Source organism: Podarcis filfolensis (assembly GCF_964270895.1).
Source record: "Podarcis filfolensis genome assembly, chromosome: 9".
NCBI classification, from domain to species: domain Eukaryota; kingdom Metazoa; phylum Chordata; class Lepidosauria; order Squamata; family Lacertidae; genus Podarcis; species Podarcis filfolensis.
The window spans coordinates 5,648,893-5,764,924 of NC_139610.1; the positions used below are offsets into that span (position 1 = coordinate 5,648,893).

Here is a 116,032-nt window from a genome sequence, read left to right on the forward strand (position 1 = left end):
CCTTCTAGGGGACAATGGACATGATTTTCACTGCTTGACAGCTCCAAGAAAAAGGCAGAGAGCAAAACCAACCCCTCTATATGGTGTTTATTGACCTTTTGACACTGCAAATCATAATGCCCTGTGGACTGTCCTTCTGAAAATTGGCTGTCCAGATAAATTTGTGAACATCATTCGGCTCCTCCATGATAATATGACAGCAACAATTGCAGATAACAATGGCTCTCAAAGTGAACCATTCACAGTGGGATCAGGTATTAAACAGGGTTGTGTTATTGCCCCAAAGCTATTCATTATTTTCATTGCCATGATCCTACACTTTGTTGAAGGGAAACTCACCACTGGGGTAGAAATCATGTATCAAACAGATGGAAAGAAAGGTCTTCAATCTGAGCAGGCTGAAAGCAAAGAGTAAGGTTACCATAACTTCTGTCATAGTGCTTCAGTATGCTGATGACAACGTAGTGTGTGCACTCTCAGAGGATGACCCCCAAACCATCCGAAATATCTTCACAGAACCTTACGAAAAGCTTGGCCTGTCGCTCAACATCCAAAAAACCGAAGTGCTACACCAACAAGTACAAAATAACCCCTCTGCAGCGCCACAAATCCAACTCAATGGTGTAACGTTGGAAAATGTCCATCACTTCTCCTACCTAGGCAGTTATCTTTCCACAAGTCAACAGTGATGCTGAAATCCAGCATCGCCTGAGCTCTGCAAGTGCGGCTTTCTCCCGATTGAAGTGCAGAGTGTTTGAGGACCGCGACATTCGCAGGGAAACCAAAATGCTTGTTTACAAAGCTATTGTACTACCAACCTTACTGTATGCTTGTGAAACATGGACCAGTTATTAATGTCATCTCCAACTCCTCGAAAGATTCCATCAATGGTGTTTCCAAAATATTTACACAGCACTTGGGAAGACTGGCGAATTAATACCAGTGTACTGGAAGAAGCAAAGATCACCAGTGTTGAAGCAATGATTCTTCAACATCAACTTTGTTGAACTGGTCATGTTCTGTGGGTGCCTGATTATCATCTTCCAAAGCAACTATTCTGAACTTAAAAATGGAAAGCATAATGCTGGTGGTCAACAAAAGAGGTTTAAAGATTGTCTCAAGGCAAATCTAAAAAAATCTAGTATAAACACTGGCCTGCGAGCGCTCCAGTTGGAGAACAGCCTTTACCAAAGGTGCTGTGGACTTTCAAGACGCTCGAACTCAGGACGAAAGGGAGAAACATGCTAAGAGGAAGGCACGTTTGGCAAACCCTCACCGTGATCAACTCCTGCCCGGAAACCTACGTCCCCATTGTGGAAGGATGTGTGGATCCAGAATTAGCCTCCAGTCACTTACGGACTCACTGTTAAAACCGTGTTCATGGAAGACAACCTTACTTGGCTACGAGGGATCGCCAAAGAAGGGTGCATCTGTGACTGGGACTTATAAAGCTAGGACTTAAAACATAAGAGCCTTCTTCTATCTAAATTTCAATCTGAGTTTGAAATTTAAAAATAAAATTTGAAAAAACACCACCACAATATAAGCTTTATTGTAGGAGAGTGATAGACAGGGGTTGTCCCCTGCACCTTGGCATATGGGTGGGTGGGGAATCAGCAGCCGGTCAGAGGTTGTTGGACTGCAACTCATCCCCCTTTGGCCATGCTGCATGGTGGACCACATGCGGTGCCCTAATAGACTGTGGCTTCAGCTGAACCCAGGAGGCAGCAGCCCAGTGGGCTCAGGGCAGAGGCCTCTCTTCTTTCTTCAGTGAGATGAGCTGTATGGTCAGGGACCAGCCTTTTAGGGGGCAGATGTGGGGTAAGCACTGCTTTTATTGTTTACTCGTGCGGAGGGATCTGGGCAATGAGTTATGCTGGGGTGCTACCCAGCAGGGCTAGCCTAACAGGCAGAAGGGCCTTTGGCTCTAGATTTGAGCCAGGCACCCCTTACACATAAAAAATAAGCAGCCCTTGGCGCCTGGTGATGATGACTGGGTGTTGGAGCTGGGTGTGTTCACAAATGCTCCATGTCTGATACCTGTCTGCAGCTCTGGCTGGTGGTAAGGGAGCTGTTCTGTAGAGTTTGTAATATGGGGTTGAGTTCCAGGAACCCCCTATCTTTTGTTCCTGACATTTTTGGGGGGAAAGTTAAGTGGCGGCGTATGTCCCTCTTCCTCCTGGTGGCACTTGAATTCCCATCTGCTGCTTCTCAGGTGTGTGTGTGCTAAATGCTTGGGTTCAATAAATGTTAAGATTTAATTTGAGCTTATTGTGTTAAAACAGGATGGCAGACCCGTTTGCCTGAAAATGTGTGCTAGACTCATGTGTATTAGGCCAGACCTAATACACATGGGGAACAAGTGAGACATAATCTTCTTCAGATGTTGCTCCTACAACAAAGATGAAAGAGGAGCTAGTATAAATCAACAGACTCCAATTTAACCCAGGGGAGATTCTCCCGCACACTGCCATCCCATTTTCCCCACTCAAAACCGAATGGACCCCAATATTTCATCGATTCTGCAGTAAATTATGCATACCACCATACACTCCAGTATTGTGCCTCCCTCCCTCACAGCCCTATTACACAGCTGCATAAGTGTAATGATTTTTAAAACATTTTTTAAGGGATGACCAGTATAATTATGTAGGGTGGGGTTGGCAACACAGGTTTCCTTCCTCAGTTCGTTTTTGTTTTTTTATAAAAAAAAATACTACTGCCACAGGGACTGGTGGTGTTCCTAGCCTGGTTTGCAGCCATTGCCCAGCAAATGCCTCAACAGGGCACTGTATCGCAATTTACCATTCTTTCCAAGGACACTGGGGGTGGGCGTTGGTTGCTCCTGATGTGCATGGATTGCATCTTTCCATTCATGGCTAGTATGCAGGTGTTGCTCTCTGGCTGGTGTGTTTCAGCACTGTTTTTATGGATGCTGTGTGAACGCCTCGTGGTAGTTTAATTCAAAGTTTCACAGAACATGGCATCTACTCAACACTTCCTTCTTTTCTTTTGGTACTTTATTGCTCAAGCTTTGGACCTCACAGTCTTAATCTTCAGCAATGTGCAAAAGGGGAGGCATTACAAGAAAGGTGACAACACTTGCCCATGGGAGAAGGATGCTTGTGTTGACAGAGGAAATAAGACAGGATGAGGCTATAGTAGAAGGGACATAGTGGTTTTGTTTGTTCATAAGTCTCCCATACAATTACCTTATTGTGGGTAAGATGATTACTTTAAAAAAAGGCCAAAGAAACAAAGTGAAGAGTGGGATTTGGGATTAGATTAAAGTGGAACCCAAGAGAGATGTCAGTGAAAAAACAAAATGGAACTAAGGAGGAAATGATCCTGATAGAATTCCCAAGATCAAGAGCAACCAAGTCAGAATGCATGATTGAATAAATAAAGTCCCTAAGATTACTCCAGGTCTGCTCTGCCACTCACATTTCCTATGCAGACAGACATAAAGCAGCACCATAGCCCCAGCCCCTGCCTCTTATTCAATCAGATAGAAAAATAAAGGTCTAGTTCACTGGAAATTCTTCAGTTTTACAAAACTAACAGAACTGCATTTCAGCTTCAAGCTTCTACATCATCTGCTTTTTCTTCAACTCCATTCTGTTTGTCATCTTTCATTTCTGTCTCTTCTCTGCAGACTGCATCAGCTTCCACCTACAGAAAAGATATGGCATAGGAGAATACAGTAAGAAGGAATCTCACCTCTTAAGTTGCTTGAGTGTTATTAAAGCAGGGTTCCCCAGTTTTTGATACAGTAATCTTCTAAACCAAAGGAATATAATCCAAATTGAAGAGTTATGAAACAATTTAACAGAGGGCTTAAATCAGGAGCTGTCAACCTGAGACAACCTGAGGCCTGAGAGCACATTTTAATTTTTGAGCAAGTGCTGCAAGTACCATCTCCTATGATCACTCCCCGCCCCCCCCCCCCGGATCAGCTCCCCCACCCAAAAGGAGAAAGTGGGTCACACACTTTACTCTTTCAAGGGATCTGGATACAAGTTGGATCCAGTAGATGTTCAGCACAAAGAGCTGAAAGATGGAATGGGAAAGAGTGTCCCTCTTCCAAATTCTTCCTGTAGCTTAAGGTACTTTTTCAAGAGAGGAAAAAGTAACCCCCCTCATCTCATGACCACCCAGGGAGCTGGGGACTTAAGAGGGTTTAAAAGTAAGGAATGGCTTGGGAGCTCCTAAATATTTTCCAAGAGGAATGTATTTTAGGAAAACTGCTGAAACACTGACAATCCATAGAGAAAAATGAAATTGCCCTCTTATAGTATACAAGTTTGGGTGAAGACAAGACTATTTTGTTTACTGGTGAAAACGCAGGTGTGATTCTGCAGAACACTCCTGCTTACCTTTGCTTCCTTGCCTGCAAGTCTTTGAAACATGTTGGCATACATCTTTTTTTCTCTCTCATGCTGCTCACGGATCTTTTGCTGACAAATTATTAGCTGCGCTTTGGCTGCTTTGTTGCTTGGGTAGAGCTGCAGCACCTTCTGGAAATCTGCTCTGGCTAGTTCATAGTCATTGACAGCCAACTCAGCCTCCCCACGGCGGAAAAGGCCTTTCTCGTTGCTGCTGTCTAGCTCCAGAGCCTGGCAGGCAGGTGAGACAAGGTAAAGAAAAAATATTAGGAAAAATATCCAAACATCATCATGAGAACATACAGCTAGACATCTCTGGTGCTTTTGAAGCATGCACTTAAAGGAAATGTTGTGTTTCAACACAAAATGAAGTATAATGTACTTGTTATAACGTAGGCTCTCAAAATGTGGTGAAGACCTCCAGTCAGAGGCCTAAAATGTCTTAAAGGTTTATGTGTGACAGATACAGCTCATCAGCCTTAGAGAGGGAGGGGAATGAGATACAGCAGCAGCCTCATTTATCCAAAGGAGGGAGGGAGGGAGGGAGCAGCAGCAAAGAGAAAAGAGGAAGCCATGTGTGCATTCCTGGATATCTAAAGTGCTGCTTACCTTGTTGCAGTTCTCCAAGGCCTGGGAATACTCCTTCAGCTTCAGATGGCACATGGCCAGGTTCAGATGGGCAGCAAGTCTCAAGCTCTCAGCCTTTGCTTCCTCTGCAGCTGAGAGTCCTGTTTCATGTTCCAGCCATGACACTATCTTCTTGTATTGTAATGCTGCCCGTTTGTATTTTCCCTCCTGGAACGCAATCAGTATGGCATCAGACTCAAATGGATTAGAGGGCCATATTCCCTACCCACCAGATCCCCAGCAGGCAGGCTGACATAATGCCACCATTATGTTCAGCTGAAGCTAGAATAGGGCAAAAATTCTAATGTAGCTTTAGTTGCAGGTAGCCGTGCATGGTTAGTTGGGCAGAACGTGAATTCTACCTCAACTATGATTGTGGAAAGGAAGCATTAACCAGGTGTCTCAGGAAAGCTAGACTATCACGCTCATCATCTCTGACAACTGGCTCTGCCGACTTGGGCTGACAGATGTTGGAATCCAACATCTGGAAGGGCACTTTTTTTTCCAATCCCTGCTATGAGTAGGTCAGCTCAACATATTGCATATCTATCTCTTGTTGCACCCACCTCTTCCCTAGCACTCATGGCAATTATGATATACTCCTTGACTCCTTAGTTTCTCCTTGCATAATGGACAGAGTGGCATTTAACGCTTATTCAACTTACAGTGTAGATCAGGGTAGATAAAAGGAACATTAGGATTTACTAGTAGATCTCTAGGTGATTTGCAGTAAGTCAGCAAGGATTTCTGACTCTCAATTGCTTAACACTTGGTTGCATTGACCAACTAAAAAAGTAATTGCCACAAAAGCACAGTAGTTTATGTTCCTCAACTGTTCAGCCTTGTTGGCAATGTTCGGGACCTTAAATGTGACCTTTCTGGCACAGGAAGACCAAAGTGAATAGGTCCCTGACACATGGCATAGGGGTGTAAGGGAAAGCGCTATCATTGCTCTCCAAAACATCTTTGCAACAATGAATTAAAACATTGTTTTTTTAAAAAACGAAACAGGTGGGATAGTATTGTTTAGTAGTGGCTCCCCTGCTGGGACGGCTTCTGTCAGTACATGCATCTTTTACATTATTGTTGGCTAGCTGTGAGTTTGCCAGGAGTGCCAATGCTTAGACCAATTCGAATGAGGGACATGTATGTATTTAGAGTGGCCTCTAGTTAAAAAGACAGCGGAGGGAGTATATGGCCTATAAGGCCACAAAAGCCTCTTGGATGCTAGAAGGCAAGAATTAGCTGAGTGGGAGAGGACCATTCCTTGACTCTTAGTATCAAACATTTTAAGTCCTGCCTTCTGTTGTAGGGGCACAGGAGTTAACCTGCCTTCCCTCAATGGAGTACAAATGTTGACAGCTTTATTCCTTTCGAAGTTGTAGTATTTATATTCTATGCTATCATCTCAGCCTACCCAACAAGTGCCAGAAATTATACTGCCGTAGGCAGGGCTGTCTTAAGCATATGTGGTGCCAGGGTGCAAAGATCTGTCCGGCGCTCAGTGCCAGGCGCGCAGGAGGGTGGAGCTGGCCGGCCACCTCAGCGTCTCGCTGGCTCGGTCGTCCCCGAAGTTGCGGCACAGAGCCACCCAGAGCAGAAGAGCCTGCTGCGGCACGCCGACCGACGGGCGGGCTCTTTCCCTGAGAGCCCGGCACCCCACACCCCTAGCGCCTATGGGTAAGACGGCCCTGGCCGTGGGCAGAGTACAATATAGATTAATAAAGTTTGAAAACTTTGTTGTACATCACACTCAGGTAGATTTTGGGGCATTAGAACGAGCTAGTGAAACTATGGGCCTCACTTTTATGACTGTGGTACCTATAAGCAAGTTTCAGCACTGGAAACAGTTTCCTTCCACTCCAACATACAGTGCTTTTAGTCATCAATAATCCAAATTCCAATCATACACCCATACCACAATTTCAGAGGAATGAAAATCAAAAGATATGGCACACTCAGCATTACTTCAGTATCTGCCAGGGGTGTTTGAAATCCCCTATTACACTCACTTTGAAATACTGAGTGCCCTTTTCCTTTGCAATGGACCCTTGTTCCAGCTTTTCACTGGTGTTCATCTCCCACGACTCCTTAGCCTGTCCAGACAAAAAAGAAACCAATCAACAGGGTGCTTTTTTGAAGACAAGGCGTCTATGGAAGAATGGCATGTAACTGTATAGAAGCGTAAAGTGGAGAGACACCAGGCAAGCAGATACACACGTCAGTTTACTGCCTCTACTGCTGGCCATAAACCACACACTGACAATGTGGCACAAGAAAATGGAAACAGAAAGCAAGGGTAACCTAGTCACCACATTCAGGGCTGGTTAAATGTAAGTCAGAGGAATAATACATCTCTTGAGCTATGTCTGTACGTCTCGTATGCCGATGCTGCAAACAGCAGAAATTTAGCATTTAGTGCCTTGCTGTCCCTTCCTTTGTACCCTTTATTTTTGGGTCTTCTTCCTATATCCCAAAACATCAGATTGTGCTATGCTGTTTTTATAGCTTCTAGATCTATCTGCAACATGGTTCCCTGTCACAGCCAAAGCGCAACAAAGCATCTTTCCACTGGTCTTCTCTCAATTATGTCCAATGGAAAAAATAGAAATTGGGGGCATTGGGTTTTTATGAACTATTTTCTTTTAAAATACTGAGTAAAATAGTTTCTAAAGACAAGGTTTCAAAATTTTGTTTTACACGCCCTTTATGTCCTCCAAATGATTTCTAATAATTATGTAAGACAGTTTGCAGTACTAGGCCATTGCAATGCCTATACAACTCTCATATCTCTCATCTCTTTCATATTACTCCATCTTCTGCAGCATGTGAAAGAAAAGGTTTGGAAACATACAACCAAATGACAAAGCAAGTTAATACTGTATGTGAAAAAGCAGAGATGCTTGTTTCAGTACGTGTGAACCATCAGTTCTGTGAAATCCATGGAGATAAAATTGAAAGCCCAAATCAGAAACTACTGATTTGAAATGTGAGATGATAATATTTCAAGGATATATTATTTATTACTTAACAGTGCAATTGCATCCATGTTTACTCAGAAGTCCTACTGAGTTCAATAGCACTTGCTCCAAGGTATACAACTACGCGATTGCAGCCTAAATTTGACAACTGCTATATCATACAATTTAATTTTATGTGTGATAGATAAGGCAGCTGTAGAAGTCCTTTCCCAGGGAGTTCTACCAATCTCCCTTTCTTCCAGTTTTTAGACAAATGCTGAAATGTGACTCTTGCCTTTCGTACAGCAGAATACATTCCAGCCACACAATAGCACCCCCCCCCAACCACACCCTTCCATTCTCCAATGCAGGCAAGCAAGAGGCATGATCACAGTTTAATGACATACTTCACTGTGGTGAAAACAGTTAAGAGGATGCATAACAGGGTTCATGTTGGTGTGACCTGGGGAGAGCAGACATGGCTCTGGCTTGAAAAGTGATGCGCCTCCTTTACTCACTGGCCGCCTACTAAGGTACATTCCCTGTGCTGTTGGGCTGGCGAGGTAAGTGTGGGAGAAACTTGGTTTATGAAGACCAAGGAAAGGGGTTTGTGAGGGTCCTGGCTTTGGTGTGTGGGAACTGGTTCAGCAGCCTCCTGCCTGCTAGGTTCAACAGACCTCTGCTCCAGTTCCTCAGACATTAACCCTAACGCTTCTGATTCGTTTATCCTGGTCACTGAGTCATGACACCACCATTCCACTATGAGACTCAGACTGGCAGGGAACCAGCCGTATCAGCTGGAAATTCCTCCAGAACGTTCAGGTATCAATCAGAAAGGAAGACAGGATTAAGAGCAACCTGGATTTATTAATTTTTTAAAGAAAACTTTATACATTCATTAAGTATAATTGCTGTTGGCATCCATCTGTCTCGAAAGACATTGGAGTGTGCCTCTGGGGGTGAAATCAAACCAGTGTTCAAAACTAACTGGGTGCCAGTTGCATTCTGCAACCCAAGAGTTCCCCCTTTGCAAGTGGAAATTCCCTGTCCCAGAGTTTGCAACTGAAATCTCACACTGTGGGAGAGAGTGAGGGAAACGTTCCAAACTGACTACAAAAGCTGTCACCAGCTATTGAGCTTCTGGCCTTCCCTTTCAATGCTGCTCTCCATGAAGCCTTTTGATGTGCTGTGGCTTTTCATTGTGGAACAATGTGCATAGCTGGCGGTATCAAAAACCCACCCCCCAAACAGGATGAGGCCATTCCCACCCTTCACCAGGGATTCCAAAGGTTGTAGCAGCGCATTTTTAAAACCATCCCCACCCTAACCTGCTCCTGATATAATATTACAACAAAAAACAATAGTAATTTCACATGGAACAAACAAGTTTAAATCAATAAAAATTATGAAAGTTGGGAAAGTATATTGTAGCTTCATTTTATGCAAGTTATTGTAATACATTTCTATTTCTTTCGCCACACACATCCTGTCATGGATGGATTAATGTGAACCCTCTTTCTATCTCCTTTTCATTAGAAGAAACACCTCCTTTGCTTACCTTTTCAAAACTTTTAAGTTTGATTTCATACTGTAGCTCTGCATCTGGAGGGATCTGAAATTTTGGTTTCCCAGCACTTCCAAAACCATAGCTGTGAAAGAAATGAGACGCTTCTAAGATCCAGATCTGCTTGATTTTCCTCCTTCGAAAGGCATCACATCACCCACCTCTAAATAAGCGACCTCATAAGACTGCCTACAGATATACCCAATCCCCAAAGCTGAGTCTATTTGCAGTGGCAACAATAGGGTGTGCCTCATGCACCCAAGAAGGTGGTGTTTCAGGATTGCTTCAAAGCAGGGCGTATATACCTGGGCTTGAGATACACCACGGACTCTTCCAACTTATCCATTTTCTGAAGTGCTTTGTCCACGCCAGGAGGAAGGTCATAGTTTTCTCCCTCTCCGACTTCAAACCGCAGCTCCCGTTTGTCAAACAGTCTGTCTCCATGCCGACCTTCCACCTCAACTGATACAAAAAATGGCATGTCTCAGCAGTTTAAAGCACTATATCAATACTAAGCATGATTATCTAGCATGGTATGAGAGGAGTCAGGGGTATAGTTACTTAATACAGCCAAACCATGCCTTTTAGGATGGCTTGCAACACAGTCAACAAAAAGTAATGGTACACTAAAATTCCAGATTATTAAAGCAGTTAACAATAGAACATTAAAAATAGTAAAAGCCGAACAATTATAAAAACTCAGCACCATAAAATTACCCAAACATGGACAGGAACAAAAATGTCTGCATATACAATTTCTGTAATTCCTAACCATCAGCTATGCTAGCTGGGACTGCTGGTAGTTGGGGGGGGGGACCTTCGGAGGGCCACATGTTCCCCATTCTGCCAAAGCCAACAATGAAAGGTCTTTTCCTGGGAACAGTCTTCCAATGCAGGGTCACCATAGAAAAGGCCTCATCTCTGATGCCTGTTAGCCGAGACCAGGAGAGCAGGACTTCAGATACTAATTTTAACATAATGCCATTTTCTTTTCTTTTCTTAAGGAAGTTCTTTGATAACAGAACAAAAAACTTTTGGTTTAAGGAGTTAATGCACTTAGAAACTTATTCACGCTCCCAAATGCATAAAAAGTGTCTGTTAAGGGACCTGCGTCAACATCCCCATCCACCATCTTTTTACTGCTACTTACTCTCCACCATAGCTCCCTCGTTGGGTTTGGAGTAGCCTTCTCCCTTCTTACGAATTCTTCGGATAATTCCACCATCTTCATCATCTGTGAGGTCTTTACCCTTGAACTCAAACAGCTCTATCTAGAGGAATGAACAAAATAATGCAAATTCAGATTTAGCCCATGGTGAAATTCTGAAGGGTTGACTTTATCACAGAAAAGTAGGAGGAAAAATAGCATTATCCGAAGAGGTATTATTATTATTATTATTATTATTATTATTATTATTATTGGTTTAAGTAACCCTCCTTTAAAACCAGGGTGGAGAATTGGAACAGATACTGTAATTTGAACAGGTATGATACCAAATGAAGTTAAAATAAAAATGAACAAGGAAAAAACCAATGAATTCTTGAAAAGCCAATCCACTGACCAGAACTATGAAAGGAGTATTCAGCTAATACAATATTGGAATGGGTAGAAGAAGAAGAAGAAAAGTTTGGATTTGATATCCCGCTTTATCACTACCCGAAGGAGCCTCCAAGCGGCTCACATTCTCCTTTCCCTTCCTTCCCCACAACAAACACTCTGTGAGGTGAGTGGGGCAGAGAGACTTCAGAGAAGTGTGACTGGCCCAAGGTCACCCAGCAGCTGCATGTGGAGGAGCGGAGACGCGAACCCGGTTCCCCAGATTACGAGACTACCGCTCTTAACCACTACACCACACTGGTACCTAGGAGAATGCCTCTTCCCACTTGAGTCCCTTTCCATTACCACATGCTAAGACCATCAGTTCTGCTTCACATGCAGGTGCAGGAAGGCAAAAGGCAGCGCCCTCAAACTGAACTCTCTTTTCAGCAGCTTCGCTTGCAGTTTGTATGGCTGACTAAACCATTTTTACTGGAAAGACATTTTGAAGACTCTAAGATTCTCTGTTTTAATTACATTGAGATATTTTACTCTATCACTTGGTCAACTTTTCTGTTTTATTTCTGAATTTGGTTTTATACTTACAGCAGTAAACTTGAATGAATAAATCTGTTATTTCATTTCTTACAACAAAGGTCTGGGCCTGTACTCTTCAAATATTGTTCTGCTTTTGCCAACCAAGTTCCATATCTACAGGGACTCACTGATTCTGCTGCCTTTGGCACCAGCTGTTCAGCTTTGGCAAACATGTACAGCTGCCGGGGTCAGCAGTTCTCCTGCTTCTGCTACAGATGAAAGAATAGCCTCCCTGGCTTACCTCAAAAATCAGTGTGGCATTGGGAGGTATCTTAGGGGGGCTGCCAGCAGAGCCATAGGCATATTCTGGTTTGCAAGTTATTTGACAAAGTTCTCCAAGTTTCATAGTTCCCACAGTGATGTCCCAAGCTTTGATGACTTCACCTAAAAAGAAGAATTTGGCCACATTACTAAAAAGCAAGCACCCGTAAGAAGCTGCTGTCATCAGTAGTCATTTATTCACATTCTCTCTGCTAGCAAAACGCAAAGACATTGCAGGGATAAGCCCCAAAGCAGGTCACCAACTCCAACTGAACTAAAGAATCAGGACACCTCTTTGACACTTGTCTATCCATATTAGGAATGTTGAAGAAGACAAAGTGAAAAGGAAGTTCACAGATTATGACTAAAAGTACTGGAATACTTTAAAACAGGGTTTCCCAAATTTGGAACTCCAGCTGTTTTTGGAAAGCTGATCCCTGGTCATTGTTTCTGCTAGCTAGGGATGATGGGAGTTGTAGTCCAAAAACAGCAGGAGACCCAAGTTTGGGAAACCCTGCTTTAAGAGAACAATAATTGTGGCAGGTACTTTAAAACAACAGAAATTGTAAGCTCAGTTCTGCTGTCACAGTAATGGAGACTAGAACAGAATAAGGACTTCAGAACCTTCTTCTCTCTGGAAACAGGACTTTCTCCCAAAGATCTCTAGAGGTATGGCTGATACCTCCTTTCTCCATCAATGGAACCTCGGCCATGGCAGCAGGGTGGAATAGGTACTTAACTCTGTCCCAGAAAGCTATTTTTCCTGCTCCAAATAATCACCCTTCATCCAAGCTGATTTTACCTCTGCAGAGATCCAGACATGTATTGAGGCATTAAACATAAAAAATGGAACTCTGCTGAGGGAAAATAGTTGAGTTCACCTTAAGAACCTCATCACTTCTATGCTCAAAACTGTCCCTGGCCAAAGCAGCTTTTTGTACATATTATACTTCATCACACTTACATTTGTGCAAACTGTAGTTGTGCCTAACAATTTATACTCGTCATATTAGCTTGATACATTTCTATTTAACAGAGCAACAAGTGAAAATAGCCTGTGTGGCATTCCCGACAAACAACAATGGTGAAAGCGAACCTGCATATGCTATTGTGGCTTCTATTCAACTGTATTTATGAAACCACATAACAATTAAATTCTGTTCCCATAATGAGAAGACAATTCTATACAAAAGTGTAGGACAACGAACATTTTACACTGCAAGTTAAGAAGAGGATCATCATTTAATATGGAATATGCAATGCATCATTTTTTTTAAATGCTATTGAAGAGATCATGTTATTGTGTACAAGGCATAGAACACACTACCTTTGCCGAAGTCAAACGAGAACTTGTCCTTTCTGTCCCGGCTTGAGTCAAACTTTGTGCCATCTAGAAGCCACCCACTATAGTGAACAGTCACTTTATCACCAATCATGGGTGATTCGGTCCCTGTCCCTTCTTTCTTGATAATCTGTAGTGGGGGAAACAAAACAATATTTATATGAACTACTAGGAAGCCATGCTACCCTAAGAAGTAAACCAAGTTTGTTAAGAAAGATTTTACAGATTGCTGTGGCAATGCCACCTGATACTAGTTTTACCACTTACAGCATTTTATTCATTGAACAAGTGTTAAAGGGTTGTGCTTCACTGTTCTTGAATGTAATCAACACTGCAAAATTCCATTTCCTGCTGTTAAAGATTTAATGCATCTTGACTGCAGCTAACGGCACCTCTAAGTTACTAGCCTTCAGTTCACAAACCCTCACTATAAAATGAGATTTTGTGATCAGATCTTCTGCATGAGAAAATTGTGAGGATAAATACATAAAACCATATTAAAGAAAGCAGCAACGCTCCCTTCTCTACTTAGATCATTCCACTGTCAAGAGCTTCAGCTCAGCTTTATAGTGATGTTTAGTCCACCTTTGAACTATTCAGGAATTACAAATGTTTTTGGAACAGCACAGCTGTTAAATGGACATCTGTCCAAGTAGAGCCCTCTATCATGACTCTTCAACTATGACTGCTTTATACAGAGTCAGTGTAGTCAAACTAATAACTGGATCTCATGTAAATGGGAGAAAAGTACAATGTTTGTGCCTTGTACATTTTTTTCTAGGGCTGGTGGTATCATAATTTAATTTCCACAAAACTCTACAAAGTAGGCTAAACCAAGATTGACTACCACAAGTGAGCTTCATGGCTGCGTAGGGGGAGCCATGGCTGTTCTGGGACATGAACTGAAGATTTCCACAAAAAAAGAAAAAAACTCTACAGCAGCAGATTCCTCCCCTTGCAAACTTAAGCAACTCATGATTACTATTACACAGGTTCATAAGCTCCAAAAAAAGTTATTCTTCACTGACTTATCTCCACTGACAGGTGCATACATAGAGAAGGAGTGCATGTACAAAAGGAGCACTCTGTCACCAACAGCTTCAGCACTAAAGAAATGCCAGCAGCCGGAACTGCTGGATTTATACAGCTCCTTAAATTTAGTATTTATCAATTAGAATGAGCACAGAATAAGTTCTTTTTTAAAAAATCAATTTTTACTGAAAGTTTTCCACATAAGATACAATAAAAATCACACTAATTTAAACAAGAAAAAGATGGGGGGAAAGATGAGCAAAGGAAGAGGAAAATGAACTTACAAAGTCCTCCATCAAAATTCTTAACCCTTATTCCACACACAGAAAAGTGAGCCCTCCCAGCTCTCACCTGGGAGCCTCCCCCTCTTCCCCCAGCCTCTCACTCTGGGAGATCTTCTTTGCCTTGCCCCTCCCAGAGAGCCCTTCACCTTGAGATAGGGAACTTCAAATTACAGAACAAAACGTAAGTATAACAAGGAGGAGGAAAAGGAAAAAGGAACCATAAGAAAGTAAGATATAAAAGAAGCTGAGAAGAAAGAAATAGGGAGGGCTTCCCATTCCCCGTCTTCCAATTATACTAAGCATACTAAGTTCTGTTTCCACAAACCATTATCTATCTATCTATCATCTATCTATCTCAAAGGTCTTTATAAATCAATACAAGAACCTTGAACCTGACTCATTTGCAGATAGGCAGCCAGGGCAGCTCTTTTAACAATGGTGTCACATGTTGCCAACCAGCAGCTCCCAGCAGCCGTCTGACCACCATGTTCTGCACCAGCTGGAGCTTCCAAACCAGACCCCAGGGCAGCCCCACATAACAGCACATTTATATCCAGCCAGGGGGGCATGGGTGGCGCTGTGGTCCAAACCACTGAGCCTCTTGGGCTTGCCAATCAGAAGGTCGGCGGTTTGAATCCCTGTGACGGGGTGAGCTCCCGTTGCTCGGTCCCAGTTCCTGCCAACCTAGCAGTTTGAAAGCATGTCAAAGTGCAAGTACAGTGGTACCTCGGGTTACAGACGCTTCAGGTTACAGACTCCGCTAACCCGGAAGTAGCACCTCGGGTTAAGAACTTTGCTTCAGGATGAGAACAGAAATTGTGCTCTGGCGGCGCGGCAGCAGCAGGAGGCTCCATTAGCTAAAGTGATACCTCAGGTTAAGAACAGTTTCAGGTTAAGAACGGACCCCCAGAACGAATTAAATTCTTAACCCGAGGTACCACTGTAGATAAATAGGTACCGCTCCGGCGGGAAGGTAAAACAGTGTTTCTGTGCGCTGCTCTGGTTTCGCCAGAAGCGGCTTAGCCATGCTGGCCACATGACCTGGAAAAACTGTCTGTGGACAAACGTCGGTTCCCTTGGCCAGTAAAGCAAGATGAGCACCGCAACCCCAGAGTCGTTTGCGACTGGACTTAACTGTCAGGGGTCCCTTTACCTTTTATAGCCAGCCAAAGCATGGACAACAGCGGGCAGGCTATCATCATCCAGGAATGGCGCTAGTCGTCAAACCAGATGAGGCTGGTAAAAGGCCTTCCTAGCCACAGATGACACCTGGGCCTCTGTTGACAAAGATGTATCCAGGAGCATCCTTCAGAGGGAGTGCAACCCCATCCAGAACTTGCCAATCTCCCAAAATGGGAACCACCCATCAAAAAGGGACACTGGTGTCTGGGAGAGAGGCATAGGGGTTTGGAAAATGTTCCACTAGCTCCAACTGACAGAAGATAATCACATGGTGATTGCTAATAGTCAAATAGCCTGGCTCTTAAATCAATCTGGAGATAAGACTGATCTCAAGACACTTGGATCAAAGCCATTTTTCTACTGTCTACGCCCCGCAGATTGCATAAAAGTTATAATGAGCTAGCAAGTCAAGGAGAATGCCCTCATGCCCAAACACCACATAATCACCTTATAAGAAAGAAAAGAACTGCACCCTCTCTTTTTAAAACCCTTCAAAATATGTTAGGGACAGGAAACTGTAACGGGAGACCAGGACCCTCCATCTGCTGGGGAAAATCTATAATTTGAAACTCTGTGAGTACCACCATCTGTTGTGGAAAAAAACAATAAAGATCACAATGGACAGTAGGAAAGGAACTCCTATATCCTATATCCTTATATAGAAGGGATATATGGAATATATCAGAATATATTCCTATATTCTGATATCCTTTTTTTGTTGTTCCCTGCCACTAAACAACTCGAGAAACTGAAAGTGGAAAAAAGACCTTGGTTCTCACACGCCTTGGCATTCAAACACCTTGTTCCCAAACGCCGAAAACCCAGAAGTAAGTGTTCCGGTTTTCGAATGTTTTTCAGAAGCCAAATGTCTGTTGGCTATTCTTTCCTGGGCACCTGCACCAAACAGAAGCTGCGTCTTTGTTTTCGAACATTTCGGAAGTCAAACGGACTTCTGGAACAGATTAAGTTTGGTGCTTTTGTTTTTGCTTTTTATTTTGTGTTTTTGTTTTTGAGGCTTTTGGGGTTAATTTGATGTTGTGACTGTGTGGAACCCAGTTCAGCTACTGATTGATTGCTTGTGTGACTGCTGAAATAGATAAAAGCCCCCCCCCATCCAAACAATGACTATCATCAGTGCAGGTAAGAAAAAAAAATTAAATTAAATGTTTATCATCTACAATACTGCATTATTTATTTTATAGTACATTGTTTATTGCTTTCATGTTATGAATCAATGGTCTCGTTAGATAGTAAAATTCATGTTAAATTGCTGTTTAAGGGGTTGCCTTTAAAAGTCTGGAAGAGATTAATCCATTTTGCATTACTTTCTATGGGAAAGTGCGCCTTGGTTTTGGAACGGGCTTCCGTAACGGATTAAGTTTGAGAACTAAGGTACCACTGTACCTCCATACAAGGAGTCTCATTTCAGTCAGGAGGGGAGAGATATTCTAGAAGGAGAAGTTAAGAGGGGTGTGGTAACCCCCTGGGTTTGTTATACTGCCAGAAGTACCTCACGAGTGTGATTGGTAGAAGGTTGGGAAACTGACAGAAACTGACCTTGTTTAAGAACCAAAACATTTAACACCTATGCCATTACGTTTTAAGAAATTGAAGTAACCTAACTAGAAATAAGTTGAACATTTACTTTCTAGTCTAGAAACCTGTAACACCTAACTGAAGAGTAGTAACTGAAAATAAGCAACTGAAGTTTAAAAGCTGTGCATTTACTAATTTGTTTAGAACCCTGTAGCATCCACGATATTTAGCATAATTATTAAGTTAATCATTTCCTGACACATCATTTGTTCTGCCAACTTTGTTCTGTAAAACAAATCTTTCTTATTTGTTCAACTTCTGCCGGAGTCTCAAAATTTCACCTTAGATAACCCGTGGAGGTTTTTGAGCATGGTGTTACACAGAGAGGTGGGATCTGCTACATTTTGATGGTTATGGGGTCTACAGAGGGGCGTTTGCTGCAATTGGTGGAACCAACAGTGGCAGTGGAACAGACACTACAGTGATACCTCAGGTTACATATGCTTCAGGTTACATACGCTTCAGGTTCCAGACTCTGCTAACCCAGAAATAGTGCTTCAGGTTAAGAACTTTGCTTCAGGATGAGAACAGAAATCGTGCTCTGGCGGCGCGGCGGAAGCAGGAGGCCCCATTAGCTAAAGTGGTGCTTCAAGTTAAGAACAGTTTCAGGTTAAGAACGGACCTCCGGAACGAATTAAATACTTAACCCGAGGTACCACTGTATCGGAAAGTGTAGAACTCTTATTCCTTGGGAGGTTTTTAAACAGAGGGTTGTATGGCCCGCTGTCATGGATGCTTTAGTTGAGATTCTTGCATTGCAGGGGGTTGGGCTAGATGACCCTTAGGATCCCTTCCAACTCCTATGATTCCGTATAAGCAGCCCATTCCTTTACCATTTGATCTGTTCTGTTGTCACAAAATAAAATACTAGGCCTTTTTTGACTTTTTGCTCCCTAATCCCCTTTTGGGGAGTATAATCTTTAGAAATTCAGAATTTAGTTTTGCAAAATAAGACTGCTTCCATGCTATTTAATTTGAAATAACATCCTTTAATCACTATGTTTTTACAGGAAATTCTGATGACATCAGCAATGTGTTATATCCTGGTGATTCCCATGTTACTTTTCTATCCTTTTTAAAACATTTTTGGCAATTTTTGTCTTAAAACACAATTGTGGCACCAGCCTACATAATGAAGACTGGTGCTAGAGGCTTTTCAGAGCTATTGTTCCTTAATTAGTAGCTTCTCTCTTGCCCCTTCTTACCTGTTCATGTCTCTGTGACTCCTCAATTGACTTGAGTTGGTCGGTTTTCAAAAAAAAGTGACTTTTAATCAAGGGATAGAGTGACCAAACAGTTATCAATGCTCAGGCAACTTCTGAGCTAAGACTACAGTGGTAACTCTGGTTACGAACTTAATTAGTTCCAGAGGTCCATTCTTAACCTGAAACCGTTCTTAACCTGAGGTACCACTTGAGCTAATGGGGCCTCCCGCTGCCGCGTGATTTCTGAAATCATCCTGGGACAAAGATCTTAACCCGAGGTACTACTTCCGGGTTAGCGGAGTCTGTAACCCGAAGTGTTTGTAACCCGAGGTATTTGTAACCCGAGGTACCACTGTACTGAAATGCACTGTATGATGGAGCTACTCCTTGAAGACAGATCAGAAACTGCAGCTAGTGCAGAAAGTGGCTGTGCAACTCTTCACTGGCTGCCAGTCTGTTTCTGACCCCAGTTCCTGGTGCTGCCCTTTAACACACTAATCTAAAACTGCAATAAAAAAGGCACAGTCCATATTCCCTAGAAACTGTTGGATGCCTTTCAAGCTCTGGGTTTATTTTGATGTCTGCAGTTTTAAGGGATATAATTTCAGTTTAAGGCACGTGCGTCTTAGTTTATGTCATTCCACAAAAGACTGCAGTGGTTAACTTTTAGTTGCATTTTCAAATTGTGATTCATAAAAGTTCATACTTGTCAGGTGTCATAATATCACTACAATAGGCACACTGATGAAGAAATCAGACTTGGATCTGAACTAGATCAAATCCCAACCTCTGTAAATTTTGGGTGAGTCAACTTCAATTTCTATCTAAAGAACAGTAATATAAACAGCTTCTTACAATAAAGATAATGATATTTCTATACTGCCCTGCACCTGAAGATCACAGAGCGGCTTACAATAGATTGCAAATACTTTGCATGTTTAATTTGCAGGCAATAATTGGAAATAGAAATACATCAATTGTCCATCTGCGTTTTGTTTTTTGATTTCTACTAATTTTAAGGAACCTATAAAATATAAGTTTAAATAAAAGCTAAAGCAAAACACAACGTTCCTTTGCTACCACCCAGAGTGGTTCAGCAACCTGATGCATATGCAACTCTCTTGCCTGCTCACAAGGGACTGTATTCTGCACAACAAAGAAAAGGCTTCTCTGTGGTCTGCACTATTTTATTCTAACACAGAAGCCGATCTGTAACCACTGAGAAGAATCAAGCCTCTTGTGCAAGATGTGATCTGGTAACTGCCTACCCCTCCGGAAAGTAGTGTTGTAGAAAACTTGTAGTTGGTCATGGCAGGGCCTACCTGTGTGCAACACACAGTTAAGTGGATGTTAAAGAAACATAAGGTACCACCAAGAGAAGCAATTATACCAACCCTCTTCAATATGCACTTCATTCCTTTGCAAGTCATGTCTTAATTTAGGTGTCACTACCCCCTCATCCATCCATACACGCTCAGTGGTCTGAAGTGATCCAGGCATTCCAGGAAAAAACACCAAGCTCCTGTGACCTGTGAGGCTGCTCCCTAGGCACATTATCTTGCCAAGGCTGCTTACTGAGTTGGTTTTTATCTGTTACATCTCCTTTTCCTGCATTGTATTTTACTGCATAATGTTTTTGTTTCAGGGTAATACTGTGATTTCAATTTGTTGTAAGCTGCCCCAAGTGATTGATTATCTATCTATCTATCTATCTATCTATCTATCTATCTATCTCTTGGGGAATATACATGTAGGGTGAATAAAACCAACAGTATCTAGTAGGGTGGCCATTTAGTGACAGGTAAGAACAGCTATCTTGGCAATACAGAAATTTAGGAAGGGAAGTGACAGCGTAGGACGGGGGAGACGCACATCGTACCCTCATCCTCATGTTGTTAAGAGCGCAGGCCAGGAAAAGTTGCTGGGATACAAATCGGGGGCGAGAAGGGCATTCTGCACATGCTCAGAGGCACTCTGCTGCTACTCCACAAGTTCTTGAGCCTAAACACTGAAATGGATTTGAAGCCCGAGTTTGACCCTTCCCTCCCGGGAGCAAACTGAACAGCGTCTCCCGCCTCCGCGTGTCTCGAGCACCTTCCAGATCCCCTTCTACTACACTCGGGGCGCACCTTCCCGGGAATTCCCTGGGCCTCGCCTCCCGGGATCCTGGCGGGCGGGCGGGCGGGGGCGGCGCGCGTGCTTCCAAGGCCTCTCCCGCTCTCACGTGCGGGGCGGCGGGAGGCGTCCCCGCGGCTGTCCTACTCCGCGGGGCTGTTGTCAGGCTTTCCCCGCCGCAGGCCTCGGGGCCGCGAGCTGGGAGCGCTTACCTTGAGGACTCCGCCGTCGCGGCCGGGGGTGACGTCCACGGCCGCCGCTTCTCCCTCCTGAGGCGGCGCGGCGCTCATCGCCTCGGCCTTGCCCTCCTCGGCGGTCATGGCGGCCTCCGCGTCTCCTCCCTGGCGGGCAAGCACAGGCCGCTTCTCTCCCTCGGCGACCCGGCCGGAGCAGCAGCGGGGCTCGCCAGGCGGCGCTTGGCGGCAACAGCGGCGGCGGCGGGGCTCCTCCTCGGTCGAGGCGCTGGGCCTGCTTCCTCTCGGCTCTCCGCTCGGCAGCCGGGCCCGCGCTCACCTCTCGAGCGCCCCCTCGGACGGGCGGGCCGAGCGGAGGAGGCGGAGAAGTTTCCAGAAAGGGAGGCGGCGCCTGAGGGAGCGCAGGCCGCGGCGGCGGCGGGAGAAGCCGCGGCGGGAGGCGGGGAAGCGCCCGCGTCGCCCCCGCGAAGGGCTGCCCGCCTCTCCCCCTCGTCCGCCCCTCCGCTGTGGAAGCGCTGCGCGCCTGAGGGGTCCTCCGCAACCTGCTCCTTTATTTACCTCATGAAATTTATGCGCCGCTTGAGTGTCCTATCGGAAACACTTGGGGTTGCCTCTTATGGCGCCACGTCCATGATGGGTCACAGGAGCCGGAGTAGAGCTTCTGTTTTCCTGTGGCGACAGAGACCCTCCCCGCCCCCCCCCCGGACTCACAACAAAGGTGTGTGAGGACTTTAAAAGCAGAACTTTCCAAACTTTCCACGTCGGTGGCACCCTTTTGAGTCATGCACCATTTCGCGACGCAGGAATTCTGGGAGGCAGCAAGAATCAGAAATCTGTAAAGAATGTACGGGGTAAAGCCCCTCTGTTTGGCTAGCAAGGCCGCTTTTATACCTCAATAATAACTTGATACAGTGGTGCCCCGCAAGACGAATGCCTCGCTAAACGAAAAACCCGCAAGACGAAAGGGTTTTCCGATTTTTAGCGGCTTCGCAAGACGAATTTCCCTATGGGCTTGCTTCGCAAGACGAAAGCCCATAGGGAAATCTCCGGGGACAGCGGGGAAGCGCAGCGCGCTTTCTCCTCTGTTCCCGGACCTGTCCTGAAGGCTTGCGGTGGGAGGAAGGTTTTCCTCCCCACCGCCAACATTCAGAAGGCTGTTCTGAAGGCTGGCAGTGGGGAGAAAAGTCCTTCTCCCCCCGCCAGCCTTCAGAAGAGGTCCGGGGACAGACCGGGCATTTTCAATGCATTCCTATGGGAAACCGTGCTTCGCAAGACAAAAAACTCGCAAGAAGAAAAAACTTGCGGAACGAATTAATTTCGTCTTGCGAGGCACCACTGTAAATACCAGTACTGTACTGTGTGTTTTAGGTCTGTGGACCACAATAAAGCTTTGTGTATGTGTGTGTGTAATTCAGTTTTACTCAGTGTTCACATGACACACCTACACCCTGCAGCCGTCACACTAACGTGCCGTGACACACAATTTGGAAAGCTCTGTTTTAAGACTTTAGAAATTGCCCAACCGCTAACCCAAAGACTATCTATAAGCATCATAACCAGGTCACAGAAAGAGGCAATCTACAACATAAATTTGAGAGAGTGGCTTGTGTGGTGTCTGTCAAGTGACCTGATAGCTTGCTGATTGCCTTATACTGGACAGACAGCCATCTTATGAAATAGTAAAATACTTTAGTTTTTGAATCCATTGTCCCAGACCTTACATATTCATCATGTAAGAAGTTTATCTATTTACATGACATTGTTGGCATTCATCTGTCTCGGGACACAGTGGAAGAGTGTGCCTTTGCAGGTGAGGTCAGGCTGTTGGAAGTTTGCAGTACCTGCTGAGGTTGTAGAGACCAATTTGGGAGAGACATGTTTTGTTGCAGATGAGGCAATTGAAAGTGCCCAGTTCTGCTGCTGCAGATACACCATGGTGTTTTGTCTCTCTACTCCCTCCAGTGGTCATTTCTCCTCTAGTCACTGCTAGGGATACATGACTGCCTATCTCTAGACACTGTTGTCATCTGCAAGGGATTCCCACATTGCAGGGTTGATGTTGCCAGCCTTCACGTCGTGGTTGCAGACATCTTTGTAGCACAGGGTTGGCCTGTCAATTTGCCTTGTGCCTGTAGTGGAGAACTTTATTGGGAATCCTGCCATCTTCCATTCTGTGGACGTGACCAAGCCAGCGTAGAAGTCCCTGAGACAGGAGTGCAAACATCATGGGACTGTGGGTTTAGAAGAGCACATCTTTGTTTTGACTTCTGTCCTGCCATGTGATACCCAGAATCCTCCTGACACAGTGCATGTGGAAGGCGCTGAGGCATCACTCATGACGGTTGTAAGTTGCCCACAACTCCCGTAAAGCAGCGTATTCAACACGTAAGCCTAGTAGACCTTCATCTTGGTATTGGCTGTTGGCATCACATTTTCCCATACCCTTTTGGAGAGGCAGTTGCCAAAGCTGCCTTACCAATATGCTTGTCCAGCTAAGCGATGGTGGAGAGATTGCTGGTTATGCTGGGAACCAGGTACGTAGAGAGAATTGTCTACCACCTCAAGCTGCACACAGGAAAGTGAGAATGGGGTGTGAGCACTTTGAACACCAAATGCTGCTCTGTGGCAATTCACCCTAAAAGGGGGAGAACCACTCAGAAACAAGCAAAATCCCATCAGTGCTCAGATGGAGCATAAGGTCCTAAAAAAGGTGAAAGATGGGTCAGAAAAGCCTGAAATGCCAAAAACAACATAAAAGGGAAACCCCCTCAGAAACCCCCAGATTCCAACCAGTGCAGAATGCTGAGAAGCAAAATCTCCAAGAAAGCAGAACAGACTGAGAAACAAGCCAAATCCCACAAATGGTGAAGAATGCTCAGAACAACCATTTAGTCACAGAAAATATAAAAGGTGGTCTGAAAAACGCAAATAGCCAGAAGAAGTGACGAATGACCAAACACCCACAGAAATGTGCAAAATCCAACATATATTGAAGAATGGTCAAAATAACCATAGAAACCCATTAAAGGTTAAATATGCAAAATACCAGAAAAAGTGCAGAATGGTCAAAAGCACAGAGAAACAAGTAAAATGGCAACAACTTGTAAAGAAGCATCACAATAGATTCTTAGAAAGGCTGAAAGATGGTCTGAAAGACCAAACATGCCAGGAAAAGTGAATAATGGTCTGATGGACCAAAACCCTAAAGAAAGGGGGAACACATTCAGAAACAAACACAATCCCACCATTAGTGAAGAGTCTTAGAAGAAATGATGGTGATCAGAAAGACTCAAAATGCCCTTCACCACCATTCCTGAAAAATGGTGAAATAAACCAATTTTTGTGGTTTTCCGTTCTTCTCAGGGTGCTATTATTTTTCATGCACCCAATTCTTCTCACACTCTTCAGTACTGGTGGGATTTTCCCTAAGTGTGTTTCTGTTATCAGGGACTTTTGGGTTTTTAATAATAATAATAAAATAATAAAATTTTATTTATATCCTGCCCTCCCCAGGCAAAGCCGGGCTCAGAGCAGCTAACAACAGTAAAATAATACAGCAACGGTAAAATAATTTCTGACGATCCTTGCTTTTTCTGGCATTTTGGGTTTTTCCAGACCATTTCCACCTTTTCTAGGACTTTATGGTTTTCCCAAGCTTTCTTGATTTTTGTGGGATTCAGCATGTTTCTCAGTGTGTTCTGCTTTTCCTTGTACCTTATACATCTTCTGAGCACTCTTCAGTACTGATGAAATTGTGCTTGTTTCTGAAGATGTGCCCCCCCGGCACCTTTTTGGTCTTTCTGATCATTCTTTACCTTTTGTGGCATTTTGGGCTTTTCTAACCATATTCCACCATCAAATGCGGCCTGCTGAGTAATATTGGACCTTGTCACCTACCTCGCAGGGCGGGGCATGTCACAGCCATCAGATGCGGCCTGCCATGAAGCTAGGGACCCCATTGCCTAGTTTGCAGGGCGGTGCACACCATGCCCAGCAAACACAGCCTGCCATGCGATAGGGACACTGTCACCCAGCATGCAGGGCATGGTGAACTACGCACAGCAAACGTCAAACACAGCCTGCAGCGCAATATTGGACCCGTCTCTGAGCAACACAGGGCGGGGTGCACCATGCCTGCTCAACATGGCCTTCTCTGTGTTGAACAACGCCGTCATCTGGCATGCAGGGCGGAGTGCATTGCAAATCTGCAAATGTGACCTGCCACATGATATTGGACCCTGTCACCCTGCATGCAGGCCAGGGCATGTCACACCGGATTGTTGGGAATTGTAGTTCAGCATCATCTGCACCACTGAATTTAGGGTGGTACAGATGGTACAAAATTGAAAAGATCCATTTGGGGGCACCTCTTCCTAGAAAGGGTGAACATGTGGCTCTTCTCAGCAGCATTCAGCTCTGAAACCACCTACTTTTGCAAAAAGTTTAGAGAAACTCATACAAATCCTAACCCCATCTACATTTTAACAATGTTTATTCCTCCATGGATCCTCAGTGGCGCTTAGTGCCAACAGAGCTGCTGCTGTTTCTAGATCCTGTTTTGCATGTTGGTTTATGCACTATAATCAACCTACAGAAAGAAAAGGCATTAATCCATCAGGCAATCCAAATTTACCTGCTTAGCCAAAATTCCCTGCAAACCAGGCAAACAGGCAGATAATATATCCTATTCCTGATCTGCATAAGAGCACATGGCCCTCACGATGCTGAACTACAGCTCCCATCATCCCTGACTAGTGGGCTACGCTACTTGGGGGTGATGGGAGTTGGAGTACAATAGTCTCTGGAAGGGCCATAGGGTCTCTATTCAATTGGGTTGGAGGTATGTGCACCATCTGCAGATAGTTCATTACATTAAATGGCTTAGAATAGTAGAGTTGTAGAGCTGCACAGGACCCAAAATGCAATCCAGTTCAATCCAGTCCCGCAATGCAGGAATCACAGCATTTACCTTGACATATACTGTACTTAGGCCTGACACCAAATTAAATATATCCAAGGCTGCAATCCTTACTTACACAGCAGTAGATGGCATGGTGGAATGTCACTGCTCATGTGTGGTCCATGAAAGCTGATGCCATAATAAATGTTAGGCTTTAACGTGCCGTATGACTCTCTTGTTGTATGTAAGTAGAGATAGATAGATAGATAGATAGATAGTGTCACTGGATTGATTAATCAGGGCACACTATTTTAGTCAATTGAAAGTTCATTGTTTCTGTTTTTTATAGCAATGAATTTTAACTGATTAATTAATCTAATGTTGCAGCTTGACTTCTGCTCTGCATCTCTGTATTATACCTGAGTGATGGCAATGGTAAAACCTTCAATGGTAAATCAGAGATGGGAAGGACTCTTCTTCTTCTTTGGTGATCACTTGTAGCCGAGTAAGATTGTCTTCCATAAACATGGTTTTAACAAAGTCCGTAAGTGACTGTGGAGGCCAATTCTGGAGCCACACGTCCTTCCACAGTGGGGACATTGGTTTCCGGGCAGGAGTTGATCCCGATGTGGATTTGCCAAGCGTGCCTTCCTCTTAGCACATTTCTCCCTTGCGTCCTGAGTTCGAGTGTCTTCAAAGCCCTTGACACCTTTGGTAAAGGCTGTTCTCCAACTGGAGCGCTTGCAGGCCAGTGTTTACCAGTTGTCAGTGTTTATACTACATTTTTTAAAGATTTACCTTGAGACAGTCTTTAAACCTCTTTTGTTGACCACCAGCATTACGCTTTCCATTTTTAAGTTCGGAATAGAGTAGTTGCTTTGGAAGACGATCAACAGGCATCCGCACAACATGACCAGTCCAACGAAGTTGATGCTGAAGAATCATTGCTTCAACACTGGTGATCTTTGCTTCTTCCAGTACAGTGGTACCTCAGGTTAATAACTTAATTCGTTCCGGAGGTCCGTTCTTAACCTGAAACTGTTTTTAAACTGAGGTACTACTTTAGTTAATGGGGCCTCCCACTGCTGCCGTGCCGCCGCCGGAGCACGATTTCTGTTCTTATCCTGAAGCAAAGTTCTTAACCCGAGGTACTATTTCTAGGTTAGCAGAGTCTGTAACCTGAAGCATCTGTAACCTGAAGTGTCTGTAACCCGAGGTACCACTGAACACTGATATTAGTTCTTCCCAAGTGATGTGTAAAAATATTCAGAGACACTGCTGATGGAATCTTTTGAGGAGTTGGAGATGGTGTTTATAAGTGGTCCATGTTTCACAAGCATATAGTAAGGTTGGTAGTACAATAGCTTTGTAAACAAGCATTTTGGTTTCCCTGCAAATGTCCCGGTTCTCAAGCACTCTGCACTTCAATCTGGAGAAAGCCGCACATGTTGGTAATAACAAGGTTGTGTGCTGCACATATCATCAAAAGGACTCTAACCCAGGTGGGACTGTAACTCTCATCAGCCCCAGCCAGCATAACCAATGGTCAGGGGTCAGGGGAGCTCATCCAGCAACAACTGAAGGGCCAAAGGTTCCCCATTAATGTACCACCAACTGAGAGCCAGTGTGGTGCAGTTATTAGGATGCTGGACTAGGATCTGGGAGAGACCAGGGTTCCAATCGCCACTCAGCCAGGATGCTTGCTGGCTCAGTCACTTCTCTCAGCTTAAACTACTTTGTAGAGTTGCTGGGAGGGTAAAATGGGAAAGCGCCTAGAAGGAAAGATGGGATATAAGAACATGTTTGTTTAGAGAACCCTATGAAGACACATCAAATGTGTGTATATGTATGTGTGTGTTTATTGCCGATTTTATCTTTTGAATGTTTTAAACAGGTTTTTTCACTGATTAATTTTATTGTTTTGTTCTCTTTCTAAACTGCTTTGAGTTTTGTTTTTGGCTTTTTTTTACAATCAAGCACTGTATACATTTTATGAAATAAATAAAAATAATAAGCAAAACATAATGAAATAAATAGAAGCTCCTTGGCTTGTTGATCACCCATTTCTTCCAAGTCACTTACAAAGAGGTGTCTCGTGAGTCAGCCACACTCAGAGCGCACCCAATGAAATGAATGGTCCTGAACAATGCATGTCCACTCATTTCGGCGGGTCTACTCTGAGCGCAACGGAGTCGGATGCAACACAGAATATTCTATTCCCAGCAGCAGCCCCGCACTTCGGCACAGCCCGCCGCAAAGGTTGTTCCCGGAGCCTGGATACACCACCATAGCGGCTCAACGGGAGAGAGCCCGAGCGCGCCGGCCCGGCAGCTCCGCTTCTCCTATCGGCCGGCAGGTGACGCGCTCCCTCCGCCGCCGGCTGGGAGGGACCTGCTGCCGAGAGGGCTGGGCGGGCGATGGTGGGAAGGAAGGAGCTGGGGCGGCGCAGGCGCCGTAGGACCGCTCGGGGCTTCCTCCCTCTCTCTCTCTGTGTGCAGCCAGGCCCTGCGAGGTTCCCGGCGGCGGCGGCGGAGCTGGGGCGCGGGCGCGGGACGAGAGCAAGCGGTGGTGGGACGCGAAGGACGAGCGCCTTCCTGGCCGGGGGCCTCGGGCGCCGCTCCTTCCCTCGCAGCCGCCGCGCCGCTTCCGAGGCTGCAGCGACGCGCCTGGAACTCCGGCGGCGCCAACGTTCCAAAGGGAGCCGGCGGCGTTCGAAATCGGAACGTTCGCGGCGGCGGCGGCGCTACATTGTTTCCCCGCCCCCGCCCCGGGTCCCGCCGCTGCTGCGCGAGCGCCCCTCCGCCCTCCGCCTTCCTCCTGCTGCATCTCTGGATCTCCGCCCCCGCTGCTGGGACCCCTCCGGCCCTGCGGCCCCGAGTCCCCGGGGGCTCTCCCGCTGCATGGACTAACCCCACAGCGGCTCGCCGAGACCAGCCGGGCCGCCGAGGCAGCACGGAGCCTGGAGAGAGGTGAGCAGCGCGGATTCCTTGCCGCCCCACGGCGCGTTGTAGGGATCTAAAGGTTCTTGCCCCCGCTTCCTCGCAGGCCGCCTGGAAAGGGGAGACTTGCCCATCCTTCCTCACGCCTTTTTTCCGGCGCTTTGTAGGCGGGTGGGAACTCGGGGGATATTCCACTCAAGTGACTAGTCCCTGGGGAAGAGCCGTGGCGGGGGGGGGGGAAGTGCATCACACCCACCAAAGCGCTCTTTCCCACGTAAGGCTTTCGAAAAGAAGCCGAAGGGAAGTGGCAGGCCGGCCGGCTGGCCGATCAGCCGCCCCAGGGTGCGAGGAGGCGGCGGCGGCGGCGGCGGGGCGTGCTCCTGTCTCGCGTCGCTGCCTCCGGGAGAGTCGCTCTCCCTCGACTTGGACGAGGCCTGCCACTTCCCTTCGGCCCCGTTGCTGCTTCCCTTTCTCTGGGTGCAAGACCCGTCGGGGTCTCGCGGGTGGGCGAGATCCGTCGGGCTGCTGAGGTGCAGAGGTGTCTTTGGATCTGCATCCTCCCTGTGTGTGCCTTGAATGTCGATGTCCGGCTTCGTGATGACCTGGTGCAGGACCAGCGGCGGAGGGATATTTTCAGATCACACCTGGTCTTCCTGGAGGGACCTCAGCGGTGTAGAAGGCGAGAATCAATGCCATGGGGAAAAGCCGTCTTTTGGATGTTGGATGGTTTCGCCCTCCCTTCTTTCCTAGAATAAATGAAATTTCCCTTCAGTGGTTCTTGGTAACTGAACATTTCCTGGAGCCCAAGACGATACACAGAAACAATGGGGGCCCATAAGCAGCAGCAGCAATACATAATTAAACAAATACTGTAGGTGCTTCCTGGAATGCTGATCACCCATTTCCTCCCTGCCACTTATTGTCTGACCCCTTGGTTACCCCTCCCTTTTCTGCCCACATCTGGCAGACCCTTCCCTCCGTGCCCCACGGTGTTGCTTGTGCAGAGCTCCCTCCTAACTTCCCCGGGGGTTCTCAATGAACTTTTCTTCTGAGGTGTGTGTGTGGCAGCAGAAATGCCGCTGGTGGGGTTCTCACAGAGCCGGAGCCTGCACGGGTGTGAAGAAGGCTTGGAGATCCACGTTGCCTTTGTATGGCTGCCGTCCATCCCCACGGACAGTGGTGCTACAGTCCTCCCCAGCTGGGCCTTTGTAGACGCACATTGTCACCATCAGTGAGTCATATTGTGTGTGGAGTGGCTTGTCCGGCCAGCAGGGAGGGATCTGTGCTGCCGCCCTCACAACAGCCATTGTCACACCAGCAGGCCTGGGGGCAGGCGGGGGCACAATGCAGCAAAGCTCACCCCCCCCCCTTTGCCAATAGGCATTTGATAGGATAAGGGGTTTAAAAGGCTCAGGGACAGGTGGGTGGGAGCTTATTGTTACCGCAGCTAATTTAAAGGTCTGGCAACAGCTGATTAAAGCTGCCCCTGTGAGGGCTCAGTGGTGCTGGGCGCTCAGGATTAGTGGCTTGCTGCTGAGGGCAGAGAGCGGCTTCTTCATGCATGTTTGCATACATACATGTTTTCGAGGCAGTTGTTGTTTTTGACTGGAGATTGAGAAGGGTGCATAGAAATTAAAGGAAGGGCAAAGATCTGGTCCCCGCTAGCTCTGCATTGCTGGAGATAGGAGGCCAAGTTAGATTCTTCCTGTTTTCAGATGCCCTGAGCATCAGGAAGTACGACTTACTTACTCCATTGCACTTTAAATAATGCGCAGCCCTTTATGACTATCGCCTGCAAGTTGTTCTCTGCTATTCCTGTTCAAAATGGGGGTGTAGAATTTCCATAAATCCTGATGCCCCCCTGGGAAAAGCCTGTTTCTTGCCACCCTGGAGGGGGAAGGGAGCAACAGAGATTTTAGGAAGAATTGAAATATGTGTAAGACTTTCCCAATCAAGCCTTAGCTTATTTTTACCTGTTTAACTACATACAATTCATCATTTGTGGTTTTAGTTTATGAAAGTGTACTCTGTGGTGTGTGTATGACATTTTCAGAGCACAAAAGTAAGTTTACTCAGAAAGAATGCTCGTTCTGTTCAGTGGCACTTTCTTCCAGGTAAATGCATGTCGGATTGGGGGCTGAAAAGTTTGTTTCTTTGCTATTTTTCTATATTGCCCTTCCTCCTACAGGATCTCAGGGCAGTGTCCAAGAAACCGTAACACACATATATAATCAAGTGGGGCTCAAAACAATTCAACCATTAAACAATACAGCAGTGGATTAAAATCCAAAGTCAGCCCTTAGTCAGCCCTTTAAATACCTGCATGGGGAGATCCATGTGTGTGTTTTGTTTCCAGAATAATCATAGAAGTGTAGAGTAGGGAGGGACCTCAAGGAGAACAGAGTCCAACCCCCTGCAGTGCAGGAACAAAGGTTTTCTTGCACAAAGTTGAATCCTACTGTTAGGTTTTTATTTTTACTTAATTCCTCTAACAAACCCTGCGTTGTTCTCTCACCCTCTCAGTTTAGCCTGGCTGCTCCCCTGTGAGGTTGGTTGGGCATGATTGACGCAGGGTCATCCATACTCAGGTTTATGGCTGGTTGGGAGTTGAACCTGGACCTCCCAAATCATAGCTCAGTGCTCTAACCATTAGCCCTTACTTGTTGAAATCTCCGTGCGCTTGGGAAGCTGGAATAATTGTGGGCCAATTACGTTTTCTCAGCCTAGCCTACCTTACAGGGTTGTTGTGAGTGTGTATGTGAGAAGGAAGAATTATGGGGCTCTTGGGGGGTGAATGCATAAAGGCAAGAAAAGTGAAAGTGCAGCTGATTTGCGCTGCACGTGGCCTCTTGCTCTTAGGCTGCGGCAGAAGGCAGCTAACTTTTGGGAGAGCAAAGTCAAGAACACTCCGTGGCTCAGATCTGTTGGGTTTTGCCTTGCAAGTCTCTGCTGTGTACCGTATTTTCCTTTTCAAGTCTGTTTGCCAAAGGCTTGTCTTGCCTCATTCAAATGGAGATAGATTAGAGAGGGAGTGACTGAGATATTGGATATCTGTTTCAGATTAATCCAGTCTGTGCCAAGCTGGTGCCCTCCATGGCTGTGCTGGCTGGTGGGAATTGTAGCCCACAACATCTGGAGGGCACCAGGTTGGCAAAGGCTGGATTAAGTAATTTAAAGAGAAAAGTTTCTCCATCCCTCCCAACACTAGAACTCTCGAACGTCCTGTGAAGTTGAATGTTGAAAGATTAAGGACAGAGAGAAGAAAGTACTTCTTCATGCATTACCTACGGTACCACGTACCTACGGGACCGCCTCTCCTGGTATGCCCCGTGGAGGACCTTAAGGTCCACAAATAACAACACTTTGGAGGTCCGGAGCCTCAAAGAGGTTAGATTGGTTTCAACTAGGGCCAGGGCCTTTTCAGCACTGGCCCCGACGTGGTGGGACGCACTGTCACAAGAGACCAGGGCCCTGCAGGACTTGACATCTTTCTTCAGGGCTTGCAAGACAGATGTTCCGCCTGGCCTTTGGTTTGGACTTGGTCTGACCCTTATGTTTCCCTCACCTTATGGTCTTGATTTATCAGCTACTTTAAAATGAGGCTGCATTTTAAATTGCATTTTAACCTGTATTTTAAATTGGTTCCCCCCCCACATCTTTTTCCCCTGTTACGTTTTTACTGTGATTTTATTGGTGTTAGCTGCCCTGAGCCAGGGGAGGGCGGGATATAAATAAAATTTATTATTATTATTATTATTATTATTATTATTATTATGCATAATTAAACTGTGGAACTCACTCCTGCAGGAGGCAGTGATAGCTACCAACCTACCGTAAATGGCTTTAAAAGGGAAATAAATTCATGGAGAAGGAGAAGGCTATCAATGGCTTCTAGCCTCCATGGCTTATTTTCTGCCTCCATGGTCAAGAGGCTGCAATACTTTCGAATAACAGTTGCTGGAAGCCAAGGAGGAGAAAGGTTTGCTCTTGTGGTTGAATCCTGCTTTTGAGTTTCTCATTAGGGCATCTGGTTGGCCCCTGTGAGAAGAGGATGCTGGACTAGATGGGCCCTTGGCCTCATTCTGCAGACTCTTCTTATGTTCTTAATAGCTTCTGGGCTGGAACCACCTGCACCTGTAACCGTAATCCAATGTGGATTCACACAAAGCCACATATGATCAGGAGTGTTTTTCAAGACACCTGTGTGCACTTCTGGGTTACGGAAGTACTAGCTGTACATTTCAGTGGCAGGATCGTGGCCACAAAATTATGTAGGCATTATCGTTTTGACATTTTGCAAGACGTTAGTCACCACACGGTGTTTGAGGAGCCTTCTTTTGCAGGTCCCTGAATCTGAATAAAAATGTGATGCTCAACAGATTAAGAGGAAGTCGCTTGAAAATTATTCAGGGGAAAAATAAGTTGAGTGATCTAGTATTTTTTGGTTTGTAACTTTTAAAGTTTTTAGTTACAAGATTTATTGAATTTGTTAGTCGCTTGTTACACAAAACACCTCAAAAGAATTTGGAACCTTTTAAAATATTTTATATTATATGTAAGATATTTTATATTATAACACATATCTGCAAAACACAGATATGTTCATTAAAAATACACAAAGCAACTCCCAATAACAGCAGCAGCAAGCACTGGAAATCCTTGCTATGACGAGATGTTTGTTGGATGCTGCCCCTTGTAATGAAAATGGGGGGGGGGGGGAATGTGGCCCTCCAGACGTTATTGGACTCCAACTGCCATCATCCCTGATCATTGACTAGGCTGGCTGGGACTGATGGGAGTTGGAGACAGATTCCCTGTCTCTGATTTAAAAGAAATAAGGTTCATTGTGCAGTTTGTGCCCAGCTTTGAATGCAATAAACAGTATCTGAGAACAGCACAACGTGGCATTTCATCCCACCTAGATTTGACAGTCCCCTCCTAGTAGAAGAACTGGTTGGCTCAGTTGTTGCTTGCACCTTGCAGGATACCCAAGACTATTCATTTTAGCAGGTATTTGAGTTTTGATTGAGAGCTCTGTAGGATCATATATAGTATGCCAAGTCACGCCATCTAGCTCAGTACTGTCTTACACTGACTAGCAGTGGCTGTCCAGTGTTTCAGACAGGGGTCTCTCCTGGCCCCACTGGAGAATCAGAGGGTTGAACTCAGATCTTTGGCATTCATAGTAGATGCACCACTGAGCCTCATCCCTTTCCATATCTATCTATTGATCTATAGGTGGTTGATCTCCTGATGTTTTCTTCTTTTTTTGTAAAAAAAACCCTGCTTCCTGTTTCTCATGTGGTCTAATATGAATACTATTTTCATAATTTTACACAGTTTGCATTTAGTTGTGTTAGCTGTGTTAACAGTTCTTAATATATATTTAGTTGTGTTAGCTGTGTTAGCAGCTCTTCATATATAAAAATTAAATATTTTGAAATATGGTAAGTAAATATATGCATAAAAATAAAAACAAACAACTAAACATCAAAATCCTAAAATATCTAAAGAAAAATAGGAATGCTAAATCAACCAAATGATTTTGAAAATTTCCCCCCAACGTTATCCTAAAACAATTCTTTCAGTATTATGGCAAACATCTAGACATCTGTCCACTGTTGAAGGCAGAGTGCTGGTCCAGTTGGGTTGCTGTTCTGATAGTGTGAGGAAATTTGTTAGGTTTGTTCTGCCAGGTGGTGTCGTCGCATTATTTTGGGTGCCTGCTGAAAAGCTTCTACCCTCCCCACTGCCAGCATGCATACCCATGAAATTACCATGTAATTTTATTGTGCATAAGTTTATTAAAATTCCTGGTTTTATTTTTATTTTGGCTAATATTTTTGCATCAACTTTTTTAAAAAATGCTTGCTCATAATTGGTTTATTTTAATTGACATTTTAGATTGTCAAGCTGCTTAGAGGTGTTCTGTTGAGTCAGCAGTATATGTGCTGTCTGCTGAGATGTTAAAACTGAATGAGGATAGGGATTATCTGTATCTGTCTGTCTGTCTGTCTATCATTTATCTATCATCTATCATTGGCCTGTATCAGTCCTTACATTGCACACCCCAACTGAACCAGGTTGTGTGCAGTCTATTTCCTCAATTAGCCATCTTAACTTTGATTGTGTGCAGTACTTCCTTGTCCAGCAATGAGATCATAGGGCACTTTGCTGTGGCCTGAGATGTTCCCTCTCTCTGGAAACCAGGGAAACCTGCAACCCTCCAGGTGCTGCTGCATTCCTGAATCCCATCAGCTCCTGCTCGTGTGCACAACTGTCAAGGATGTTGGGAGTTGTAGTCCAGCAACACCTGGAGGTTCCCCATTCCTGATGGAAGCTGAGCCTCCTGGTAAGGTAAAGGTAAAGGGACCCCTGACCATTAGGTCCAGTCGTGGCCGACTCTGGGGTTGCGGCGCTCATCTCACTTTACTGGCCGAGGGAGCCGGCATACAGCTTCCGGGTCATGTGGCCAGCATGACTAAGCTGCTTCTGGCGAACCAGAGCAGCACACGGAAACGCTGTTTACCTCCCCGCCAGAGCGGTACCTATTTATCTACTTGCACTTTGACATGCTTTCGAACTGCTAGGTTGGCAGGAGCAGGGACCAAGCCAGGGGAGCGCACCTCGTCGCGGGGATTCGAACCGCCGACCTTCTGATTGGCAAGCCCTAGGCTCTGTGGTTTAGACCACATCGCATCCTGGTAGTGCTCCTTAAATGAAGTTCATGTGACTGTTTTGTGATGTCATGACCCTTGCCTAGCTAAGAGTTCATTGGTGCTTGCCCACCTCCCGTTAGGGATAGCTGCCCCTGTGCTATTCCTGAGATGAAGCCAGTGTCCATATGATTTCCTGGTGCTGTGAGTGAGTGCTGCAATTACTCTCCATGTAATCAAGGCTCCATAAAGCACGTTGCTAGTAGGCAAATGCAAGCCAGGCTGTCTGCAACTAAGCAACCACAGAGCAATTTCTGTTAAAACAGCACTTGGGTGCTTCACACTTGTGGTGTTTGTTTTGTGTTGTTGGAGGGAAGCCTTTTTGTTTGTGCCCTGCTGAGTTAGTGGAAGAGACGGGCTTTGTTCTTCTGTTTGGATTGCTAGCCGCCAAATTAATAGAGGCCATTGCACCCTGTTCTCTACTGGGAGCAGGCTAATTGTTCTGGCTGGTGGGGGTGGCCGAATCCTGGCTTAGAAGCCTACGTGACAAGGCTTAAATGCGCCAACGACCATAATTTCCATGGCATTTATTTCCCATTTTATTCCTTCTTCCAGCTCATTTTGACGGTGGCATGCAGAGGGTCCCATATTCAATCCCCAGTAGTATCTCCAAGTAGGACTAGGAGAGAACCTGCTCTGAGCTCCTGAGGAGCAACTGGCAGTCTGTGTAGACAAGACTGAGCTAGGTGGACCAGTGGCCTATCCATAACTGGTTGAGTCTGCAGTAATGGTGTCCTCCATGATCTCTACTGCTCATGCCTCCCTTGTCAAGATGATGGAGTTGTGATGAGTCCCAAGGTAAGATGGGGATGTTTAGCCTAGAGAAAAGAAGACTGAGAGGAGATCTCTTAGCCACTTTCAAATATCTGAAGGGCTGTCACATGGAAGAGGCAGCAAACTTGTTTTCTGCTGCTCTAGGGGGAATTAACGGATTCAAATTACAGGGAAGGAGATTCTGACTCAACCTTGGTGTTACGGTAAAAATCTGGGTGCGAGGCTGCTCTGCCACCCAGCTCGTCGGACTGAGTCCGCGGGTCCCTGCGGAGGAAAAATGAGCTCAGCCGGAGACAGGAGCAAGCTGCAGAAGATCCAAGTTTATTGTGCAACAGGTTCAAGGCGAGATTGAACAGTGAGAAAGGGGTGACATAAACTTTTGAAACTTCCCTCCATGTCCCAGAATACAGTGCAAAATACATCCCAGTTACATCATGAATACATTAAAGAGACAGATAGGTAGCCGTGTTGGTCTGCCATAGTCAAAACAAAAAAATATTTTTTTCCTTCCATTAGCACCTTAAAGACCAGATACCTTCTTCAGGTATCTGAAGAAGTGTGCATGCACACGAAAGCTCATACCAAGAACTAACTTAGTTGGTCTTTAAGGTGCTACTGGAAGGAAAAAAATATTTTTTTGTTTTGACATTAAAGAGAGGTTGGGTTACACAGATTACATCATGAATACATTAAGAAGAGGTTGGGTTACACAGGATTAACATATGGAGGAGGGAGGGGGGAATATGCAGAGCTGGAGATATGCGCAGATAAGCACATCCTGATGAGAAGAGAGAGAGAGAGAGAGAGAGAGAGAGAGAGAGAGAGAGAGATATTCTGGTATGGTGCCCATCACCCACAGTTACTGTAAAGTCATGCAATATTTTTTTAAAATCTGCAGTTTAATCAGGACACTTTTTAAAAGTTGTTTGCAGCCTTTTAGCTGATCGGTGTTGCTGATTAGCTAGTGAATCATTGCAGCCCTAAATGAAGCTGGGTTTATCACTGAGAGAAAAGCAGCAGGGAGTCGGAGAATTTACAGCAGCAGCAGCAGGGGGCATTTAACAAGGGTGTACCCAAAAGTAAACTGTTTAGTAAAGTGGTGGCGTTGTAGCACCTTCACAGATTTGGGCATCGAACGCTGCATCTATTGGAAAGAGTGCAAAGGCACGCAGGGTGGTTCTGCAGAATCTGTTCAGGAGCATTCTGTTCACGCCTGGATTTGCCTGTTAAATATCTATCCTGCAAGTCTCCACAAGCGCTTCCAGGTTTTTAAAGGAAGAGTCGATGAGAGACAGAGTGCTGTCTGAGAGGCAGGAGAGTTTTTGCCACTCGGAAATGGCCAAACTGGGCTGGGCAGGCAAGTTGCTTCATTTAACTATGATTCCTGCATTGCAAGCGTTGGACTATCACCCTTTCAGTTCCTCCCAGCTGTACAATTATATGATTCCATGTTCCTAACAAGATAAACAGCAGAAAATGCATGGCCAATAAAGTTAAAAACAAAACAAAAAGGGAGCATAAATACACTTTCAGTGTGACCTAAAGTAACTTCCTGATATTTTGTACTCCCAGCTTCCATCATGCTTGGCCATTGGTCATGCTGTCTGGAGCTGATGGAAGTTCCATTTGTTTTTGTTTTATAATATTTTTACTAAATTTCCAACAAAAAATAAACAACAACAAACATAGAAAATTATACACGACAACGATATCAAAACCATAAAATGGGATTCTTTGAATCCCATGACTTCCTCCCCCCGTTCTTTAAATTCCCTTTTCAACTGCATGTCATTTCTACTCCAAATTATTTTTTCTACCTCAAATTTCCTATATTAATTCTAAAATTACAAGTGTTCTTAAAGTCCTGCCAGTGTATTAATCTGTTAAAAATACTTTTGCAAATACGTAATAAATATTTCCCATTCTTTTTAAAATTTCTTATCATCTTGATTTCTGAGCTTTCCAGTTAGTTTCACCATTTCAGCATAGTCCATTAACTTGGTTTGTCAATCTTCTTTGGTCAGGACCGCTTCCTCTTTGGGCTAACAGCATCTGGGTGGCCGTCGTAGCATACAAAAACAATTTATTCTGGTCTTTGGGAATCTCCGCTCCTACAATACCTAATAAAAAGGCTTCTGTTTTTTTAACAAAGGTTACTTTAAGCATTTTTTCCATTTCACTATGGGGGTCCAACATTTGAAGGGCCCCTGGCTGTGGAAGCCTGGCCTAAAGGGTATGGAAAAGCCTGGGTGAATGAGCAGCTCTTTGCCTGGCATCAGAAAGAGAACCACGTGGGAACAAGGAGAGACTTCTGGAGGACAGTTAAAGGCCCTGGCCTCAGAAGATGGGGGCTCCTTGCATGGCTGTTCCAGTTACCAGGATGTGCTGTGATAGGGGAAACGTTGCTCCTTCCTGTGGGTGGGTGTGTTCTGTTGGTTTATTTACGAGAGTATTTCTAAACCACCAGCTCATTAAGAAAAAGTCTCATGGTGGTGTATCTTGTTGTTGTTTAGTTGTTTAGTCGTGCTCGACTCTTTGTGACCCCATGGACCAGAGCACACCAGGCACTCCTGTCTTCCACTGCCTCCCACAGTTTCATCAAATTCATGTTGGTAGCTTCGAGAACACTGTCCAACCATCTCGTCCTCTGTCGTCCCCTTCTCCTTGTGTCCTCCATCTTTCCCAACATCAGGGTCTTTTCCAGGGAGTCTTCTCTTCTCATGAGGTGGCCAAAGTATTGGAGCCTCAGCTTCAGGATCTGTCCTTCCAGTGAGCACTCAGGGCTGATTTCCTTCAGAATGGATAGGTTTGATCTTCTTGCAGTCCATGGGACTCTCAAGAGTCTTCTCCAGCACCATAATTCAAAAGCATCAATTCTTCGGCAGCCTTCTTTATGGTCCAGCTCTCATTTCCATACATCACTACTGGGAGGACCATAGCTTTAACTATATGGACCTTTGTTAGTACAATAATTAAATTATAAAATCCTAAAACACAGAATAGATGACCAGTGCTGATCGAATTAATTCCCTTGGCAATTTTCAGCAGGTCAGAATTGCAGCTTGCACCCATGAACATAGAACATGGGATACAGCCATCTAGGAATACAGTTTTCCATGTGCTGTGTCCGTAAGTACCTCCCCTCTCCTCCCTCTCCTTCTCTGCAGGAGGAGGATCATGTGGTTAAGTCCTGGGAGAATATATCAAAGTTCTTAGTCTGCTTTCTAGACTGGAAGTAATTTTTCTGAGAAGAAAAGGGCTGTAGCTCAATGGCAGAGCGGCTGCTTTGGATGCTGAAGGTCTCAGGTTCAACCCAGACCAACCCAGGTCCATTAATTTGCATGTGTCCACTCTGGGTAAAACTTGCTGGGATAAAACCCCATCTTCCTGTGATTCCTGGAACTGACTCTGATAAACACTCTTGGGAACCAACATTTCAAGGGTATGTGACACGCGGTCTCTTGCTAGAGGAAGTGCACACTTTTGCAATTGCCTAGCTGCGAGAACAGGGCGAACATAAAAATCCTGCTGAGCAATTCATTTAATTTTAATAGTTTGATTTATTAACAGGAAATTAGGGGTTGCGGAAATTAGGGGTTGCTGGAAAAGTTTAAAACAGGGATGCAGAAAAGGGAGGTATGGGGAAGTCGTTGAAATAAGGTTTAAGAAAAAGAGGTTATGAAATTATACGTGTTTATATGTTTGTTTGTTTATGTATTGTCAGTTGTATTGTGTTTTAATATATGTTGGAAAATTAATAAAAATTTATTCAAAAACAAAAACAACAAAAAAAAGATTTATTAACAGGATTTTATCCCACCTTTTTATATAAAATATCCAAATTGTTGCCTCACCTAATTGGAACACTCGAGGATCACCCAGTCAGTTAATTGTTTTAAATCATCACAATATAGCCTCTAAATAGTGTTAAAAGCAGCAGCATGGTGATGTGGGAGCAATTGATCAATAGCAGCAAGCACATAATAAATATCCTGACCAGCAGACGTTTGACGTCCCCCCCCCCCCCCGAAGTCTTCTTGAAGTTGAAGGATCTTTGCCATCCATCTGCTGGAGGACAGAAGAGAAAGGAGGGCAGCTGCAGGTCCTGGGGGAGATAGTTCCACCAAGAGCTGCCTTGTGCACTGCCAGACACTTGGCTCCTGGGATGCCTCCACTGCCAGGCCGTTTCAAACAAGAGTCTTCTCTGCCTCTTCCTGGCGGTGTCATTGGGGATTGAACCTGCAACCTTGGGCATGCAGAGCAGGCGCTGCCACTGAGCCTGGGCCTTACCCCTCCCAGCTTGACCCGTGCTGCTCTACAGTGCCCCTCTGGAGGCGCTGGGGATTGAAGCTGAGTCCCCCTGTGTGGAAAGTGCAGGCTCGAATACTCAGCCTTGGTCCCTTGAGAGCCTGAGCGCAGTTACCGGAAAGTTCCGCTCAGGCATGAGCCACCAACTTACTGCCAACCTAGCAGTTTGAAAGCATGTCAAAGTGCAAGTAGATAAATAGGTACTGCTCTGGCAGGAAGGTAAATGGTGTTTCTGTGTGCTGCTCTGGTTTGCCAGAAGTGGTACACCAGCTCCCTTGGCCAGTAAAGCAAGATGAGCGCCGCAGCCCCAGAGTCGTCCGCGACTGGACTTAATGGTCAGGTGTCCCTTTACCTTACTGACTTGGAAGGTACCTTCACCTTCAGGATCTTGTGAAAGGACAGGAAAGAGCTGCTGTGCTGGTGTCTGTTCCCTGCCTTCTTTCTTTCTTTCTTTCTTGAAATATTTTTTATTAGAGATTTTCATGATCTACAAAGAACGTGCAATGTCTTTCTCTCTTTTGATCAGATTACAGTCATACCTCGGGTTAAAGTTGCTTCAGGTTGAGCGTTTTCGGGTCGCGCTCTGTGGCGACCCGGAAGTAACGGAACGTGTTACTTCCGGGTTTCGCCGCTCGCGCATGTGCAGACGGTCAGAATGACGTCCCGTGCATGTGCAGAAGCGGCGAATCGCGACCCGCACAGACGCGGGTTGTGTTCGCTTCAGGATGTGAACGGGGCTCCGGATCCTGTTCGCATCCAGAGGTACCACTGTACAGTATAAAGTCTTTTGGTTACGTTCAATGCAAAATGTAAAACAATGATTTCAAAGGTAGGGGAAGAGGGCAGAGGGTGGGTAGTGAACTTACACACTATCTTGTTGTTTTGTCAACTTGATATTTCATGTCAGTGTTGTTACGGCTAAAATCTGGGTGCGGGGCTACTCTGCCACCCAGCTCATCGGACTAAGTCCGTGGGTCCCTGCGGAAGAAAATGAGCTCAGCCGGACAGGAGCAAACTGCAGAAGATCCAAGTTTATTGCGCAACAGGTTCAAGGCAAGATTGAACAGCAAGAAAGGGGTGACATGAACTTTTGAAACTCCCCCCATGTCCCAGAATACAGTGCAAAACACATCCCAGTTACATCATGAATACATTAAGGAAAGGTTGGGTTACACAGATTACATCATGAATACATTAAGGAGAGGTTGGGTTACACCGGATTAACATATGGAGGAGGGAGGGGGGAATATGCAGAGCTGGAGATATGCGCAGATAAGCACATCCTGAGTGCCGGTGATGAGAAGACAATAGTTCAAATATGTAAAGTCTGCCACCTGGCATTGCCCGGAGGAAAGGCTTGGCAGAGTGATTTGACAGGATTAGGGTCTTGACACCTTGCTTGAGGGATTATGGAGGACAGGGGAGGTGTGATGGAGTCCTAGAGAAATTGAGCAAATTGGCACGTTGATTTTCTATGAATTTTATAGATTTTAGTCCCTTTTGACATTGACAATTGGAAATAAATTGATATATTGTAGCGAAGAAGAAGGTGAAGAAGACATGCCCCCCCCCTTTCCGTAACAGTCCCCCATTCGGAGATAGATTTGCATTAAAGTTCTGTAAGAACTTGCAAATCTTTTCTCCGCACCCTAAATCTCGGTGAAGGTAGGGGTGCCCTGTGAGTGGGAATAGGCTCTAATGGAAAAGGAGGTGGGTTGAGCAGGGCAGCAAAGGAGGGAGCAACACGGACCAATACAATAATGTACGTGTATGTTATATAGATATGCACTAATAACTTGGTATCCACCGTACTAGATGTGTGGGTTTGTGCAAACCTGAAGGGGACTTGCAAGCCATGCCTCTTAAGGTCATTTGCAAGTATAGTAGTGCAGATAGCTGGATATAGGATATCACATAAAAGAACACCTGTTGTATTTTGTTCAATAGTGGTCTATGCTTTACATTTAGCAGGAAGGTCCGCTACTGACTGAAAAAAAATGCAGTTTGGTTTTTTTTTAGCTCCACCGTTTTTGTGTTCTCAGGTGCGAAGGTAGCTCTTCTGTGGTCTCACACCGGCATGGTGTCACAGTAGTGGCAATCCCTGGTGAATCCACTTAGGGCTTTCATATTAACCATGTTGCCTGGCACTCACCCCAGCTGGCACAGGTTTGGGCACGTCATGAGGGAAATGTCCTTGCCTTGGCCATTCTATGGGATTTTATTATTATAGGCTCTGGTCTTGCAGTCATGGGAAGTTGCTCACTTGCACTTTAAGGACCAAAAAGCTAATTGCAACCTGGATACACTTGCCCAATTCAAAATGAGTCCAATTTGAATTTATCTTGCCCCATGGTTCCCAACTTCTCAAACCAATCTGTTAAAATAAAACCATTCTTAGAGGGCATTTGTCCAAATAAGTCAATTTAACTCTATAAGGGATTATTCCTGCTAAACCAAAGCATATGCACTTTCATGAAGCTCCTCCTTGGTAAAGTGAGTTTTAGCACATTTTAAAATGGGTAGGGAAGTTGGCAGAGTGCCAGGTGAAACAACTAAATGTGGTTATAAACTTATCTAGTTCTAAACATTGGACTACATAATAGCCTGGTCTGTTAAAAGCATAAAATGTATGAGAATCCTCCACTGGGTTGTAAGGAATAAGACATTAAACATAAAAACAATTACACACAAAAATAGCCACAAAATAGCCCCCCCCATTTGTGGAAATAACACACTGTCAGACACATTTCAACATTCCTACGTAATAACACATAATACAAAAAAACCTAATTAAATATCAGTTGCATATCTTGAGACAATTGTGATCTTCTCAATCCTGGGGGTCTTAAGGTTCAAAAGTGAGAAAATGTCCTTGCAATTCAACTCCTCCCCCCTTTGTCAGCCCCACTCCCCCGGCAGTCTGTATCCTTTGAAAGAGATAGCTGTGGCCACTTTGAAAACTTTGGTGTCTGTTGTTGTTGCAGGTCTTGTGGTGGCGAAGCTTTTTCATTGGATCTGTAGTAACACATTTGTAGAAGTGATATCCTGTAAGGGGCAGGGTTTTGGGGACTTAAAAGACAGAGTTAGAAAAGGGAAGGGGCGAAAGGCAAAAGGGATGTCCTCAGTTTCCGTGGGAAGCTGCAAATAATAAAAATCTTAGCGGATTAAGCTTTTTATTCATTACAATATTATTATCACATTTCCATATAATTACTGTTATTATCTGCTAAGTTTGTTTGCTTTCCTTCACTTTGGTTTTTTATCGTCTCCCTCCCATATTATTAAATAAAAAATTACTCCATATGTAGAGAAAGAGAACTGTAAAAAAAATACAAGGTCAAAATAATAATAAAACACACACACACACACACACACACACACAATGACCTATGAGGAACCATAAATAAATGCTAAGACACACAATTTTAAGAAATCTGAAGTAACAATGAAAATAAAAGAGTGTTTCTTGATGTGACAATATCGGCTAGGATGTTAATAGCAAAATACTGGGAAATGACTTAATACCAAGAAAATGAATGGCAATTTAAAGTTGTGTAAGTACCTTGAACTAGCCAAAATGACAGAATTAATAAGAAATGCTCAGGCAAAAGGTAAACAAATACCATTCCACAAACAATGTTTGGTTGTGCTTCAATTAATTTCATAGACATAAATAAATGAAAACAGATTACTTGTAACTTAAAGTGTCAAAGCCGCAAAGAGATGGAAGTCACTAATATAGCAGGGATTCAGACTTGTTTCACAGAACAGAAAGAAAGTTGCTGTGGGAGAAAAGAAGGGACAAACACTTTGTTATCGGGGTCCACATATCCTGTTAAAAGGGAAAATTATTTCATGTGAGAAGCCTGTCAGGAAATGCTGTTCCTAAAATGCACACAAACAAAGTCTGTGATTTACATCCCATTGAGGGGGGGAATGCTTTGATATTTACCTGTGAAAAGAATTTGGCATGTTAAGATTTGAAACTTGGCAACCTCCTGACTTTGACGGTCCAGTACTTAACTCTTTTGTCTTACGTAGCCCCTGGAGCAAAGGACACATTAAGGGTGATTTCCCTCAATGGTTCCAAGTTTTACATAAGGAAATTTGGATAAGTTTCTCCCTGCAGCCCAAGCTCTCCAAACCTCCTCTCCCCTTCCTCTCTCTCTTTTTTCTTTTCCTTTTTTTTTAGCTGATCTAGCCTCTGTGCATGTGCAGAGTTCATGTCTCAGCAAACCTTTTATACTATTGAAAATGTTGAATATTTTGGCTAAATTACCATTTGAATAAAGGAAATGAAGGGTAAGGAGTAGATTTTTAAAAATAGGGTTAGATTTAAAACAAAACAAGAAACTCCGCAATTCAAGCATTTACCAAAGTTAGAAATTTTCTAAGGGATCATATTTCCTTCCTTTATTTACAGGAAAGGGCTATCATTTTGTGTGATTTCCCTCTGGTCATTCGCGGAACAATGCCACGCCCTTATATATGGGAAAAAATGGCCAGAGAGTCAGAATTCATAGGATTTTTTTTTTTTAAACATTTCAGCCTTACCATTTGCAGACAAAAAAATTTTCCTGCCCTTTATTTACAGGATTGGTCAAGGCCCATATGTATTTGTATGTGCTTAAACTTTGAATTGATTTTGAAGTCTGATTTTTAAATAGTAGACAAAATGATAAACACTGTAATCACTCAAATGCTTGATATTACCAGTTGTGCTTCAAAACATTACAGCTTCACCTCTCACCTTTTAAAACTAAAGAGCAAAGCTAGGCTGAATTTCAACTCCATCACCACACCAGAATTTAAGAATTACCCTCCAATGCTTGCGGACACATGTCCTTCCACACAGCCACAAATTGGGAGAGTTGAAAGGGACCCTGGGGTCATCTAGTCCAACCCTCCAAAATATAGGATTCACAGCAAGATTTCACAGCAAGATTTGTACTACCAAAGAGACACACACATACTTATGTACACAGGCACTACTGGGGAAGAGAGCACAATCAATGCTCCTATCATGTACTAAGGAAGATAGATAGGGAGAGGATCTTTTATTAAGCATAATTAAAACAGCCATAGATTTGATTTAAAGGGAATACAAAAGTGAACAATTTTTCCTGAACTTGCAGAGGAATAGTAAGCCTAATTTAGATTATTATTATTATTACTACTACTATTATTTTTAATAACTACACATAGGAAAGTGAGATGCAGGGTACCTTAGGAAAGATTGCTCCCCCCTCTTTGCAGTTTCCCTTAAAGGAAGCTTACTCGGGAGTAAATTTACCTGGCACAGAAGTAAGAAGGGAGGAAAAAACAAAAAACTGAAAGAGACAGAATGAAACGGGGGGGGGGGGGCATTTTCTGAGAAAAGAGGCCAGGAAGTCTTATAGAGACTGATATCAGGAGCCTTACAATAACTCTTCTGTCCAACCAAATCAAAGTTAAAACTGGACTCACATATTTTCTTAGAAGGAACACCATACTTTCATAGGCATATGCTTAGTGAAATACATACGCTGCATTTTAGCTAGAGAGAGCAATTGTGCTCAACTAGGCTTTTGCAGCAGAAACATTAGTTTCTTCACAGCACATTTCAAAATACTGGAAAAAAGACTGGAACACGGATGTAGAATCACAAACTCAACATAACATTATCTACCATCAGCTTAAAATCATACCCTCACTTAAGCTACTCGGAGGAAGACTCTTTGGAGCCTCTCTCAAATAACAAACATTTGCACCCTTCATTCTCATTTTGTTTTTGTTTTTTTCTGTTTTAAGATTGATAAGGTCCAGCATGGCTTCCCTAGATTTAAATTTTGAAGCAAGCTTGTAGTTTAAACTATGCACACTTAAGAAAGGCAGTCTGTCAGAGACAGAAGGAACAGACAACACACATAACAGACAACATGTAAACATACATATTCTCATATATGTATTAACAGACAACACACATAACAGACAACATGTAAACATATATATTCTCATTCTTTAGTTGGTTATCGCAAGGAGTTGGGCCGCTTCCTTTGGCTTCATTAAGTGAAATTAGTAGGAAGGTCCCACATGGTTTTATGAGCTTCCTTGCCTCTTCAAACACACCACCAGTTAATCAAACTGGCAGGGCTCACAACGCTTGGTTGACTGGGTACCCCTTTATATATGCATGCATTGCTGTTGTTGCTTTTTTTGTTTTTCTTTTTTTTTTTGGGGGGGTGTCTGGGATAGAGAAGGGAGAAAGAGAGAGGTTGATTAGGATTTGGGTAACTTGTACAGGGGGCTATTTAGGGTTTTCCTTTTCCTTGTTGCTTGGCAACTTCCTAACAGGGTTTCCTTTTAGAGAGCTCTTCTACCTAATTCCTTATTTCTTCCTTTCTCACTTATTTTCTTCCTTCCTTCCTTATCTATTTCCTGGGGTTTTCCTTTCCACTCTGCCAAATCCCGCCCAATTCCTCTTGAGCTATCCCTCCTGGCAACCTCCTACCTATCGTTACAATCTCAGGAAAAGGGGCCCTACTGGACGCCCGCGCCGTGCGGTGCCAGATTGGGTGATCCCTGGATAGAGTTTTGAACCGAAAATCCCCCTTGCTTTTGGAAGCGGGCTCACGCACGATACACGTGTTACGTGGCACCGACCAGTGCGGCTGGGATTGAGACAGAAAGCAAGACCCCTTCCTGCCCCCTCCGTAAGGGCGCTCGGGAAGTTCGGAAGAAGAACTCCAGCCCCTTGCTTTCAACTGAGATGCCCGTTGCAGAGAGTCGGCTGTCTTTCCAAGCCGGGTCTCTCCGTCTTACTTTCGGACTCTCAATTGGTGCGGCTGACTGGAGGGTTTGAGAGGAGAAAGAGATAGAGCTCAGAACCCCCCTTTTGGGTCGAGCAGCAGTCCACGGTCTCTCTCACCAATTGGACCAAGAGACAGGCGAGAAGGAGCGATAGAGAGGAGGGCAGAGAATTCAGTTGCCAGGAGATTCCACCCCCTTCCCACCAGTGCACTGGGTTTTTTCCTTTTCCTTATACTCACGTGTCTCCTATGATGATCCCGGGATCGATGAATAAGCCGGCTGGATCCCTCTTTGCTCCCCGGCTGAACTCCTGGGGCTTTTGATTACCGCCCGGAGGATGGCCGAGGGTCCAAAGGATCTTCCCAGGCAAAATGGCCCGGTGCCGGCTGAAGATTTCGGGGCCCCCGGTCAGCAACGCGGGAGAACCGCATGCCCCACGTTGGGCGGCCAACTGTTACGGCTAAAATCTGGGTGCGGGGCTACTCTGCCACCCAGCTCATCGGACTAAGTCCGTGGGTCCCTGCGGAAGAAAATGAGCTCAGCCGGACAGGAGCAAACTGCAGAAGATCCAAGTTTATTGCGCAACAGGTTCAAGGCAAGATTGAACAGCGAGAAAGGGGTGACATGAACTTTTGAAACTCCCCCCATGTCCCAGAATACAGTGCAAAACACATCCCAGTTACATCATGAATACATTAAGGAAAGGTTGGGTTACACAGATTACATCATGAATACATTAAGGAGAGGTTGGGTTACACCGGATTAACATATGGAGGAGGGAGGGGGGAATATGCAGAGCTGGAGATATGCGCAGATAAGCACATCCTGAGTGCCGGTGATGAGAAGACAATAGTTCAAATATGTAAAGTCTGCCACCTGGCATTGCCCGGAGGAAAGGCTTGGCAGAGTGATTTGACAGGATTAGGGTCTTGACACCTTGCTTGAGGGATTATGGAGGACAGGGGAGGTGTGATGGAGTCCTAGAGAAATTGAGCAAATTGGCACGTTGATTTTCTATGAATTTTATAGATTTTAGTCCCTTTTGACATTGACAATTGGAAATAAATTGATATATTGTAGCGAAGAAGAAGGTGAAGAAGACATGCCCCCCCCCTTTCCGTAACAGTGTCGATTGAGTAGGTTTTCTTTCTGTATATTTGTTGGTTTATACAGTATTGGCGATGAGAGAAGATTAGGGAGGCAGGGCATGTTTATTTGCCTTTAATTGCTTTTGATAAACCGTAGTGAGATTTGTTTGTGTTTGTGGAAGGGGGGTATGGAATATTGGGTCAAGTTTGCCATATTGATCTGTGTGCTGGTGGTAGATCCCTGCTATCATTGTTGTCAGTTTGAGCTCTGTGTGTAATAAAAGGGAGCTATACTGGGGTGAAGGTGTCCTCGTGTCAGTTTTAGTTTGTTGGTTAACTTTTCTAATAAGGCCATTTCCCATACAATTTGGTACCAATGGTTCATACTTACTCCGGACAAGTCTCTCCAGTGTCTAACTATTACGATTCTGGCTGCTGAGAGTAGATGGGTCATAAGCTCTTTATGGTGCAAGTGAGTGTTATTGTCTTGGAAAATATTTAATAGGGCCCATTCTGGGGTGGGTTCCAATACTTGTTTAGATATATATTTTTTGTAGGAGTGCTGTCCGAAACGGTTGGATTCTGGGACATTTCCACCACATGTGGAGGTATGTGCCTGTAGAAATACAGCCTTTCCAGCATTTTGGTAAGGTTCCTGGATGTATTAATGCCACTTTCCTCAATGTCAGATGCAATCAATAGATAAGTTTCAAAGTGAGATCTCTTCTTTTGACTGAGATGGATTTAAAGGGAGGTTTGGACCACATTGTAGTCCATTGGGTAGAATTTATTTTGTAACCTATGTCATGTTCCCATTGTTTTTTAATTGTGTCGCGTAACATTGCAGGGTTGTGAAGCAGTATTGTGTATATTGCAGATACCATCCCCCTATCTGCCAACAAAAGAAGCCTTTCAAAGGTGGTCAAGAGCCTAGTGGCTGCTGCTTTTACTGTTGGGATATTTAGGAAAGCATGTAGTTGATGTTGTGTTAGTCAGGGTACTTGAATGTCCCCTAATTTATCCTGTATTTCCTGTGTTGAAATGGGTTTATTGTTTATGTAGAAGTCTGCTAAACGGTACAGGCCTCTGGTTTGCCATGTTTCTATGTGAAAGGTTTGAGCTGCATGACGGAATATCGGGTGATGAGCCAAGGGGATTAGTGGGGATGGTGACAATGTACCTTCTTTATGTTTCTAGGTCTTAAGCATGGATAGTGTGAATCTATTCAGTGTTGAGGGGAGTTTTCTCAGCTCGTGTTGTAGGAATGAGAATCCAGTAGTGGGAGTGTTTTCCAATGTGTGCATCTCCAAGCGTACCCATTGTTTGGTGTCGTCTTCCAAAATGTATTGGATTATGTGGCACACTTGATTAGCGATGTAATGTTGGGAATTCCCCAACCCCCTTCTGAGAGGGGGAGGCACAAATATTTGGGGCTTATTCTTGACTTTTTGTTTGGGAAAATGAATGACTGTATTTTTTTCTGCCATTTACAGAATTGGATTGACAGAATCCAGATTGGAAAGGTTTGGAATAAGTAGGTTAATTTTGGGAGAAGGATCATTTTGATCATGGCTATTTTATCTGAGGGGACAGCAGCAGCAGTGGCCTGCGAAGCCTCACGACAGCAATGGGAGGCGGCAGCAGTAGCAATGGCGGCCTGCAAGGACTCGCAGCAGTGACAGGAGGTGGCTGTGGCCTGTGAGAACTCATGGCTGTGACAGGGAGAGGTGTCAGCGTACTGCGAGGCCTTGTGGCAGTGACAAGAAATGGCAGCAGTAACGGCATTGGCCTGCGAGGCCTTGCAGTGGTGACAGGATTTGTTTTTTTTTTTTTAATAAGATATTTATTAAGATTTTTTAAGATATTACAAAATAAAAAAAAAGAAAAAAGAAATATATAACAAAAATACAGAATAAAAAAAAATTTAAAAACACATAAATTTTCAATTGCTTATTTTCCTTTAACTTGTTTCCCGGACCTCCTCATACCTCCCTTTTTTGTATTCCACCACAAATTATTAGTTCAGCAAATCCTTACCATTATATTATTACCTATTTATAATCCTTTTTTTTCATATTCTCTTAAAGCATTACAGCTGGAAACCACTTAATTTCAATCCAACATCATTCTAACATTCATTGATTTTACAATATTTTTGTAATTTTTAAATTTCTTCCAATCTTCTTCCACCGACTCTTCTCCCTGGTCTCGGATTCTGCCAGTCATTTCTGCCAATCCCATATAGTCCATCACTTTCATCTGCCATTCTTCCAGGGTGGGTAGATCTTGTGTCTTCCAATACTTTGCAATAAGTATTCTTGCTGCTGTTGTAGCATACATAAAAAACGTTCTGTCCTTCTTTGGCACCAATTGGCCGACCATGCCCAGAAGGAAGGCCTCTGGTTTCTTCAGGAAGGTATATTTAAATACCTTTTTCATTTCATTGTAGATCATTTCCCAGAAAGCCTTAATTCTTGGGCACGTCAGTGGCGACAGGATTTGGAAGCAGAAGCCGCAGTGGCCTGCAAGTCCTCACAGCAGAGGCTTGAGGTGACACACAGCAGTGGCAGGAGGTGACTGCAGTAGCGGCATCCTGTGACGCCTTCTGGCAGTGACAGGAGATGGTGGCAATAGTGGCAGGCTGCGAGGCTTCATGGCGACACAAGCAGTGGGATTTCCAAGGCCCCACCATGGTGGGAAGAAGCGGTGGCAGCCTGCAAGTCCTCCTGGTGATAGTGGGAGATGGTGGCAGAAGCTGGGGCAGCCTGGCTCACTGAGGCCTTGCAGGCTACCTCTGCTTCTGCCACCATCTCCTGGTGCCACCACGACAAGGCCTTGCAGGCTGCTGCCACTTCTGCCACCTAGCAGGCCTGCTGGCAGTCTGGCAGTCTCAGATTATTTGTATTCACTATGACTCAACACCGCACTTTGGGTTGTTCTGAATACCACCATTTGGTAGTCAAGCCCAAAACCAAAAGTCTCATTTGGATTCATCTTGGCTTGCTTGCTACTGAAAGTGACCATGAGGTGATTGATAATATCATCATTTATCAGTTTTAGACCCTTAGGTAGCAGTTGCCAGGACATTGTCCCATTCGCCTCTGCGTAGTTCCTTCCTTATTTCAGATATTGTGATATATCGATATATCGCAATCTTTAACTGGTGACGTATCGCGATATTGAAAACCAGTTATCACCCAGCCCTAGCAGCCGCACTGTGGTTTGCCAGATGGGAAGGCATCACACAGTTTTGCAGGGCCTCTGCGATTGCTTTGTCTTGCTTCCCTCTGCTCGCATTAACATGAAGAATGGAGATTGGTAGTACCCTAGCACTGCTGCCTTTTCCCAACGGTTGTATGTGATGTTATTTTTAGTTTATGGCATTTATACCCCACCTTTCCTCCGAGGTGCTGAGGGTGGTATGCTTGGTCCTCTTCCCCCTCCTCTCAGGTTTAATACTGGGAGAGAAAGAGATTATTCTGCTGGCATTAACACCCGGTGAGAGGGAGCAAAGATTGATAATGGCTACAGGGCTGATGCGTTTTCCCAGCAGTTGGGGGTGCTGTCATTCCCCCAGCCCCTGCTTTAATGCCGGAAGAGAATGAAATTGTGTTGGCAGGTGTGTTAAAGGCAAGAGATGATCCACCAGACCTGCATTTCAAAGGTTAGTGTTGTGGAAAGAGTGCGAAGGAGGAGTTAATTTGCCACTGATTTCCATGTTTGCCATCATGAGTTTATGTATTGCCTTAGCATGTGCAGTTCCTTCATCTATTTAAGCTAGGCTACTGAAGACAATTGGAGGCTGCTTGCTGCCTGAAGTTGTGGTTCCATCCCTTCAGATCACCACACCTTATGCTGCCACTTGTGACGTTATTTTTTGTTGGGGCAGTAGAGTGTGTTAGGCCATCACAAGGCGGCTTAAAAGATTGATTTTACACTTGGTCCCTGATGCATTGCTTGGAGGGATCGTCTATAAACACAAACACAGCCGTCAGTTATATTTGTAGTGTGCAAATTAATCTTCAAACTCTTCAGGTCCTTTCTAATACTGCAAATCTATGGGTCTGCTGGCACAAGAGAGCTGAGTTAATCAGGAAGCTGCCGTATATTGACTCAGGCTACTGGTTCATCTAGCTCAGTATTGTCTACCTACACTGACTGGCAGCTACTGCCCAGGCATTCAGGCAGGGAAATCTTCCTACAGAGACTGGGGACCGGGGTCTCAGGCCTTCTTTGTGGAAAGCACTTGCCAAGGAGAATCCTGAGAACTAGTTTGTGGAAGGTGCTGGGATTTGTAGTTGTGCGAGGCCAGCGCCCTTCACAGACTATGGTTCCCAGGATTCTCCATGGTTCTTGAAGTGGAATAAGAGTAATTTTAAACACCCAGTGCGACTGCGACCCAAGAGGGAAGCTGCATTTCAAGATAGGCGTTGTCCCTCCTACCGCTTCTCTTTCCCAGTATTTTGTCAGCAGCAAAAAAAAACTCCACATGGCAGTCAGAAGTCCAGCCCAGCTCTTTAAAGTGGGAAGTATCTAAAATAGCTGAAAAGGGGAAGCAGCCCTCTCAGCAGGCAGGGCAAGGGCAAGCCAGCTGATCGGCATGCAGCTCTCCTCTTGGCTCACAGCTCTAGGGTGCTGTGACCCAGCGGCTCTTGCAGGCGGACTCATTCAGCCCTCAAGTCTGCCTCCGTGAAGGAAGGAAGTCGTAGGTGCTAAAAATGGAAACTTTTTTTTAGGCCAGCCATTCAGAGAATCTCCCAGCAGTGACGCTTTTAATTGCTTGCAACCAGGCATAAAAAAACCCTTAAAAAACCCCTGCCTGTCTTGTTGAATATTCATTGGGCAATAGTTAATTTCTGAAGCTTCTAAATAAGCCAGCAACAAGAGCCTTTTTGCACTTTGATTTGCTGGTTATGTTTTACCGTGTTTCCCCTGGGCCTGCTGTGGTTAAATTTGTAAATTGGAAAATGGAGAGATCCGAGTTTCTAAGCACTTTGGGGTATCTCATGGGCAAGGTCCAGGGAGCCAAAGCTAGTACAGGTGCCTCTAATACCTGACGTATCAATTGCATCAAGGACAACTGCTGCATGGTGTGTGTGAAGGTGCCTTGGGATGTAAATTGCAGAACGGTTCACACAGTAGGTTCCACATGATTCAGCGGACAGGATCTTGCCTGGGCCGGATTAGTCCCGCAGAGATCTCTCTGTGGGCCGGATCGTGTGCCCCCCCCGCGCGATTTTCGGCGTCTGCACATGCATAGGTGCGATTTGTGGTGCAGCAGAAGTGAGTCTCCACTCTGCGCTGCGCCGGTTTAGCACAGCACGCAAGCAGGCAGCTCAGTTCGGGGGCGGCTTGTGGGCCGGTCAAACGACCTCCACAGCCGCTTCCAGCCCATGGGCCTTAGGTTGCTGACCCCTGCCCTAGAGAGCTGCTGCCATTCAGTGTAGACAGTACTGGTCTAGGTGGACCTAGTGGTTTGACTCAGCATAAGGCAGCTTCCTTCGTATTTATTTGTTTACTTAAATAAATAATAAGTAAATATGTATACGCCGCTTGATTGTATAACAACCCCTCAAAGCAGCTTACAAAAAAAAATGAATAAAAAAATAACAAGAATGTTTTACAACTTTCAAAAAGTTAAAGTAACAATAGATTAAAAACAAACTAGAACTCACATCAATTTTCTAAATATCTGGGGAGGCTTCTCTAAACAGGAATGTTTCTAGCAGGCGCCGAAAGGAATACAGTGGTACCTCGCAAGACGAATGCCTTGCAAGACGAAAAACGCGCAAGACAAAAGGGTTTTTCGTTTTTTGCGATGCTTTGCAAGACGATTTTCCCTATGGGCTTGCTTCGCAAGACGAAAACGTCTTGCAAGTTTGTTCCCTTTTTTCTTAAAGCCGCTTGAAGAGGCGCAGTTGCGACGGACCATGCTTCGCAAGACGAAAAACATCGCAAGACGAAAAGACTCGCGGAACGAATTAATTTCGTCTTGCGAGGCACCACTGTACAGGGAAAGTAGCTTCCTGGAGTCGGTGCTGCCACACTAGAATACCGAGTTCTTACAAATATGGAACAGGTATTATGTGTGGGCACATATGGGGTAAGGTGATCTTGTTGGTACACTGGTCCCAAGCTGCTAAGGGCTTTTAGTAGCACCTGCCCCAGGAGCAAATCAGTAACCAGTGGAGATCTCTGAGCACAGGTATTATATGCTGACAAGGCCTCCTGTCAGCAATTGTGCTGCAGCATTCTGCACTCACTGCAGAACCCCCACATAGAGCTTATTGGGGTAATGCAGCCCAATCCTGGGTTCCAGTGTTAGCATGGGTGGGGTCTGAGGTCTCTTTTTCACAGGTTAAGAGCAAAATAGGGAGAAATTACAGCCAATGGGTATGAAGGAGGCACAGAACAGGACAGCTGAGGCTGTTCTTGCAGAAGGTCAAATGGTCATTTCCGGCACCAAATGATGATACATGCTCCAGTTTATTGAAGAATGCTTGGACAGGTTGTGATGTCGGCTGCTTTTTAAAACAAAACAAAACAAGTTGCAGTCTAAATTCTTACGCCGTGATCCATGCAAACAGAATGCAGAAATTCTTGTTGGCTTCTTGGGATAGTTGCAAAACTTTCTGTGAAAATACTGGTCTTTACCTGTTTCCTTATTTTTTGTTTTCTGCACTTGTATCCAGTGATAACTTCCCCCTCTCCTACGGGCAAAGTTGAAGTCAAGACGACCGAAAGGCATTGAGGAAATGCAAAATGAGGCAATTCCTGCTTTTAAGGGCGAGCATGTCAAACTTTCACTGATGTTTAGGAAGGATCTTGGGGGTCTTAGGTGACCACATGCTTAGCACATGAGTCAGCAGTGTGATGCATCAGCAAAAAAAAAAAAAAAAGCTAATGCAATTCTAAGCTGCATCAATAAAAGTATAGTGTCCAGATTAAGAGAAACCACAGTACCACCCTATTCTGCTTTGTTCATACCCCTCTTGGAGTCCTGTGTCCAGTTCTGGGCACCACAATTTACAGAGAATATTGACAAGCTGGGTGATCAAGGGTCTGGAAACCAAGCCTGATGAGGAACACTAGAAAGAGTTGGGTATGTTTAGCCTGGAGAAGAGGAGACTGAGAGGAGATAAGATAGCCATCTTCAAGTATCTTAAGGGCTGTCACATGGAAGAGGGAGCAAGCTCGCTTTCTCCTGCTCCCGGAGGGTTCACATTCCAAGAAAGGAAGTTCTTCTGACTAAACTCTAGGAAGAGCATTCTGAGGGTAAGAACCGTTCAGCAGTGGAGGTTAGATGACCATCTGTCAGGGATTTTTTAGTTATGATTTCTGCATTGCAGATTATTGGACTAGATGGAGTCCCTTCAAACTCTACAATTCTATGTTCTCTTGGAACATTTGACTAAGTAGTAGGGAGGACAGAACAAGATTAATGCTCGTTTGAGTCCTGCCAGTGCTAGGAAGCCTGCAGCGCCATGAGATTGAGAGTTGGCAGATGGTTAGATTATGGTCTAGACACTTGTGGCATAGTAAAACCCGGGCCCTTTCCTGCATGTGAGATAAGCATCCAAGCACTAATTTTATGTGAAAGGATACGCTGTCTCCTACTCAGCGTCAGGAGTTCTCTATTCCTTGACTAGAGGGTGAGTTTTCTGTATTTTTGTTTATAGGCAATTAAATTACTTGCCAATTAGACTGAGTCAAAATTTAATTTTGAAATGGCTCAGAGATACGAGGACCAAATGCTCTCTGCTCCCTTTGCAAATTGCTGGGCTGCGTAAAAGCAGCCACAGAAACAAAAGCATCAACCTTGTTGTTGGCTGGAGGCTACCAGGTGCACAGAGCCGGCATTGTAGGTTTTCTGGACTGGCAAATCTGCCCTTGAGAAAAACAACATCCTGTTAGCTTATTTAACAGTGAACTCACCCTTTGAATAGGGGACGCGGGTGGCGCTGTGGTCTAAACCACAGAGCCTAGGGCTTGCTGATCAGAAGGTCGGCAGTTCGAATCCCCGCGACGGGGTGAGCTCCCGTTGCTCGGTCCCTGCTCCTGCCCACCTAGCAGTTTGAAAGCACGTCAATATGCAAGTAGATAAATAGGTACCGCTCCAGTGGGAAGGTAAACGGCGTTTCCGTGCGCTGCTCTGGTTCGCCAGAAGCGGCTTAGTCATGCTGGCCACAGGACCTGGAAGCTGTACGCCGGCTCCCTCAGCCAGTAAAGCGAGATGAGCGCCGCAACCCCAGAGTCGTCCGCGACTGGACTTAACAGTCAGGGGTCCCTTTACCTCACCCATACATGTGGTTATATGGACAAAGCTGGGCCACCCATGCTCAAGAAGGGAGGTGTCAACAGACTTTGGTGAGGGGAATCCCAAGGTTTACAGAAATGCAAAATATTTAGGGAAAACCCTTGAGGAGGGGAAGCCCCTCCCCCCCCCCCGATTAGAACTGTGCATGCTTGGAATACTGATTGTAGGTTAGGAGGGGGAAAACCACAACAGGGAACTTGGATGGAAGGATGGAATGGAGTTCCTTGGTTGGCCCTAGACAGGAACACTCCACACTGCAACATTCTGTTGCAGGCACCATCTTTTTTGAAAAACTAAATATTAGTCTAGTTGTGCCATAAGGAATGTTGATTCTCATGCTCTTTTTTACAGTCTTAAATTGTTTACTTAAAAACAAGGGCATTGCTAAATTAAAATAAAACAAAAGTTTCAGTTTATTAGACTTTTCCTGACATTTTCTTGTTCCCTGTTTGTGATTTTGATTGGTATTATCTGTTGGGTTTTGAGAGAGAGAGAGAGAGAGAGAGAGAGAGAGAGAGAGAGAGAGAGAGAGAGAGAGGGAGTTTATAAATATTTCTGTTCCGCCATACCATGAAATAAAAGGGCAGTGTGCAAATTTAAAATGTGATACACCATTTAAAAAATAAAAATGCAGATTATCATTAAGATGACTGCCTAATCAAAACTAAAAGCATAAACAGCTGCAAAGGCTTGTCAGTTCCCAAGCCAAAAGCGAGGATGTCTGCCGAATCTCTGCTGGAATAGTGTTCCAGAGCATGGGATCAATGACACCCAAAATGTTGACAAGTGCTTCTGTTAAAAAAAAGTGTTGGATTTTGTTGCAAGAAACCTTGAGTGACTCATACTGAGGAAGAAAGGCTCGATAAATATCTGTTAAATAATTTTATTAAATATATGTTATTTATTATTCAGACTTTAACTTTGCCCTTCCACCTCTTTCCCCCTTTTCTTCCTAATGTCCCAACAAATGAAACTGATCTGTAGAAAAAGTTACTTGGGGGAAAAAAGAGAGAGAGACATTGCACATACTTTTGTAAACCAAGAAAATCTTTAATAAAAATACATTAAAAAAAACTTTGCCCTTCCATCAAGTTATATTACTGAGACTTTGCCCTTCAGTGAATTTATCTCAGTAGCTTATGATAAGTGGGAATTGTCTACCTTTTAAGGCCCATTTGGATTTTTGAGTGGGTGCCATGCCCTCTGGGTGCCGGAGTAGAGTTAATTGAAGCCTTGGAAAGTGCATAGAGCTGGAAGAGGGAAGAGGGTCACCGCTCCAACTTCCTCCTTCATTTTCATGGTTTTTCTCAAAGGAAAAATGGGTAGCCACTCATGCCGAGGCGGCAGTGAAAAAGAGAAGGTTCAGAGACTTTGTGGGCGCCAGGGGAAAGACATGTTGTCAAACCGTCCATTAGAAAGCAGATGAAAGTAATATGTGAAAATAAGCTTAAAATAGCAAATCTGTGAAAGTAGCATTAAATACCCAAGACAGAATAAAGCAAGAGTTGACATTTAAAAGGAGAGGAAGCCTGGGGAAATGGGAAGGAAAGGCCCTCTTCTTGGCATCGGCGAGGACACATGAGTGGGCACCCGGTTCACCTCTGTGAGGAGCACATGCCAAAAGTACACATTAACAGCATTCTAGATATACTCTAAACCAGGGGTCAGCAAACTTTTTCAGCAGGGGGCCAGCCTACTGTCCCTCAGACCTTGTGGGGGGCAGGACTATATTGGGGGGATGATGCAAGAGCCCCATGAGCCCCGGTGGCTGCTTACCTGTTTCTTGTGAGCAGCAGGAGCTGGTGGCGGGGGGACGATGAGTGGCACATGAAGCTCTGGAGAGGGGCTGCTTAAAATGGCAGCCACTGGAGTGCTGCTGTTGCTGGCACCAACAAAGCCCACCCCCCTTCCTCCTCTAGGCAGGGCAGGGAGAAACCAAGAGGAGGGAGGGAAGGAGGAGGTGGCGTCGCCACCGAGGGAGGGAGAGGGAAGGAACATGTGAGCTGGCGATCCAGCGGTGATTCCTGGACCGTCCACAGGTCGGATCCAGAATGCAATTGGGCCTGATCTGGCCCACAGGCCTTAGTTTGCCTACCCATGCTCTAAACAGAACCACATGCAGATCTCTGTGTGAATGCCATACATCCAAACATGGATATTTTCTTATTAAGACCAGCAAATGACTTAGAGCTTGCTACTGACATCAGGAAATTTCGAACAAAATATCCCAAAAGTCCTGATCTGTGCTTGCAGTTTCTGAAACAGAGCTCACAGGGTTCAAGACAATTTAGCACATAAAAAGTATGTTTGGGGTGGGACGGATTGGACCCTTCCACCACACCCCACTCTCCTGGATTCCCCTAGCAGTCACACGTTTGCTGCATTTTATTTGAGCTCCTTGTAGGGAAGGTGGGATATAAATTTGTATTTTATTGATTTATTAAATTTATATACCACCCTTCACCCGTTGATTACAAGGTGGTTCACAAGGTAAAAATACAATATAAAAACACAAAATACACACACACACACACACACACACACACACACACACATGTATATATATACACACACGAATATAAAACCAAATCGAAACAAAAAAAACCCACCCCTCCCACAAGCACATTTAAAAGGTGTTAGGATGTTTATCAGCCAAAGACCTGGTTAAACTGTGCAATAAATGCCATCAATAAGAATGAAAACTAAATGTCAGGATGGGGCAGTAGTAGTCCCCAGTGGCAAAAGCCTCTTCCTTAGTGGGCAGCCAGGGTCAGGGAGAGCTGGGTTCAAGTCACTGCTCAGCTGACTTTGGTCAGGACCAGCCTTTTCCAACCCAGGAAGGTGTTGACCCTGAGTCAGACCACTGGCCCCTTAAGCTCCATATTGTCCACACTGACAGGCAGCTGTTCTTCAGAGGCCTCAGTGTTTCCGACAAGGTGTCTTCCAGCCCCACCTGGAGATGCAGCCATGGCTTGAACCCGGGTTCTTCTGCATGCCAAGCAGCGACTCTGCCTCTGGACTAACAGTTCTCCCCACTTGACCCTCCCAAGGAGTTTATGCACCTTTATTATCACGGCCAGAGTTCATTTTCCAAACCTCTGCCTGCTTGGGGTCTTCAGTCACTCCTCCAGGACAATAAAATCCCTCCTTTTAGCTTATCGCATCAACCCCTTTTGCTGCGGCACTGAGGAAATACAATAAGAACAATAATTCCTGCCAAGCCATGCATATATTTTTTCCTTTGGAATCAAGGAAAGCACACTGGGCTGTTGTTGTTTTTTTATGCAAAAGCTGCCGTTTCTCTTCCCTTTTAGTGCTCTGTGTTCTTCCTTCCATTCCCCTCTCCCCTATCCTGGCTCCCCTGCCACCACAAAAAATAAAATAAAATTGCAGTTTTGATTCACTCTTAATCCTTAGCAATTGGGCAAGTTTCAACGGATGTTGGATCCTGCTGCAGCTTTGGAAAAAAGAACCAAAGGCTTGCAGGTGAAATTGCCCTTATTCTATTCTCCCCTCCCCACCATATTGAGGAAGAGCATCTCTTTGCACTGGGCCTGGGGGTGGGAGCCCAGCCTGAGCGAGCTGGCCTCTTGCAACATGGAAGAATGTGTGTGAGACAGTGAGATATGGGAACCACTTTCCAATGTCTGTAGGGCTGAAGGTTGAGCCAGCTTGTATTCTGCTGCTCCGGAGGGGAGAAACCTTCCTTGGAGAGCTTTTAAGCAGTCCTCTGCCAGGGATTCTTTAGCTCTTGTTCCCTTGCAGGGGGTTGGGCTGGATGGCCTTTGGAGGTCCCTTCCAACTCTGCCATCCTGGTGTGTGCATGCTTGTGGCGGCGAACGGCTCTTTGAAACCACCCCTGGCGGACGTGGGCAGTTGCCGTGGAGCTGGTCCCTGTGGCGTTTCCGGAGAACTGGCGGGCGGCGTGAGAATCCTGGGTTACCGCAGTTTCAGCTTTTCTGCCGCGGCTGCTGCAGGCAGGCTCTCTGCTGCTTCCCGCCTGCTCTCCCTTCCCCCACCTTCCCTCCTCCCCGGAGCCGCAAGAGAGGAGAGGATGTGAGTGTGTGTGTGTGTGTGTGTGTGTGTCTGAAGCGGAGACGTCTTCCAAGTGCCCCCCGACAGTTGTCATGTATCCTTGGTTCCTTGCTCCACTTGTTATATAACACAAGATGCTTCTCAGCTTCTGTTCTGGTCTTGTAAGTGCATCTTCCTTTTTCTCCCCTCTTTTGCAAGATCCATCCCTGCTGCTGCTGCTGCTCCTCTTCCCAACGCACCTCCTTTCCCTCTTTCTTCCTTTAAAAATTCATCTGTAATTCAAGTTGGCCGAGAAGCTGCTGGCTGGGCCCCTCGACGCAGCGCTCCTCCTCTTCCACCACCACTGCCACATGGACCCAGCGAATCCCGGGCGCTACCAAACGGGGAGCGATCTGGCACGGCTGCTGTTGCGCTTTGCTTTGATGGCTGCAGGCTCTGAATCGGCAGAAAGTGGGAGAGGAGGCCGGCTGGCCGGCTGCATGGGGCTTCGAGGCTTGTGCAGAAGGGCAGGCGCAGCCTGGAGGGCGATGGGGAGTGGTGGCAGGTGAGACTTTTTCCTTCCCAGCTGGTCCTCCAGCTGGTCATGTCCGCCTTGACAGGTAATTGGAAGAGAGCAGCAACAGCAGCGGAGGGAGGGAGTGGGGTTGGGCAGGGCCAGGGCTGTGTCGGAGGGATGGTAGTGGGTAGAGAACACCTGCTTGGCATGCAAAGGGTTCCTACTTTGATCCCTGCTGGCATCTCCCATTCAGACAGGAGTGGCGTACCTCCTCCCCACATTCATTGATGGGCAGCCACCCAGGGGCCATATGCTGGGAGCGGTGGGCACAGGTGAGTGTCGTGACAGACATTGGTTGGATGTCAGAGTTTGGATGCTTTAGTTGTGCATTTCAGGGGGTTGGACTAGATGGCCTTTTGGAGTCCCTTCCAACTTTACAATTCTATGTAACCTGTACCTTTTTGGACAATAGGCTTGCTTTGCTAGTAGTAATAATAATAATAATTATTATTACAGTGGCACCTCACAATGAGAACGGGATCCGTTCCAGAGCCCCGTTCGCATCCTGAAGTGAATGCAACCTGTGACTGCGTGTCTGCGCGTGTGTGGGTCACGATTCGCTGCTTCCGTGCATGCACGTGATGTCATTTTGCGTGTCTGCGCATGCGCGAGTGGCGAAACCTGGAAGTAATGCGCTCCGTTACTTCCGGGTCGCCACGGAGCGCAACCTGAAAGCGCTCATCCTGAAGCATATTCAACCCGAGGTATGACTGTATTATTTATACCCCGCCCATCTGGCTGGGTTTCCCCAGCCACTACAGCGTCAGACATTAAAAACTTCCCTAAACAGGGCCGCTTTCAGTTGTCTTTAAAAAGTAAAATAGTTGTCTATTGCCTTGACATCTGCACACATATGATCCTCCCTCCAGGCAAGTCATAGGCATTCTCAGAGTTCGGGGGCAAATTCCTGCTTGGCAACAACACTTGCAGAGATTGTGAAGGAGGGCTGTTAAGGTTTAGGAAGAGTCCTGAGGGCCAGGTGAAGAGGCCCAAAGGGCCACAGACAGGCCAGTGACTCCCAACCTCTGACTTAAAATGCTTTGATAGCAGGTGATCAGAAAGGTCTGTGCATGAAACCCTGGAGAGCTGCTACCATTCAGAGCAGACTGTATTGGGCTAGATGGACCAAACAGCCTGACCTCAAATAAGGAACTTGGCTGTGTGCCAGCTTCTCATCCAGCTGGAATACTCTTTATTATTTGTACATTTGTATGTAAGAGGTGCTTGTGGGGGGGCAGCCCTTATTTGCCTGGAAGGTATTCTAATCTCCAGTATTAGGGAGCCAGCTGTTGTTCAGGGATGAACACTCTGCACATGCTCTCGTCTCAGTTGCTTCTTGTCTTGCTGTTCCAGGAGCAGAGTCTGCTCTTAAGCACTGTATTTCACAGGCAGCATTTATTATTTTCCCCTTTTACATTTTACCTTCCTCCAAGGAGCCCAATTGCACTGGTTTCCCCTCCTCTCAACAAGCCTGTAAGGTAGGCTTGAGGGTTAGTACTGTCGCAAGGTTGCCCAATGAGCTTTGTGGCCAAGTGGGAATTTGGGCCAAGGTCTCCAGGTACTGTCTGCCGTGCCACATGGGAAGAAGCTCTCCAGATGCTCCTTCCAAAACAATGTGCCCAGATTTGCTCCTTAAAGTGAAGGGGATGCAATGCAGAATTGAGTGATTGCATTGTTAGGAAGATTCTGGACACTTTATTGCACATTCTTTCCAAATTGTTTGCAGGGGAGTTAGATTCCGTTACATCAAACAAGGGTTATCCCACACTTACCAGTGCGTCTCCCTGTAAATTTCCTTTATTGCAAAAAGTCTGACAGGGCAAGGGGAAGCACGTTTGTTGCACAAGGGCCTCAGCACCAAGTTGAACTGCACAACTTGTTGCGCCAGCATAGGATGGAATCCCTCTCCCCAATAGCGGCTGCCTCCATCCTTGCTCCCAAGACCATGAGTCATTCTTGCATTTACCTCCCCCCACCTGGGCACCCCTCTCTCTCGGATCAGGATTTCTCCCTGTCCCGTTAGGCCATTTGGCATAGCAGGGGAGAATCAGGAAGGAGTTGAAGGATCAAGTCTGAACCAGATGCCCTTCCTCAAAGGCAGAGAGGGTTTGCCAGCACAGATTATGCCCATTTCTCTCTCCCACTGTCTTTAGCTTTATGAATTTTTGTACTCTTTATGTGTTAGATAAATTTCCTTTTATTTATATAAACCTGTTACAACCCAGGACTTTCAAAATTTGGCTCCTAAGATTTCCAGCCAGAGCACACTCCCACAGTCTGCTTTTGCAACAACATGGGGGGGGGGGAGTGTCGGTCTTGCTCAGGGGTCAGCAACATTTTTCAGCCATGGGCTGGTCCACTGTCCCTCAGACCATGTGGTGGGCAGGACTATATTTTGAAGAGAGAAAAAATTAACGAATTCCTATGCCCCACAAATAACCCAGAGATGCATTTTAAATAAAAGCACACGTTCTATTCATGTAAAAACACCAGGCAGGCCCCACAAATAACCCAGAGATGCATTTTAAATAAAAGGACACATTCTACTCATGTAAAAACATGCTGATTCCCGGACCGTCCGCAGGCCAGATTTAGAAGGCAATTGGGCCGCATCCGGCCCCTGGGCCTCAGGTTGCCTATCCCTGATTTAAGATGCTTTCAAAAGCTGGCTGGCCTCCCTGAGTCACGCAAGTCCTGCTCCTGTTTCAATAAGATGTTCTGTTGGGCTATGGCTCAGTGGTGGAACAGCTGCCTTACATGTAGAAGGCCCCAGCGGCAACTCCAGGGGGAGCTGGGGGAGCCCCTTGCCTGAAATCCTGGAGAGCCATTGCAGCCGGTCAGTGGGGAGAACTATGGCGTGATGTGGGCCAGCAGTTTGACTGGCAAGAAGCCTACTTTTCTTGGCCACCAGTCTGGTGCCCGCTGGGCGCTTGAGACTGCAACTCCCATCTGCCCCCGTCAGCCTGGCTGTTTGGGGCTGGAGCTGAGAGTTTTCATCGCTTGGAGTGGCTGGAGAATAGCAGGATTGCAAAGGCTGGAGTGGTGTATCGGGACCCCGGGTTGAAATCCTCTCTCACCAGCTGCAGGTCTTGTCTGTTCTGAGTCTCCCAACTTCATGAGATGGTCCAGAATTTGAATGCTTGGAGAGAGGGAGGAAACTGTGTTCATTTTGTGGCTACAGGGCCTGGTTTTTGTCCTGTGGGGAGGGAGAGAGGCTGAGTTCCGGAACAAGAATGCCATACTGGGATGTAAGGGAGGTTCCCTGGTCCGGGGTGGCACAGTTCAGACATGTCCCTCATTCCGGCCACCCTCTGCTGCGCTGATCCTGGGCTTTGGGGCTCCATCTGCTGCCCTCTCTGCTCAGAGAATCTTTTGACTGTCTTGCAGGGCCTAAAAATAGATCTGGCAAAGGAAGGAAGAGCAGTTACGAAAAGTGGAAGAGAAAATTTAAAAAAGCGAACTCCTAGAGGCTGGGGCAGGGTTGGGGGGCCTTTTTTTTTTTTAATAAGATTTTTATTAAGATTTTTACATTACAAAAAATAAAAACAAACAGAAAAAGAAAAAAAAATCTTTCCATCACATTATTTTTCATTTACTTGTTTCTTGGACCTCCTCATACCTCTCTTTTTTGTATTCCAATTCAATTTATTAACTCAGCAATTTGTTTCCCTCTTTATTCTACCCAAATCTTTATTCTTAAATTGTTGTAATCTTAAAATTTTACTTTTATAAACCAATTTTTTTCATATTCTTTTAACCCATTACAGCTAGAAACCTCTTAATTTTAATCCAACATTATTCTAAAGTTCATTAATTTTACAATATCTCTGTAGATAATCTTTAAATTTCTTCCAATCTTCTTCCACTGACTCTTCCCCCTGATCTCGGATCCTGCCGGTCATTTCCGCCAATTCCATATAGTCCACCACCTTCATCTGCCATTCTTCCAAGGTTGGGGGGCCTTTTCCACCATGAGAGCCCTAACCCCTTCCTGTTTGGAGGGGGGCCAGTGGGACGCAGGTCAAAGGGAGGGCAGAGCAAACGTGAACAGAACAAGGGAGGTAAATTGGAGCCCCCGTGTTTTCTATTACTGTGTTTCTTGTGATTGTAAGGGGTTTTTTAAAAACAGTCTTTCATGTTGCATTTTAAATTTTATAACCTCTTCCTGGACCTTAGGGCCAGGGCTGTAAATACGGTGGTACCTCGGGTTAAGAGCTTAATTTGTTCTGGAGGTCTGTTCTTAACCTGAAACCGTTCTTAACCTGAAGCACCACTTTAGCTAATGGGGCCTCCCACTGCCGCCGGAGCACAATTTCTGTTCTCAAGCTGAAACAAAGTTCTTAACCCGAGGTAATATTTCTGGGTTAGCGGAGTCTGCAACCTGAAGCATATGTAACCTGAAGCGTATGTAACCCAGGGTACCACTGTAATAAAAATAGCATAATAAGAATCCCCCCCCTCACTTTTCTACAGTAGGCTATAATAGGGGGCTTTTTAAAGCACCGCACTAGATTCCTGATTAACACCTTTACTTGTATTTATCCTTTATGTATTTTTATATATTTTTAAAAGACTGTTGACCTACATGTTTTTAAATGACTTGTTACTGTTTTACATGGTTTTTAAGATGTTAAAAATTGGTTTAAAATCTGTTTTTATTTTATTTTTAATTGCATTGTTTTGTCATGTTTGTGTTTGCTGCCCTGGGCTCCCTGGAAGAATGGAATATAAATTTATAAACAAGCACTCTGTGGCCTAGATTTTTTTTTTTTTTTTAAGGGCCAGGCCACCTCCATGAGGAAAAGGCCTTAGCTCAGCAGTGGAGCATCCGCTTTGCATCCAGAAGGTCCCAGGTTCAGTTCCTGGCTCCTCCTGGAAGGGTTGAGCGAGACCCTCATCTGAAATCTGGACAGCTGCTGCCAGTCAGTGTAGGCAATATTGAGCTTGATTGACCTGGTGGTCTGTTCAATATAAGGCAGCTTACTATTTAATCCATCTCTCTCTTTTAGAACCATAAGGACTAGAAACTTAATTTTAGGGGAATGGCTGCAGCTCGGTGGCAGAACATCTGCTCTACATGCAGAAGCTCCCAGGTTCAATCCCTGGCGGCATATTTTGGCAGTACTGGGAAAGATTCCTGCCTGAAACCCTGAAGAGCTGCTGCCAGTCAGTGTACACAACACTGGCATGGATGGCCCATTGGTCCAGCATGTTATCAGACATTCTCCTGCCTTCATTCCTGGGCTCTTCCCAGCACCGCTGGTCAGGTGCCCCCCTTGCACAGCTCCCTTCCTCTCAGCCTCCCTCTCCAGGCTCTGCCAGATGCCCAGGCAGAAAACGTAAGGCTTCCCTGGGAGCCAGATGTGAAATAATCACATTCGCTTGGAAGAGTTTATCCTAATCCCTAGCAGACGGAGAGTTTTCGTTCGCTAAGGCAGGAGGATTATTCTCACCCCCCCTCTGCGCTGCCCCCAAACTTGTAGTGCACTTCGGGGGGGGGGGTTGAACCAAACTCCCAACAATTTCATGAGCCTGCATGGTTCTCTATTTTTGAGAGCCGCTGCCAAGGGTGCGGCCCTCAGGCCTGGACTGCAGGATCTGGCTCTGCCCAGTGTTAACCTCATCTCTACTGGGGTATTGACCTCTGCTTGAAATAGCAGATGGTGGTGGACTCTCCTTCACTGGAGGTTTCTAAGCAGAGGTCAGGTGGCCTCCTGCCAATGATTCTTGGAATTATTATTATTATTATTATTATTATTATTATTATTTGTGACAATCTGTCAACAGGGTGTACAAAAATACAACAATAGCACACCAGAACGTCATGCATTATAAGCGTCCCCAAACAGGGCTGCCTTCAGATGTCTTCTAAAAGTTGTACAGTTATTTATTTCCTTGAAATGTGAAGGGACAGCGTTCCACAGGGAGGGCGCCACTACCGAGAAGGCCCTCTGCCTGGTTCCCTGTAACTTTGCTTCTCGCAGGGAGGGAACCGCCAGAAGTCCCTCGAAGCTGGACCTCAGTGTCCGGGCTGAACTATGGGGGTGAAGACGCTCCTTCAGGTATACTGGGCCGAGACCTTTTAGGACTTTAAAGGTCAGCACCAACACTTTGAATTGTGCTCAGAAACATACTGGGAGTCAATGAAGATCTTTCAGGACTGGTGTTATATGGTCTCGGCGGCCGCTCCCAGTCACCAGTCTAGCTGCCGCAGTCCGGATTAGTTGTAGTTTCCAGGTCACCTTCAAAGGTAGCTCCACGTAGAGTGCATTGTAGTAGTCCAAGCAGGAGATAATCAGAGCATGTCCCACTCCGGTGAGACAGTCCGCGGGCAGGTAGGGTCTCAGCCTGCGTACCAGATGGAGATGGTAGACAGTTGTCCTGGACACAGAATTAACCTGCGCCTCCATGGACAACTGTGAGTCCAAAATGACTCCCAGGCTGCGCACCTGGTCCTTCAAGGGTATAGTTACCCCATTCAGATCTAGAGAGTCCCCGCACCCTGCCTGCCCAGATAGTACTTTTGTCTTGTCAGGATTCAACTTCAATCTGTTGACTGCCATCCACCCTCCAACAGCCTCTAGACACCCACACAGGACCATCACTGCCTTCACTGGTTCCGATTTAAATGGGAGGTGGAACTGCATATTGATGAACACCCAGCCCAAACCCCCTGATGATCTCTCCCAGTGGCTTCATATGGATGTTGAAAAGCATGGGGGAGAGGCACCCCACAAGTCAGCGCCCAGGGTCCAAACACCCCACACTACTTTCTGGACTTGACCCAGAAAAAAGGAGTGGAACCACTGCATAACAGTGTCCCTAACTCCCAGCCCTCCTAGAGGGCCCAGAAAGATACCATGGTTGATGGTATCAAAAGCCGCTGAGAGACCCAGCAGAACCACGAAACAGCTGCCCACTTCAGAGTCAGGCCATTGTTCCACCTCATTCAGTGTTGTCTTCTCTATATCAAGTGGCTGTAGTTTCCCAGCATTTTAAATACTGGCCTCATCAGCACCATGCATTCAAAGTGCTAGGATACCACTCTAACCAGTACCACTTTCCCCCAAAGAATTCTGGGAGCTGTAGTTTGTTATTGGCACTGAGAGTTTGTTAAGAGGCTCCTATTCACCTCCCAGAGCTGCAATTCCCAGAATTCCCTGGGAGGAGGAACTGATTGTTAAACCAGTCTGGGAATTGTAGCTATTTGTGGGTAATAGGGGCCATAATGAACTATAGCTCCCAAATTCTTTGGGGGAAGCCAGGATTGCTTAAAGTGCCCTATCTAGAGTTGCTGGGGATCAAACCTGGGACCTTCTGCATGCCAAACATGTGTTCTAACCACTGTGCTACAGCCCTTCCGAATAAGGAATGCCTTCTCTGTGGGCCAGCAAAGAAGCGATGCTTTCAGGTCTGCAGCCATGATGCAGCCAGTGTTCAAAACTCAGATATATAAGCTAGGCGTCAAATGGCTCTAAATCAAGATTGCAGTCGCCAAAACGGAATGTCTAGTTGCCATTTTTGGGTAAGACGGCTCTAAAGTCTTATTTTTCAAATGATGGACTGACTGTGATTGATTCTCAGTTAAACATCTGGCCAGTTCAGATGACAATCTTGAGTTAGGTTTGAGAACTTAAAGAAAAGTCACTTGATCCAAGGACAGATCACATATATACAGTATTGTGCTATTCTGAACTCTTTCTTAATGGTGACTGCTCCTGCTCAGGCTGCACAGGGAAAGCAATTTGGTTCCAGAAATTAATTCCGATTGTGCAGATAAAATATAACTGATAGAATTCTACAATATGGGCAATTAGTGTGCAAAAACAGTCCAGATACTATGATCTCCAGATGGTGAAGATGTCAGGCTCCATCCTGGCGCCCATCTATCTTCAGCTGGTCACAAATGATTGAAAACCAGGTGCAAAATGCGCTTGGTGCCTGGCTAATTTCAAACACTGGTTGCAGCCTGTCTCCCATTCCCCTTTAACCATGGTTTGGTGCATGTAGCACTAGCTGGTTAAGAGTGTCCTTAAACCTGGGTTCGGAAACCAGTTTCAGTCCCACAGCCTGGGGGCCACATTGTGCAAGGGACAAGGAACCTGGGCTTCCAGAGGGCAAGCAGGAATTTGAGTGGGGTTAGGGTAAAAAAAATACTTTAAAAAAAAAAAAGTGGCGTTGAATTTGTGAAACTGAACTGCATTTCTTAAACAAATCAACCACTGGACAAAGAAGAAGACAAGCCTGACAAGCCCAGGATTAATTTCGAACAAACGGTGCTTTCTGAGCTGCCGTCACTCCCGGGCGGCTACCATGGGGACGCTTTTGCATTTCCTGGTATAGGAGTTCAGGCTGGCAACCACATTCAAAAATTGTGTTGTGAAAGCGTGCTCTTCCCTCTTGCTGGGGTCACAGCTGCACCTTGTGTTTAAAGCACACTGAAAACACACAGGATCCTGGGAGGGCTTCTTTGCCTCAATGGAGCTGCAATTCCCAGCACCCTTAGCAAACTGTAGCTCTCAGAATTATTTGGGGGAAGCTGGGTGCTCTGTGCCTTATATGTACAGTTGAGGGTGCTGGGTATTGTAGTTCCCAGGAATATTTTTGAATGGGTGTTGGTGTGCTTTGAATGAATGGGGTGTGCAAGCCTTCAAGCCTCTCCCTTGGTTGCCAGCAAGCCTTTGGGGGCTTGTAATGAAAGCTTGCAGGGGACATGGGTGGCGCTGTGGTCTAAACCACAGAGCCTAGGACTTGCCGATCAGAAGGTCGGCGGTTCGAATCCCCGCGATGGGGTGAGCTCCTGTTGTTCAGTCCCAGCTCCTGCCCACCTAGCAGTTCGAAAGCACGTCAAAGTGCAAGTAGATAAATAGGTACCGCTCCAGCGGGAAGGTAAACGGTGTTTCTGTTCGCTGCCAGAAGCAGCTTAGTCATGCTGGACAAACACCAGCTCCCTCGGCCTATAGAGCGAGATGAGCGCACAACCCCAGAGTCGTCCGCAACTGGACCTAATGGTCAGGGGTACCTTTACCTTTACTGAAATCCTGCAGTGAGAGCTTTCTCTACTTCTTCTGCTCCAGCATGAATCCATCTCTTTCCCCAGAGCCAAAGGCGGAGATTCTGGACTTTGGCTGTTGACGTGGACACCTAGTCTAGGAACCTGCTTGGCTGCGATCGTGTTGCCAAAGGCCTCTGACAAATTCACTCTTGTTTTTAATTTTTAAAATCAAAACACAGATCCTTGGGGGTCTGAGCTCTGCTGCCCCCTCCCCCATCCTTTTTCCTGCCCAGCTCACCTGCTCTTCACTGCAGAGTGCAGAACCAGGTGACTTACTAATGTGAATATTCACGAGAATGTAAAATGAATGCAAAATATTTTTTTTTTTTTAAAAGAGAGAGAATGTAAAAGGAAGCCCGGCTGGGTCAGGCCACCAATCTTCCAGTTTCTCTTTCTTAGAGGAGCCAATGACATGCCTATGAGGAACAGGCCATGAAGGTGGCATTCCTTCCTCGCTGCTTGGCAGTTGCTGTTCAGAGATAAACTGCCTATGAACACGGAGGTTTCATTTAGCGGTGTCATCGATAGACCTGCCTTCCATGCATTTGCCCAGTTCCCTTTTAAAAACCTATTGAGCGTTATTCTATTTTTTAGCAGCAGCAAGCCGACTCTCTCAGGTGGTGTAGTGGTTAGAGGGTCAGATTAGGACCTGAGAGAGACCAGAGTTCAAATCCCTTCTCAGCCACAAAGCTGGGTGACCTTGGGCCAGTCATTGGCACCTTCATTATATACCTTTGGGTGCCAGGCAAAAAAGTTCCTCTTTAACCAGGTTGACTGACATTCAGTGCCCTTTTAAATTGTGTTGGGGTGAGTTATTGAGTTGTTATTGTTTTTATTTTGATTGTGTATTCTGTGTTTTTATATTGTGATTTTATTCCCCTGAGACCTGTAGGTATAGGGGAGTATACAAATTTAGTAAATAGTAATAATAATAATTTATTAACTGTACCTGTTTAAAAAGCCTATGCTTGTATTAAATTGTGCATGCTTTTATATTTGTGGTGCAAAAGCATGCACAGTTTAAACAGGTATGGTTAACAAATGGTGAAGAGGATTATTTATGGTTTAACCCCTCTGGGAATTATAGTTCTGTGCAGGGGAAAAAGGGGGTCTCCCAGCAGCACTCAGAACCCTTAACAAACCAGAACCAGGATTCTTTGAGAGGGCGAAGCCATGCCTGTTTGGTGCCGTACCACTTTAAATATATGGTTTCTCTCTCGCTTTTTGTTCTGCTGGCCCCGTGATTCTACCTTATCTCTGTTCCTCTTTCCTGCTATTTTTAGCCTCTTGAACCAAAAAGAAGCCAACAGGAGCTGTTTGCTCTGTGCTGCTGTAAGTGAATAAACACTTCGCATTTCTACCTGGGCAACTCTCTCATCTTGTTTCTTTGAGTCCCCAGAAGACACAGACAGTTTGGGGGCTTACATGGTGGGCAGAAGGTGAAGAGGCCGTTTGGAGCACCTAGGATTGCTTCCATGTGAGCCAGCTGATTCGCGCAACAGCACAGAAGCACAAGATGTGCAGCATTTCTTGCAGCGCTGCACGGTTGCCATCCTGGCATCAAGAGATCTCTATGTGGTTGCAATTGGACCCGTGCCTGGCAAAACACCTGCGCAGTTTCAAGCACTGCTTCCAGCTCTGATTCTATGATTCTGCAGTAAAAGTCAAGGGGTTTCTACATGCACCTGCATTTGTCTCTCTGCCCTCCATCTGGGCAAGCAAGAGGCATTATCAAGGACCTTCTAAAGAGGGCGCAGAACATGGTCGTTGGGGTGTGTGGTCTGGAGACTGAGGGGGTGACCTTGGAAGAACCCCAAGTGCTGTGCAGAGAGGCTCAGAGAGCTGCATTCTGCCCTTGGGCCTGAGGTTCCCCAAGCCTGCTCTCATGGTACAAGGCGAAGAGAGCCAACAACACAGACATCCTCCTGCCTCCTCATTCCAGGGGAGGGGTTGTTCAGATAGATGGGGGGGTTTTTTGAGGGAGAATGGAAAGTTAAAACTGTTGCTTTTGACTAAACACCCCTTTTCCAAAGCCCAGGGCTCTGTGTCCACCCTACAGTTCAATCTGCATCACTACCACTTTGAACAGTCGTGGCTTCTTCACCCAGGGAATCCTGGAAACAGTAGTCTGAAAAGGGTGCTGAGAGTTGCTAGGAGACCCCTCTGGCTCACCCAGAGCTACAATTCCCAGAGTTCTCTGGGGAGGGGGCTTGGAGGTTGAACCCCTCTGAGAAGTTTGTGAGCGGAGGTCTCCTAACAACTCTTTGGCAGAAGCCAAAGTGGTTTTAAATGGGCAGGGTGGAGTTCAACGTGCCACTAAGTAGGTATGGGGGCAAAAACGAGGCCTCCCCCCTCCCCTCCTTATGCTTTGCACCTTATCCTTTTCCATAGGTTCCCCCACCCCCTTAGAGCAGGTTTAGGGGCTGTGGAAGGGAGGAGAGAGTGGGCACATGCCCTTGTGTGAATGGACCTCATTCCATGCATGCAGCAGCCTAGCTGAATCCCACCCAAAGTGTGGATGAGGCCTCAGTGTGAAGAGATCCATCAAACAGGTTTTTTTCTTGGCCAGTAATAGTACCACTCTATTCCGCCTTGGTCAGACCACACCTGGAACGCTGTGTCCAGTTCTGGGCGCCACAATTTAAGGAGGATGTTGACAAGCTGGAACGTGTGCAGACGAGGGCAACAGAGATGATCAGGGGAGTGGAAACCAAGGATTATGAGGAACAGTTGAGGGAGCTGTGTATGTTTAGCCTAGAGAAGAGGAGGCTGAGAGTAGATAACAATAGCCATCTTCAGATGTCTCAAGGACTATCCCATGGAAGATGGAGCAAGTTTGTTTTCTGCTGCTGCTGACTAAACATCAGGAAGAACTTTCTGATAGTAAGAGCTGGTTGGCAGCGGAACAGTTGAGGTTGTGGTCTCTCCTTCCTTGGAGGTTTTTAAGCAGAAGTTGGATGGCCCTCTGTCATGGATGCTTTAGTTGAGATTCCTGCAACCCTTGGGATCCCTTCCAACTCTACGATTCTGTGACTGCCCCCTGGAGCAAGTGCTTCTCTCCTGCACAAATCCTGGGCACCTGCCAGGGCTCAGCCCGTCGTCTTCCCTCATCACCTACCTACGCCTTTCTCCATCTCAGAAGGAGATGGAGGGGAGTGAGAAGGTCCCTTGTCTGATGGACGCCTCTTGCCAGTGATCTCATCCTTCCGCATGGCTCAAGGCGGTTCAGACAAAGTGGGGTTTGTTCGGAGGAGCCTGTAACCCAGCTGGTGGGTCTGTCAAGCCCGGCTGGCCTGCCTCTGCAGCTCACTCTCCCTTGCGAAGGCTGAGTTTTAAGGGCCTCCAAGTTAATCCTGTCTGGGTGTTACCTTTGTGGACCGAATCCTAGTACTATTAGCATGTTCAGTCTCCAAACCTAGGTCCTTGCATTGTGTGCAAAGTGTGTGTGTGTGTGTGTGTGTGTGTGTGTGTGTGTGTGTGTGTTTGAGAATTAGCAGGTTTGGGTTTTTTGCAGAAATAAGGAAGAATATTTAAGCGGGAATATTCCCCCCACAAAAAAAGATAAAGCAGCCCAATGAATTTCCTCAGCTAGCATGGAATGGTGCCAGATGGTTTTTTGGGTAGTGAAGGGCCGGAAAGTATGTAAGAGGGGGGATATTCAGGGAAGGGGCATGGTCTGCTTGCATCCCAAACAGGAGCACCCCACACAACAGCATTTAGTTGCAGATACCACTTGTTGTACGTATAGATCTTAAGTGAGGATTTCCCACTGAGCATGTGCAACCTGGACATCAGCAATAGACGGAACAGTTGAGTGGAGTTTGTGGCTTTCGGTGACTACTAACCTTGATGGTTATGTTCCACCTCCACTGTGGGAGGCAGTAAATGCTTCTGGATATGAGCTGCTGGGTATCACAAAGGGACAGAGTGCTGTTGCCCTCAGGCCCTGCATGCGGGCTTCCCATAGATGCATCTGGTTGGCCACCGTGAGAACAGGATGCTGGATTGGACTGCATGGGCCACTGGCTGGATCCAGCAGTTGCTTTATCCAGCAGTTGCTTTACATTAGCATGCCACTGGCCAGGTCTATAGAAACCAGCATAAAAATAAGGTTAATAACAGTTTAGGCTTCTTCCTGCTGGCAGGTGGGGTGACTTGATGGTCCATGAGGTCCCTCTTAATCCTCTGCCAGCCTGCACTGGTGCATACTTGTGAAGCCCAGTCTGGCAGGTGGCAAACAGAAAGCCATCCTGGTCCACACAGTGGTTGCCCCGGAGTCCTAGCTGCTGGTGTAGTTCAGCTGCTGAGAAGCTCCCTCTGGACGTCTTGCGGTCTGCCTTGTCCTACCAACGGCTGCTGCTCCTTCCTTGCAGGCATCTTTGCCAGCCTGCCTCTGGGCACCGTCTTCAGACCTTGGGCAAGTGTGCCGCCACACAGCTGTCAAAGCAGATGCATTGGAGCACTGGCTGCTATGAATAACAGCTGCTGGTCTTGAGGGGGGCTTCCCTTGGAGAGTGGAACAGCGCAATCCTAAATATAGCAGGCACCGCAACAAACAGGTGTGTGGCCCGGGCGGGGGGGGGGAGATTTCTCACATGCAGCTGTAGAGCAGGAGATGAAAGACAAGCTGACTTCTAGATCTGGCAGGACAAAAGAGGGGGTGGCCAGGGTTGAGCACCATAACTTTATCAAACCACCAAGGGCCTGCAAGGCAGGGAGCAGGTCTTCCGGGACTCACAGCCAAGATGAGATGACTCTTGCGGTCCCTTCCAACTCTACAGTTCTGTGATTCGGTGACTTGTCACCTTTTGGGGGGTGGCAAATGAAAGGGGCTACCGTTTTAGTTGAGTTAAAATCTAACTGGTTAACTGAGTAAGCACCTCAGGCTTAGGCAAAACGCAGTGCAGGAAAGATACAGGGCTCAGAGGAAAACAAGAAAGTGCTTGTGAACGTCTTGAGCATCTTATTCGGACTGTTTTGGATTCTAGGTCCCATCAGCTGCAGCCAGCATGGCCAATGGTCAGAGCTGAGGGAAGCTGTGATCATTATTTGCAATTGCATCTTAAAGCAAAGGGTTTGTCCCTGAAAATGCTCACCTGCGAGGAATGTGTGAAGGATTTGTAGGACCTCCTGCTGCAGGTGCACAGTGAGGGTTCTCATCAGCTGGGGAAATACCATATTTTTCGCCCTATAGGACGCACTTTCCCCCCTCCTAAAATGAAGGGGAAATGTGTGTGTGTCCTATGGGGCAAATGCAGGCTTTCGCTGAAGCCTGGAGAGCGAGAGGGGTCGGTGCGCACTGACCCCTCTTGCTCTCCAGGCTTTGGGCAGCTCTCCGCAAGCCTTGGGAGCCCGGTGCGACTTCCCGCCGGGCTCCCCAGGCTTGCGGATAGCAGCCTGTTCTGGGGGCTGGGGTCGGGGGAAGCTTGGGTTTCCCCCGCCCTAGCCCCGCGCCTGGGGGGGGGGATAATTTTTTTTCTTTATTCCCCCCCCCAGGAAACCCCTAGGTGTGCCCTATAGGGCGAAAAATACGGTACTTTGCAATGGAAGCCCACCAGGTTCTGAATTTTACTAATAAAAATGATGAGCACAGTTTTATTTTGACAAATGTTATGGACTTCATATTTGAGCTGTCTCCTTCAAGGTATCAGGAAGTTTTCAATCCTTGATGTACAGTTGTGCTTTTATACTATGTTGGAAGCAGCTTAGAGTGACTGAGGCATAAACAGCCCTTTTTTTGCCGTCAGACAGGGTATGTTTTCCTGTGTTTTTAATAGCATGCTGCGGTCATGGTGCTTTACAAGCATGGAGCACATCCTCGCGAAGGAAAGTGGACGACACACCTTTTAGAAAAGAATAGAGCTATTCCAAAGCTTTCACTTGAAACTCTTTTGCTGATTTCAGCTGGAAGGTGGAAATTACTTCAATTTTGTGTGGGAGACAAACAAATTAAAACTTCGAAGAAAGGAAGGCTGTTGAGTAAAGGGTTTATGGGTTGTTTTTTGTTTAAAGCACTTTATTTTAACCCAAATGTGGCTGACTCCAACTCCTGCCAGCCCCAGCCAGCAAGGCTAGTGGATGGGGGGGGACGCTCTTCTGCAGCAACTGCGGGGGTTTCAGCTCCCCCCTGCCCCCCGCTTTAGACAACTGAAAGGGGCAAATGCTCAGAGAGTGAAAGTGATGATGGAGCAGTGCATAAATTTTTAAAAAGCCCATCAGCTTGTATCATTTCAAGTGCTGTGAGCAACTTGGATAACAAAATTACATAAAGCTGGGCAGCTGCAGCTTCCAGAAGATTTAGGGATTCTGTGACTTTGGGTTAGGATACAGAATGGGAGAGCAATTCAATTTATTTCACACTTCTAGGTGACATTTCTCTTAGAAGACTGTGCTGGGCACTTGTGGTTTTTTCTGCACTTTCACTTGAATGCATCGTAGGCTGGATTTCAAGTTCAGGGACATTTCTGAAGGTTCTTTGGCAAGAAGAAAAGGAAAGGTGGCTCTCAAGATACGTGGACCATTTGTTCAAACCCAGCCTCACACTTCAAAGCAGAGGTGGGCACCCTGTAGCCCTCCAGGAGCGGGTGAATTCCAGTTTCCCATCCTCCCTGGCCACTGGCTGTGCCGGCTGAGGTTGAGAGGAGTTGCAGCTCAGCCGCCTTTGAAGGTCCAGAGCTTCTTGGCTCCCTTGCTTTTGGAGCAAAAGATGGGTTTGCGGGTCCTCGCCCCTTTTTGCAGACTGATAATTCACACCTCCTTAGAGATGCCTCCTCAACAGTGCTCTCCTCTCGCTCACTATTCTTGACAAGCTTTCCCCTCACAATCATTGGTGTTCTAATGGATCCTCAGCATTTTCTGAAGATGGTCATCTGCCAAACATCTCTGGGCTCTGTAGAACTAACCGTATGTCAAGGGACACCAGTCACAGAGACAGGGAGGGAGACACCATGAAAGATTTGGAGTTTTGTCTCTTAAGTAAGTGGCAGGTCTTGGGTCTACCCTGTGGATGTCTGCTCTGTGGGGTGTGAGGAATGGCTGAAGGAAAGAGCCAGAATGGGGCAGCTACTTGCACTGATCTGTCCCCATGAGCCTCTCCTGGGGTTCAAGGGGCAGGTAAAACCTTTCCCACTGCAGAGAGCCTGTAGCTTCATCTTACTTGGGTGCAGGGCTGGCTTTCAGCTGGGAAAAGAGCGTTATATTTATATGTGTTCTGTAGCAGAGAGAGCTATTTAGTTTTAAAGTTGTTTTTAATTGTTTTTAATGGTGTAACCTGCCCTGGGTAAAGCGCAGGCAATAAATGATATGATGTGATGTGATATTGCTAGTTTCAGTGTTACAGAGCTTCCTTGCTCATGTAGCATCAATTGTTTTCAGTGATTGATAAATATTCAAGGGGAGAGTGAGGTCTGTGACTCCTTGCGACGCAGTACCCCCACTCCAATGCTCCTGAATTCCAGTTTCTGGAAAGCTCAAGATGGGAGAGTTGCTCTTGTGCTTGGATCCAGACTTCTTCCCTTTGGGGCACCTGGCTGGCCGCTGTGAGACTAGATGGGCCACTGGCCGAAGCCAGGCGGCTCTTCTTAGTTCTCGTGAGGGGTGTGGCTTGATTTTGCTTGAGGAGGGATTTAAAGTCCAGATGTCTGACACACACGCAGACTGTCAGGAGACTTCTATATCACAACCACAAATGATAAGCTGCCATACCCAATTTCAAGTGCTGGTAAGGACTTTTTAAAGCCCTAGACTTTTTGGAACCAGGTTATTTGAAGGACTTTAAACCCACCTGAACCTGCCCTGGGCTTTAAGAACGGCTGTCGAGATCCATCACACTGGCAGGCACAGGAGACAGGGCCCTTTTGATGGTGGCTCCATACCTGTGGAATTTGCTTTCCTAGGGAGGTACATAGGAATTTTACTTTACTGGCTTTAAAATGAACCCTGAAAACTTGTTTTGTGTTGAGCGCTGCTTTTTTATGTGTGATGTTCTGCATTGTTTCAAACCACTGCTGTTTTGATGTCACAATGTTTTTAGTATTATGTGGAGAGAGAAAGATGATATGAATGAGAGAATGATGCTGGAGGGGGAAAGAGCTGTCCTGGTTTCCCAGCTTCCATGGGTCTCTCTCCTCTCATTCTCCTTTCTGAGGGAAGGTGGTGGTGCATGTCTGTGCGCATGAATGCTCTCTGCTCACAGGAAGTGGAGCGTGACTTCAGGTTTCTTCTTTCTTGCCCAGGTCTCATGGTACCAAGTGACGTGTCCTTCTTGTGAGATCCAGTCCCCAGAACCCCCCGAGAAAATGTCAGGAATGCAGGTAAGGCGGGAAAAGGCTCTCCATATAGAATCATAGAATCGTCGATTTTAGGAGAAGTTGTTCTGTTATTACAACTATTGCTGTTAGAAGTCTCCCAGAACAAGTTACAATGAGTTATAGCAAATGCTAGTCCTGCTCAGAGCAGGCCCATTGACATGAATGAACTGGAGGTAGCCACATTCATTAATTTCAATGAGACTTCTCTGAGGAGCAGTAGCTTTGGCTGTGTGTTTAAAAATGACACTAAGGAGGAGATGGGTGCACGAGGTCTGGGACCCCACCCCAAAGCAGCATCTCTGGTTAAGGGGTCAGGTCACAAAGGATGGGGAGATGTTCTCTGCTTGAGACTCTGGGCAGCTGCTGCCGGTCAAAGTCAACAGCACTGGACCAGTTGCACCAATGCTCTGACGAAACAAGGCAGCTTCTTGATGCTTTAGAGTCGTCGTCCCCCCCCATCTTTTACATGGGGACTGTATTGGGACAAGTGAATAGTGGGGGACTGGGGAAAGATTTCAAAGTACAAAAGTGGGTGGGCTTGTGATCCATTCCTGGGAAAATTACTGGGGTGTCACAATACACCAGCGAGCGATCTCCCCTTCCCACCCAGTAAGCTCATTTTAAAAAAAAGTTTCCAAGCCCTGCGTATCTGTGTGGTTTCCTTGATCTCAAATAACAATTTCTTAGTAGAGCTTCCCAGGCGCTCAGCAGGGCAAATGCTGTGAGATTTGCTAGCATCCCTCTAAGTAAGGAATCAAACCATTGGGTGCATTTGTAATAAGCACAATTTTGGGGAGCACCCAGATGCTGGTCTGCTCCGCTAGAGAACCGGGGCGGGGTGTGCGCACCTCTTGGTTTCAGTGCTGTGCAAAGGTGGGAGCACTTGCGCTCTTCCTCCCCTCCCCCTTCTCTGGTTGAGAGGTTCTGAATTTTGCACAACATCCTGAATCTACAGAAGTCTTCAGCTTTTGCAGATGCATCGTTTTTGAGAGCAGGGCGTGTGGCTTCTTGAACGCGGCTTGTGCAAGAGCCCAAAGGTGTAACTCCCCTGCCCTTTATGCCATCCCTAATGTGAATCTGGGCTGCAACATTTAATTCGCTGGATAGGTGCGAAGGGGTGCCTTGCAGAGGCTGGTATGATGCTGCTTTGGGTGGATGAGATGGGGTCGTTGCCACAGTTCAAGGACACATTTCAGTTGGTCCAAAGCCCAGCAGTCAGAGGTGCAGGGAGTTGTAGTCTGACAGTATCTAGGGGGCCCCTGGATCTCCAACCTGGTATTTTTTCCCCTTAAAAAAAAAAGCAAGCATGTTTTTCATTCAGAACTATCCTTTCAATCCTTTTGCATCTATGTTTCAGAAAAAAGACAATCAAAACATTTGATTTTAATAGACTCGGATTTCTTTTACCAGGCGATAGCTGTGCTGTGAAGTCCTCCTCTTCTCCTATTTCCCTGGTCTCTTAGTTTCCCCCCTCAGTCCTCCAAAAGAGAATTAGATGACCAGTGTCTGTCTGTCAATCAGATTTGTTTCTTGGAAACAATTGTACATAATCACAAAGGCCAAATTCACACCATGCATTTAAACCACCATGATATCACTTTAAGCAGTCAAAAGCATTCAAATAATTATGGGACCTGTAGTTTGGCCGGGGTGCCAAGACCCCTCTTCCCTTTCTCAGAGCTACAATTCCCAGAAATCCCTGTGAAGAGGGATCGATAGTTAGACTTCTCTGGGATGCTTTAGTTGATATTCCTGCACTGCAGGGGGTTGGACTAGATGGCCCTCTGGGTCCCTCCTTCCAGCTCTGCGATTCTGTGGTTGTGTGAAATGCCAAGACCCTGTTGAGTCAGCCATGTCCTCCTTCTCTCCCACAGGCCGTCTGGCCATCTGGTACGGAATGTATTGCTAAGTACAACTTCCATGGCACGGCGGATCAGGACCTCCCGTTCAGCAAAGGGGATGTCCTCACCATTATCTCTGTCACTAAGGTAACCCACCCGTCTCAGGTACCAGGGAGAAATCAGAAGTTGGGGCAGTGGCGTAGCGTGGGTTGTCAGCACCCGGGGCAAGGCAAGTAATTTGCGCCCCCTAACCCGTGGATTTGCGCCCCCTAACCCTAACCCCCAGATGTTGCGCCCGGTGCGGCGGGCCCCCCCTGCACCCCCCATGCTACGCCACTGAGTTGGGGAGTGGGGGGGGCTCATTTTTCTTGCCCATCAGCAAAGCTGGCTAGTTCCTTTACTGGAGGCAGTAGACCTCTGAAAATGGGTTGCTGGGAATCACAACTGGGGAGAGTTGCTGTTGCTCTAGGGCAGGGGTTGGCAAGGTTTACCTCGCCTGGGCCAGTTCACTCCAGCAGAGATCCCTCTGTGGGCTGGATCGCGCTTGCACATTTCCGGCGTCGGTGTCTGCTCAGATGTGATTTCTGGCATCAGCGTCTGCACAGATGCGATTTCTGGCGTCTGCGCCTGTGCAGATGCGATTTCCGGCGCCTGCGGAAGCGAGTCCCTGCACTGCACTGCGCCGCGCCGGTTTAGCACAGTGCGCGGGGACTCACTGAGTGGGCAGCTCGGTTTGGGGGCAGCTTGTGGGCCAGTAAACAATGCCTGTGGGACGTTTGGGGCCCATGGGCCTTAGGTTGCCTACCCCTGCTCTCGGGTCCAGCTTGTGGGCCCCTTCTAAGGATGGGGCAGAGGAGAGCCCAAATGGAAAGTCTTTGACCGAATGCAGCATTTGGCTTGGGCGATGCATCAATACATCCACCCAGGGCTGGTTTGAGGGCCAGAGCACGATGGAGCCTTTACCTGGCAGTATATCGCAGGTGAAATGCTGCTGCTCCTGACTCACTGTGCTCTGGTCCTCAAACCGAGGGCGGAACGAGCCACAAGGCTCCATGGCCAATATAGCTTGTTCCTCCCTTCGCTTTTCAACTTTGCAGTGTATCGCTATATCACGGTGTTTGGCTGGTGATACATCACGTTGTTGAAAAACTGATATCGCCCCTCCCTGTTCATGGGCACTACAAATTGCTTCCAGTGTCGGAGGCAATATGTCTCTGAGTGCCAGTGGCCGGGGAATCACAGGTGGAGAGCGTTGCTGCCCTCATATCTTGCTTGTGGGCTTCTCTTGTGTGTCTGGTTGGACCCTGTCACAACCAGATCCTGGACGAGATGCAGGTATTTGTTTGGCTCCAAGAGAGCTCTTCACGTGATGCTAATGTGCTACTATCCGCAAGATCCAGACATTTCCTTCTGCGGCTGTGTTCTTCCTTCCCTCCCTAGCGACCTGAAAAGGGACAGGGAAAGCAAGATGTTTTAATTGATGTGAGCGTTATTTAAAGTTCTTCAAGAGTAAACCACTTGGTCAGGTCCCAGGGAGAGGATTTGCAGACTGAGCCACCGTATTTGTGAGAAGAGGCTAAACATTGGCAGAGTGTCGAGCTGCCTGGTGGCTGTGAATTTCGAGAGGACACAGAGCAGGACATGAAGCCCATCAGGGGCAGAAGCCGAGACTATAAATCATCTGTTATATAGCCCATGATGGAGGAAAGAGATTCTGTATGTTTATATACTGTGCATTTTCCACAAGTGCAGCACAAAAAGGGGTTCCACAAAAACAGCACTGATTTCTAGTCTTAGATTTTTATATGGTTTTAATTGTATTATGTATAAGTCGTCCTCTTTTTTTAAACAAACAACAGCATATAGATATATTCAGTGCTTTTTTTCTGGGGGTACTCAAGGATACACAGTACCAGCACCGTTTTTTCCTAGAAGAAAAGTGCTGGATGTATTCATTGTGTGCATCCGTCTGAGGAGACAACGGAGGAGTCCAGTGTGGTGTAGTGGTTAAGAGCGGTAGACTCGTAATCTGGTGAACCGGGTTCGATTCCCCGCTCCTCCACATGCAGCTGCTGGGTGACCTTGGGCCAGTCACACTTCTCTGAAGTCTCTCAACCTCATTCACGTCACAGAGTGTTTGTTGTGGGGGAGGAAGGGAAAGGAGAATGTGAGCCGCTTTGAGACTCCTTAGGGTAGTGATAAAGCAGGATATCAAATCCAAACTCTTCTTCTCTTCTTCTTCTTCTTTGGGGGTGTTGGAAGGTTGCTAGGATTGCTGCGATTGCTGCTTTTCAGGGGGTTGGTCTAGATGACCTTTGGTGGTCCCTGCCAACTCCACGATTCTACGCTCACAATTGCTTTCTCTTGCCAGGATCCCAACTGGTACAAAGCGAAGAACAAAGTGGGCCGCGAGGGGATCATCCCAGCCAACTACGTGCAGAAGCGGGAAGGGGTGAAAGCCGGAACCAAGCTCAGTCTGATGCCGTGAGTCCGGGCAGACGGGAGACGCCTGCTGAGCTGAGCTTTGTGCGCAGCTCTGGGAGGAGGGCATGGGCAGGTGGCTGGATCAGCCTTTCCCAACCTGGTGCCCTCCAGGTGTTGTGGACTCCCAGCTCCCATCAGCGTCATAGGAGTTGTAATCTAGCAACATCTTGAGAGCACCAGGCTATTTTTTTTTGGGGGGGGGTTCTAGATTGGGGCATCTGGCCTCAATTGGGACTCCAATTCCCACCAGCTCCAGCCAGTGTGGCCAGTAGACAGGCATCACGGGAGCTGGAGAGCGCCCGGTTGGAGAGGCCTGGCCTAGATGAACACAAGGGCCTTTGGGGAAAGGTGTGCCATCCAGCACCCATTCAGTACATGCAGATTCCTCTCCCTTCCCTATAATCCTCAGAGCTGCTTTGCAAGTTAGGCTGTGCCAAGAAGAAGCCCACCCAGAGGGCAGCATGACTTGAGTGGGCGTCTGAATGCAGATATACTAGTATAGTTCTCTGTCTCAGTCTGTCACGCCGTGCCGGCCCTTCGCTCCCCTCAGTAAGCACCCCCACACTTCCTGCCTCTTTCGCCCATGCTCCCCATAGCTCAGGTTCGATCCTCAGCGACCTCTCTAGGTGGGGCTGGGGGAGAATCCTACCTGAAACTCTGCAGAGTCGCTGCCAGTCAGTGCAGGAGATACTGCATTAGATGGACTAGCGGTCTGTGCTTGCAGGAGAAGTGCCATGGCGTGGGGGGTGCAGCCCTTAGGGTTGAGTTGTGCAGGCCATGGACACCCTTGAGGTCGTCCACAGATCAGTATATTCCGCAATAAGGGAAAGGCTGCCGTTTTTCAGGATTTCGATTAGCAGAACAGCGTATTCTTCAGAGAGGCCTGAGACCGGGTCCCGCCTGTGGGCTTCCCCTTGGGGATTCTGTGTGGCCGCTGTGAAAATAAGATGCTGGACTAGGTGGGCCTTTGGCCTGATCCAGTAGGGCTCTTATGGAGGCCTCTTGTGATAGCAGAGCCTCCATGTCCAGGGAGAGTCTATCCCTGAATACCAGATAATGGGGAACAACATTTGGAGAATGCTTTCGCACTCGGGTCCTGCTTCTGGGTGGCTTCTGTGAGAGCAGGATGCTGGACTAGGTGAGCTAATGGCCTGATCAAGCAGGTGCTTTGCATGTTCTTACGACACGCAAGACCTGATCCGTGACAAACGACAGGAAGACTCCCAGGGGTGCTGGCACACAACAGACCTGCTTCTTTCTCTGTGAAGGCGCTCTGCGCATGTGCAGAATCAACAGGCCAATAAATAGAACTATACAGATACAGATGTAGTTGCAGATATGACAATGTATTAGCTTGGGGATCAATTCCTAGTTGTTGGAGGCTGTATGATGCAGCCTTCCTTCCTTCAGTGTGGGCATTACAGACCAGAAGGCATTGCATCTTCCTAATGGTGCTAGCACAGTGGTGGGAACTTGGAGCCCGGAGAGCCAGTGGTTAGCGTGTAGGACTAGGACGTGGGAGAGACCAGGGTTCGAATCCCCCCGCCCAGCCATGAAGCTCACCTGGGCAAGCTTGGCCCAGTCGCTGCCTCTCAGCCTGACCTACATCACAGGGTTGTTGTGGGGATTCCAGCAGGAAGAAGAGCCATGCGCACCGCTTGAGCTCCTTGGAGAAGCAGGGATATTAATGCAATAAAGAAATAGTAAATATAAACAAACAAATAAACCTGGGCTGGGTGTACAGGTAAATCAACCGGCTTTAAATCTCTAGGCTGCCCCATGGAAATGTTAGGAAAATGGCTAGCCATGATTCCTGTGTTGTCGGGCGGGGGGGGGGGGTTAGACTGAGTGGCCCTTTGGGTCCCTTCCAGACCTACAGTGCTATCTATGGTCCTGTGGTTACGAGGTCCAGCTCTGAGGGCCTTCTGGCGGTTCCCTCCTTGCGAGAAGCAAAGCTACAGGGAACCAGGCAGAGGGCCTTCTTGGTGGTGGCGCCCTCCCTGTGGAATGCCCTACCACCAGATGTCAAAGAGAACAACAACTACCAGACTTTTAGAAGACATCTGAAGGCAGCCCTGTTCAGGGATGCTTTTAATGTGTGACATTTTAATGTATTTTTAATCTTTGTTGGAAGCTGCCCAGAGTGGCTGGGCGGGGGGATTCGAATAATAATAAATTATTATTATTATTATTATTATTATTATTATTATTATTACTATTACTATTACTACTACTACTACTACTACTACTACTACTACTACTACTACGTGGGCTTTGTGGAGACTGCCGTGGTCACTCTTTGTTGCTTCCCTCTCTCTCCATCTCTCTTTCCCTCCTCCTTTCCCACCCCCAGCTGGTTCCATGGGAAGATCACGCGGGAGCAGGCGGAGAGGCTCCTCTACCCTCCAGAGACGGGCCTCTTCCTGGTGCGCGAGAGCACCAACTACCCCGGGGACTACACGCTCTGCGTCAGCTGCGAGGGGAAGGTGGAGCACTACCGGATCATCTACTCCTCCAGCAAGCTCAGCATCGACGAGGAAGTCTACTTTGAGAACCTCATGCAGCTGGTGGAGGTGAGGCTTCAGCAAGCGGGGCAGCAGTAGCAGGGCCAAGTCAGGCAGAGCTGCAGAATCGCTTTCCCGGTGCCAGCATCCCTTTGGGACGGGGCAACAGCGAGGTTCAGGCAGCAGACGCCCCGGTGGAGCCAGTTCTGCCCTGCCACTTGTGTGCTTCAGCCGTGCCTCTGAGCGGCCTGTGGGCCAGAGGGGGTTGCTGCCATTCTGATCATTTATTCAGCCATTATGCAAGCACGTCAAAGTGCACTGTGGTGGGAAGGTAAACGGCGTTTCCATGCGCTGCTCTGGTTCGCCAGAAGCGGCTTAGTCATGCTGGCCACATGACCCAGAAGCTGTACGCCAGCTCCCTCGGCCAATAAAGCGAGATGAGCGCCGCAACCCCAGAGTCGGCCACGACTGGACTTATGAGGAACGGCTAAGGGACTTCCTTATGAGGAACTTATGAGGAACAGCTAAGGGAGCTGGGCATGTTTAGCCTGGAGAAGAGGAGGTTAAGGGGTGATATGATAGCCATGTTCAAATATATAAAAGGATGTCACATAGAGGAGGGAGAAAGGTTGTTTTCTGCTGCTCCAGAGAAGCGGACACGGAGCAATGGATCCAAACTACAAGAAAGAAGATTCCCCCTAAACATTAGGAAGAACTTCCTGACAGTAAGAGCTGTTCGACAGTGGAATTTGCTGCCAAGGAGTGTGGTAAAGTCTCCTTCTTTGGAGGTCTTTAAGCAGAGGCTTGACAACCATATGTCAGGAGTGCTCTGATGGTGTTTCCTGCTTGGCAGGGGGTTGGACTCAATGGCCCTTGTGGTCTCTTCCAACTCTATGATTCTATGATTCTATGATAATGGTCAGGGGTCCCTTTACCTTTACTACCGTAGTTATGCAGTGGTAGTGAACAAATCATACAGAATCTGTCATAAGGAATAGACGGGAAGTCTGATCGATAGAAAAAGACCTCTTTTATTTTATGTTTTGAAGGTTGTTAGTTGGTGTATTAATTCTCTTCTTTTTGCCTTGGCGGTGATGGAATTTTTATTTTCTTATTCTGTATGGTGTGTTAATGAATGGGATCAATAAAATCAAATAATAATAATAATAAAATCAGGAGTGCTGTGCCCCTGAGCTGCCACCCTTTGTGCCAGCACGAGGGAGCTGGGCTGTTGCTAGATGCGTTGCCAGATCCGCAGGGGCCCCTGCCCTCCTCCTAGGGTTGCTCAGCGGTCACAGCCTGCAAAGCTCAGACTTGTGGAGGGTTTCCTGTTTCTTGCAGAGGCAGGAAGATGCTCTGAGCAATTCCGAAAGTGCCCTACTTGCAGAGCAGGTGTGGGGCCCAGCCAGGGTGTGTGTGTGTGTGTGTGGAGAGGACCGTGTGCTTACTGGGATGGGAGGAAGAAGCAGAGAAGTCAAGGGCCCTCCTTCCAAATAGGTGAACCCATGTGAAACGCCTCTTCCCTCTCTCACAGGACAGAGGAGGACACCCCCACAAGCTGCTCTCCTGGGGTAATAATACTGCAGAACCCACAGAATGTAGGGTGGTGGACCACTGTCGACCTACTGCCCCCTTGTGGGGGGATGCCGCCACTGCAACCAGGCTAGATGTGCAACAGACCTTTGAATATTACTATTATTATTATTATTATTATTATTATTATTAATACCACACCCATCTGGCTGGGATATACAGTGGTACCTCGGTTTAAGAACAAGCTGGTTTAAGAATGATATGATTTACAAAGTCCGCAAAACCGGAAATAGTGTCTTGGTTTGAGAACTTTACCTCGGTCTCAGAACGAAATCCGAACGTTGGAAGGGCACTGGCAGCGTGAGGCCTCATTAGGGAAAGCACGCCTCGGTTTAAGAAAGGTTTTGGTTTAAGAACGGACTTCCGGAACAGATTCGTAAACCAAGGTACCACTGTATATATGTATATATTCCATTCAGCCTCTCTCAAATATAATAGACTTAATTATTTTTATTATCAGGGCCCACAGATAGGGTAACTGTAAGCATGAGTAACATCAACTTTCAATAATAAAACCACAGTAATGTAAGTCGTAATAAAGCAGAATATCAGTAGAATCAGCACTCTAAAAACAAAAACAAAAGATGCTCAAGGCCGTGTGATGCCTGCTCTGCCTTTGCATGAAGTCAGTTGTTTTGTGTGGCAGGGCCCAGACTCTGGAACTCCCTGCCTCTTGAGCTCAAGCAGGCACTTTCCCCGGACTCTTTTCTGTTCCTGCTGAAAAACATTCTTGTTTCGATGAGCCCACCCAGATGCTTAGAAATGCTGGTGTGAATTTTAATCTGTTTTCGTATTTTAACCTTTTGTATATTTATATTTTTTCCTTGATTTTCTTTTTTAAAAAATCTTTTTGCAAAACTCTTTGAGGGTTTTGTTTTGTTTTGTTTTACAATCAAGCGGTGTATAAATGTTAATAAATAAAAAGACCAAGAAGGCGTCTTTCTCGTGCCCTCCATGGAAATGCTGGAGGAGAGTAACTCCTGTCTCTTTCTGCACACAAAGCAATGCTCCTCTGCTGAGCTGCTGCCCCGTCTCAAAGGGATTCTGCCAGGCCTCAAAACTCCCAGCCCTCGAGGACCTGGAGGAGAGCCAGCGCCTACATCTTTTCCCTATTATTATTATTATTATTATTATTTATATCCCACCGTTTTCCCAGACATGTACTCAAGGCAGTTTACAGATAAAATAGAATCAGCTGAAAACAGGGGCACCAATCATTAAAAAAACAATTAATAGAGTTAAAACACTCTGTCATATGATGTATTAAAACATTCAGATAACTATAATAAAAACATCCCCGCACCAGCCTTTTCCAGAGAAACAGTCAGTTCCCAAAAGCCTGTCGGAACAAGGAATTCTTCAGCTGCTGTCAGAAGCACAGCAAAAAGGGAGCCAGTTTGGCTTCTCTAGGAGGGAGTTCCAAAGACAGAGATTCTACCCCAAACTCCTTCCCACCTTTGCCCAGCTTCCATGTTTTTGCCTTTGGGCTTCTCCCCCCGCTTTTCCTATCCCAAAAAACATTGTGACGCCTCTCTGGAAGACTAACCAGTCCAGGGCCGTGTTTGCTTCAGAGTCGTCCAGCACAAGAAATCTGACCACAAGATTGCTTGCTGATTTTCCTGCAACTTGCAGAGCTGTCCCTTTGGGACTGTTGTGGCTGCTGGAAAGCAGCGGGCGTAGAGGTAGGCGGACAATGGCAAACTGCCAGTTCTAGTTTTGCCACCCTCCTCCGCCTTCTGGGTGAGTTCTGCAAAAGCAGCACCGAGGCAAAGGGGGGGAGGGCAGCCAACAGGCAGGGACCGCTGACTGACTTCAGGTGAGAAGGCAAGTGGGGGCAGCAGAGGTAATAATAATAATAATTTATTATTTATACCCCGCCCATCTGGCTGGGTTTCCCCAGCCACTCTGGGCGGCTTCCAACAGAACACTAAAATACGATAACCTATTAAACATTAAAAGCTTCCCTAAACAGGGCCGCCTTCAGATGTCTTCTAAAAGTCTGGTAGTTGTTGTTCTCTTTGACATCTGGTGGGAGGGCGTTCCACAGGGAGGGCGCCACTACCGAGAAGGCCCTCTGCCTGGTTCCCTGTAACTTGGCTACTCGCAGTGAGGGAACCGCCAGAAGGCCCTCGGCGCTGGACCTCCGTGTCTGGGCTGAACGATGGGGGTGGAGACGCTCCTTCAGGTTGGTGCTGCTGCTGCCCTCTTGCCCTCAAGGGCCAGCCTCCACTGCTCTGGCGGTTATTTTCTGGGCCAGGAGTCACTCGACTCTGATGTGGCAGCTCTGCAGTTGTGAGCGGAGGTAGCACGAAGGGGCTGCAGCCGGGGGGGTGGAGCATGTGCTTTTCTTTTCTTTTTCTTTTTTCTTTTTGAATTTGCATTTTATTTATTTGTTAACATTCTTATATTACATTGGTAAGCGTTGTCATATTACGTTACAGGACTTACTATAATATAATTTCCAACATGTATACATAAATTATATGCAAATTTTATATACTTAGAAAGAATATGAAAAAAAAAAGAATATGAAAAAAAGAAAGAACAAAGAGAAAAAACAAAACAATTCCTCCCCCCAAGATCATATAAATACCAACACACTAGACTTCCTGTCTTTCCTGTTGTATATTCATTTTTTACAAATGAATGTACTCTTATTATTGTATATTTCTTTAGGTAAGGGTAAAAGTAAAGGAACCCCCGACCATTAGGTCCAGTCGTGGCCGACTCTGGGGTTGCAGCGCTCATCTCGCTTTATTGGCCGAGGGAGCTGGCGTGCAGCTTCCGGGTCATGTGGCCAGCATGACTAAGCCGCTTCTGGTGAACCAGAGCAGCACACGGAAATGCTGTTTACCTTCCCGCCAGAGTGGTACCTATTTATCTACTTGCACTTTGACGTGTTTACGACCTGCTAGGTTGGCAGGAGCAGGGACCGAGCAACGGGAGCTCACCCCGTCGCGGGGATTTGAACCGCCAACCTTCTGATCGGCAAGTCCTAGGCTCTGTGGTTTAACCCACAGCGCCACCCGCGTACCTGTATATTTCTTTACATATTATCTAATCCATTCCTATATCAATATGTGCTCTTAGTCTTATTTTGGGCATATGCTTTTCAGAGAGTCAGAGCGGCACTTTCCTGAGTTTCAGCAGTTCCGTTCGCCACGGCGAGTCCAACCCCACCTCCTGGCGAGCATATCAAGGGGGCCAGCCCTCCTTTGCAGAGGTGCTCAGGGCTGGTGCTCAGTAAGGTCCTGGTGGACCTTCAGGGTGCCTTTGAGCAGCAGCACCCAAGGCATCCTGCTCCTCTGGGTGGGGAAGGGGCACCCGGGTGCTGGACTCTGGTTTGATCTGACGTTCTCTTCCCCCTGTCCACCCCCCCCCCCATCCACTTGGCAGCACTACACCTCGGATCCTGACGGGCTCTGCACTCGCCTCATCAAGCCAAAGGTTATGGAGGGCACAGTGGCTGCTCAGGACGAGTTCTCACGCGGTGAGCATGGCACCAGGACTGGGCAGGCCCTTTGGTTGGGCTGGGCTCCCGTGGGAGTTGGCGTGTGGCTTATTTGTTTTTATTATTGGTTGCTGGCTGCCCTGAGCCTGGTCTTGGCTGGGGAGGGCGGGGAATAAATAATTTATTTATTATTAACCCCACAAAGAAACCTACGGTCTGCAAATAAAAACATCCTGAAGGTCCCAGGCCTCAGAGAGGTTAGGCTGGCCTCAACTAGAGCCAGGGCCTTCTCGGCAGCGGCTCCAATCTGGTGGAACGCTCTGTCACAAGAGACTAGGGCCCTGCGGGACCTGACATCTTTCCGCAGGGCCTGCAAGACAGAGTTGTTCCACCAGGCCTTTGGTCAGGGCGCAGCCTGACTCCCTCCTCTGGCAACCTGCACAGAGTTTTGCTTAATGGTTGCCTTCAACTTGATTTTAATTAATTTTTATAATGAAATATTTTTAGAATGTTGGTTTATTTGATTGTTTGATTATTTGATTGTTGTTAGCCGCCCTGAGCCCGGCTTCGGCTGGGGAGGGCGGGATATAAATAAAATTTATTATTATTATTATTATTATTATTATTATTATTATTATTATTATTTGACTTCCTCCCCCTTTGTGTATCTCTGCCCTCTTCCAGGCGGGTGGTCCCTCAACATGAAGGACTTGAAACTGCTGCAGATCATCGGGAAAGGGGAGTTCGGAGGTGAGTCGGGCAGTGATGGCAAGTGATGGCGCAGGGAGATCTTTCTTCTCCTGGCAGCTGGGGAAGTCAGCCCCCCCCCCCCGCCCCATATGGCTCTGTTAAGGGTCATGGTCAAAGTTTATGGATATCCTATGAAGCTGAATGCTCAAGGATTTGGGGCAGATAAAAGAAAGGACTTCTTTATGCAGCACATAGTTAAATTACCAAACTCCTTTCTGCATGAGGCAGTGATGGCCAACAACCTAGAGGTGGCTTTAAAAGATTAGGCAGATTTCATGGTGGAGAGGGCTACTGATGGCTGCTAGCCATGATGGCTGTGCTCTGCCTCTACGGCCAGAGACAGCAATGCTCCCGGATACCAGTTGCTGGAAGCCACAGGAGAGAAGAGGGCTTGTGTTCGAATCCCGCTTGCTGGTCTTCCACAGGCATCTGGTTGGCCACTGCGAGAAGATGATGCTGGACTACGTGGGCCATTGGCCTGATCCAGCCGGTTGTTCTCCTGAGCCAGGCTCAGCTAAGAACCTCGGAAGCGCATGAGGGCCCATTCAGACGCAAAAGGTCCCCTGTTCAGTCCACACTATCATCTCCAGGTGGGCAGGTCCCCTTGCTTCTAGTCAGGGTAAATACTCTTGCTAGAAGCTCGGCCTGGCCCTCACCAGTTCTGGAAGGCTCCTATAGAAGAGTCCTGTACACACAGAGACTTTGCACTTGCCCATTAGGGGAAATAGGAAGCCCCGAACTTATATTATTTAGATATCCTTTTTATGTTGAGATCCGTAGAGCCACCATTGATCCTTTGCTGAAGAGGCTCGCCAGTCTTTCAGACAAGTCTAAACTTAATTCTCTCCTCTTAGGCAAAGATCACAAGACGACCTGTCTGGTAGCCAGATTCTGCGCCCAGATCTGTAGGCACAGATCAACCTCTAGAATAAAATACCTCACAAGGGAAATGCTGAAGTCGCCCTTTGGGGCGCCTCAGGGTCAATTTTTTTTTTTATGGTAGCCCAAATCTCAGTTGTACGGGTGTACAGTGGTACTTCGGGTTACATACGCTTCAGGTTACTGACTCCGCTAACCCAGAAATAGTACCTCAGGTTAAGAACTTTGCTTCAGGATGAGAACAGAAATTGTGCTCTGGCGGCGTGGCGGCAACGGGAGGCCCCATTAGCTAAAGTGGTGCTTCAGGCTAAGAACAGTTTCAGGTTAAGAACAGACCTCCGGAACGAATTAAGTACTTAACCCGAGGTACCACTGTATGTATATATCTCAATTTTAACTCATGAGCTATTGCTGCAATCTGCTCCGATTGTATATTTTATCTTTATGAACGCTGTTTTTATTGTGTTATGTTACGTGAGCTGGTCTTTGACCATAATAAATTAGCTATCTATCTAGTCAGGGTAAAACCACCTTGAGCCAAGGTGATTTGACTCCGTGTGAGGCACCCTTCCTATGTTCCTCCCTTAATGAAAAGGGCTCTGGACTGGTGTTCTCTCCCTGGACATAAGCTATGTGAGAGCCAATGGCCCTCCCCCTCCTGTGGCTTTTAGCAACTGCTATTCAGAAGCATTTAGTACTTCTGAGTGTGGAGAGCACAGTATAGCCATCCTGGCCAGGAGCCATTGACAGCCTTCTCCTCCACCATGAATTTGTCCAATTCCCTTTTAAAGTCATCTAGTGGGACTCATGTGGGAGGGAGTTCCACTGTTTAACTCTGTGCTGCGCGAAGAAGCCCTTTTATCTGCCCAGACCTCAGCTTCAGGTAGAAGAGAGGGCAGCTTAATGGCCTGATTTGTGAGCCTCCCCGGGGGCACCTGGCTGCTGTTCCCTGGAAGCAGGGGGCTGTGTTCAAGGGACCTTGACCTGCGCTCGCGTCTCCTAGCCCTGCACCCCCCTTCAGATTGCCCTTCTCCTTTCCAGATGTGATGCTGGGTGACTACCATGGGAACAAGGTGGCCGTGAAGTGCATCAAGAATGACGCCACCGCCCAGGCCTTCCTGGCCGAGGCCTCAGTGATGACGTGAGTGCCGGCGGGGGGCGGGGGGAGCCCAGCATGAGAGCAAAGGCACGCTGATGATGGCAGAAGCTTAAGGGATAATTTTTATTGATTTGTTTTATTTCGCCTTAAGGTCCCAGGGCTGGGGGCAGCCCTTTATTATTATTATTATTATTATTATTATTATTATTATTATTAAATTTTATTTATACCCCGCCCTCCCCAGCCAAGACTGGGCTCAGGGCGGCTAACACCAGTATAAAAATAATTGATTGAAATACAACTTAAAAACAAGATTAAAATACAACATTAAAATGCAGCCTCATTTCAGTAGGAACTCAAATCAAAAACCTTTTTTGGGGATGAAAACGTCAAGTCTTTACCAAGGCCAGCTATCCAGACTGGTCCTACGTGGGCCAGAAAAAAGCCAGGGAAATCCCCAAATAGGAGTTCCATCACAGAAGGAGAAAGGAAAAAGGAAAGAGGGGGAGGGGATCAATTTGATTCCAAGCCAAAGGCCAGGTGGAACAACTCTGTCTTACAGGCCCTGCGGAAAGAAATCAGATCCTGCAGGGCCCTGGTCTCATGAGACAGAGCGTTCCACCAGGCCGGGGCCAGTGTTGAAAAGGCCCTGGCTCTGGTTGAGGCTAATCTGACTTCCTTAGGGCCCGGGACCCCTAGAGTTTTACTATTTAAAAAACCCAGCATTAAAAACAGATTGCACTCATGGGTATAGGGTGGGTCCTGACAAATATGTAACTTTTGGGGGGGTCAGAGGCCTCCCGAAGGAAGCGGAGGTGCGGGGGGGGGCCGCAGGGAGTTCTTTGAGGGCCGCCATCACAGAATATCCTCCTGGTGTAGCCTTGCCCAGGTGAGCCTGAGATGACTGGGGATGATCTGTTTATTTATATATCACATTTACACCATACCTTCTTTCCTCCAAGGAGATCGGGATGGTAGCACATAGTTCTCTCTGCATTTTATCCTCACAACAAACCTGTGAGGTAGGCTAGGGGGGCAGGCAAGAGTACTGGCCCCAAAGTCGCCCAGGGAGCTTCACGGCTGAGCAGGGTCTCTCCAACCACTGCACCACACTGTCTCTCTCCTTTGAGGCAGCTGGATTCAGAGATGAGGATGCCTTTGCCTCTGGTCCTCTCCCTGCCTCTCCCTGTCTCTGTCCATCTCTTTAAAAAACAGGCAGGACCGAATCATCAGGTGAAGGACAGAAACGTCCAAGAGAGGCTGGCATAGAGCTGGGAACAACTATCCTCCCTGGCCATTGGTGATGCCGGCTGAGTTTAAGCAGAGCTTGGCTGGCCATCTGTCAAGGATTCTCTGTCTCTGATTCCTGGGGTTGGGCTGGATGACCCTTGGGGGTCCCTTCCAGCTCTGCGTTTCTAGGATTCTATGAATGGGAGCCGGAGTCCAACCACATCTGCAGGGCTCCAGCTTGACACAGAGGTTTGCCCAAGGAAGTGAGATTGATAGCACTGAGGATGGAGGCAAGAGCCAGTCAGTAGGTCCGCATGGGATTTCTCCCAGAGTAAGCACCCGGGTTGCTCCAGAGTTGGGAGAAGGGTGCTGGCTTCAGGGCTCCAGTCTGACTTCTGCATGACTTAGACCCTGAACCGGGGCCACAGCTCAGCACCTGCTGTGCCTGCAGAAGATCCCAGGTTCAGTCCACGATGGTATCTCCAAGTGGAGATGGAAAAGATTCGCACCTGAAGCCCCCGAGGAACTGCTACCAGGCCTTGTTGGGAGCTCTGAGCTAGCTGGACCAGGGGTCCAGCTCTGGTCTAGGGCAGCATTCTGTGTCCTCCCTGACATTCTTCTGAGAGATGAGTGTAGGGAGGCCTCCCTGGGGTACCAGTCATCCACTTACCATATTTTTCACTCTATAAGACGCACCCGACCATAAGACGCACCTAGTTTTAGAGGAGGAGAACAAGAAAAAATATATTCTTTCCCTCTCTGCGCAGCGCCTCTCCAGCAAAGCGAAGTCAGAACAGCAAGAGGGATCACTGCGCAGCGAAAGCAGCGATCCCTCTTGCTCTCCTGGCTTCAGGGATAGCTGCGCAGCCTGCTTTCACTCCATAAGACGCACACACATTTCCCCTTACTTTTTAGAAGGGTAAAAGTGTGTCTTGTAGAGCAAAAAATACGGTAGTTATTAAATTTCTATGTCGCCCTTCATCTGAGGATCTTGGGGCGTTTCACAAGACAAAAATACAGGATAAAAGCACAAAATAAACAAAACAAAACAAAACAATAAACCCCCTGCCACAAACACATTTAAAAGGCTGTTAGAATAACAACCAGCCAAAGGCCTGGTTGAAGAGGAACATTTTCACCTGGTGCCTTAAGGTGTGTGATGGAGGTGCCAGCCAAACCTCCCTGGGCGAGCGTTCCTCAGACGGTGGTGACTGGGCCAAGGCCACCTAGTAAGCTTCGTGGCTGAGCGGGGTGGGGATTTGAACCCTGGTCTGAAGGGCTCCTAGACTGACACTCGTACAACTACACTGCGCTGCCTCTGATCCCAGCCAGTGCCTTGTGGGTGACGCCTTCTCTTCCCTCCTTCCCCGGCAAATCTCACTGCAGGCAGCTCCGGCACAGCAACCTGGTTCAGATGCTGGGGGTGATTGTGGAGGAGAAGGGTGGCCTCTACCTCGTCACAGAGTACATGGCAAAGGTAAGGGGCTGGTGCTGCCCTGGGGGCTTCCTGGTGCTTCTGGCCAGGGGTGCTCAAAAGGCTGAGCCCCCCTACCAGGCAGTTTTCAGCAGCTGGGCAGGACCCGTGGCCTGATCAGAGGGGGGGGGGGGGCACGACTGCTGTATAAAAACATGGTGAACTGAATTTTTTTTTTTTTAAACAATTTTTTATTAGTTTTTCAACATATCATTTCCAACAGTAATTAAACATACTTTCATATATTATACCATTTTTTTTGACTTTCGTCAATCACATCTGAAAATTTTCCAATCTATTCACTAAATATACATTTCTAACTTCCACATTTAATTCATAACTAATATATCTATTCTTTCTCTACTTTGCAATGCTTCATACATATCTCCTTACAAAGCTTCTTGTAGTCCTACTAGCGTAATTTGTTGATTACAGTTGCTCTTCAAATAGTTCATATATTTCTTCCAATCTTCTGTAAATCTCTAGTCCCGCAGGTTTCGAGTCCTTCCTGTCATTTTGTCTAATTCTGCATAGTCCATTAATTTTGTCTGCCATTCTCCTTTCATCGGAATTTCTTCTTGTCTCCATTTCTGGGCTATCAATACTCTTGCCGCAGTTGTTGCATATAAAAACGATTTAACATCTTGCCTATTAATATCCTCGCCTATAATACCAAGTGTGTAACAACTTTTAAAGGCTTTAGAGATTTCCCAACTCCTTAGCCAAAGACCACCGAAAAGTATCATACCAGGTCACAGAAAGAGGCTGTCTGCAACAGAAAGTTGAGAGTGTGGCTTGTTCCCTGTTTGTCAATATACCTGATTGTGTTTGCCAGTCTGGGCCATTCTTTTGAAATGTTATATGCCATAAAGGGGACGCGGGTGGCGCTGTGGGTAAAACCTCAGTGCCTAGGACTTGCCGATCGTATGGTCGGCGGTTTGAATCCCCGCAGCGGGGTGAGCTCCCGTCTTTCGGTCCCAGCTCCTGCCCACCTAGCAGTTCGAAAGCACCCCTAAGTGCAAGTAGATAAATAGGTACCGCTTACCAGCGGGAAGGTAAACGGCGTTCCGTGTGCTGCGCTGGCTCGCCAGCTGCAGCTTCGTCGTGCTGGCCACGTGACCCGGAAGTGTCTCCGGACAGCGCTGGCTCCCGGCCTATAGAGTGAGATGAGCGCACAACCCTAGAGTCGGACACGACTAGCCTGTACGGGCAGGGGTACCTTTACCTTTATGCCATAAAGGCCGACCCCATTCATACTCAGAAGATGATCTTTGTAACAGATACTTTCCATAACAGTTTTGCAGTGGGGTAGCCCATTCATTCCAAGAGGTTTATCTGTTTACAGAATTGGAAAGGATTTGCAAGTGAAAAGAACTATTGGCAAGGGTTTCCCAAGATACTTCCTTCTTCTGCAAAGAAAATATCCGGGGCTATTAAGAAGGCCAAGATGGTTTTGGGAAGGTTCTGTGTACTCAGATAAAGTGTCTTTCGTCAGGGAATATTTCCTAATTTTGAAGGGTGAAGGATTGGGGTTTTGGGGGGGGGTCTCCTATGTATGCACCTTAAAATTTGTGTAACAAAGGAGGCCTTGGTGACTAAGGAAAGAGAGAGAGAGAGAGCGCCCTGGCTGGTGAGGCCAGGATGTGCCTTGCACACCTCTGCTTAGCTGGAAAAAAACACCCCTGACCAGACTTGTAATGGGCTGAGAGTTGCGCTCCATACTTGACCCCCGAACCTGTTTGTGACATTAACTCTTCTCTTCCCACTTCTCTTTGTCTGCAGGGAAGTTTAGTCGATTACCTTCGCTCCCGAGGGAGGTCTGTGCTAGGGGGAGAATGTCTGCTGAAGTTCTCCTTGTAAGTATGGCGCGGGCGAGACAAGGCCACACGCCCAACTGGCAGGATCTGTGCCTGCACAAAACAACAATCAGAGCTTGTTTGTGTGTAGACAGATGAATCAATAGAGACAGAGGGATACTTGCAACAGCCACCAACCATTGCAATTTGGGTGCCAAGTAAGAACGTATGCAAACATCACTAAGCAGATATAATTGCCAAAAGCTAAATGTAAAGTCACACAGTTTAAAAATAAAGAGGCGATTGTTGTGGGTCAACCATTTTATGTTATTGGCAGTTGTTAGAACTGTTGCTGTCTTTTCAGTCATCAGTTTGTCTTGATCCGCAAGGAGAAAAGTCACATTCTGGATGAGATGTTGGCGGCGGATTGATTATGTAAATGTCTGCACAGAGGGCAGATCGGCAGCGCATAAAACCATGTGTCAGCGTTATCGTCTTCGCATGGACATGCATGATTTTGGAATGAGACCCCCCTTAAAACTCAGCTGGAGGAGGCATGTTCAACCACACCCTCAAGAAAAGTGTTCTGTGACCTTGGCAGCTGGGTCATTACCTAGCCCCACCCCAATGGGACAACTTTGATGGGTGGATGGGGCAGCCCGCCTGTCAGTCACATGGAGCCCTCATAACATCACATGGTTGGCAGGTGGGTTGACATGTCCACCCACCAATGCCCCTTGCGCAGCACTTCCCTAAGCACCCGACAGCTGAGTGCTTCTTGGGCACCACGTGCAACGTCAGATGTGAGCATGGTTTGGGGGAAAGAAGCCTTGCCAGCCAAATAAGAACCCTGGCCAGGTCAGTTTGAGCTTGTGGGCTGGTTGTTCCTCATCCCTGTTGTACATTTTTGGCATCTGGCCAGCGATAAAAAATTGTTAGTATACTTTTCAGATAATGTTTTGCCTTTTTTGCAGCTCCGCATTCTCTTACTGCATTCTGTTTTTTTTTTTAATAGATTTTTATTGATTTTACAACATATGTTAAAACACAATACAACTAACAATTGACGACACATAAACAAACAAACATGTAAACACATATAATTTCTTAACCTCTCTTTCTTGAACCTTGTTTCCACGACTTCCCCATACCTCCCTTTTGTGCATCCCTGTTTTAAACTTTTCCAGCAACCCCTAATTTCAGTACTTGTAATTCAGTTTCTAATCTTTTTCCTCTTACCCAATTATTTATCACTGCAATTCTGTTTTACATTACCCATGACATTTTAGCACTCATTAATTTTACAACAGTTCTTAAGATAAACTTTAAATTTCTTCCAATCTTCTTCCACCGTCTCTTTCCCTTGGTCACGGATTCTGCCAGTCATCTCAGCCAGTCCCATATAATCAATCACTTTCGTCTGCCACTCTTCCAGCATGGGTAGTTCTTGTGTCTTCCAATACTTTGCTAGAAGAACTCTTGCTGCTGTTGTAGCATACATAAAGAACGTCCTATCTTTCCTTGACACCCTCTTACTGCATTCTGTGGCCCACCTTGAATACCTGTTGAGGCTTAAATCACTTGCATTTTAATCAATTGCCCACAGCATTATACAGTGCCAGACACTCTGGTTTTAAAATTACAGGGAAGAGCCACATGTATTCCATGCAGAGATCTACCAGGTTCAGTCCCAATGGCAGCTGGGAGACACTCCTGCCTGGAACTCTGCAGAACTGCTGCCAATCAGTGTAGACAGAACTAACCTAGATGAAGTAATGGACAAGATGAAAAAATCTTTTTTAATAATTCCAGTGGCACCTTAAAGATCAACTAAATATAAGCTTTCAAGGTATGAGCTTTCTTGTGTAATGCAGTGGTACCTCGGGTTAAGTACTTAATTTGTTCCAGAGGTCTGTTCTTAACCTGAAACTGTTCTTAACCTGAAGCACCACTTTAGCTAATGGGGCCTCCTGCTGCCGCTGCGCCGCCAGAGCACGATTTCTGTTCTCATCCTGAGGTAAAGTTCTTAACCCGAGGTACTATTTCTGGGTTAGCGGAGTCTGTAACCTGAAGCGTCTGTAACCTGAGGTACCACTGTACACACTTCATCAGATACTCTGACGCTGAGGTCGCTTCAACCTTATAACTGTTGTTGTTAGAAATAAACAACTGTTGCTGTTTTGGTATAAGGCAGCTTTCTATCTTCCCAGCTAATCATTTGGAGGACGCATCTAGAAGCACAGGAGAATCTTCTTGGGGGTGATAGCATGTGTTCACGGGAGCTTAAAACAGAGGAAAATGGATAAGGAGATGCTGGGAAGGATTTGAATGTCAGGTGATTGATGGGCCTTTCATCACAGTGTCAAAACTACGGCCTGTAATGATAACGTTTCAATCATTCAGTCTTAAAATGCCCGCACTACTTTTCATGTAAAAAATAAAATAAATAGGATTATGCAACGGTTTAACAGTTGCAAGCACTAATTAACACAAATAATCAGTACAGAATACAACAGCAGCAGAACCAGGTAAAGGGTATTTTGGTCCTACATACAAAGAAAGAGAATGTGGTCAGGGCATTCCAAATCCTGGGGGCCACCACAGAAACAGGCCCTGCTTTGCAATCCAAGCTGTGCTGCAAGTTGCAATTCAGAGCAGAGCCTCACTCGCAGGTCTTGTCTGCCAAGAGGCTTGTGCAGGGAGACAGCTCTGCGCTGGCATCAGCTCCTTTTCCTGAGTCTTGCCTGCCTGTTCTCCCCACACAGAGACGTCTGTGAAGCCATGGCGTACCTGGAGGCAAACAACTTCGTCCATCGGGACTTGGCAGCGCGGAACGTCCTGGTCTCGGAAGACAACATTGCCAAAGTCAGTGACTTTGGGCTGACGAAAGAAGCCTCGTCAACCCAGGACACGGGCAAGCTGCCAGTGAAATGGACGGCGCCGGAAGCACTTAGAGAAAAGGTTCAGCACAACACGGGGGTGACCTTGGGGGGGCCCTGAGCCATCACAGACACAGGGATGACTGTCTGTCCAGCGTGAGGAACCTCAGCCTGGGGGGCAAGCGGGGCCCTCCTGCCCCCTCTCTTCCGCCCTCGGGACTGACTCTTTGGGGGGGCGCCCCTTCCCAGGCCCCACCCCCTGCTGGCCGGCATGAGCTTGATTTGCAAAATGGACTCGATCAGTCATGAGCTACGTTAGTTCATGTTTTGCAGCGGAGGCTGGGTGTAGTTTGGGGGGCATTTGGTGGCTTTGGGAAAGGGCTAAAACCCAGTTCCCTAAAAAGAGGGTGGTGGGCAGAGGTGGTTTTAGGACACGGCATGACTGGTTCGGTTGCGCTGGCTGCTGTGCTATGGGGGGGGGACCCAAACAGTGCTGTGCAGCAGAGCACAAGAGGCAGAGGGTGCTGCTGCTGAAATTTGAGAGCCCAAATCCGCCGCTGTGGCGAGAGGCTGTGTGATGATCTCCAGGCTTGGGGAGTATCTCGCCACCACCAGGAACCGTTTCCCTCAACGATGGACTTCCTTTCTCTTAGCAGAAATTTTCCACCAAGTCCGACGTCTGGAGCTTTGGGATCCTCCTCTGGGAAATCTACTCCTTTGGGCGAGTGCCTTATCCGAGAATTGTAAGTGACGGAAGCTCAGCTTGTGCGGCTTCTGATGTTTCAACAGGGACCCTGCCCCTCCCTTCCCCTTTTTCGCAGCCAACTCTTGGAGCAACTGCGTTTTTGCTCTGCCTTCTCTTCTCATAGCAGTTGAGTTGCCTTAGGGCAGTGATGGCCAAACTTGGCCCTCCAGCTGTTTTGGGACTCCTTCACCCTTTGCGGCCTATGTGCACACACCCCTCCAGCTCACCTGCCGGGCCCCCAATGCCCATGCATCCCTCCACGTGTGAGCATTTGCTCACACAACACCGCTGCCTTCTTACATCTCAGCTCCTCTGAAAGCTCCTTATGCTACCACAGTGGTTCCTTTACATGTCCCCCACTTTTCTTTCTTGTTGGAATTGTCAGCTTTTGTGTCTTAAATAGTTCACCTTTAAGAAACTCCCACCCATCTTGGACTCCCTTCTCTTTGAGTATTTCTGACCATGAGATCTCACCCGGCAGTTTCTTAAGCTTTTTGAAATTGGCCTTAAAATCCAGAGGGCATGTCTGACTACGCCCAGATTTCCCTGCCTCTGTCTCATCAAACCCAAAAGGGTACGATCACTTCCTCCCAAGGTTCCAAGTACTTAGACTTCGTCAATCAGTTCCTCCCTGTTGGTGAGGACGAGGTCCAAGGTAGATGGCCCTCTTGTTGCTTTCTCTACCTTCTGGGAAATGAAATTGTAAGCGAGACAATGGAGGGATTTGTTGGACCTTATATTCTTGGCAGAGTTTGAGTTCTGATGGATATCAGGATAGTCGAAGTCTGCTATGACTACTATATTTCTGAATATTTGGTAATCTGCTGTAGGAAGTCACCATCCAAGTCTGGCTTGGTGATCTATAGCAGACCCCCACAGTAAGGTCACTGTTCTCTTTCTCTCCTATATTTGTAACCCAGGGGTCAACAAACCTACCTCAGGCTGGTGTCTCCAGTGCCGATCGCGCGGCAGGCCGGAGGGCGGGGGAGCACGTGCCCATACGCTTGTGCACATGCTATTTCCGGCGCACTTCCGGGTCGGAGGAGCACCGGAAACGGCATGTGCACGGGCCTCCTCCGACCCGGATGTGCACCGGAAATAATGCTTGCGCATGTGCACAAGCTATTTCCGGTGCTTCTCTGACCCAGAAGTGGGCAGCCGCTCAGCGCCGGTAAGAGTGGGTGGCAGCAGTGGGTGGTGCCGCAGGCCGGATAAACGAGTCCCTCGGGCCTTATCTAGCCCGTGGGCCTTAGTTTGGGGACCCCATATACTCTTAATCTGCTTTCCATACTCCAGGTCATGGATTTCTTCACAAGTGTACACATCCTTTATAATGCTGCTACTCCTTCCTTCCTGTTCTATTCCTTTTGAATAGGTTATACCCCTCAATTTCTATATTTCAGTCATGAGCCTCATCCCATCAGATCTTAGTAATGCTTATTAGGTCGTATGCTTATTAGGTCATATAATGCATGTTCTGCATTAAGAGCTCAAATTCATCTTGTTTCCCTCTCCTCCCACCCCTTGCAGCCTCTGAAGGATGTAGTCCCTCGCGTGGAGAAGGGGTACAAAATGGAGTCTCCCGACGGCTGCCCTCAAATCGTCTACGAGGTGATGAAGAAGTGCTGGACTTTGGACCCCGCACACCGGCCCGCCTTCCACCAACTACGGGAACAGCTAGAGCATATCAAAGCCAGCGAGCTTTACCTGTGAGGTGGGCGGGAGGGCGGGGTTTCCCTTGGACACGCCTCTTCCTCCACCACTTCCTGCGACCCGCCTCCCACGCCCATGCGTCTGGGGGTTGGGGATAACGGGCGAGGGGGCTGAGGGAGCGGTTCTTCCCCACCCCTCCAGGAATGCAGAATTCCTCCACTCAAGGGACTGTATTTAGAGAAACATATTGGACTGTGTGCATATTTACCCCCCACCCCCGTGCCCCAGCTGGTGGGGGGGTGGGGTGGGGGTCCGGCTCCTCCTCCCTCCTCCTCCTCCGTGGAAAAGGCTCCCCCATATCTTTTTCAGTGGGGTCACCAGTAGACACACGAGGGAGAGAGAAAATATGGGAGACCCCAAAATCTTCTCCTGGTCCTGTAGGAATCCCGGTTCTCTTATAGCGGGGAGAGACCCTGACTGTTTGTTTGTAGCATGTACCCCACACTTTCCCCCCCCATTTGACCCCCTCCTCACAGAAGCGCCTCTCCCCGCCCCCCGCCGCGCCTCCTTCCTTCCCCCTTTGACTTTCTCCCCAGAACCAGACCTCCATGCCTCCCATTTTCATGGGGAGATATAAGACGTTCACATAGCACCAAAACAATGGAAAGATGGGGGGGGGAGGAGGGAGGGAGCCTCCATGAGGTGTGGGAGACAGAGGGATTTCCCTTCCCCTCCCAGTATTTCTGTGACTGCTGGAAATACCCAAATTACCAATCCAGTATCTTTTACCCCACCCCCGCTGCCCACAACACACCTTTTTTTTATTAAAAAAGAAAAGATTTTTGTTCAGTTTTTATTTTTATTTTTTGTTCCTTTTAATGTTATTTCAAACTGCACCGGAAATCAGCCGTTTTGCTGGGTTTTACTAAAGTTGCAAATCTTATTTTTTAAAGTAATAATAAAAAAGGTTAAAAAAAAAAGAAGAAAAGAAAACAGAACACGCTCTGAAATTTAGCAAACTCACCCCCCACCCCCAACCAAATGAAGGCAGGGCAAGTTTAAAACCGCAAAGCCACCAAGGACGGCTGTTGGGTTTTTTGGGTTTTCTTTGCTTAAAAACAGTGTTTGCATGCTGTCTCCAGAGGCCTTTTTCCAGTCCTGTCTAGTGCTTTATGCTCATATAATGCTGCCAACTGTGAGATTAAACTGTAATAAAGATCATTCCATATGAACACGTACGAGCTCCTGCCTTGGTTGTCATCTTTTCCCTGCGTCTGTAAGCACCAGGGGGTGGTTTTGAGGAGGAGGCTGGGCTGCCTGGTTAGAAATGTCAGGGCTCCAAATCCACTGGACTTTGACTGGTAGGTCAAGACCCCCGAGTGGGGGACCACCACCATGGAATGTAGGGCGAAAGAATTAAGAAACGGGTTCCCACATGCATTTGCAGGTTAAAGGTGAGTCCTGAGCCTTGAAAGATTGGAGACTTCTGCTCCAGATGGTCAGCCTGTGTTGAGGAGCCTGTGAACCTCATGCGGGGGGGGGGGCAGAGAATGGGGTGGCACGGGGGGAAGGGACTATATAGCACTACAAACGCCACCCACTCTTGTTTGTGGCTCTGCCCGCAATCAGTAATGCAACACCACAACTTCACCCAGCTGCACATAGGTGCCGACTCCCTGGGTGCCTGAGCACCCACACAAAATTCCCCATGAAGGAACCGGGAACCCACAAATTTCAGTGCCAGGGCCATGCACACTGCACGGCAGCCACAGCCTCGGGCTCCCACAGTCGCGGGGTCAAGTTGGCATTCCTACAGCTCCATCATGCTGCTGGCTCATGTTCAGCATGTGATTGACTGCAATGTACTTAATATAGTTATAGATTTATATTTGTGCTTATATTGGAAGTTGTTTTTTTTTTAATGCCTGATTAATTGTGGGTACATTTTCAATCATCAGGGGATTTTTAATGTGGTTGGTCAGCCAAGAAAACTTTTGTATAGATGTGGGATTATAAACCAACTAATGGGCTGATTTCTGAAATGGTGAGTGAACGGTGAATTGATAGATCTTGGCAAAAAAAACCTCTGTTGTCTCCTGCTTCAGGCTCCCTCCCATAATAACTGCAGCTTTGGGGGCTATGGATGTTTGCATTGTCAAATTTCTCAGGTCCCATGTGTGGAGGCATCACCTGGAAGCACTTTCACAGAGGCACGTGGGCAAGAGAAAAACTGTGAGTGCACCAGGACAATGCATCTTTTACACCTCTACTCCAGTCCTCTTGTCCGGAGGCACCCAGCCGAGAGGCCTGCTGTGAAATTGCTGGCCTTTGAACAGAATTAGGTAGCTAGTCCCTAAGATCGCTCACCATACCTGAAGATGGGAACATGGCCAATGCAACACTGTTTTTGAAATGGGGATCCAGGGAATCTAGGAAGTTACTGGCTAATTTAGCTGAAGTCTCCTCTGGAAAAACTTCTGGAAAGCATGATTAAAGATAGACTTACCAAGCAGAGAGAAGAACAAGCATTGCTGGAGAGGAACCAGCATGGCTTCTGCAAGGATATGTCCTGCTTTCAGAGTTCTTTGAGAGTGTCAACAAGCATTTGGATGGAGTGGCCCACTAGATACTTTTGATAGCCTTATGCTTCTGAATCAGGCCACTTACTCTTGCAAACAACCTGTGCTACATCCTTGGAGACAATGTTATAACGTTCTGCTCCCCAAATCATTTCACCTGATCCCAAAATGCATCCATCACTACACAGCTTCGTCTAGAAATAACAAGAATCCGAATTCAATTTTAATTTTAACTTTGGTTCATTTACTGAAAATAATGCAATGCCACAGCATGTACTTTCCTTCAGTTGTTTGGATGGGGAGAGGGAAAAGAGTGTTCTCAAACATTTCTTAGAAAAATCTGAGAAATTTCAGCTCACTTAATGTTAAACAAAACACTTATGTTCACGTCTGTAGGTGGATGATGGAACAAAGGAAAAGACTGGCAGGAGGACCAATTTTGCTGAATGTTCTTCAGGAAAAGAGTGAAATGCCTCAACAATATACAAGGAAAATGAAATATTTATCAGGAAATGTGCTTTTGTGCATTTTTGGACTGTTTTCATGGTCCCTTTTTCTAATGGACCCACATAGCTGTCTGCAATCTTTCGCCACTAGATGGCCCTCTGACCAAAGGTTTTCTTCCTTTGTCTGAGAAGCAAAGGTAGCCATGTTTGCCCACAAAAAAATTCCAAAATCCACATCGAAGAGCAATGTGTTCCCCCCACCCTCTTCCTCTCCTACCTAACCTGCTGAAGAGCTCTGTAGAACCTAAAAACTTCAACACCATTGTGCAGCCTTTTGGCTGGCCTAGTAAAGGTGTGGCCCTAATCAGAATCTTTTGTTTTATTTTTCTCTTACAGGTCAATAGAGTCTTAAGGTTCACATTCCCTGTTGGGCAGCCTTCTGGTGATCTCATGCCCTGGGGGGGGGGGAGTGGCTGGAGGCAAAAGTGGGGAGAGCAACAAGTGTAAAAATTAACTTTGTATAGTAAAGGTAAAGGGACCCCTGACCATTAGGTCCAGTCGTGGCCGACTCTGGGGTTGTGGCGCTCATCTCACTTTATTGGCCGAGGGAGCCGGCGTACAGCTTCCAGGTCATGTGGCCAGCATGACTAAGCCGCTTTTGGCGAACCAGAGCAGCGCACGGAAACACCGTTTACCTTCCCGCCAGAGTGGTACCTATTTATCTACTTGCACTTTGACGTGCTTTTGAACTGCTAGGTTGGCAGGAGCAGGGACTGAGCAACGGGAGCTCACCCCGTTGCGGGGATTCGAACCGCCGACCTTCTGATCAGCAAGTCCTAGGCTCTGTGATTTAACCCACAGCGCCACCTGCGTCCCTATTTTGTATAATAGGCTAGTTTAACTATCTACACGCGCACACACACACCTTGGTGCCCCTCCCCAATCCTGGCAATTACTGGAGTACAAGGACCCTTTCCAGCCAGGCAGAAACACTTGAGGGGGTGGGGGGAGGGTGTCTCAGGGAGAGTTTTGAGGGCCAGATAGAGAGGACTGGGGGGCCACATCTGGCCACCAGCTCTCAGGTTCGCACTCTGGGCTTAGGTAAAAAAGAGGGAGGTACCACATCGTCTGGAACAGGGGTCAGCAAACTTACTGCACCTCGGGCCGGTGTCTCCGGCGCTGATCGTGCAGCAGGCCAGAGGGTGGGGGAGCCTGTGCCCATACGTGTGCGCACATGCTATTTCTGGCGCACTTTGAGGTCAGAAGAGCACCGGAAATAGCTTGTGCGCATGTGTACGGGCCGCCTCCAACCAGGATGTGCACCGGAAATAACATGCATGTGCACAAGCTATTTCCGACCCGGAAGTGGGCAGCCGTGCAGCGCAGTGCCAGTAAGAGGGTGGCAGCAGCAGGGGTCACCGCAGGCCGGATAAAAGAGTCTCTCGGGCCTTATCCAACCTGCAGGCCTTAGCTTGGGGACCCCTGATCTTGAAGCACCCTAAATATTATTTCATCTATTGTAGAAACAGCTTTCCTAGCGTAAAGCCCACCTCATGTTGCTAGTGTACCCTGTTTTGTTGGCTTTCATTGTTTATACTAGCCAGTTTTCCCCAACTGGAAGCCACTTTGCATATTAAGTTATGAGAGCGGTATAAGAGAGTCACAAGTCCTCAGATGCAGGAAGTGTCGTTCTCAGTTACAAGATGTGTGTCTCTCTGGGTGTATACAAATACGCAGAGAAAAAATGCAATGAAGAGTGGCGCCAGTTTGTGCCTGGGGCGTTTTGATGCAAAGCTCATTATTACTCACCCTTTACCAGCAGGCCCCAGGGTGGCTTACAAGAAATTAAAACTCAGTATTAAAATCAGTTGACATCAGGAAATAGGGCGGGTCCTGAAGACACACATTCAAGTGTCAAAGGGCGCAGGGTCAAAAGGCTCATGGACTTTAACGTGTGTGTAGAAGTGGACGCAATTTGTTGTTGTTTTTTCCCTTCCACATGTTCATTAGGACCAATTGTGAACAAGCTCTAATAAGGTCTCGTGTGCGATTTGTGTAACCACCAGGCTTTGTGTTTTCAACAACAGGGATCAACGGTTGCTTCATCCTTCTAGGGGAACCTGCTGATGCCGGCAAGTACCAGACTCAAGTCTGTGGCCTCCATCTTTAGGCTGAGTCTAAATGCAGACCTGGGGGCTACAGGATCCAGCCAAGATATAATTTATTTACCTCTTTACACCCTGCACTTGGTGTAAAATTTCAGGTGAGTTCTGGAGCTCAAAGCTTGCACTCCCCCTTTCAGTATTTGGGTTGCTCCTAATGCCTTTATTGCATATTTGTGGATTTTGGTGGTTGCCCCCCCCTTTTAAGGACCAACACAGCTTCCTTCCTTCCTTCCTTCCTTCCTTCCTTCCTTCCTTCCTTCCTTCCTTCCTTCCTGTCCCAGCTGTTAATATTTTCTGTATCTGGCGGGGGTTGGGGGAGAGACCAAACTCACCAGTAAAGTGCTCATCCTGCGCACAAAAGGTCCCTAGTCCAGTCCTCAGCATCTCCAGGTGGGGCTTTGGCCTGGAAGCCTGCACACCACCAGATGGCAGGTGATGCTGAAACCTGGTGCTGGCTCCACAGCCTCACCAGGTGACGGGAAGCTTCCTTTGCAACATTTGCTACTGAACTGTGGACCTTCTCCAAAGTGTCTGATCCCAGATTCAGTCCCTGCCTGTTTTGGTTAAGAAGGGTCAGGTGGCACTGAGGTGACAGCCGACTTTCTGAGGCACCGGAGAGCAAGCTGTGCTGAGCTAAGGCAGACCCAGTGGGCCGCTCTTCTCTTAAGACAGTTTCTTCGCTCCCATCCTGTGTGTGGCTCCTGCCAGACCAGGGTTCTGCTTCATGACTTCTACGTTAGAGTCGCTAGTCCTGCAGGTGCCATAAAATGACTTTTTTCTTTTCTTTCTTTCTTTCCCCCCTTTTTCCCTTCCTGGTTTTGTAGCAACAGACTATTGTGGCGCCCTAGAACTCTCCCAAGCGAGGCTCAAAAAGGCAGCGGGGCCTCCTGGGACTATCCTTCTGTGGAAAATGTGTTGCTTCCAGTCCCCTGGCAGGAAAATCAATGGCGTAACATGTTCCTAGTTCCCAGAATAGCTTTCATAGACTGAGGGTATTTGCGATCGTGCAAGTGCTACTCAATAAACTGGGTGCACAGTCCCTTGACTGGCTGAAAAGGAACTCCGTCTCATGCAGAGGAAATCACCAACAGAATCAGCTGCACGGCTGGTGTTCTCTCTCGTCCAGGTTCCCTCTTGTGCTGTGGGGGAGGGGGAGGGATCCCAGTCACACTGCGTTTATAGGTGAGTCTACCTGATTTGCCTTATCTGAGACAACACAGAAACCCAAATAGCCATCCTTCCAAATTAACACATCACCAGATTTTGAAATGCAATTCTCCAGCCAAGTAATGTTTATAAATATTGATAGTCTGGGGCAAACTAACAAGCACATGATAGTTTGTGATGTGCTATAGTGCAAGAAAAGGGACGCGGGTGGCGCTGTGGGTTAAACCACAGAGCCTAGGACTTGCTGATCAAAAGATTGGCGGTTCGAATCCCTGCAACGGGGTGAGCTCCCTTTGCTCGGTCCCTGCTCCTGCCAACCTAGCAGTTCGAAAGCACGTCAAAGTGCAAGTAGATAAATAGGTACCACTCCAGTGGGAAGGTAAACGGCATTTCCATGTGCTGCCCTGGTTCGCCAGAAGCAGCTTAGTCATGCTGGCCACATGACCTGGAAGCTGTACGCCGGCTCCCTCAGCCAGTAAAGCGAGATGAGTGCCGCAATCCCAGAGCCGTCCGCGACTGGACCTAATGGTCAGGGGTCCCTTTACCTTTTACCTTTATAGAGCAAGAATGTGCCTCCAGGTGGCAATCCTATGGTAATACTGGGGAAGCAGCACAGAACAACAAATAAACCAGGATGCTGTGTGGACGGCACAGTATAACTGCACTGCACTCCTGTTACACCAGTGGCATGTTGCAGAATGTGCCTGCAGAGAAACTCCGCTACTCTGGTGAGACCAGAAGTAGAGGGAGGGCTAAAGAGGGGAGCAGGTGTGACTTCATTCCATGAAGTCCTCGCTTTAAGGTGCACTTGCAGGAGCACAGGCAGAAATACGAAATGGCAAACAGGAGAGGGGGACAGAGGCATTTATTTCATAGAATCATAGAGCTCAAAGGGTCCCCAAGAATCTTCTGGTCCAATGTCCTGCAATGAAGGAATATTTCGCTTGAACCCACAATCCTGGGATGAAGTGTCTCCTGCCCTTCTGACTTAGCCTGCGATTCCGTGTAGGATGCTTCCCCCACAACAGGGCTCTAATCCACGTCTGCAAGGAAGCGTCTCTCACATGCAAGGAGAGGTTTAAAATAGTTCTCTTTCCACCAGAAAGAATTATTCAGTGTTAAACAATTATTCAATGACCTAAAGCTCTTTGGTTTTGCATTTCCTACTTTGCCACAGGCTTCAGGATCTGAGCTGTCAGAGAAGAGGCAGATTAGGCGGCAGTTGTTGTACACAACTCATGCATTCAGGGGGTACAGATGGGAAGCTTTCAGGGCATTTTAGCACATTTAAGTTTAAATCTGTTTGTGTGTGCATCCTTCTAGAGGAGAACTGTAAACATCAGTGGCTGTGCTGTAAAGGGGGCAGCTAGCCCCAATGAACCAGGGGGATCTCTTTATGAGCAGACGTGTAAAGGGTTGCTCTCTTCGGCTGGAAACACGATGCACACTCTCCCAGAGGTGAGCCCCATTGGATGCAGGAGGGTTATTCCAGGTAAACACATGAGAGTTAGTCCCAGACTGGTTGGCAATTTGTTCATGGGCTAAATTGGAGGCGGCTAGAGCTCTAACTGGCTTGCGTCCCAAGTATCTGCAACTCCACTTTCTTCCCTACAGACCATCTTGGGCATTAAGATTGTCAGGTGAACATGATAACCACTACACTACGGAAACCTTGGGCGTTAAGATTGACAGGGGAGGGCCCTGGGTGGTCCTACCACCCTCAGACGTTTGGAGGACTGGCAGTCCAGGGGGGGACATTCTCTGGGGTCTCCCTTGAATTGTGGATACCGCCCCCAGAGGTGCATCTAGCATATTTGCTGTACAGTTTTCACCATATGCTGCTGAAGATGCCTCTCTTTATCCTGGTCTTAGACAATTAAGTGTGTTTTGTTTTGTGGGCAGGGGAGTTGCACTATTTGCCAGGTGGAGTCAGAGTGCGAAGGATGTTCTTCACCTTTCACTCACCCAGCCTTCGCTGCCGGAGCCAGGCAGGGCACGGAGGAGATCTCTGCAGGGGGCACACCTGGTTTGCGTCCATCCGTCCCCCGATTATGCATCCGGGGCTACAACCCCCCTGGCCCCACCCTTCACTCTACGCCACTGTTTTGGGGACACACCTGGTTTTGGTTTGAGCAGTCTTTGGCACCTTAAAGGTAAAGGTAAAGGGACCCCTGGCCATTAGGTCCAGTTGCAGACGACTCTGGGGATGCGGCGCTCAACTCGCTTTATTGGCCGAGGGAGCTGGCATACAGCTTCTGGGTCATGTGGCCAGCATGACTAAGCCGCTTCTGGCGAACCAGAGCAGCGCATGGAAATGCCATTTACCTTCCCACCGGAGCGGTACCTATTTATCTACTTGTGCTTTGACGTGCTTTCGAACTGCTAGGTTGGCAGGAGCAGGGACCGAGCAACGGGAGCTCACCCCGTCGCAGGGATTCGAACCGCCGACCTTCTGATCGGCAAGTCCTAGGCCCTGTGGTTTAACCCACAGCACCACCCCCGTCCCCTTTGGCACCTTACTTTTTTAAAAAAACTATTTCTAATGGTTTTACTGGATGTATACTGTGATGTTGAAACTCAGCCTCGGATCCTGGGTTACGGGCAGGTGGGATGTTGTCATGTAAGAGAATGGACAAGCAGGTTGCTGGTAACTTCGTTGGACAATAGACTGTGTGCAACATGTTCCCCCTGGCACAGCTGCTGTGTTAGATTTCTTGCTTTCAGAATATTGAAGTGCACCTGCCCACCAGCAAAAGTGCCCTTGCGCTTGCGGACAGAGAACCAATGGCAACATGCATTTTCCAGTATGGGATCCAGTATGCCAATGAATGCCAGTTTCTGTGGAAGAGCAGCGGGAGGGTGGCTGTAGCCTTCATGCCCAACTTGTGGGCTTCACAGAGGTACCTGGCTGGCCACCATGGGGGTAAATGGCACACTAAACTCGGTAGACTCATATGGCAGGCTCATAGGAAGCTCAAATGGTCTTGTGGCTATGGGGAACCTATGGCCTTCCAGTTGCTGTGGAACTATAACTCCCAGCATCCCTGACCATTAGCCATGGTGCCTGGGGGCTGATGGGAGTTGTAGTCCAACAGCATTGTGGAGGGGCAACAAGGTTCCCCATCCCTGGTGTGTTTAGATGCTTAGTGATGTGACATTCTACACACACACACACACACACACACACACACACACACACAGCACAGGTCACGTGTCTTGCATGCAGAAGGCCCCAAGTTCAGTCCCCAATGGCATCTCCAGGGAGGCTGGGAGAGACCTCTCTGACCCAAACCCTGAGGAGCCACTGTCAGTCATTGCAGACAATAATGAGCTGGATGGACCAATGCTTTGACAGTGCAGGGTAGCTTCCTATTTTCTCATTTGGAAAAGCCCAGAGGGTTGGTGGGAGGGCAGGGCTCCTTAACCCATTCCTCCCCAGTGCCTGTCCCCCTTTTGTTCTGCTGGCCTCCTTAGGCCTCACAGCTCCTCCTGCCTCCTGCGCCTGCCACAAGGCCCCTCCTCAACCCCCCCCCCCCATATTCTTTGCTCCAACAGCCACAGGGACATAAGCAGCTTTCCTTTTGAGGATTATGAAGATTAAAATAATTTACAGTCAAAGCCACATGAGCGACGCTTGAAATGTTTTAAGATACAGAATATGCAATGGCTGCTTTGCCCTTTTGAGATAAAAACAAGCCCATCTCTCTCTCTCTCTCCCTCACCCCACCCCCTTTCTCTACATCTCACCTGCTGCCTCTCTCTCTCCTTCAAATTATTTTTTGCACCTGTCTTGCTCCATCCTGATCATCTCACTTATCGTAGTTAAGTGAGGAAGAAAACAAGGCCAAGGGGATTTATATTCACGTCAGCTGCCCAAGTGGGTAGATTCACACATGGAGGTTGGAATGAAGGATGAGGGAGGAATCTTGATTCAGTTTGCATCCTAAAGCAAACTTGGTTTTCATTTTCCAGAACAATGCGGGGACCAAAATGGGTGCATCCTGCAATGTTGGCACAATAAGAAAGCACCAGTGGCGGATTTACACAGGACTGTCCACACATCACATTCCACTTGTTGCATCAGCGTCATCTGAAGGGGCAAATCCATGCAACAAAAGTGGGGTGAGAAATAAAAGCCCCAGAACATTTGCAGTGTAAGAAGTTACAGGATTTCAGGTGGATAAAAGAACTTGCACCGACTGGAAATGAAGCTACATGGTAGATCATCATGAGAGACAACAAGTGGTCAACTTGCCAATGCAGCCTTGGATCACGGGTCTTCGAACTGCTGCGCCTTCCATCTCCATCCACTGTGATGTGTCCCCCTGGATTCAGGTGCAAGAAACCCTCAGGAAGATCCCAGGCGTGCGAAGCAGTGAGTTTCTAGCCTCGCATGCATTTCCAAGTAGAGCAACACAGAAATGAAGGCATTGCAGGGGCCTCAATAGGTCTTGGACCATATCATCAAACGCTTGATACATCTTTCTTAGATCTGCTGTGGATTCATCCTGTGCTGTAGATCCTCCATGGTTCCTTCTAGCTCCAGGCTGCTATGAGTTTCCCTGAGTTCACCTATGTGTCACCCGTCTTGAAAGCACTGCATGAGCTGCCAGGGAACTACTGGTCCCCATTCAAGGTGTTACAGCTATCATAGAAAGTCCGCAATGGCTTGGACCTGAAAGAGCTTTCCCCCCAATGCCAGCCCCCTCGGAGCCCATGGGAAGCAGAGGGACCTTGTTGGTGGCATTGCCAGAGGGGGCTGCCCAATGGGCCTGGCAGTTTGGGTGGCCGTTTGCCGGTGCGTGTTTGGAAACACGGAGAAAGGACACTTTAGCCAGGTAGCTACTGAGCTTCTTTCCAGAAAGCCCAACAATTCCTGCTCTTCCATCTTTGTTTTTAATCCTTTGTCAACAACGGACGATGGCAACATCTTGCGGCAGCCGCAGTCCCTGGGTGGGCTCCACAATCACTGCTCACAGCGCCTGCAGGAATCTTCAGCAGCTATTGTCATCAGTCACTAAATCAGACACAATTGTTTCTCCTCCCATTCCCAGGGTGCTCCAGTTGGCCAGGTGACCTCACTGCTGCTCAAGTGATGATCAATGGTCTCCCATGGAGAAGGCAGGCAAACTAGCACAAGGCTTGGTTCAACCTGCTCAAGGACAAATATATCCCAAGGGAGGTAGACTAGCACGACTTCTTATTTACTCATTACATTTATAGCCAATCTTTCTTCCACTGAGCTCCTCCTCCCCATATCACCCTCAAGACAACCTTGTGAGGTGTGTTCGCTTGAGAAGAATGGCACGTGGCCCAAGATCATCCAGGGAGCTTTCTGTAGCTTCCAGCATATATAAAAACATAATAAACCATTAAACATTTAAAAAAAACTTCCCTATACTCAAGGTTCAAATAACTCCATACCCTCCAACATTTATCTGTAAAAAACAGGGACAACCTACCATACCCTCCAATATTTCTCTGCTGAAAATAGGGACGTCCTAAGGAAAAGCGGGACATTCTGGGATCAAATCTGAAACCGTTATGGCTTCTGTGTATGGGCCTGTGCCTGGAAAATAGGGACACTTAGAGGGTCTGGCCAGTGGCCAAAGTGTTCCCCAGTGGGCTTTGTGGGCCCTGGAAGTCTTTCTTAGCTATGGGGGTAGATCTCATGAGCAACACCAGGCAAGCCCCACCCCCTTCAGTTGCCCTGCAATGCCCTGGGGTGGTGGTAGGTCAGGGTCCCTGTGGGAAATCTAAAGCATAACCCCACTTAGCACAGCTCAGAGCACCAGGCCAATGGGGGCAGGCGGCAGGCAGTGGATTCAAAGAGACCCATCGACATGGGCTCTGCCAGGGTGATGGGGTCCTGGCATCTGCCCACCCTGTGTCTTCCAAGCTCCATGGCCCACATGCAGTGCTGGTGGGGGCAAGCAGAGGCTGCCTGGGTGCTCTTTTGAGCATCGCCGGAAGTAGTTCCCAATGGACACTCTCCTATAAGATGATGATGATAATGATGATGATGATGATGATATTCCCATTTCTCAGACCAGGGAACTAAAGCTGAAAGAGTGATTTGCCTAAAGTCACCCAAAAAAACCACATTCAGGGAGGTTTTGAAAGGTGAGGTGGTGAGTATATCAGGCTGTCGGCTGCATTGCAGAACTGGAAGAGGCTGCATAGATTCTCAAGGGTGCCAGCTGTTTTTTTTGGGGGGGTGCAGGGGGCTGAGAAGAGTGTCCCCTGGTAACAAACCCAGCTGGGAGAGGCAGCAGAAGGAATTTTGGGGTGCATTTCCTTCCTCTGTCTTCTCCCCCACCCGAATCAGACTTGTTGGATCCAACAGCGCAAAGATGGCTCAAAGCGTTCCATGAGATCATAGCATGCGGCACCTCAGATGTTCCTCTGACCTCTTGCCTCAGGGTCTGCAGAAGCCAAAGCCAAGGTCAGAAGTGAGTCTAATGCAGAAAAACATGCCGTAGCAACCTTTCACTGTTTGGCCAACCTTTCTTTTCTCCTCCTGTCTCTTGGGTCACATTTCTCAGGGTTTCCCCCCAGAGCTGAGTGCGGTGAACTGAGTGTCAGGTCCATCACCTGAACAAGCCGTCCAAGAACTGCAGATGTTTCTCT

The 116,032-nt window shown here is 46.9% G+C and overlaps 2 protein-coding genes across 14 annotated transcripts; one reads left to right on the top strand and one right to left on the bottom strand.

The window, feature by feature from the left end:
- Positions 1-3,002: 3,002 nt before the first annotated feature.
- On the bottom strand, positions 3,003-21,386 carry FKBP4 (FKBP prolyl isomerase 4). The gene is made up of 10 exons (XM_083630645.1): positions 20,900-21,386; positions 13,259-13,403; positions 11,912-12,054; positions 10,687-10,807; positions 9,842-9,998; positions 9,531-9,621; positions 7,025-7,108; positions 4,995-5,180; positions 4,377-4,616; positions 3,003-3,672 (listed from the first exon to the last, which is right to left on the bottom strand). Exons 1-10 carry the CDS (start codon positions 21,005-21,007, stop codon positions 3,580-3,582), a joined length of 1,368 nt encoding a protein of 455 aa, XP_083486771.1. The 5' UTR covers positions 21,008-21,386; the 3' UTR covers positions 3,003-3,579.
- Positions 21,387-28,076: 6,690 nt separating this feature from the next.
- CSK (C-terminal Src kinase) lies at positions 28,077-104,283 on the top strand. 13 transcript variants are annotated; one of them, XM_083630538.1, is made up of 14 exons: positions 29,856-29,951; positions 48,953-49,003; positions 78,593-78,670; positions 80,542-80,655; positions 82,880-82,992; positions 85,346-85,565; positions 90,486-90,579; positions 91,225-91,290; positions 93,211-93,310; positions 95,885-95,975; positions 97,755-97,828; positions 100,534-100,729; positions 101,301-101,390; positions 102,923-104,283. In XM_083630538.1, the coding sequence occupies exons 1-14, from the start codon at positions 29,871-29,873 to the stop codon at positions 103,103-103,105; spliced, it is 1,551 nt and encodes a 516-aa protein (XP_083486664.1). In that variant the 5' UTR covers positions 29,856-29,870; the 3' UTR covers positions 103,106-104,283. The 13 variants fall into 13 exon arrangements, with proteins under 13 accessions (XP_083486666.1, XP_083486675.1, XP_083486672.1 ...); XM_083630543.1 differs by having other exon boundaries at positions 101,304-101,390; XM_083630544.1 differs by lacking the exons at positions 29,856-29,951; positions 48,953-49,003 and adding exons at positions 50,147-50,197; positions 50,880-50,945.
- The last annotated feature ends 11,749 nt before the right edge of the window (positions 104,284-116,032 follow it).

Bases quoted from the DNA above. Each gene is read 5' to 3' on its own strand.
- FKBP4 (XM_083630645.1), bottom strand. From the start codon at position 21,007: ATGACCGCCGAGGAGGGCAAGGCCGAGGCGATGAGCGCCGCGCCGCCT. The intron at 10,808-11,911 runs GTAAGCCAGGGA...TCATTCCTCTAG, and splicing joins ATGCCACACTGATTTTTGAG to ATAGAGCTGTTTGAGTTCAA. The intron at 7,109-9,530 runs GTAAGCAAAGGA...TTGTCTGGACAG, and splicing joins AACTTAAAAGTTTTGAAAAG to GCTAAGGAGTCGTGGGAGAT.
- CSK (XM_083630538.1), top strand. From the start codon at position 29,871: ATGGCTGCCGTCCATCCCCACGGACAGTGGTGCTACAGTCCTCCCCAG. The intron at 95,976-97,754 runs GTAAGGGGCTGG...CTTTGTCTGCAG, and splicing joins TCACAGAGTACATGGCAAAG to GGAAGTTTAGTCGATTACCT. The intron at 97,829-100,533 runs GTAAGTATGGCG...CTCCCCACACAG, and splicing joins TGTCTGCTGAAGTTCTCCTT to AGACGTCTGTGAAGCCATGG.